Source organism: Hylobates moloch, unplaced genomic scaffold, assembly GCF_009828535.3.
Source record: "Hylobates moloch isolate HMO894 unplaced genomic scaffold, HMol_V3 SCAFFOLD_16, whole genome shotgun sequence".
In the NCBI taxonomy this organism is placed as follows: domain Eukaryota; kingdom Metazoa; phylum Chordata; class Mammalia; order Primates; family Hylobatidae; genus Hylobates; species Hylobates moloch.
Window position 1 is genome coordinate 1413647 of NW_026652291.1, and position 109370 is coordinate 1523016.

A 109370-nucleotide genomic window follows, 5' to 3' on the forward strand; every position below is an offset into this window, starting at 1 on the left:
AATATTAGCCAGACAAAATGAAATGTAAATGTGAGTAAGAGCCCGGCTATCTGGGAAGTGGGAGCAGGCGGCCTGGGGAAAGGGATTTATTGTGTGTTTGCTGAGGCAGGCCAGGCATGCATGCCCGCGAAAGGCTGGTAGCTCCAGCTTGGCCCGGGCTGGCCTCACACAGGCATCCACCTAAAGGCACATCAGCTTCCTCCCCAGGAAACAGTGTTGGGCACCGTTGGAGCTTGAGAAATGGGAAAGTAAACCAGGGTGCCCTGCAGCTGGTGAGAATAATTCACACCAAGAGATTTCTCCAAGTGTTAGTAGACCTAAAACATCAGTGAGAGTGTTGGAAGCAAGCCGTATATCCGGAAGCACCCTGGTGGACGTGCTACTTTGGTAAACTAACGGAATCCTAGAGTCAGAGGCAGAGGAGTAGCCCCACATGACCCACCAGTGACCAACAGTGACACATCTATGAGGTGTGTGGCATGTGGCTGTCATGTCTAACTTGACCACAGCCCAAGGCCACCGGGATTTAACCCAATTCCCAGGTAAGAAAACTGGCTCCAGAGAATGAAAACCACTTGCCCAAGGTCCATGTCAATGAGATCTGAAGCAAGTCACACCTGCCTTCACTCAGAGCAGCCCCTGGGAGCCACACCTGCCTTCACTCTGAGTAGCCTCTGCGAGTCACACCCACCTTCACTCAGAGCAGCCCCCAGGAGTCACACCCGCCAGGAGCCACACCTGCCTTCACTCCGAGCAGCCCCTTGGAGCCATACCCACCTTCACTCCGAGCAGCCCCCAGGTCCCAGGAGGAAATGCAGCCGGGGTGATGGTGGGCATCTACCCACCATGGGTCGGCAACTCCTCCCCGGGAGGCATCTTCCCTCCATCCCACCAAGGGCAGCACTGCTCTTAGCCCCACTCTGTTGAGAGTAGGGAGACGTGCCCAAGGTCACACAGCAAGGTCAGGCCCTCCCTGACCCAAGCCTCGTGGCCTCTCCTCCACCCAGGCCGAGCCCAGCCAGTGTTCAGCCGCCAGGGACAGGCTTGGGGCCTGGAGACCTCTGGACCAGGCAGGGGCCCACAGCTCCTTCTGCTCCAGGTGTCTGTACAGCCCTGTGGTCACTGCTGCTCTGTCCCCTGCCTGGAAAATGGGCTGAAGCCACATGGATGAGACCACCTGAAGCAGCAGATGGAGCCCAAGTTCCCTGTCCCTGGAGAGCCTGGGGCCCCCAAGCACCCAAGGTCCCTGTCCCTGGAGAGCCTGGGGCCTGGCCAGATCCAGCCCCTGAGCGGAGGCTGAGTGCTGTGGCATAGATGGGTGGGTCTGAGCCGGGAGCCCCCACTGTGAAGTGGGACTGGGAAGCCCAAACACCAGCAGGGAGGGCTCGGCTCAGATCACTGGCGCTGGCGGAGCCACCAAGTCTGTAGACTGGCTCCGAGGTGGTCGGTGGTCTAGGGGACCCCCATCCACACCCCTCTCTGGTCATCCCAGGGCCACCACAGACTGCACGCCACCAGCCTGGCTCCTCCACAGCAGACATCCAGCTTCTGGCCGCAGACCCCACCCAGATCTGCCTTCCAGCACATTCTGCCCCCTCCCCAGGGCCCTGGACCAGATTACATCGACCCCCTTGAGCTTCCTGCCAAGGACAAGTGAGGGGCCAGGAGAGGGAAGCCCCATAAATCTCTCTGGAGACATTTGCCAAGATACCAGACACCAAAATCTCATTAGCAGGCGAAACTATCAGGAAGGGAATGGAAAACAAGTACCCGCAGATACAGGCCTGGAAACCGCAGGCCCCGAGCAGGAGACGCGGGTTAGTGGAGATGATATGCAAGGGACAAGCTGTTGCCACAGGGGTTTTGCATGTTTTGTTTTGTTTGTTTGTTTTTGCTTTAACTACAGTTTAAGTATAGTGGGACCCTCCGCGCACCAGGTGGGTGGGGTTGAGGCCCTTTATTCACAAGAGAGGAGAGGAGGGAGGGCGAGGCCTGGCAGCAGAGGCACAGGGGGCGGGCAGGCAGCCGGGCCGTCCCAGGAGGGCGTTCGGGAGCGTGGCTACGCCGGGCCCCGTCCATGCTGCTCAGAGCCCCGGCGCGTAACAGCTCCTTCCACGCAGGGAAAATCCATCCAGGTTTAACGGAAACATTAACCTCAACTCACCCGATTTCCTCCTCGCACTGAGGTCTGAGAACGGGAAGAGACTCCGAGGCTGGAGGACTCCTCGAGGCCTGGCATAGACACAGGCCCACGGGTCCGGGGACACTCAGCGAGGGCCGGGACAGTGACAGTGGGTGCCTTCATCAGAGCAGAAGCAGCCCCGCGACGCCCCCACCCCTCTCGCCAGCTCAGCCGGCGTGCGCTGCACAGGCTGCACATGACAGACAGGAAGAGGAAGGCCCCTCCCCCAGCACTCAGCTGCTCATGCTCCCACCGGAGTCCCCGCAATTACCAAGGAAAGGGGGAGGCCCAGGCAGCTACGCCGTGTCCAGAGTCACCTGGCCCCCTGGCTGCAGTTCCAGGACACTCCAGGCAGGAGGTTGTCAGAGAAAGGTGGAGGCGGTGGGGGTGGGGGCGGGGGCGGCAGGCTGCCTGCAGAGGCGGGAAGGCAGGGTCGGGGAGGGGCTCTGGGGAGAGTAGGGGTCTGGGAGTGGACCACGCGCTCACACCCTGCCCCCTCAGCCATCAGCAGAGTGACCCAGAGCAGGAACTCAGCCAACGGTGAAGACCACCGCAGGGGCCCAGAGGGGCTTGTACCGGGCACGTGCCGTAGGGTGCACAGCCACCACCTGGCGTGGCAGACACCTTAGCAAGAAAGCTGAGGGAGTCTGTCGGGGGCCTCCAACAGCGGGGAATGGGGGAGAAGATGCTGGCCTCCAAGTCCCTGACGGCTCCATCTATACCTCGGCGGGGAGGGGCAGGGTTGGTCCGAGACCAGGGTCAGGGCCCTACCCATTTGGGAGGGTCCGAAAGTCAGCTGCCCCCAAGAGGCCCGGCTTGTGGCTTTGGTCTCCTCTGCACCCTCCAGGGCAGCCCTGTGCCATGACCCTGCACTGACCCTGACACAGGAGGCCGTACTCAAGGAGCTGGCACTTGGGGATGGGCCACAGGGCCGCAAGAGCCCCCCAAGCAAAGACGCAGAAGGCCGGGAGTGGAGTCCCCGTCTCTTGGGCTACAGGCCAGCACTCCCTGACCCATGCTGGGTTGAGGACCCCAGGCAGGCCTGAGGGACAGGCTGGCCGCATGCTCCCACCCTCAGGTGCCCCTGCGTGACGGCCTTGGTCACACCACCTACTGTCCCCCACCACATTGAATGACCTGCCCATGCGATCTGTGGTCTAGCAGTTTGAGACTAACTTCGATTTCTTCCTCTCCTTTTGTCCTGCCAGCCCCACGCAGAGGCCTGTGCACAGAGCCCAGGGGAGCCCGAAGCTCCCTGACACCATAGAGACCCCCTAACTCGCAAAAACGCTCCACGCAGGCAGAGCCAGGCCACAGCCACAGCACCATCAGAAGATGGGAGGCGGCTGTGCTGGGCCCAGGGAGCAACAGGTGTGCAGGAGAGCAGGTCTTTCACCTGTGCTCCGAGGTGAGCAGGAAGATCTTTCTCCAATTACCCTAAATGTGGGAGCCTGGTTTTCCATGTCAGAGAGCAAACCTTCCATCATTTTTATCTTTTCTGTCAGGTCCCAGAGCAGCTGCTTTGCCAACGTCTCAGTTGGCAGGTGGCTTCGTGTGAAGTCATCAGAGCTGGGCTCAGGACATCCACATGACACACAGAGACACCCCCCCCCCAGCAGGTCAGAGGGTGGTGGCCCAAGGTGGCTGCAGAGGACAAAGAGGGGAGGAGGGGCCTGGCCCCCCTCCGCAGGGTGCAGGCTCCCAGCACATTCGGGCGCTAAGGGTCCCGGTACCATGAGGGGCAGAGCAGCTCAAGGGCACCAGGCCGGCCACTGCCTGGAGGCTTCCCCAGCCCACACCCACCAGGGTTGCCCCTCAGCCTGGGGCCTTCCAGACCACCCTCCACCCGCAGGGCAGCATCCCCCCCTTCATGGCGTCTGAAACCTCTCATCTCTTCATAGCATCTGAGACCCTCCGGAACACCTCTCCAAGTCCACCTTCCCGGGCCCCAGCCCGCTATGCTGTTCTATGCTGCAGGTTTGTCCAGGGGGTGCCCCCACCGCACCCCCTCCCGGGGGCCAAAGGCTCAGGCTGCACACCAGGGGAGCATTGGCGGCCTTTGCCTGAGTCCCGGGTCCCCATGTTCCCCCACCCCAGCTCCTCGCCATGGGCTGACTCCCACTCTGACTCGTTTCCGCTATGTAGGAACAAAGACTTTCAGGAAGGACTCCATAGTCCTTGAGACCACCTCTCTCCTCAGCTGCCAATACCACCGGGGGTGCCTAAGAGCCCAGGGAGCCTGCATGCCACCTGCCATGTGGCCTGGTGGGCAGGCTCTGACCAGCGTTTCGTTTGCAGACCTCGTTCCTGGCTGTGCTCCCTTTCCCAGGGCAGCCCGGCCTGAGAGGCAGGAGTTCTGGGGACCTAGGGAGGGCACCGGTGCAGATGCAGGGTACACAGATGGCCTGCGGAAACGGTGGATCCCGAGCGTGGAGAGTCACCAGCAGGTCCGAGCCTGAGAGAGTTGGGCGGGGCCCATGCAGGGTCGGCTCCAGGAGCTCCGGTGGGAACAGTCGGGATGGGCCGAGAGTGAGCAGGGCAGAGGGGCACTCAAAGGGCCCCCAGTGTGCCCCATGTTCCTGACTTCCTAGGAGGTAGCTTCTGCGGTCCCCAGATACAGATGGGAACAGAGACACAGAGTGGCTGAGTTCCCAGCCTGGGCAGGTGGCTGGCAAAAGAGCCCTGGCAGAGCCCTGTGACCCCAGATTCCAATCCCTGCAGCCCAACGCCCTCTCCTTCCTCCTCTCCCTCTGGAGGACTCCCCACTACATAGCAGGGTCCTGGCCCCGAGATGCCACTTCACCCTGCTTTTCACAGGGAAGCACGTGCAGCAGCAGGAGGATAGAGGGGCCCCAGCTCCCCCGCCATGCCGCCCGCCACAGAGGGGACACAGCTTTGGGCCACACGCAGAGCTCCCACCAAGCTGATGAGTGTAAAATGGGCTTTTGTCGGCAGCCCGGGACAGCTCCCTGTCGGGGTCTTCCCATGTCCTCAAAGACAAAGGGAGCTTGTCCCAGAGGAGGACCCTGGGGAGGCCTCGGGGCTGTCCTGCTTCCGAGGGAACGAGCCTGGCCCCCAAAGGAGCAAGCCCATCCCCCAACAAGCCCTCTCACCCCAAAGCCAAACATTCCTTGAGGCTAAGCCCACAGGCCCATTGGGCTCCCTTCCGGAAGGGCAATAAATCCACAGTCGGAATAATCCCCAAGCCCGGAGCCTCCGTATATCAGAGGGACCAGCTGTCATCGGCTCAGCTGCCTCCTTCCTGGCCAGTGCTGGCCCCACACACACTCATGCTTGAGTCTCGGGGAAGCAGCCACCGCCGCAGGCTGGGCCTCCTGGGGGGCGGGGGCGAAATATTTATGGACGTGGAATCCAGACCCAGAGACTCACAGCAGCACTGAGTGAGCCCCCCACACACGGCTCGCCTTGCCACCCCTCCTGGTTATGGGGACAGGCGGGAAGCTGACGTTATGTATTCATCTGTGCCTCCGGAACTGTCACCGAGCCGCCTTATTTACTGACCCTGTTACCAGCCAATGTGGACTTCAGCCCAAAGCCACCGCCCAGTGGATGCGGATCAGGGTCAGCTTCTCTCAGAGAGGCTTGAACTCTGAAAGCAGGTGATCAGCTTCTGCGTTACTGGGGGAGGGGGCCAGGTGGACCCCGCTTCACATAGGATGCGCGGCCCTGGAGGGGTCAGGGCTTCTGGGCAGCTGCTGAGCCAAATTAAATACCACCTCCCTCTGAGTCTGTAAGAGAGGACACACGGCTGGGAGGAGCCCCCCACTGTCTGACTCCAGCCCACCCCACGTGCACCCTCCCAGCCAAGCTGGCAAAGAGGAGCTGCCCCCGCACCTCCCATCTGGAACCCACCCTGACATCCGCAGGCCGCTAATTGCACAGCAGCCGGTGCCAGAGTCTTCCCAGGTTGTTAAAATTCATCGCGTTCCCCCGACTCCAAGCCTGCCGCCCGCCCAGCCAATCGCGGCCACCCGGGCCTCATCCAGGAGGCGATCTGTGAGCCTGGGCACCTGCAAAGACCTCTGTTGCTATCCCATTAGGAGGGGCCCCAGAAGGATGCACACCAAAAGCATCCTGCAGCCTGTCATTAAATATTGATAAAAGGCAGGAGGGGAGAACGCTATGCAAATGATTTATTGATCTTCCATGTGCGGAACTGAGATAATGAGAGGCCAGAGGACAGTGAGGGGCTGGGGGCCTGGGGGTCTGGGAACGGACTCTTGGTGCCAGCTCAGCAGGGACTCAGGGAGGGACCGGAGCAGACAGAGAGGCAGTGTCCCGCACACCTGGGCCCGAATTCCGGCTGTGCTGCTTACAGGTTTTTGGTACTTTTTTTTTTTTTTGACAGAACCATTTGCTTTTTTTTTTTTTTTAACTTTAAAACAGTTTGCATAGTAAATGTTTAAGAATTGGTGGTCACATATATCTTATGAAAATCCCTCTGTAAAAAATCTCGAAGACCTGAATTTTACATCTGCTTTAAAGGACAGTAACAGCCAGCCCCTGCTTCCAGCTGTGAAAGACCAGGCTGGACCCAGAGGCAGGTCGGAGGCTTCTGGGAGGTGTCCTCCCTGCCTGGTGGGGGCAATGGTTCCAGAACATTCTGGTCTCCCAACAGCAATGCCTCACAGGTGGCACCGGGCACCCTACAGGTCTCATCTCATTGGATCCTAAATTAGCCTTGCAGCCTGTACCAGGCCCTGTTAGCCCCAGCTCACCAGCGGGACTGAGATTGGGCCAATCTGCAAACCCACGTCTGCAGCGGCTTCAGAAACCAGCGAGTCCACCCTTCACTCTAGAGAGATTCTGATGCAAAGCAGTCCCTTTCAAACGTAGAGTTTTTAAGAAGCAGCTGCTTGGTCATCCAGAAACCTCCATTTTCCAGACCTGACCTCGCCGGTGTCTCCTGGCCTCACGTGTCTACACGGAGGATACCTGCTCCTCAGTCCCCCAAGTCCTGGGAGAGGAGGGGCCCGGGTAGGCAGCTGCCACGTTCCCTCAGCCAGGACTTCACCACCCAGCCCTGCATCGAACAAGATGTGAAAACTGAGGTCCAGGGAGGAGCCAGGACCTGCCCCGGCTCCCCCAGCCAGCAGGACAACGCTGGGCCTCGGACCCTCAGCTGAAGGCGCGGTTCCCTGCACTCTCCTCCCCACAGGCGCAGGCCAGGCCTCTGCACTGCCCTCCAAGGCACGGGCTCCAGGGGACCTGCCGCTGGCCCAGACAGGCCTCCCCGGGGCTGAGCGGAAAGCAGGAAGGACAGGGAGGGGCCCTGAGCCCTGAGAAGGTGAGAACTGCTTGTTTACGAGGCTAATCCCCCAAGACAGCCCAAGGTGAGGGGGAACCGCTGAGCAAAATCATCACCGCTGCCACCATGTGGGCCCTGGTCTGTCCATCCACAGCCCCCAGGACCCAGGGGGGCCCCTTCATGACCACCCCCTGCTTGGGAAGAGCCCCCGGCATGGGAGAATTCCAGCCGTCACTTCACTTCAGGGGCCTGGGGCTGGGAGTTCAGGCTGTCCTTCTCAGTGGGCCCCTGAGAGCACTCTCCACTCCCTCACCCAGTCTGGAGGATGAGAGTTCAGGCCAGCACACACCTCTGCCAGCTGCTCACCCCACCCCACAGAGGGGACTGTCTCTGCCTCATCTGTACCTGGTCTGGCTTCTGCTCCTGCCTCCTGACTCCCTCCCCAGGGACCGCCCAGTACCACCCCCATCCTGGCAGATCACAGAGAACTTGGAGCTAAAGGCCTGGGTTCCAGACCCAACCTGCCATAAGGTGCAGGCACCAGACCAGAGCAGACTTGGCTTCCCCAGGAAACCATCGGAGATAATAATATGCAAATAATATGCGACCCCCATCTGGATGACGCCCCAGACCAGCGAGGTCACTGTATGCACAACCTGGGGGCACTGGGAGCCCTGGGCAGCTCCTGTCACATTCCCTCGTCCACCTTGGGGCGGGCAGCCTGCAACCACCTGGATGAGGGCCGCCTCACTGTGCGAGCGCAGTGCCACCCGGACCAGGGCCACCTCACCACACCGCTACTGTACAACTGGACCAGGGCCACCTCGCCACACTGCTGCAGTGCCACTCGGACCAGGGCCACCTCACCGCGCCGGTGCCGCGTGTGCCAGGCAGGGAGTGGCTCTGCAGCCTCAAGTCTTTGCTCAAATCCCAGCTTCCAGAAGCTTCAGATATTTAGTCAGGATACTGAGCTATTCAGTCTCCCGTGCCTGTTTCTCTAATATAAAATGGGGATAATATTAGTATCTATTTCTGCGGCTCAAAAGAGTTGATGTTTGTAAAAGGCTTAGGAAGAGGCCGGGATGCAGACACTGCCCGGCTGGGGCCGCTGTTGTGATGGGGGCAGCCCAGACTGGGAGAGGCCTTGGGGTGGAATCTGTCACCTTCCATGTACAGTTGTCCCCAGCAGGCATCCCGCACCTCCCGGGGTCCTCCAGAGCCAGAGAGTAGTTAAGCGGGGAGAGGGCAGCCGGGGGAATTGGCTCGTGGGCCACGACTGCCCCACACGAGGGAGGCTCTAAAGCCAGAAGCTGCCTCCAGCCAGGCTGAGGTGACCTGGGAAAGGCCCGCTCCCCGTGTCCTCTCCACCCCTGCCAGCTCCCCGGGGCTACTCGTGCTTTCCTCCACATCTGTCGAGGAGGGGGATTTTGTGGCTGAAAGGACTAAAGCTCCATCTTTCTTCCAAGACCTGGGGGAAGGAATGCCCAGCCCCTCCCTGATGGCCCCTGACAAAAGGGGCGGCTGCAGATGGGAGCTGAGTGCCCCGCCCGATGCCCGATGTCTTTTGCAATCAGAAATTCACTGGGCCATAGTGCGCATGCTCACGGCGGGGCCCCGAGCCCCGGGCGCCCCAAGGGGCAGCGGCTTGAGTCCACGGAAGCCCTTCGTGTCCGTCCTGAGGCTCTAGTGCCTGTGTGTCGGCCTGCAGCATCTGTGGAGGACCCATGCCCCGCTCTCACCCCTCGTGGCCTGTGGACCTGGGTCCCGCCAGCTGACGTCAGTGTCTCTCCCAAGTCATTACAGACCCAGCAGTTCCTCAGCCCAGCACGGCCCCTTCCTATTATACCTACAGTCCGAGGGGTTGGGGGACTTGCTGGGGAGGAGCTGGAGCCACATGAGGAGGTAGGAGAGCAGGGGCTACCAAGAGGACCGCCCACCATCTGCCATACCCGCCATCCACTGTGCACCGGAGCATGTGGCTGGTAGGGTCAGTGTCCTGCAGGCCTTGCCAGCCATTCCTTCCAGTTCATTCGAAGGTGTTAGGAGGCAGACAGGAGGCAGGCATGAGGTGTGAGGGGTATAAAACACAGCAATTCCCACTAACTTCTGCTCCACATTAACGTTCCCACACACTCACATCCCCACACACTGCCCTCCCTACACATTCATCTCCCCACACACTCACCCCCACACACTCACCACACACTCACCCCCACACACTCACCTACACACTGCCCTCCCTACACACTCACATCCCTACATATTGACCTCCCCTACACACTCACCTCCAGACACACTGACCTCCCCACACACTGACCTCCCTACACACTCACCTCCCTACACGCTGACTTCCCTACACGATGACCTCCCTATATGCTGACCTCTCTACACTCTAACCTCCCTACACACTCACTTCCCTACACACTCACCTCCTCTACACACTCATCTCCGCTACTCCCCCAGCTGACCCAGGCAGCATCTATGTCTCTGTGCCAGAACTAAGAACCACACACCCAGCCTTCATCCCAATCACAGTGACTCTTATGGTGGAAATAATTAACACAAAATAAAACTGACAGCAATGGAAACTTTCCTGGAAAAAGCTGCTCCTGAATACAACCTGACGGGTGTCCTCTTGAGTGGTTCAGTTTCACAGGCAAAAGCCCAGATCCTGCAGAATGGGCGGGCGTGTCCACCCATCACTCACCACAGAGCATGCTGGGAAAATCATACTTGAGGAAGGCTGTGGCAAGAAGCGAATGTTTAAAAAGAAAACTAGAAGAGAGTTAACTATTCTGCAAAGAAAATCATTGAAGGAATTCCATTTTTTCTTTTTTTCTTTTTTTTTTTTTTTTTTTTTGAGATGGAGTCTCACTCTGTCGCCAGGCAGGAGTGCAGTGGCACAATCTCGGCTCACTGCAACCTCTGCCTCTCAGGTCCAAGTGATTCTCCTGCCTCAGCCTCCCTAGTAGCTGGGACTACAGGTACCCGCCATCACGCCCAGCTAATGCTTGTGTTTTTAGTAGAGACAGGATTTCACCATGTTGGCCAGGCTGGTCTTGAACTTCTAACCTCAGGTGGTCCACCCGCATCGGCCTCCCAAAGTGATGGGATGACAGGCATAAGCCACTGCACCCAGCAGGAGTTCCATCATTTTTGAGGCTGAATGGTGATCCCAAAGGTACCAGATCTCATCCTTAGGCCCTGTGAGTGTGACCTTATTTGGTAAAGAGGGTTTGCAAATGTTAAGGATCCTGGGATGGGGCGGTCATCCTGGATTAGCCTGGGTGATCCTGGTGAACACTAAATGCAACTGCGTGTATCTTATGCAAAGGAGGCAGAGGGAGGTTTCATGCACATAGAGGAGGAGGCCGTGAGAAGACAGAGGCAGAGATGGAGGGATGAGGCCACACGCCAAGGACGCCTGGGGCCACCACGGGCCGAGAGAGGCAGGGAAGGATCCCAGCGGCAGCACCCGGAAGGGGCAAGGCCTGCAGGCACCTTGGCTATGGCCCAGGGACACAGATTTCAGACCTCTGGACCCTGGGGCGTTGAGAGGATGCCACCTCCTCATCGTTTGTGATCACAGGTTGCAGCGGCCACAGGATGCCAAATGCAAGGCATGTTTTCCAGAAAAACACCACATCAGGGGCACATATTCGTTTCCTGTGCTGTGTGACAACTGCCACACACTGAGCATCTTAAACCAGGGCACGGACGAGTTCCCCGCCTGCAGGCCAGACATCCCTCACAGCCAGGTTCTCTGCTTAGCCCAGAATCGGGTGTCAGCTGCGGTGAGTTCTCACTGGAGGCTCCGTGGGGCTGCACTTGATCCAGGATCCTCCAGGTGATTGGCAGAGTTCCGTTTCTTGCGCTGCGGGGGGACCAGGGAAGTCCTGCTTTCTCACTGGCTATTAGGGGCTCAGCAGCTGGGGACTGCTTGTCACACACAACTGCAGCCAGCAATGGCACCTGGAATCCTTCTGCTTCAAATCTCTGACTTCTGCTCTCCCACCAGCAGGAGAAAACACTGGCTTCAACAGGCTGGTGTGATGAGGTTGGGCCGCCCAGACCGTCTCCCTTTACCACATCTGCAAATGCCCTTGTCCCACAGAGCAGAGCATCCCCTCCGGAGTTCACGATGGAGACCGTGGGGCCATCTGAGGACTCCGCCTACCCTTGGCAGCGTGGTGCTGATGACAATATTCATAAAAACAGAGTCGAATCTCTCAGGCCAGAACACCGGGGCCTCCCATTCTGTGCCCAACACGAGCTGGCCCAGAGCAGAGCCAGGCAGGCGGGATGGGGTGGCCCTGGGAGCCCAGGTGCTGGCATGGGGTGCCATCTCCTCACCTGCCTGGGCCTCTGGAGGGGGTTCCCTTGGAGGGGTTCCAGCCTCATGCCTTTTGCCCACCTTGGAGCTTCATGAGAAGCATCCCCTTGGCCTCCTGCGGATGGGGCCGCGTCCCCGCAGCCACCTTCCTGCCCTGAACACGCAGCTGTGTCATCCCCACTCCTGGGTCCTCTCTCAGTCTCCAACCCTACCTCTCACAACACACGGCTGCATGCACACAGCTGCGCCATCCCCACCCCGGGTCCTCTCTGGGCCTCCAGCCCTACCTCTCACGATTCCCTTCTCAGCCCAGTCCCAGGGCCACCCTGAGCCTGAGCTAAACGTCTGGCCACAGGTGAGGGCTGGAAACCTGAGGGCCTAGATCTGTCCCAGCTGGGTCTGGCTGGTTGGGGGAGCGCCTGCTGTGCCAGGGGCTGTGTGTGCCAGGCCTGCCCTCAGGTACCCCAGGGTGCATGGACCTGCGCGCTCCAGCTGCCGTGGTGTGGAGCGGCTTCAATGGCCGACACAGGTGGCACCGATTCTAATCTCTCAGCCCTGCCTTTCCCATGTGCTATGATGATCTCGCCCTGCCTCAGGCACTCGCCCTCCAGGGGCAGCCCCCAGCCCGTGAGGGCAGGGCTAAAGGATGCATGTCAGTCACTCCCTCCCTCAGGTGGGACAACTCTGGCGTGTTTCTCGGTCTCTCCCAGAGGCCCCCAAGGGGGCTGCACTGTTGCCTGCCCAGGGACCTGCTGGCTAAGCCCCCATCATCGCTGGCCCCTTCCACATCCTGCACCCTTGTATCTGCCAGTGACCCCAAATCACCCTCCAAATTAACTACTTGCCCTTGAATCCTGGTCCCAGGGTGCACTTCCAGGACAACACTACCTAACGTTGAACTTGGACAGGGAGAGATGCAGCCCCTTTACAGATGAAGAAACTGGGGCAAAGAGAAGCAAGATATCCCGCCCACGATCACAGAACCAGTCACCTGCAAGAACAGCGCCGGCTGTGGCTCAGGCTCCAGGGCCACCCTGGCCGGCGGGCCCTTCCTCCCACTTCGGGTTCTTATGATTTTGTTGTGTTTGTTTTGTTTTGCTTGTTTGTTTGATTTTTGAGATGGAGGCTTGCTCTTGTGGCCCAGGCTGGAGTGCAGTGGCAGGATCTTGGCTCACCGCAACCTCTGCTCTGCTTCCAGGTTCAAGCAATTCTCCTGCCTCAGCCTCCAGAGTAGCTGGGATTACAGGCATCCACCACCACTCCTGGCTAATTTTTCTATTTTTAGTAGAGACATAGTAGAGACAGGATTTCTCCAGGTTGGCCAGGCTGCTCTTGAACTCCTGACCTCAGGTGATCCACCCACCTCGGCCTCCCACAGTGCTGGGATTACAGGCGTGAGCCACCGCATCCGGCCTCTTCCTCCTGCTTTGCATCCTTCCTCCTCCCTGGGCTCTGCCTCTTCCCTGGTGAGGCCTGGGCTGACCCCAGATGTCCATTTCCTTAGAAGCAGCAGAGTGCTGGATGGGCTCAGGTGCTGCTGGGCAGCGAGCGGAAGACCCAGCTGGCTTGAGACCATAGGTGGGGTTGTGGGCTCTCGGCCTGTCCTGAGCTGCCACCTAAAGCACAAATGCACACCAGCCACCACCCTCCATTTGTCACCTGTGAATTCTTCCAGACAGATGGGCCGGGCTTATCTGTGAGGCCAGAGCCGCGGGATTTATGTACTGAAAAGTCTATTTCTAAAGCCTACAATAGTTGCAGAGCAATTTCTCCACAATAAATTCTGCCTTCAACACCCCGGGATCTTCTTTCTGCTCATTTGTCACATTCCGAGCTTCTGGCGGGGATCAGAATCCCATGATGGGCGTCTGAGAGGCAGGTGTGACGGACGGATTGAGCCCAGCTCTCGGCCGCCAGCCCAGCCCGCGCTGAAGGGACCCTGGGTGCGAATTCGGGTGGCCAGTCATGCCCTGGCCTCAGGTCTCTTGTAAGGGAGGAAGGAAATCGCCTCAGGAGCCCCCTCAGCTCCTCCCTGCTGAAGGCCCACCCAGCAGTGTGGCCCAGGCCTTGCTCCCAAGACCCACGCCACAAGGACTCCCCATGCTACTTGGCACCTGGCCTGTCTGGGTGGGCCCCTCCCAGGGGCCCCCCTTCTGCAAGGACCAGCTGACTGTTCCCAGCCCCTCCTCATGCGCGGACACCCCCCTGGTGCCAGCAGCAATGCTGGGCACTCCCTCAATCCCTCCCCCAGCCCTGCCCCCCGGAATCCCAGGTTCCTCCCTCTGCATCCCAGGGTCCCCACCACTGCCCCTGGGCCCCAGTGCTGCTTCCCCGCTGGGCTGGGACGGGGACACTCCCTGGGGACTCTGAGGCTCTGACACCCCATCCTGCTTGGTCCTAACACAAAATCGCACAGAAGGCATACTGATGGCTGAAAAAGGAGAAGGCGCCAATTTGGTTCGCACACGCAGCAACTGAAACCTCAGTTTGACGTTCATTTCAGCAGAGCTGTAATTAAAATGCATTTGGGAAGCACTTACTTGTGTCTAATTAGACCTCGTTGGGTTTCTATGGAGATCCCTCGGTTGTAACAGAACATCACCATCCACAATAGCCAGCCGTGGGTGAGGGGGCTGCGAACAGACACAGCCGGGCCACGGCTCGGGGCCTCCATCATGTGACAAACTCCCAGGAGGCCCCCTCGGTGCCCAGTTGAGGCCAGGTTGGCCAAATGAGCTCCCGGGGCTGGTTGACTTCCCAAGAAAGGGTCCCAGAGTTACTGCCCCCAGGATCCCGACTCCATCCACTGCAAAGGGGGCCACCCAGGCTGGGGAGCACCGCACCAAGCCCCAGCACCCACAGCCCACTGGCCCCACCTCTCTCCAGGACCGTCCATTTCCCTGCAGCCTCCCCACCCTTCCCCACACAGAGCAACCTGGGGACACCCGGAGATGGCCGCCACTTAGACTCGTCCCCAGGACCCAAACAGACGGATGAACAGGAGGCGAAGACTGCAGGGCTCTCCAAAGGGAGTACAAGCGTGTCTTTGGGGCAGACGTCCTGCATCGATTTAGCACCTGTGTGTGTGACTCCCCCCACCCCTGCCGTACGCAGTGTGACCCCCCCCAGATGCTGTACGAGGGCCTTGAGGGCCGCCCAAAAAGAGTGGGGAGCAGAGAGGCTGGCAGCACCGAGAGGGGCCACCTCAAGATGTCACCCCATTTTGTTGGTGAGGAAACTGAGGCAGAACAGCTCAGCCCAGAGGAGAGGCAGAGTTCCTGTAGAATCTCACGGCAGTTTAGCCTCAAGAGACCCGGCTCTCCAGGCCTGATGGTTACGATGCAGGCAGGCGAGCCCGAAAGTGGAGCTTAGCCCTCTGGGTTCTTGGCTTCATCCAGGAAAGAATTCAAGGGCAAGCCCGTGGTAGAAGAAACAGCTTTACTGAAGCCGCAGTGTCGCGGCTCTGGTGGTGTTGCAGCTCCGGTGGTGTCACAGCTCTGGTGGTGTCGCGGCTCCGGTGGTGTCTCGGCTCCGGTGGTGTCACAGCTCCGTGACTGCTCCTGCAGGGCAGGGCTATCCCGTAGGCAGAGAGCAGCAGCTCAGGACGGTTCCACCGTCATGTTTATACCCATTTGTAATGGCACGCAGATTAAGGGGTGGTTCGTGCAGGAATTTCTAAGGATGGGGTTGTTGCCACGGAAAGGGGTGGTAACTCCAGGGTGTTGCCATGGCAACGGTAAACTGCCATGGCACACTGGCAGGCAGGTCTGATTGAAAGCTGCTTTCACCTTGGCCCTGTTTTAGCTAGTCCTCAATCTGGTCCAGTGTCCGAGCCCCGCCCCTGGAGTGGAGTCTAACCTCCTACCTGCGGAGGTAGGGGGAGGGGGGAGGGTGTCAGGGGTGCAGGGGAGCCTGGGATGTGAGGACCAAGGAGGAGCAGGGGCAACTGCTGGTAGGACGTCGCACGTGGGGGGGAGGCCTGGCCGGGTGAAGAGTGGGCGGGTGGGAAAGGAGTGGGGAGGTCCACCCTCACAGCAGCCCCCCGAATGGCTGGAGCCGCGTGCTGAGGGCTGGGCTGTCCTGCAGACTCCCCATGTGCCACAGTGGCCAGAGGGACTCCTGAGAACTTAGGAGCTTCTCTAACCGAACCCCACACCCACAGACACCCAAGCTGCTCGCCCTGGCTTCCGGGGTGCCGAGGCAGCAGGGAGGCAGACCAGCCGTACCACGCGGATGGCGCAGGACACTGTGGGCCCTTGTTACCTGCCCTCATTACCACTGTGATACGGCTGGTTGGGCAGACATGGAGGCCCGCAAGGGGTTGTCTCAGGGCTGGAAGAAGATGGATCTCAGGGGCAGGCTTGGGCAGGGCTGAGGCCAGCATCCAGAAAGGATGGGGTACAGGCTGGGAGCCTGGGATGTACCCGTGAAAGAGCCGCTGCCAGGCCCAGCCATCCCCATCCATGCCCAGAGCCATCTTCCCTCCCCGATCCAGGCTGACACTGCACCCAAGGCCAGCACCCAGGGGCCCCTCTTCTGAGGGTCCACCAGGAAGCCCCAAGAGCCTGAGCCAGCAGCTCAGCCACACGAGCTAGGGGGAGGGCGTTTCTCTGTTCCTGAGCTGCAGTCCCTCCTCTGCAAAGGGCCTGGTGCTCCATCCAGTTCAGCAGGCAGCAGCCCTGCGGGCTCACCGTCTCCCATGCATGTGGTCCCCTTCTGGTCTGACTGGGGCCTGGTCTCCTTTGGCCTCTCCTCCTAAATGAGCAGTCCCCTCACCCTGCTTCCCTTCACACACACACACACACACACACACACACACACACACTGCGTGTGTCCATCCATGGGCGTGTGCATGCACACTTGCGCACAGGCACAGGGGCACACACATGCGCACACAGCAGGCCCATCAGGAGCTGCTGGAGGCGGGTCTAATTGCTGAATTTCCATGAGGCCCACACCAGCCCTGGTTAGATTTGTAATTGGACTTGGCCCTGCCGGGCGCGTGGCCGAGGAAGGCGGCGTTTGATCCTGTGGCTGAGGCTGCCTGGGGAGCCCGGCACTGGGCGTAATTAGCGTCTCCTCCCTCCCTCTCAGGCTGCGGGCCTCGCTTTCATCTGGAGGACAGGCAGGGCTGCCCGCTCTCATGGCTCCTCTCAGGCCCCACGTGGTGCCCTGTGCTGAGCCCACGTCACCTCCGGCTCTCTGCTCACTGGCCAGCCCTGCCCCCGGATGGTCCACTCCCCAGGGCCAGGACGGATCTGCTCAGGGTCTGGCAGTGACTGAGTGGTCACCATTGGATGGATGGCAAAACTGAGGTCCAGAGAGGAGAGAGTGGCGCTTGAAGGCTGCAGCGAGCCAGGGCTGGTGCCAGCCTGTGCCGCAGGGCTTTCTCCAGGAGACCCTTCTGTGAAGAGGACAGAGATCATGTGGGGGTCACTCTGACCAGGACAGTGTCCGGTGACCGGTAGTGGCCCAGCCCTGCGAGGCCCGAGATGGTGTCCCAGGCTCAGGCTGTGCAGTCGCAGTCGGGGCCCGGAGGCGCCAGGCCTTGCAGGCCACTTGCAGCCCAGGGCACAGAGCTCAAGTTTCAACCCCCAGCTCCCAGTCCTGCACACGCACCATGCCGGGCGGGCGAGCTCATGGTCAGGAGGGGAGAATGAAGACACCCAGCTCAGGGACTCCACTCACTGGGGGCTTGAGCAGAGGAGGGGCCCGGCCAGCTGAGAGGCCAGGCCCAACCACGCACCGATCTCGCCTCTCTCGTCCCAGCAGCTCCCCGGAAAGCCCTCGACACTCACAAGTCAGGGTGGTAGATTCAGCTGGAGGAAGCAGCAATGCAGGGCCGTCAGCGTCATGTCTCTCTCCTAGTTGCCAGCCCTCAGCCCTCACCCAGCCCCAGCCCTCCCAGACAGTAGCGGAGAGCTCTCATCCACTCTCTGTAGACAAAAAATGAGTAAATGTCAGAACAGACAAAGAGAAAGACGGAGGGTCACGCCGGGGAAGGGAGCCGAGAGACCTGCCCCGATCATGCTGCTCTGCCCATGAAAGGGTCACAATCACCCACAAACACAGGGCACGTGCGACATGACACCTGGGGAGGGTGCTAGCAAGCACCAAGGTGAGTCCATGACCGGATGCACCCAGGACCCTCCAGGATCTAAGGTATGTGCTTGGACCAAGGTGCTGCGTCCGTAGCTTGGCCTTCCCCACAAGCAGAGGACATCTCAGCACGGGACAACGTCCCTCAGGTCACCTCTCCCTCGCCCCCTACACTGCCACTCTCCTCCCTCGACACCCTCACCCCAGGATGCCCTTCCCCTGCCTGGCTCACTGCCTGTCAACCCTCAAAACACCAGGCCCAGTCCTTCCTATGTCCTCCCAGGGCAGACACCCGGGCTCCAAGCTGCACTGGGGCCCCCTCCGGACCTTCCCAGCTCCTGTTCTCCCTATCTAAGGGCCCACATCACTCTGGACCATAATGGCCTACATGGGCTAGTGACCAGTGGGCTAGGACCTAAACTGGGCATGGTTCTGTTGAAAGAGGTAACAGGTGAAAAGAAGGATGACTAGGTGGATGGATACGAAAGGAAGGAAAGATGGATGGATAGATGGATGGATGGATGGATGGATGGATGGATGCATGGATGCATGAATGGATGGATGGATGAACAGATGGGTGGATGGATGCATGGATGGATGGATGCACAGATGGATGGGTGCATGGAAGGATGGATGAACAGATAGGTGGATGGATGCATGGATGGATGGATGCATGGATGGATGGGTGCATGGAAAGATGGATGAACAGATAGGTGGATGGATGGATGCATGGATGGACAGATGCATGGAAGGATGGATGAACAGATAGGTGGATGGATGCATGGATGACGGGTCATGGACAGTGGATGAAATAGGTGGATGGATGGATGCATGGATGGACAGATGCATGGAAGATGGATGAAGAGATAGGTGGATGGATGCATGGATGGATGGATGGATGGATGGATGGATGGATGGATGGATGGATGAACAGACAGGTGGGTGGATGCATGGATGGATGGATGGATGGATGGATAGGTGGAGGCATGGATGGATGGATGCATGGATAGGTGGGTGGATGGATGGATGCATGGATGAATGGATGGATGGGTAGATGAATAATGTAAGATAGGATAGCTCAGTGGAATAAAGGAAGGCAGCAAGGAAGGGAGGGAGAAAGGATGGGCATGAAAGGAGGAAAGAGACTAACCAGAGAACTCCCCACTACGACAGGGAGCTTCTCCCTCATGACCTCCCTGCGAGGCACCCCCAGCACTTTCCACCAGGAGCTCTCCTCTGATGGCAGCTTCAATGCATCAAACTGCATCGTCCTGGCTACTCTCCTGCCCACAGCCCTGTGGGATATAACAAAGGGGCCCATGGAAAGGCCCCGGCACCCACTGCCACCACCCTTGCCCATGGCCAGGAAGCACAACCCAAACAGGTGCTGGCAATGCTTGCTAATCCCTAAAAACATCTGCGCTTCCTGCAGCCCCAAACTCCTGCTGCTGGCTTTAGACATGGGAGCTCTGTGGTGGGCTGTGACCCAGGCACAGATGGGAAAGGGGCCCGCACCCCATGGATGAGCCTGCAGGAGTCGGGAGGGCTGGAGAGCCAGGACCGTGGAGGCTAGGGAGGGAGCCAAGGAGGCGGAGACAGGAACACACCCCTGTCCTCCTCTGTCCTCTGACCCTGTTAGCACCTCTGCCTCCTATGGCCTCCTGGGCACAAAGGGGCCAAGGGTGGGTTTGCAAAGCCATAGCACGTCTCTTCCAGGCTTTCTCTGGTTCTCCTAGCTGAAAGTAACCTCTGCTTTCTCTTTCTAGACCTTTCTCTGCCCTCTCTTATGCCATGTGTTACTCTTGCCTTTTTGCCAGCATCATCTGTGCAGCATCTTGTAACCCCAGCCCCACCCCATGTGCTCCCTGAAGCCCGGGCATCCCCGGTTTCCTGTCTCGCTAACCCTCACCCAGGGACGAGCCCACAGGCACCTTGCCCATCTCTGTCTCCAGGCGTGTCTTACAGAGAGGAGTATCCTAAGCTGCAAGGTGACCCATCTGCCCCATCTAACCATCAGCTGTTGGTCAGTCCCCATCCAGCTCAAATGCACGATCCCACGCATGCTCCTACACACACTCCCACGCACACCCGGCACACACGTGTCCCTGTAAGTAATTAACAGGACCTGATGCCAGTTGTAAAAGCCCCCGGAGCTGGGGAGCTGCCGAGCGTGACAATCTGCCTCCACACGGGTGACGCCAAGCACCCCCAGGACAGTCATCGGGAGGGCTGGACAAGCCGGCGCTGTGCCGCCTGATGCAAATGAGACCCTTAACAGTCAGGCTGGGTGCCAAGCTGCTTGGCATTCACTAGGCTGTCGCCAGCACGGCTCTATGCTGGCGGAGGAACTGCCCACCTTAGCCCAGAGACTCGTGAAGGGCCAGCAGCAGCTCCCCACGGCTCAAGCACAGCAGGAAGAGGACACGGAAGTGCTCCCCATAAAACCCACACCTGCCACGCTTCTGTCTGAAATCACACACGTGCTGCCCGCTGGGTGAGGGCCAGCTGTGCCACCAGCCTGGCAGAAGGCAGGCAGGCGTCTCTGCCTTGGGGACCCCAGGAGCCCGCTGAACTCACCCAGGAAGCCTCAAAGCCAGCTCAGAGGAAGCTACATCCGTGTCCCCTCTACTGGCTACACACGTCCCAGAGTCTGTCCAAACTAAATATGTAACAGCCAGGGAGAGGGCCTGGGCTCTGGGAGGAAGCAGTGACAGAATCGGTTCAGAGAAGAAATCTGAACAGCAGCTGGTTTCCACTCTTCACTGGGGAGAAAAATCACTCAGAGATCCCTAGTGCAAAGAGGTGGTGGGCCAGGTGGGGCTGGGGGCTGCAGGGCTGGTGTCAGCGAGGCCCCCAGAACTCTCTGTCCAGGGCAGGAGACGGACCAGCCACAGTCTCCACCGCCTCGGCACCCTTTCTCCACCTTCGCCTCCTGCGGCTCCCCTCCTGCTTCTCTGAGGACAGATGCACCCCAGAAGCTGAGTAACACCCAAGGCCAGACAGGAACCACAGAGCAGCTGGGGCCTCAGTCGAGGCCTGTCCTGCAGAGTCCTGTATCTGGGGCATGTGGACTGAGGCAGAAAAGGGGTGTGGCGGGGGTGCTCCACACCTTGTCTCTGGCAGCACCTGTGGGGGGTGGCAGGGCCCATGGCTGGAGAAGGCCCCCTCTCTGCACTTGCTGCGCCCCTTGGCCTCAGTTTCCCCTCCCTGGAGTGCTCATCTCTGCAGCCCAAGGTGAAGGCTGAGATGAACCCGCTCCTGGGTCTTCCAGGGAGGGCCCGGCCAGCGCACAGACAGGCCCCAGTTGCCTGCAGTGCCAACGGCCTTGGCTGCAGCAGTCCCCCAGGGTGTCACTCACGTCCCGGAACCCCATCAGGGACACCCTGCCTGGCATGTCCAGCTGGAGGTAACCATCCATGAAGCACCCAGCGCAGCTCCTCGGCAGCACCAGCCAGGAGGGGCCAGCTCTAGCCCAGGACTTGTGGCACCAAGGAAGCCACAGCCACCAAGGCCAGTCACACATGGGGCCGCACGGAGCCCCGGCCACGCCTCCCACCCGCTGGGTGCACTGCGGCTGCCGGAGTGGGACTCAGGCTCAGACTCAACTGGAACACAGCCGGGGTGCTGGGGCGCTTTTCTGAGGCAAAGGCCTGGGGCGCCCCACACTCCCTCTGCCTCTTTCCCGAAGGGGTCTGTACTTGGAGGGCCCAGGCACAGGCAGGCCCTGCTGCCAGGACACAGAACGCCCCCCGGCTGATGCCCCCACCAAGATCAGGCTGCACACAGGCCCTAATCCACGTCCCCATCCCCAGAGGGTGCCCAGGTGCCCGAACCTGGCCAGGCCTCTGCTAAGAGGCTCTAATTGGCACGTCCAGAACAGGGCAAGCCCAGGGGTCTCTCCCAAGGGTGCAGAGGGCCCAGAGCAGGTGGGGGAAGGGTGCATTATGGGTGGGGCCCATCGCCCCTGCTCTGGAGCCTGCACCTGTGGCCTTCAGACCCTCAGAGCCTTCCTGTTGTCCCAGAAGTGGTGGCACCAGCATCTGTGGAACCCCCCACATGGGGCCTAGACGCTGCCAGATGTCAGATGTGGGCTTTGCTCGCTCTCCCCGGAGGTGGCGGTGCAGGGTGTGGGGCCTCCTGGAGGCTCCAGGGGCATCCCGGGCACGGAGCCCCCACCATCTGTGGGGAGGCTGAGGCACTAGGGCCTCCCTCTCCTGGCCTCCTTCCTGCCCGGCGGCACACCGGGCTCTGACACCTGCCGAGGATGGCCGCCCAGACAGCACGAAAGCCTTCGTCCCAGACTCCACTTTAGGGGAACCAGGTGAGAACAGAGGTGGGGAGCACCCCAGAAGAGAGGCCTTTGCCCAGGCTTTGAGGAGCTCCTGCTCCTCACTACCCCTGTTCCAGGCTCCCAAAGGACACCCCAGGCCTCTGTTCCCAGTCGGAAACCCAGGACTCCCAGCCCCCTGTCACAGGCCCATCCATCCCTCTATAAGGGCCCCACCGGACCCTCCTCCCTGACCCACAGCCACTGCCTTGGGGCTCAGCCACACACCCTTCTATCCTCCGCACCCCACCCTGCCCCTCACCACCTCCCCCTGGAGGCCATCGTTAACTCTCTAAAAAGCACATGAGCAAGCCATGGAAGGCTGTCCCCAAAGCCTCCATTCTCCCGCTGGAGGGGTTGACATCTGCCATGGTCCCAGAGGACGAACCCAGGGGCCACACTGCAGGCCCCAGGACAGCCACCCCCACCAGATCAACCGGGAGCAGAGCCCTTCCTGGGCAAAACACCCTCTCCAGTTCACGCACACATGCATGTGGCCAGCAGGTAGAGCCAGATGCCCCGTTTGCCAGGACATAGGAACACAGGAGAGAAAGAGCCAGGCGAGGTGTTCATGTCCCACCCTGGCCCCCACCTGCATGACCTGCAGGAGTGCCCTCCCTGTGGGTCTCCACATAGGGGCCGATGGCTGGGCACCCCTGGAGCCCCCGCCGCCTTGCCCAGTGGTTTTGTAGGCAGCACCCCCAACACACCGCAAAGGAGGTGCCACACAGGCAACTGATGATCCTGTGGCGGCTGCAGTGCGTCCAGGCAGAGCGAGGGCACTGAACTGCCCATGGCACCGTGGCCAGCCCGGCACAGCCCCACACAGCCCTGCACGCACACAAAGGCCATCCGTTCCCCTTCACGAGCATAATTTCTCCTCCATGCATGCGCTCCACAACCTGACAAATTAATCTCTTTTAAATTTAATCTGTCTCTAATCGTTGGCAGAGGAAGAGGGGAAAGCCCCACGCTGGCTTTGAATGTTTAACCTCCATAGAAAGATGGTAAGCCCTGGGCACGCGGTACACTCAGGGGCCTCGTATTACCTTTAGGAAGAAGAGCTGCTCAGCGCCGTGTACTTCTCCCGATGCAAATGTCCCGTTTTTATCTGTGGCTCACAGGCGTGTCAGAAATGGAAATGAACAAGATTTAATGGAAAAAACAAAATATGATCCAAGACCCATTTTTCTTTCACGGTATCTCTGGCCAGGAGGTTCTCCTGAGTCACCTCCCAGGTTGTGCCCCCGGGACACCTGCCCCCTAAGGAGGACAAAAGCCAGACCACAGATCAAGGGGGCCCTGGCAAGGAGGCAGGGTCCAAGGTTTGAGGAGAGGGGACTGGCTGTCGTCGGGCCGAGCATGGCTCCACTTGTCCACCCGTGAAATTCACTTAAGGGCTGGATTCCCAGGAATGACTTAATCCTTTGCCCTGGAAGTCCACCCTGGGTCCCCCGGGACTGCCCCCAGAGCCCTGGGCCCACAAGTGAGCCAGCCGTGCCCACTGAACTGCTGGCCAGCCCCACACCCAGGAGGAGGGGCTGTGATGTGGGCCAGCCCCCTGGCCACGCCCGCTTCCACCAACCTGTTGCCCTGCAGGCTGATGTCCCTCCCGGCCGGATGACACCAGAACCAGTGACTCCTCCAGCCTTCCTCCTAACGCCAAGGGCCAGGCAGGGGAGACTTCCAGATCTATATCGCGGCTTCCAGGAACCCCGGATCTTTGCTCCACCCAATGGGGCAGGCTGCCCCTGCTACGACCTCCTTGCACACCCTCAGGCCCCTGTTCCCCGCTCATCCCTCCACACCCCCATGCAGGCCATCTGTTCCTGCCAGGCTGTCCCCAGCCACGCCCAGCCCCACACACTGTTCCAGAGCCCTGCCTCACCCTTCCGCCAGCGGCATCTCTCTGGGTCTCCCACCCTGGCCCCCAACCTGGCCCAGAACCAAGAGTGGCACTCTCCCATCCCCCCACCCCACCAGCTTCACTGGCCAGGTCAGTGAACCCTTCAAAGGTCCCCACTCAGCCCTTTCTCTCCTCTCTAATTGGTGCCCTGAGGTCCACAGCAGGCTCTCCTGCCTGTCCCTGACCCGGGCCATGGTGCCCTGTTCACTGTGAGGCCAGATCAGCCCCTGCTGAGGCAGCGCATATGCCCATGGTCCCCCAGTCGGCTCTACGGACCCCCAGCCCACGGCCAGGCCTTTCAGTCCCCAGCACACCAGCGTCCATCGCCTCGTGCCCCTGGCCTGCTGGTCTCTCCAGCTACAGAGCTGCCCCTTCTGTCCTGGCAAGGACTCCTGGCTAGACTCAGCCCAGGAGCCACCTCCTCTGAGCAGCCTGCAGGCATGACCCACAGTCTCCTCCAGCATCGCAAGGCCATCCAGTCAGGGCCCTGAAGATCGCAGGTGGGTCTCTCTAGTCCCAAACATCAGCGGGTATGAGGCGACCCAGACCTGTTCCAGGCCTGCCGCAGCATGCCCTGGTTTCCTTCCTCCAGCCTCCGTTTCCCCATACAAGCAACAAGAGCTTCAATCAGAACCATCTCCTGCCGCCCCAGCCTGGGCAACAGAGTGAGACTCTGTCTCAAAAAAGAATGGGAAATCAGGACACGGGCACAGAGGGAAGCCCACAGGAGGACACACGGAGAAGGTGGCCCTCTAGGAACCAGGGAGAGAGACCTGGGGAACCAAACCCGCCGAAGTGTTGATCTCAGACTTTCAGCTTCCAGGATTGTCAGGAAATGTATTTCTGTTGTTTAAACCACCCAGCCTATAGTAAACCTTGTCACAGCAGCTCGACAAGGGCAAACCAACACAGCAAGGTTTGGGAAGGAAGCAGAAAGACGGGAATTCAGGCTGGGAAGGCCCAAGGAGTAGGGAGCCACGGAAGGTGTATGAACAAGGGAGGGCTGCAGTCAGAGCTGGGCCTTTGAGAAGTCATTGTGACAGTGCAGATCCGACAGGCGGCTAGGGGAAGAGTCCCTGGGTAGCCACACCCAGTGTATCCACAGCACCGCTCTGGCAGCCCATGGCCCTCTGAGGACGATGATTCTGCTCAGATGGGCAGCCCAAGGCCATTCTCTCCTGGTGAGTGGCCACTCCCAGAGCACCCTCCACATACCTACTGCAGACAGGACAGGGCTGGTGACAGCTCCTGGAGGAGTCAGGAGGCCTCCCGCTCAGGTGGCCATTTTACACCCAAAAGGAGCACTTCGAAGTATTTGTCTCACCAACACATACCCAGAGGAAGGAAGGAGGGCACAGCGGTTAAAGCATTACAAGGGGAAGGCCCCTGGGATGTCAACCTGGATGCATCCCCCAGCCGTGCCCAGGGAACAGGTGCGCCGGCTCTCGTAAAGCCCTTAGAATAAGCCTGCCTCACCTGAACCTGGGGAGCGGCTGCTTGGGGAGTGCTTGAGGTAATGGCTACAGGAGCAGGCGTTTCAAAGCATGCTTGCCTCCCCCCACCTCCCGCATCCTCACCTAAGATACTCTCCAAATGCAAATTTTCCAGGAACATAACAGAGCTGAGCTTAAGGGATTCTTAAGCATTTTGGTTGGAAACAAGAACTTTTTGTAACAATATCCCGCCGTTCTGCTCATGCTGAGCCCAGTGGACACACCTTTTCTTGGTGGCGTCTTGGGGCTGGCCGTGAGTGTGGGGCGCTGGGACGGGAGGCGTCCAGGATCAGTCTGCACCATGTTCCTGAACAACATGCTGGCCTTCCCCGCTGTCTTCAAAACTGTCCCTTCCAGCCACAGCCACCACTGTGTACCCTCTGCACCTGCTGCTTCCGGTCAGAAATCAAAGAGTGGCATTTGCTGGAACTGGGTTTAAACTAAGGCTCGGCAGGTCTGAGTGCCTCACTCACGGGCAGAGCTGGGTCAGCTGCCAGCTGCATCACCAAACCCTGGAAAATCGAGAAGCCCAGGATTGTGAGGGCTGCCCTGCACCTTGTTCACCTGCTCCTAGCAGAGCACCAAGAGGGTGCAGGGACCCAGCCTGGGTCAGCAGGGTGGGAGGGGCAAGGGAGACAGGCCCCAAGGCAGAGGGGCACCACTGCAGTCTCCAGTGCTGAGGCGCTGCAGAGGCGGGAGCTACAAGACCAGCTGGACCTGGACACAGGGCCGGTCAGAGGCCAAGCCACAAGGAGGCTGCCCCTGAGATCCGTATGTTGAAGCCCTAATTCCCAGTACCTCCAACGGGGCTGTATTTGGAGACGGGTCCTTTAAAAGGGTGACTAGGCCGGGCGCGGTGGCTCACGCCTATAATCCCAGCACTTTGGGAGGCCGAGTCGGGCAGAACACAAGGTCAGGAGATCAAGACCATCCTAGCTAACATGGTGAAACCTCGTCTCTACTAAAAATACAAAAAAATAGCCGGGCGTGGTGGCAGGCACTTGTAGTCCCAGCTACTTGGGAGGCTGAGGCAGGAGAATGGTGTGAACCCGGGAGGCGGAGCTTGCAGTGAGCTGAGATCACACCACTGCACTCCAGCCTGGGAGACAGAGCGAGACTCCATCTCAAAAAAATAAATAAATAAAAGGTGACTAAATTAAAATGAGGCTGTTCATGGGCCCCAATCAAAGCTGGCTGGTGTCCTTCGAAGAAGACATTTGGACACCAGGGTCGCATGAATGCACAGAGGGAAGGCCCTGTGAGGACATGGCACAGAGGAGCCGTCTGCACACCCAGAAGACAGGCCTCAGCAGACACAAACCCACCAGCACTTGGAGCGCAGACTTCAGTTTCCAGAACCGTGAGCCGCAAAGGTCTGCTGTTTCAGCCGCCCCGTCTGCGCATTTGTTATGAAGGCCCAAGCAGATGAAGGCAGATTTTGGTATCAGGCATGAGGCCAAGGCCAAGGCTGGACAGTAGGCAGATGGGCAGGGGGACGACACTCAGCTCCCGACTGTGGCCGCCAGGACCCTAGACCCAGACACCCCCATGGCCTCCACCCCCACCCCTACCCCTACCCCTACCCCCACCGCAGCCCCTGCCCAGACCCACCAGCCCTGGGAACACGGGGAACCAAGCCCCCTCCTTTCCCCAGCCCACCCCAAACCAGCCTTTTGCCAAACATAGTCAATAAATTATTCAGTTTGCAGAATGCCATTATGTGTGAGTTTACTTAATTGAATAGAATAATTTATGGTAAAACCTGGAGAAAGAAAGATCGATGAGGAATGGCACGGAAGAATGATTGAGTTTCAGTGAAGGCAATTTGATTTTTATCCCTCATTATAATAATGTTAAGGGGAAAACATCAACTTGGGTCAGAATCAATATTTGCAGAGTGGCTGGACTATGAATTTTAACTGGAGGTGGCCGGGTGCGTCAATAATTAATGCCATGTCTGCCGCCACAAATAACGGCTGGGTTTGGGTACAAATGCCCCCCTACCCGTGGATTTGCTGGCGATCATAAAAGATAATTTAGGAACAAGGCTGTTGGTGGGCGTGTGCAACACCCCCAGTGTGATTCAGGACACAGCCACACATTGGCTTCCCCACAAATCACCCCGAGACAGCTGGTGCGCTGCTCCCCACCTCTTTCCTGAGGGCTCTGCATTGGTTGGTCACCAGCCCAGCAACCGGTGCCAGGCCAGCTCCCAGCGCGCTGACCTGCTCAGCCTGTGTCCCGGCCACGCCTGACTCACCACCCTGCATCTCAGGTACCCAGAAAACGATGATGGGCAGCTCAGGGACAGCATATCCCAACACGAGAAGCACAGGGGCCACCCACCAGCCACGGGACCCCGAGAAGCACAGGGGCCACCCACCAGCCGCGGGACCCCGAGCATGGTGCCTGTACCCTGAAACCTTGCTGGAAAGAGAAGGATACCTCTGCCGCTCTGTGTCTGGAGAGAATCAGGGACAGGCAGTTCTACATAATGGATGCTTGTTCTGCTGCTGCTGTTCTCTCACTGAAAAGCATTTCCTCATCGAATGTGTTCGGTCCGGAGGACTATGCCATCCTTGTATGTAGGTGCAGGTGTAGACACCACAGATCAGTCCTACAGGTCTAGGAGAGCAACAGAGTTGCCCAAGGCACCCCCAAGAGTGACTTGCTAAGCCCAAGTCCCCAAGCTTCCTGCACCCCAGCACCAGAGCCTCCCTGAGCCCCCCAGGCAGCCCTTCTCACGCACACACGCGCCGTGTGCTCCAGGCCGCCTGGGGCTGCTTAAACACAGACTCCAGCACAGCCATTCCCACTTTATGAATGCGAAAAATGAGGCTAAAGAAGGCTGAGAGCCTTGCCAGCAAGGGTGTCAGAGCCAGACTCGGGTCTGCCAGATGCCAATATCCCACCCTCTCAACAGACATGGCCCTCCAGATGCCACTTCTCAGATCCAGCTCTACACACGGCTCTGCAGCAGGCAGGGAGGCAGATGCACCCATAGCTCTGGTGACCTGGCAAAGGGCCCTTTGGGGACAGGGTCCATCTGCCCCAAATGGAAAGCAGCAGGCAGCTATCGGCCTCCCATGGGAGAGGATGGGACCAGTGGCTGGACTCCCTGGGAAACCTTGGGTACAGCTCTCTCCACACTCACCTGACCCATGGAGTCATTTCTCAGGGCCTCTCCAAGCCCTCAGGGTCACCTAAGCCTAACCTAGGCTGGGCTCCGGGGAGATGGGTCACATTCCAGGACACACCCTCTCAAACGCAGCCCCAACAGACAACACAGCAAACTAGAGAGTCACTGCCACTGAGGGGAGCCCTGTCCATCAGGGTATCCTCCTCTGTAGAGCAGCTTGGCCAAGCCCAGCGCAGCCCAGGCTCCATTGAGACCCAAGTGGCCTGAATGCCTCCAAACCTGTGCAGACATCACAAGCATATCTTCCATGCTGTAAGCAGTAAGGAAGTCCACAGATGCCTCTCCCACAGGCTAAAGGGTCTACAAGGGCGGGAACCAGGTCTGCCTCATTTCTATCACCCCCATTCCCAGCCCTGAGTCCAGCACGAAGCAAGTCTTGATTGTCATCGGATAAGTGGGTGGGTAGGTGAGTGAGTAAATGGATGGATGGAGAGAGAAAGGGAGGGAGAAATGGAAGGATGAATGGAAAGAGGGATGGATGGATGGATGGATGAATGGAAAGAGGGATGGATGGATGGATAGATGGATGGATGGATGAGCAGGTAGGTGAATAAATGGGTGGATAGATGGATGGGTAGAAGGAGAGAGAAAGAAAGGAAGGAATGGGTAACTGGGTGGGTGAATGGAGGGGGAGAGGAAGGGTAAGTGAGTGTATGAATGGGTGAGTGGATGAATGAATAGAGGATAGCTGGTTGGTGGATGGGTAGATGGATGCACAGATGATGGATAGATGGATGAATGAATAGGTGGATGGATGGATGGATGGTGGATAGATGGATGACGTATGGATAGAAGGATGGGTAGACGATGGGAGGAACTGATGAATAGAGGATGGATGATGGATAGAAAGATAACAGCTAGATGATGAATAGATGGATGGATAGATGAAGGATGGATGATGATGGATGGATGATGGAAGGATGGATGTCGAACGGATGGATGATGGAAGGATGGATGATGGGTGATTGATGGATGAATGATGGATGAATGGATAATGGATGGATGAATGAATGATGATGAATGAATGGATGACGAATGAATGGATGATGAATGAATGGATGATGGATGATGCCTGGATGGTGGATGATGGGTGGATGGATGGATGATGGATGGATGGATGATGAGTGGATATATGGATAGATGATGGACGGATGGATGGGCAGATGAGAGAAGGGCTGAGGCGATAGATGGGAGTATGAAAAATAGATTGGCGAATGACTGACAGACTGAGAGGAAGGATGAATAGAGAGATAGGTAGATAGATGGGCATATGGGAGAGGGGGTCGGCCCCAGAACAGCAAGGACTATACTTGTACTACTTCCTGTCATCAAGTGGGCACTGAATAGATATTTATCAAATGAATAATAAAACAGTGGACAGGGAATGGTGGGTTGGTGGAGTCGTGGGGACAGCAATTCCACCCCATCTCACCGCTGGGACCAACCTCAAGGCCAGCACCCCAGCCCCCACTTCATCCAGTGGGAATTGTGAGGCCCAAAGAGGGGAAGGGGCTCTCCCAAGGCCTAACAGCATGTCTGAGCAGGGCTGGGGCAGCCAGGCCCTGGTCCTTGACCCAGCCCTGCCTCTCAGGTCCCCATGCGTGCAACAAGTTCCTGCAGTGAGCTGGGGGCTGAGACCCTGCCTTGCCTTTCTCAGCCTCTGGCCCAGCTCCAGGCAGGCGAGGTCTGCGCAACCTTGGAAGGAGACCAGGGAGCCGCTGCCTGGCAGAGAACATCGCCAGCTTTGCTCTCAGAGCCACAAGTGCACTCATGTTTCGTCCTGGCTGCAAGCTAACTGCAGACACCTCACTTACACCGGGTTCTTGTCAGGGGCACCTGTGGGCACGGGACAAGCAAAGGCGGGCTTGAGGGTGGGCAGGCACTAACAGAGAGGCCAGGTGATGACAAAGGATGAGGGGCACAGGCAGAAATGGGGGGTGGGTGGACTGCCTGGAACACGCTTCAAGAGAGAAAAGGAAATGAAAGCCAGTAGACCAGAACCCCACGTCTGTCTCCCCCTAGCCCAGCACCACGGCCCCGCCTCCTGCGCCCTCCTTCCTACCCAGCCATGACCACGGCCACCTTCCCTCCTCCTTGCCTTGGCCCCTGCTTGGTAAGCTCCGCCCTAATTTAGACACCACCTGCCCTGCCCCTGCCTTCTCTTTCACTACCTGGGCTCATCCCAGACGCCCTCTCCCCACCCTAAGGTGTCCCACCCACCCCCCTCCAAAGCACCGTCTCCCCAGCCCCCACGGCTGTGCTGGTAAATGTTTTAACAACTGGCTCTGAGAGAAAAGAACAGATGCTTGTGTATGCGAATGCACGTTGATTATGCATGTTACCGCCATAAAAGACCTGTACACACAGTTTAGAAGTAACACGAACAGATACACAACTCTTCCTGGTGAAGTCTGAGCCCTGAAGGCTCCTTGGCTCTGCTCTCATTTCCACAGCCAGCCCCACAGCTGCCACTCCCGCCAGTCAACAAAGGAAGCCAGGTCTCTTTTCCCAAGAAGCTCATTGTCGTGAGGTCTGATGTGTGCTCTCTGTTCAACGACCGCCTATCTCGCCCTCACACCAATTTTATTCATTCAACGGGAACCGCCAGCGCTGCAGATTGCAGCCGGGCTGATTCTTGTTAGCTTTCTGTGCCGTGGCGAGAACGAGGACATGATCTGATTCTACACTATTTAATGACAAATCTGTGGAACAACTGGCTCTTGTCAGCCAAGAGGAGCCGGCCTCCGGCAGGGCCTCCCCCCACAGCTCCCAGCAAGAATGAAGGATGAATTAGCCAGCTGGTGAGTGCATAGGCAGCCTCTGTCTCAGCCCAGAGCTTCCACCTGGAGCTGCCTATGGGACACGTCCCCTGGACCACCCAAAGCATCTCAGACCTAACCAGGCCCCCAAACTGCGCTGGCCTCCTGTGGCCCCAGGCCCCGCACCTCACCCTTCCGCCAAACTCGAGCTGCCTCTGCCATGCCAGATGCCCAAGCCTCCTTCACCCCACACGCCTGCCCTGCTGCTGCCCACCACGCGGCCCCATCTCCAGCTTCCTCTCGTCGCCCAGCCTCACCTGCGTCTCCTAGGGCTGTTTGACTGCTTTTCATTCTTTTACTCTTCGACTGCCCCGTCTGCAGGAGAGGGTTGTGAGGTCAGCCGGCCAGGACACGGCTCCCTCCACAGCCTCTCACCCACCCCGGAGAGATCCAGGATTCTGCTGAGTTCCCCGGGCAAGAAGCAGCCCAGCCTGCCCTGGGCCCAGCAAGCTCAGGCCCGGGGATGCCCAATGGCTGTGGGTCCTTTCTGTGTTTCAGACTCAGATTGCCTGGGATGGGTGACGCATCAGAGTCCTGTCCAGCATGCAGGGCCTCATCCCACCCTCTCCCTCCCACTCAGCCCCCCGCACCACCCTTCCCTGCCCCACCCCATGCCCCAGAAGTCTCTGATGTCCCCAGAATTGGAAAGCGGGTGGTTTGGGAAGGAGAGACCCTGCTGGTGGTCTGGGCACAGGTGGGACTTCCAAACCGCAAGCAGCCCCTGCTGCTGTCCCTGGGACGTCTCTGGCTCCCGCCACTACTACAGGGCACATGTCTCAGGTGGGCTGCTGTCCTTGGCCACACAAGAACTCTGTACAGGGTCTTCACTCCTCGCTGTGGCCCCGTCCGCTAGCAGGAGGGTCTGAGTGTGCAGAGTGGTCTATGGAGAGGCCCCAGGGCAGGGACTGCGAGGGGCTCGTTGAAAGGCACCACTGTCCAGTCCCCAACAGTGAATACCGAGCAGGCAGAGCAGCATGCCGTGCCCCCCTTGGCCCCATCCTCAGCCTGGCATGCTGGGCCCTGCCTGGCCGCCCCCACAGCTCAGCCAGCAGTGGAGCTCAGCCCTGCCCTCGCCAGGCACAGACATCCCCTGAAACAGACACCTGCCAGAAGGACTCTCACCCCTGCATCTCTGGTTCTCTCTGCCCTTCCAGGTTCCCCTAAGCACCTCCTCTTCCGGGAAGTCTTCCCTAACTACCCCTGGCCCAGGTGGAAGCACTTCCCTTCCTCTGAGTCCCCCGCACTTTCTCTGCCTCTCTCCTGGCCTAATCGTCTGCTAGACCTTCGGTCACCTGCTGGACCGTAGGTGACACCCTGGACTGTAGAAGCTCTTAAGAGCACAGTCTACACCTGACTTCCCTCCCTTAACACAGCCCTGACACAGCACGAGCTGACAGCTTGGGTCTAGGGAACTAAAGAAGAACTAGAAAATTCTGGTTTCACTGAACCCATCATGTGCTGGGCACCAGGGACCATCACACACACCACCCACTTCCCCCTCCAGGACGAGGGACAGCTCTCCCTACTGTACAGAAGAGGAAGTCGCTGCCCAGCAAGGACAGAGCTGAAGGCCCAACCTAGCCTCGCTGCTCCAGAGCCCTGGGTGGGCAGGTGCCCCGCCGTCCGGAACCCACGGCACCCAGCCAGGACCACGGAGGGACAGGCACCTGCTTCAGGATGCCACGTCCACACTCCTGAGCTGAGGGGACTGCGGCACCGCGACTGTCCCTGCAGAAGCCGTTCCTCCACCCCCTCCCCTCTGCCCAGCCTGACCCCTCATGGCTCAGGGTGCACAGGCCACCTCGGCCAGAGGCCTTCCCAGCACTGAACTGGGCAAATATTAGTTTCTTTAAGAGAAAAGAAGACCCTCTGGTACCTCCAAGGGGAGCATAAATGAGGCCCCGGGAAACCCCACCAGGATATGGGGCTGGCGGATGCCCAGAAGCAGCTCAAAGCAAACCAGGTAATTACCAAAAAATCAGGCAAAAACCAAAAACAGACCAACCGGAGCAGGACCTGACTTCCTGGTGAACAAATGTTCTCTGTGTTTTTAAGTGAATGCTGCATTTTAAGCCAATCCCTTCCCACTGCCCCCGCCACTGCCATGCCCCCCCTGTGCCCAGCTCACCTGGACAGAGGCTCTTCCTGGACCAGCCCTGAGAGCTTGAGGGTCCCGGCCCTGCCACGGCACTGGGGCTGGGTGGAGGCACTGAGGGCGAGGAGGGAACCCAAGTTCATGCCCCGGTTCCGGAAGAGGATGAAACAGGGCCCCCGGGAGGGGTGCACAGGGGAGAACAAGTCTGAGAGATCTGGGGGGCGGAGGGACATGGGGCAGATACTAGAGAAACGATGGAACTGCAGATGTGGGGCACAGGGATGGGGTGAAGCCCCAGGGCAGGGGCAGGTGGCCCAGGGAGAGTGCGGGCAGGAGGACAGAGCTGAGGGCCACAAAGGGACAGACCAAGGACACATCCACAGGGCGGGGGAGTGGCCGGGGTAGGGGCCGAGAAGTGGGCACAGAGGCCAAGAGAAGGACACCGGGGCTCTGCCCTTGAAGGCTGGGAGATCTCGCCCGGCAGAGGCCTCGGCGGTTGGGGAGGAGAGGGCTGAGCAGCCTTGTGAGAGGAGACCACCCCGGCCTCGATTTCCCCAGGGGTGCACTGGGGTAGGTCCCTGGGAGTGGGCTGGGGTATCCCACAAGGCCTCCCTGGGGGCAGGGGGCTCATTTGCGAGTCTGCTCACATATCTCTATGTTCACACCCCACATACTGACACCCGAAGCCACGATGCCTGTGCCTGGTGCGCTGCCACTGGAAGCTCTGAAGTGTGGCAGAGCCCCCTCCTCACCCAACTTACAGCAAAGGGACCAGGAGAGAGAGCGGGCCAGCCAGCCACAGGCAGGGGGCGTCCCCGCCCCACCTCAGCTCTGGGTGAGGCTCTTGGGAGACAGAAGCAGGACAGCCCCCAAGAGCTGGGCAGAAAGATGAGGGCAGAGGGCCCCAGGTAGCTGAGCCTGAGATTGGGGAGCTGCCTGGAGCAGGGAGCCAGGTACACACAGGGGGAAGGGCTGTCCCCAGATCAAGACCTGCCCACAGGCCTCAGCGGGCACATCCCATGTGCCAGCCCGCCCAATGCCCAGCCCCTTCCTTTTTCCCCACCTCCAGCTCATTCCTTGCCCCCAGAAGCCAGAGCCTGTCCCACCGACCCCAACACCCCATCTCAGCCACCACCCAACTGCTCCAGCTGGCCGGGCTGTGAGTGCTGAGCTGCTCTGAAGAGTGAGGGCTCCAGGCTCCCGGATGAGCCCTCAAGGCCAGCCAGTCTCGACAGCAGGGGCAGAGTCCATGCCGAGTGGGAGGGGACCCCTCTGCCCCTTTGCGGTGCCCCTCTGGCTCCACCAGGCTCAACCCAGGGGCAGATGCAACCCAGTGTGGCCCCAGGGTGGGTCTGGCCTTCCTTGTGGCCACCCGTCCTCCTGCCCAGACCCAGGGCTCTGCTGCAAGGCGAGTCAGGGAGAGGCCTGGCTCTCCTTCCTTCCCTGTCGGCCTTGCACAGGCTGGCCTGCCCTGGACCTGGCCTTCCTGGTCTGTAACACGGGGTGACACGGATACCTGCCCACGCCTGGACATAGAGGGCCTCCGATAAATCCCCGTGGCAATGGCAGCAAATAGTCACTGCCCTAGAGAGGGCCAGGCATGGCTCCTGGTGCCCCCGCCCTGTGCCGCTGGCTCCGCGCACTTTCCAGGCCTTTTTCTATTTCCCAGTCTCCATGTTGAGTCCACACAGCTGGTGGGAGCAGAGCCTGGCCGTGGACCCGAGGGGAGGCTGCACTGTGCCCACATCATCCTACCCGCCCGTGCCATCCCCATCGGAGCCAAATCCATTGGCATTCCTTATGTGCCAGGCACCACTAAGCCGCATACCCCCGATCAAATCATCTAACTGAGCCCCAGTGAGGTAGGGGTGAATACGGATCTCCAGTTTCAGAGGAGCACAGAGAGGTTCAGTAGCACACCTGGGGTCACACAGCAGGTGGAATTTGCACTCAGATAACCCAGCTGGTCTGGGCACTGAGGCCAGTCACTGTCTGACACTCTTGTGTCTCTGTGACACTAGGTGAGCCCCACCCAGGAATGGGAGGCAGGAACTGGCAGGCCCTGGGCCGTGTGGTCCGTGCAGGTGGGTTCCCAGGCAGAGCCGCCTCTCCCTGCGCTGCTGCTCTGTGACGGACCCATCAGACCCAGGAGGTCAGCCCCGATGGCCGCCTCAATCCGCAATTGCCGTTCAGCTGACAGAGCATGGATTTATGAGCAGCTCTCCGCCTTCCCACGGTGGCCGAGCCACCATGCCCACCCCAACCTGGGAGCAGTCCTCAGACCTCCGAGGGTCTTGGTCCACATGTCCTCTGTTCCCCTGAATGCAGGTGCAAGGGGAGGCCCCTGCCTGCATTCCTCACCTCTGCCTCTCAGCCACCAAAACTTCTTGCCCCAAAGCCTCTGCTCTCCCCATTCAGGGACCCATCCACCTCCACTGTTCAGGGAGCCCCAGGCCTCCAAGTTCCCATTTCCATAATGGGGAAACTGAGGCCCACGGGGCTGAGGACACAGGTCGGAGCTGGCCCCTGCAAGGCCAGGCTGTGGCTCTCTCCAGACCTTTCCAACCTCCACCCTTTAAGGTGCAAAGATCAAAGGTCAGTGTCATTTCACCAGTGCGAGGCCGAGGGGCTTTCCTAGGTCACAGGGCGGTTTTTGATGCTGAGTCTGGGAGTACAGCCCCCCTCTGAAGCCCGGCTCACGGTGGGGAGCGGGGAGGAGGCACGGGATGGAGGCAACTGGGGTTCAGGACAGTGAGCCGCGGTCTGGCCAGCCCCACCCTCTGCCCCCAGGGCAGGAATCAGGAATGGAGACAGCCAGCCCAGACCCCTGGCCTCCCCAGCACTCCCACCTCAGCCTCTGCACCTGCCTTTCCCGCTCCCAGAGTCCCCTCTTCAGAACCAGCCACATAATTATGGGTGGGGCCCACAGCGTAACAGAAACCCTGGGCACCTTATCCAAGAGTCGTTGTGAACTTCAAGGTGGCGATGACTGGGCATAACACAGTGTGGGTCCTTCTGAGTGTGGCCCCATTACTGCCCAGGTCTCAGCCCTGCCCCTTCCTTCCATCCTGTCTCCTCCACCCACATCCCACCCTCAGCAGCCCCCTTGCCCGCCCGCACACCCCCTTCCCTGGGCTCCGCAGATGCAGCCTACACCGGGAAGCCCATCTGCCCTGGGGGGACCCTCTGGGGGTCTGGGCCAGTCTACCAAGGCTCTGGCCTGGAAGTCACCAAGCACAGCTGGCCACAGGCCACCAGAGGCCACCTTCCCATGCATGTCCTGGCCGGGTACCAGTCTGAGACAATAGTGGCCCAATAGAAGCTTCTGGAAGAAAATGCTGGTGCTCTACTCCAAAGCAGCCCTGGGCTCTGAGCTGAAGCTTCAATCCCCAAACTCACAGGTTCCCAGGTCCTCCCACCTCAGATCCTCAGACCCAGGACCCCCAGATCCCCAAACCCACAGCCCTGAACCCCCGACCCTGGAGCCCAGCCTCCCCCTCCCGGCAGCAGCTCGGAGGCCTCCTCTGCCCGCAAGAGCAGCCCCCGGTCTAGCCCAGGTGTCCAGCAGAGTGGGCTTGGGTCCCCAGGCCACCCAACCTTTGCTGGGCAGATTTGCTCTTCATGCCTGTCTGTGGGAACCAAGGCCAAGCTCCTCCCCTCCCCAAGGGCTTGCCAGGAAGAGCTGGAGGTGGGGACTGGTGGGGGAGCCCCCATGCCAGGGCTCCAGGAAGACAGACATAAGCGCAGGGCGTTGGGTCCCATGACTCCTGAGTGCACGTGTGTGCGTGCATGCGCCCATGTGCATGTGTGTGTGTACATGTGTGACCCCAGGTGCCTGTGTGCCCGTGTGCGCATGTGTGAATGTGTGTGTATATGTGTGTCCCTAGGTGCATGTGTGCCCGTGTGTGCATGTGTGTGTGCGGGTGTGCCCCTACGTGCATGTGTGCCCCCGTGTGCATGCGTGTATGTGTGTACATGTGTGTCCCTAGGTGCATGTGTGCCCGTGTGTGCATCTGTATGTGTGTGCCCCTAGGTGCATGTGCGCCCATGTGTGCATGTGTGGGTACATGTGTTTCCCTAGGTGCATGTGCGCCCATGTGTGTGCACGTGTGTCCCTGCGTGCGTGCCCATGTGTGCGTGTATGTGTGTGCTCATGTATGTGTGCACCTGCACATGTGTGCACACACCAAGTGATAAATCTGGCCACCTAGAGGAGGTGTTTTACTCTCCTCTGCGCCTTATTAACAAATTGCATGGCCTGACACACACAGCCGGGTACTGAATCTCCCAGGCAGATCAGCGTAACAGGAAGTAAACAGCGGCCTGCACCAGCCACCTGCTCAGCCTGACCCGTGTCCTGCACCAGCCTCCAGGTCCCGCCTCGGACTAACTGAGCCTGGGCGCCCTCCTGCACCAGCGGCTCGGAGCCCTGGCCATGCTGCCAGCCCCGTGGCACTGTGAGGCTGTAGGGGGTCTGCTACCTGCCTCCTCACCCCCTGTACTGTCCCAGGGACCCGGCTCCCCTCACACAGCAGCCAGCCCTGAGGAACTGCCCTCCCAGGCGCTCAGCCAGCCTGCTGGGTAAAGCTAATGGGAGCCTTCCGGGCTGCTGAGGAGGAAACAATGAACACAGGTGCGGGGGGGCCTCACTGGGGTCCCCCCTGAGACACAGTGCATGGCCCCCTTGCTCTCCAGGCCCCCGCCAGGCCAGCCGGGCCCCATCCCTGCCCATCCCAGGGAGCTTCTCCCGCAGCCCAGGTGGCAAGTGGCAGAGCTGGGATTGGAACCCGGGCAATTTCCAGCGCCGATGCTTTGCAGGCTGTCTCAGAGGCAGACGTCCTCCTGGCTCACCCACCCTCCAGGCCAGAACGGACTGATCCCTCCTGCCTTGGCAGAGAGGTGTCACCTGCCCATGCCTCAGGAAGCCTGGGTTCCCTACGGGCAGGACCTGGGTCTCCCTCATCAGTCCCCTCTCAGCTCAGCCCGGCCCAGAGCCCAGCCCACGATGCTCGGGAAGTGCCCCCTGGACAGCTGTGTGCTGTGAAACCTCCTTCCTGCAGGTGAATTCCAAGGCTCCCGAAGCAGGAGCAACAGGAGGCAGACACCTGGCTGCCCTCAGCCTGGGCCAGAGCACCCCGCCCAGTGGGTGTGCGCGGCTGCTGGCAGGTGGGGGCCGCCCAGGCTGTAGATCACACCCAGCCTGCCCTGGCTCTCGGCGAGGCTCATCCTGCCTCATAAAGATGCCAGCGAGCCCTGCGCCAGCACAGGCAGGCCCGCAAATCAGTCTGGGCGCAGGATTTAGAGTGTCACCCCTCTGCCAGGCGGATTAGCTTTGCGGGACAGCCGCTGAGGCTGCGAGAAATACGACCCGCCGCCCCTGGGGCTGGAGAAACGGCAGAGATTTATTCCAAATCAGCCAGCTCAGACGCAGCAGACGGCTGCTCCTGCTACAGGAGGGGAAATCAAGGCACAGAAAGGGGGCACCTGCCCAGGACCCGCAGTGCAGTGGCCGGCCAGGCCCCACCCCTGCACCCCTCAAGCCCCTGGTCCCTTCCTGCCCAGCTATGCAAGGTCCCTTCAGGGTTCCAGTGTCACCAACGGCCCTGTCTGGGAGTTTCCTCTGTGAGGCACATGGGCTTCCCCTTGAGGACAGCAGAGCTGTTTCCCGAACCTGGACCAAGTGTTTCCCCAAAGGGCTGAGATAACCAGGAGCCCACCGAGGAGACAGGCTGCCTTCCTCTGGGTCAGCAGTGGGAGCAAATGGTGACCCTGCGGCCCCCCAGGAATGGCAAGGAAGTGGCAGCAGTCTCAGCCCTCCCCACCCCCAGGCCATCCCTGCCAGGTCCATGGGATGCTTCAGAAAGCCGGCTGAAGCCCGGTATGGCAGGCAGAGCAGACTGGCCGGCACTGGCAGGGGGCCTGACACCCCGGGGCAGCACATCCATCTGACCTCACACTCCCATGACGGTGACGACAATGTGAAGGCAGCTGTGCAGTGATGTCACCCAATGGGTTCTCAGGAATGTCGTTACCCCAGGGCCAGGCCGTGCCACAGTGGCAACTAGCCCAGCATCGCCCGCCCTGGCAGCCAGCAGGAGCCTCCCGCATGCCATTCATCCACTCCGGCCACCGAGTTCACCAGGGAGGCCCCAGCCTGGCACGGAACTGCAACCCTGGACAGCACCCTCCTGGGGCGTCTCCAGGGGCCTCATCTCACCTCAGACCTCCGCAGGGGAGGGGCCTGGGCGGGGGTGGGACCCCTCTTCCCAGGTACAGTTCCTCCCAGCAGGAGCTCCCGTCTGCTCACAGGGCCAGATACACTTCCTTCCACCTGGGTGCTTGGAGACCTCGACCCCCCACCACGCCGGGGCCTCAGCCATTACATCCCCTCACTTCTGTGGCTTCAGAGGGGTGGAGACTCCCAGGCCCGTGGGCTCGGGGGCTGTCAAGCAGAGAGCTAAGGACTGTGCGAGGCAGCTGGTGTGAAGTGTTATCCAAGGGCCAGGGCAATGGCTCATGCCTGTGTTCTCAGCACTTTGGGAGGCCAAGGCAGGAGGATTGCTTGAGCCCAAGCGTTCCAGACCAGCCTGGGAAACAAAATGAGATCCCCTCTTCGCAAAAAAATACAAAACTAGCCAAGCACAGTGGCACAGCTGTGGTCCCAGCCACACGGGAGGCTGAGGCTGGAGGATCACTTGAACCTGGGAGCTTGAGACTGCAGTGAGCTGTGATCGCAGCACTGCATTCCAGCCTGGAAGACAGTGAGGCCCTTTCTAATAATTTCTAATTTCTATATATATATAATCACACATCCCGGCAGGGACGTATCAGCCACGCGTGTGGGGGGCGGGGGAAGGGGACGCACATGCCCGCAGGCCTAGGAACCAGGCAGCACCAGCTCACGTCTGGGGGCCACGGGGGCCTGGGGGCAATGGTTGAGGACTCAAAAACGATGCCAGCCAGCTGAAAGGCTCCCAGTGGCCAGAGCTGGAAAAGCTTTAGTCACGAAACTAATAGTATTGAATATAACCCAAAGTACAAAACAAACATCTCTAAGTCCATGCTGCTCTGAGTATTTGAATAAATTAATAAATGAGAGAGAAGAGACAAATCTCCCATGCAGAATTCCAGGTGCTTTTTGTCTCTGCCCCCAGAGGTGGAGCCCGGAAGGGGTAGCAGACAGGAACTCGGGCGACCTGAGTTGGGGCCGCCGCCACCGCCTCACTGCATGCTCGTGGCGGGGACACTGGAGCCTGCGGTTGGGTGTGGGAGCTCTGTGTGAGCCTCAGGATTTTTCTGCAAGCCCAAAAGAAGGCTTAGTTTTAAAAGATGATGCTGAAACAAACAGCACCCCTGAAGGCCAAGGTCTGGTGCAGCTGGGCACAGGCAGACGGGGGAGGGCAGGGGGGACCCACTTTGGGACATGACACCTCCTGACGAGGCGGCCAGCAGGGTATTTAGGGGGGACCCTCTGGCTGCCCCAAGCCCAGGCGTGGAGTGAGCACCTTTGGGGCCCCGCTCTGCTCCCAGCCCTCCTGGAAGCCTCTGCCCTGAAATCACAAACGTCCGGGCTCATGCGTCCCCTGTGCTGGCCACAGGGACTCTGCAGAGGGAGACACTGCGCCCCTCAGCCTTGGCCTATCTGAAGGGAGACAGACCTGGACCTGGGCCTCCAGGTCCCAGTGACAACATGGGGACACGGGGATGTTCAAGGCTGCCACCAAATCCAGAGCTCTGAAGTGGGTTCCACCACAGCCACCCGGAGCCCCAGGAGCCTCCCTGGGCTTCTAGCTGCCTACCACCTGTACCCCCCACACCCCCCCCCCCCCCCCCCCCACCCATCCCTTCACCTGTACCCCCAACACCCACACCCACCCCATCATCCACACCCACCCCACCCCACCCATCCCTTCACCTGTACCCCCAACACCCACACCCACCCCATCATCCACACCCACCCCACCCCACCCATCCCTTCACCTGTACCCCCAACACCCACACCCACCCCATCATCCACACCCACCCCACCCCACCCATCCCTTCACCTGTACCCCCAACACCCACACCCACCCCATCCCTCTACCCCACCCCCACCCCTACCCTCACTCCACCCCATTCCTGTACCCCCACCCCATCCCTCTACTCATACCTCCCACACCCACCCCAAACCTCTACCCCCACTCCCACCTCTACCCCATCCCTAAACCCCAAACCCACCCACCCCACACCTCTACCCCCACCTCACCCCACCCCCACCCCCACCTCACCCCACCCCCACCCCCACTGCCTGCCGGTCCCACAGGAAGCCGGAGCGTCTTGGCTGGGCCCAGGGAATTCCTTCCCAGCCTCTTCCAGCCTCCTGGGTTTCCTGTGTGGAAACGGGCCTGGATCCGCCTTGGTAAACACAATGTCAGGAGGGAGAAGTCACCCTGGGCTTCCTGTTTGCTGGGAGCACATCCCAGGCCCCCAGGCACCGTGGGGCGGGGCTCGTTCCCAGGAGAGGAGCAGACAGGGGGCCTCCACCCCAGGAATCACCCTCCCGCCAGGGCTGCAGACAGGCCCCGGGGCGTGGGGCGCAGTCACAGGGCAGGGGCCTCCTCGGATTCCCAGGGAACCAGGGCATGGGGGCCCGAGACTGGTTCCCTTCTGGAGAGCCCAGAGCACCGTCCATTCCACGGCAGCTGGGGGTGGCCCTGGGGAGGGGAAGCAGATGATGACAGGTGCTGAGCCATGTTCACACACATGACCACACACGTGAACAGGAACCTCGGCAGAGGGGGAGACTGAGGCTCGAGACACAGGGGGACTGGCAGAGCCTCCCCTCCCAGCCCGGGACCCCAGGAGAACGTGGGCATCATCGGGCAATGACCCCGCTGCTGGTTATTTAGGGCCCCCATCTCGGGCACTCCAGGCGGCCCCCATTCCCCCCATTCAGCTGCTGGGGCTCAGGGCCCAGTGAGAACCCTGTGGAGGCTGCTGATGTGACCTCACTCCCAGTTCCCAAGGAAAAGCGGGCCAGGAAAGGACCAGGCTCAGGCCACGTCCTGCTGGCCTCACGAGGAACACACAGGCCCAAGGGCAGCGAAGCCACCAGCAGGCCAGGAGGGGCGAATTGCTCCACTTCGGCTCCAGGCCGCTGCCCCATCAGCCAGGCTGCTTGGATCCCTGCCACCATCCCCAGTATTGCTGCTGCTCTGCCAATGGCCCCACCCCAGCCACCGCCACCAGCCTCCCTGCCACCAAGACTCCTCCACCAGCAGTCCCCTAACCCCAAACCCGCCTCAGCCCTGGCCATCCGCCGTCAGCAGCTGCGTGGCTCCCCGTAGGCCGCCACTTCTCCCCACCTTGGCTGACCCTGACCCTCCCGTGAGCCCCTCCCATCCTGCCCCTGCACGCTCCAAATCCGTCCCCCTACTCCTCAAGGAACACCTGCTGGAGGCTCAAGCAGCCCTTGCCCTCTCGGGGCCTCAGTTTCCCCAAATGTCCCAGAGGCAGGAGGCGGAGGCTCCCTTGCCCTCTCAGGGCCTCAGTTTCCCCCAAATATCCCGGAAGCGGGAGGTGGAGAGGCTCCCGCAGGATGCATTGGTGCCGCTGCCTTAGCTTCGGCTTCAGTCAAAGAGCTGGGTCCTGGGCGGCTGCCGCTTTCCCATCCATAAAATGGGTGACTCCTACTTGGGCCGCTCCCCAGGCAGCTTTCCAGCCCCTAATGACAGGGCTGAGGGCTTTGATGTCCCAGATGAAAGGCCGCCCCAGCTCCTGGGCTGGCCCCAGGACAGTAGATTCCACGTCCAGTAAAACAGGCACCGCCCTCTGAGAGCCAGGCCTGAACTGTGGGAAATGGGCCCGGCCTGGCCTGCCCAAAGGCCACCATCCCCGAGGCCCCAGCCATGCCAGCCCAGCAGGCAGCGAGGACCGGGGTCCAGACAGGGAGGACGGGGGTCCATGGCGGCTCCCCAGCAAGAAGCAGGCTCTGGACCCCTCCAATAACAGAGGGACAGGGAGGGGGCAGGGGTGTGCTCTATGAAAGAAAAGGACCCACCCAGACATGCCTCAGCACCCCGCAGTTGTCCGGGCTCTGGGGCAGCTCCCCAGCCTCCCTCCTGAGACCAGCATCACCCCGGTCCCTGAGGATGAGCTACCCTGACCCACCCAACCCCACTCAGACCCCAGCACTGTCCTGGATCCCACGGACAGAGTGCCCGGCCAGCGCCTCTGTGCAGGTTGGGGGTCACAGCCAGCTGCACTGGGTTTCCAGGACACGGGCCGGGTGGGCTTCTCAGGCTCTCCTGAGAGCAGGGTCCTAAGAGGATCACCCCTCCCCACGCCAAGCTCCATCACACCCTGCCCCAACCCGACCCCTTCGCCAAGTTCTCCAAACCCAGCAGAGCCGGCACGCGTGGCCCTTGGCTTGTCGGGAACAACCCCGCTCTCCACATTAGTCTGAGTTTCTGCTGAGACGCAGCGCTGGCCTCGAACAAAAGCAGGGCTGGGGCTGGAGGATCAGGGGCCCCAGCAGCCTCCCGGGCTGGCCTGCGACCCCAATCCCAGAGGCTGGAGTCCCAAGGGCCACCTGCGATGGACACCAGGGGCCTGGGTGCAGGTGACCCTGTGGCCTGACCTGGGGGACCCTGTGGCCACACGAAGGACTGGGTCTGTGTGGGACCACAGTGCAGGGCTGGCCGGAGACTCTCTGCAGAGACAGCTCAGAGCTGTCCTGGACCTGCTTCCACCACGGCCGGAGCCTCTTTAAAGGGATGCCGTCATTCACGTATTCACTCATTCCTTCAGCCAGCGCCTCCCCAGCCCCGCTGGGCCTAGCCTTGTGCCCAGGATCCGGGAAGGTGATGACTCAGACCCCGCCAGGCATCAAGGCAGGGAGACGGGCAGAGACCACACAAGGTGTGACGAGCCATAGCGGAGAGGCCCAGGGCGGCCACCAAGGAGGGGCCCCAGGATCCCCTGCCTGGAGCCAGGGAAGGGCACCTAGCCGGGGACAGGGGGAGTCCCCAGGGGAGGGAGGGGCTGCATAGCCAGCCGCTGGGCAGGGGATCACAGCACGGGGGATGGTGGGGCCTCATGGCCAGGACCTCGGGTTGAACTTGGAGTGGAGCAGCTGGAAGCCAGTGCAAAGCCGCAGAAAGGGGCAGGTGCCCAGACACAACCTTCGCAGGCCAGGCAGGCGGGGGGTACTGGCATGGGGACAGAGTAACAGGCTTAAGGAAGCTAACTGGTTCAGCTGGGGACCTACCACATGAGAAGCAGACAGGACTCTGAAGACGCCAGGAGGCAACCAGAGAGCAACAGCTAAGGTGGCCCCAGAAGGCACATGTACAGGTCAGGTGAGGCCGTGAGCTCAGAGCATTCAAAGGGCTGGGGATCCCCCAAAGGGTCTGTGGCCTCTGACCACAGGAAAGCCCAGCAAACTGGGGTCAAGACAGACCCAGGCCTGAGACCTCCAGGGAAGAGCCTCCATCCAGGCTGCCCCAGGAGAGGGCTCCTGCGGCTCGGGGGTCCTGAGCCCATGAGCAAAGGCAGGCAGAGGGCAGAGGATGGCAGGAAGACTCTGGGAGGGAAATGCTGCCACCACTCCTGCCTCGACTTCCCCATATAGCATAACCCAGAGAGAAGGGAGCCAGGGGCCGCTTACACAGGGCTGTTTCCCGCCAGCCCAGCCCCCAAGCCTGGCTCCCTGCCCCAGCCTCAGGACCCTAAGATCTCGGCAGTCAACAAGAAAGCAGGTCAGAGAGGAAGCGTGGGCTTGAATCCCAGTTCTGTCATGTTCCACCTTCTCTGAAGGGCCCTCATGGCACCGTGGGCCCCACAGGAGCTGCAAGGCAGGCCCTGGCACAGCACCCGAAGCCCTGGGTCCCCGTGGATGTGTCCTTCCCACGCTTACTGCCCCTCACCCCGGGGACCCTCAGAGGGCGGCACACCAGGGCGTGAGGAGTCTGCCGACACCCAGTGAACTCGGCAGCCATGGGAACCATCGATGCATCTTTAATTCACAAATAAAAGCTGTAGCAAGATGTCATCTACACATTTGTACAAAGGTTCAGACGTCCTATACTACGCACGATCCTCAAAGTATGAGCCTGTCGTGCGGGGACGTCGCAAACGCTGGCAGGCTCACCCCTCGTCTGCATTTGGCAAGAAGTGCCTCTCAAGGCCCCCCCACCCTGCCCAGGGTGCCCCCCAGAGGGAGCAGGCCTCCCACAGCTGGAGAGAGCCTGGCCCCCAGGACACCTTCCCTAGAAAACCATAAAAACATAGATCATTTGTCTTCAAATTCCCACGGCAAATTCCGCATTTATGGGCAAAATGATATAAAAATATGAACCTAACAGAACCTTTACAAAACCCTACCCCCCATCTTTGTTGTTGGTCGTGGTGGTCTGTTTTTTTTTTTTTGCTTGTGGTTTTGGTAAAAATTCCTGCCGTGGAAGAGGCAACCTGTACGTGGGGCTCAGCCCTTGTTAGCTGCCCTCGGGACAGAGCAGGTGGTCGGGAAGGGAGGGGACTCGAGGTCAGCCATCCCCACCCAGGAGATCCCAGGATGGATCTGCGTTGAGAACCCCACACAGATCCCCCACAGCCCGGGCTCTGCCGAGAGGAAACCATTGTAAAAGAAAAGTCATCCTGAATCCTGAAAGACCCCTGGGGCGCGCAGGTAAGACCCGCTCCACAAAAACTGCTTGGCTGCAAAGAAGGCAAGATGGACACACACACAACCGGTGCCAGCCCTGGCCCGGACAGGCGCAGCGGGGCCAGGCTGAACACAACTTCTGCTGGTGTCTCAAGTCTGTAGCACCAAATGCAAAAGGGAGACAAGTCCAAATCAAGGTCAAAGGCACTTGCGTTGCTGTTGGGTGGCGACGGTCTTCTGGTCACTCTGGCACCCTCGCTGTCCACCGCGTGGCCGGCCCTCCCTCCCCCACACTCCGTCTCCTCTCTGAGACTCCCGTCCTGCACAGAAACCCCTCCGCATCCTCCCCCCGCAGCCCCCACCACATCCTCGCTCCGTCCCACGTCCCGTCCTCCAGCCCCCTGCACGCCCCCTCCTCTTGTCCGGCGCCCAGCCTCAGACGTCCACCTCCTGCGGCCCCGGGACGGCAGCACTGGCTGCAACGCTGATGTCGAAGCAGGTGACCATCATGACGTGCGCCTTGCACAGGTTCACGCACTGCTCCAGTGCCGCCGTGGCTCGCTCCAGGGCCGCCAGGTACTCGGCCGACTCGGGCTCCAGCTCCGGGTCCACCTCAACTGGGGAGGGGAGGAGAGGGGAGGGGCACCTGGGTCAGGCCCGAGGCTTGGGGGCAGCCACCTGGCCCCCCAGAGGCCCCAGGAAAGGCATCTTGGCCCGGCCGACCCTGCCTTCCAGCCTTCCCATCACAAGGTACAGGAGAGCAACGGGGCTCAGGGAGAGGAGGGGAGGGCAGGCGTCAGGGCACACGGAGGGCCGGGCTGGGTCCGTGGGCGGGCGGGACTCACACTGCTCCAGCCAGCGACCAGGCTCCAGCATCAGCCGGCCCTGGGTCTCGGCCAGCTCCTCACACAGGTGCTCATGCTTGGCCTGCACCTCCCGCAGCCGCTGCTGCCTGCGCTCCGCCAGCCGCAGCCTTGTACTGACGCACGCCAGACCCTGGGAGGCAGGGCGGGCGGGGGGCTCAGGCCTGGGACTCTCTCCCCAGGGACCCCCAGCAGCCTTGTACTGACGAACACTGGACCCTGGGAGGCAGGGTGTGCGGGGGGCACAGGCCTGGGACCCTCTCCCCAGAGACCCCCAGCAGCCTTGTACTGATGAACACTGGACCCTGAGAGGCAGGGTGCACGGGGGGCTCAGGCCTGGGACCCTCTCCCCAAGGACCCCCAGCAGCCTTGTACTGACAAACACTGGACCCTGGGAGGCAGGGTGCGCGGGGGGCTCAGGCCTGGGACCCTCTCCCCAAGGACCCCCAGCAGCCTTGTACTGACGAACACTGGACCCTGGGAGGCAGGGTGCGGGGGGGGCTCAGGCCTGGGACCCTTTCCCCAGGGACACCCAGCAGCCCTGCCGTGGCCCCGCCTCCCTTCACCTGCCAGGCCTTGGCAGGCACACAGTGGGGCTCCAAGGGCGGGCAGGGAGCAGACCTGAGGCAGCCCACTCATGCCCATCTGGGTCCTGGCACGGCTCTAAGACCACCTCCCCACGACAGGGGAGAATGCCAGCGGACAGCAGCAGTGGCCTCAGGACCCCCCAGCCACCCGCCCACTGCCCAAGCGAAGTGTCGGGGCTGCAACAGGCTTGGGCTGGGCAGGGCTGCCCCTACCTTTGCGTCCTGGGAGGAATGTGGACAGAAAGTGAGGTCAGGGGCTGCCCGGCCACACCCCCAGAGGCCTGACGAGCCCATCAAATGGCTCACTCTGCCATCCGCGGCAGGCTCCCCACCAGGGCTCATAGACCCCAGCCCACCAAAGGCCCTACCTGGGTGGGGGCCTCCCTCGGGGTGGGGCGGGGCCGCTGAAGGCGCTCCACGTCGTCGATCTCGTACACCTTGATCTCGAACGGCTCCTTCAGGGAGCCAGCCAGGGGCGGGGGCAGGTCCACCCACTGCCCGGGGAGGCTGGGCTTACGGCCCAGGGCAGCGGTGTCGGGCAGTGGGGCGGGAATAAGGCGCCGCCGCTGCATACCTGGAACGGAGAGCCGGGCACAGGGGTGAACAGAGGCGGGGCCCAGCCCAGGCACTGCCCCTGCGGGGACGCTGAGGAGCCAGCCCGCGTCCTGACAGGGGTCCGGTCCAGGAGTCCTCAGGCTGGCGCTCTGCCCAGGGCAGGGAGGAAGCCGACCCCAAGCGAGGCCCACAGCTCTCAAGGGCGCCCCCACCCCCACTAGGGCCTCCCACTTTCCCTGCCATGACCTGAGCAGTTGTCCCTTGGGGCAGCCCTGGCGGGGGCCTTCCAGACAGCCGGACACTCGCCAGGGAGGCACCAGGCCCGGGACCCAAACCCAAGTCCAGCGCCCCAGCCTGGCAACCTGTGCAGGGCTGCCCTTGTGCTCACCCTGACACAGACCAGGATCAGCCCCCCAGGGCAGGGTGCGGCCAGAGAAGGGCAAGTACAGGGTGTTTATAAACTGCAGAGGGCTGTGCACATCCACACACAAAAAGCCCCAGGCGGGTCTGTAAACAGTCCAGGGCTGTGTGCGTCTGGGACCTTGAAGGCTGTGCCCATCTGTCCAGCATCTCATGGCCCTGTAAACTGGAGAGGGCCGTGCACCTCTGCACCCACCTGTGGCCCTCTTCTTGGGGGACTTGAGGCTGCGAGTGCGGGCGCCTGGGGAGGCAGCCCCACTCTCGCTCATGGAGTCAGGGGCGGAGGAGGCGCTGCCGGTGGCCTCGCTGTCGCGCCGCAGGCTCTCATAGCCGCTGCTGCCACCGCTGTGGTGGAAAAGGGCGGTGCGGCCCATGGCGGGCGGCAGCTCTCCACTCAGCACGCTGCTGTTGTCGCTGCCATGGCCGCTGCTGTAGCGCTGGGGCCGCCGCGGGGCGGTCACCTTGCTGTAGGGGGAGGGCAGAGCTGGGCCTGTGGGTGGCCGCTCCTCCCCCACATTCACGCCACTGTCATGGCCGCTGTCTGAGTCCGCCGAGCCCCACGAGGAGCCACCTCGGCCTGGGGCTCCACTGGCTGACAGCTCATGGACGCGGCTGTGAGCAGCCCGGAGCGCCTGCTTTGTGCCCATGATGGTACCCCGGCCAGCCTTGGCCCCGACACTGGGCCCGGCCCGTGGGGCTGCTCTGGGACCGGCCACAGGGCCGCCAGGGCTCCTGCCCGCCACAGAGGCCACAGACAGCTTCACCGAAGGCCCCAGAGCCCGCGACCCACCAGCCACTAGGCTACGGCCCTTGCCTCCACCAGCAGGGGGCTTGGGGGCCCCCACAGCCTTGGTTGCGCCGCTCCTACAGGCGGGAGCTGGACCGTGTGTGGGGCTGGAGGGTGGCACACCCAGCTTGGGTACAGCCCGGGGAGGCCGCCCAGGGGCTTCCCGGCCCTTGCTGCTGCTGTGCGCCAGGCCTTCGTACCGCTCCAGAGACGCGTGGCCGGCAAGACGGTGTGCCGCTTCTACCTTGCTGGCCCGGGCCTTCAAGCTGGACGTGGCCCTGGGGACAGAGTGGTCAGCCCGGCTGCTGGGCCTGGGCTCCTCCTCCCCTCGAAGGACGGCAGCGGCCCCGGCACGTGCCAGGTTCACAGCATGGGGAGTGGCCGAGGCCGGGCTGCTCCTCTGCTCCAGGCTGGACTTTCGTGTGGGTGGGGCCGGGGGGGCCGCCCCGCTGGGCCTTGGGAGGAAGCCCCCCCTGGGAGCCAGACTCTTCTTGCTGGTGGGGGAGGCCTTCAGGCTGCCCGAGCAGGCCACCACCTCCGAGGGAGCATCCCCCCAGGACACAGCTGGCGTTGTCACACCCAGCGTGGTGGCACCCCTCCGCAACGGTGGGATCCGAGCCACAGCCTCTGGCCTGCGGGCCGCCCTGGCTGCCACCTCACACCCGTCCACCACTCTCTGGGCACAGGCTAGCATCACCTGGGCCTCAGGCAGCTGGGGGGAGCCAAGTGTGGGGCTGGGGACCCTGCCAGCAAAAGCTACCTGGGCATCACACTCCCCTACCCGGAGCAGCCATGGGTCCTCGAACAGGCCTCCATGGCCAGGTGGGCTCTGGCCCGGGCGAGCACAGCCCACGCGGGTGGTGGCAGAGGCAGTCCTCGGTTTCCGGGGGAGGCTGGAGTGGATGGTCTGGGCTGCGGATGCCCCCCGCGAGGGCCCGGCCTGGGGCTCCCTGCCAGGTCGGGATGGGACCACTGCAGCCACTTCCCCAGAGCACGGACCCCAGGTTGGCCTGGGACTGTCAGGTCTGTCTGGCTCCAGGAACCCAGAGCTTCCGTCCCCCAAGGAACCATCCAGGGCAGGGGGGCCCCCAGGGTCAAGCCCTGCCAGCGAGTCGGGGCTGAAGCGGGGCTGCAGCGTGGGGCCACGGCTGTCGGCGGTACAGACACTGACCTCACTGAGCCAGGAGCTGATGGAGGAGCTGTGACTGCTGCCGGCCCAGGCCGTCCCCTCCAGGGGCCCCCCCTCAGGTGCCTGAGAGGTGTAGGCGTCAAACTCATCATTGATGCTGCTGATAATGCTGACCGGCCGGGACCCCGAGGCCAGGGCCTGCAGGGAACAGTCACTGTCGAAGCTAGCCAGGCTGGTGGGCCGCCCAGCTCCAGCAAGCTCCCCCAGCGACAGCTCCTCCACCACCGTGAACACCAGCTCGTCCTCGCCGTTGAGCTCCACTGGCCGCTGCAGGGTCACTGTGGTGGTGAGCAGGCCCCGCTCTGGACAGCGACTGCCAGCAGCCAGGCGGGGGCAGGTGGCCCCAGGAAGCATCGGGGACCCAGCCACCTGCCCACTCATGCCCACGGGAGGGGTCCGTGCCACTCCATCAGTGCCCCCTCCCCCCGGCTCTTCTGGGGCTCTGCAGGCTTCCAGCAACTGAGGGGGTGGGGGAGCCGGGCTGGGCAGTGGCCTCCTGCCTCCACCCACTGCAGCCTTTTCCGGGACCAGCAGCTCGGGCCAAGTGCTGCTGTCCTCTCTCTGGTCACCCCAGACAGGGGCCTTGCAGGGCTCAGGGGCACCCTGGTGGGTGTCTGGGCCACAACTGCCTCGAGGGGTGCTGGCAGCCATCGGGGTGCCCACGGCCTTCCTGGGGGATGCAGCCTCTGGTGGCGAGGGCTTCCGGCCCCCTCGGGCGGGGCTGGCCTGAGCTCCGTCGGTGCCGCCTGGACCTCCTGAGGGACCCTCGCTGCCGTCCATGCATTCTAGCCGCTCTTGCAGCTCTGCGAAGGTGCTGCAGCGGAAGTGGTCTGCGTCTCGGGGGCCCTTGGAGGGCCGGTGGCGGCTCAGGGCAGGGATGATGGGCACGAAGTCGGGCGGACCTTCGTTGTCGGTGAGCTCCCGGTCTGACAGCGCCGCCCCACCGGGCCCCACGTAGATGACCGTGTCACAGGACTGCTCGCTGCTAGAGGAGTAATCGGGGTCACCGGGCAGGCAGGGGGGCATGCGGTCGGGGTCCAGGGCCACAGTGCGTGGGTGGAAGGGCCGCAGGTGCGGGGGCCGACGGGCCCGGCCTTCCTCACAGGAGCTCTCCCCACCAGAGGAGCTGGAGGCGCACTGCGGGAAGAAAAGTGGAGCTGCTGAGCCCAGTCTCCCCTATGCCCTCCGCTTCCCCGACCCTCCCCAGAGCACATGGCCAACGCTGTGGTCACTGTGATGAAAACCACAGCAGCCACCACCAACCACGTCCTGCCAAAAGCTGGGAGCGATACTGAGTCTCAGGGGAACCTAAGTGACCATTCTTAGCAACTTTACAAGGAAAACGGTGTCACTGGCACTGGGAGGGAACGGGAAGCTCAAAAGACAAGCATGCGTGCCCAGGCAGGACTCGGACCGAGGGCCATGTAACCCCAGAGTGCCCCAAACTCCACCCTCCAGCCGCAGAGAGGGGTCCCTAGGAAGTCCCTGCGGGGCTGGTGCAGCACCTCGGGGCCTGTGCGGGGGCAGCAGGCTGGAGTGAGGCCACCATGAGCCGCATACAGCAAGCCCCGATTCTGCCCACTGTATCCAAGGACCTGAGACTGGGCTCCCCGCCCCCCAGGGAGGGCCACATGGGCACAGCCTCATGACACCAGAACACACAGGACATCTACCCAGGCTCCAGGCCACCTGCTGACCCCCACCCCAAGCAGGCCAGCGGAGGCCTGCAGTGGACACAGGAGCCGGGAGGGCCCCGAGATGGGGCGGGTAGGAGGTGGGGGGCACCTTGGCCTTCTTCCTGCGCAGGCGGTGGATGCGGGCGGCGAGCTGCACGGTGCTGAGCGTCTCCGCGTGCTGGGCTGGCGCATCCGACACGTGGGCGATCATGGTGGTGCGGCAGCCGGTGGTGGCCAGGGACTCACGCAGCAGCATGGTGAGCCTGTGGTCCCTGGGGGTCGAGGCGGTTCAGACGCCAAGGGTTAGGGTTCGGGACAGGCTGGCCAAGGGCAACCCTGGGATCAGTCTGGTTCCCACCCAGCTCCGGCACCAGCCCAGCGTGGGGCCCCAGGCAGCCCACGGGCAGCGAGGCCTGTCAGGTGGTGGAGGAGCAAAGCCCTGAGGAGCTGGGGGCCACAGCAGCGCCGGGCACACCAGACACGGATTTACCAGGTCACCAAGGGGCCACCACGGTCGGCACCTGCCCAGGCCCTACACTCACCGGTACGGCACATGCTTGGCTCCGTTGACCAGGGCCAAGATGACGCTGCCCAGGGCCGACAGGGACAGACACAGGGGACCCCCAGCAGCCTCCCCGGCCCTGCCAGGCGCCGCCTCACAGCTGCCCAGGTCGATGAGGTGCAGGCGGCTGCGGCCTCCGGACACTGGAACCGCAAGGCAAGCAAATGACAGTGTAGCCAGGGGCCCCCAGACCCTGCTCCACATCCCCACCCCAGGCCCAAGCAGGGGACACCCCCAGGAGCCACTGGATGACGGGCCCCTGTGCCTGGGTCTCGCTGACACGTATCCCACAGGGCCCGGGAGTGCAGGCATGGCACCTACTTCCTCCCCGGCCGCACTTCTCCATGCGGTACTGGTAGACGTGCAGCGTGAACAACATGTGGGAGCTGCGTCGGGCGTCCTCGCCGCAGCCCGCTCGGCTGGTGCTGCGAGCCGCCAGGGCCGCATCCAGGTAGAAGGCCGCCTTCTCGGCCGTGGGTGCCCGCAGCTCGCTCTGGTTCTGGAGCTGCAGGAAAGGCAGAGGCTGCGGTGTCTTCAGCGGCTCAGGGCCAAGTGCAGCCCCCCTCCCCCAAGGTGGGACAGTAGGCAGGCGCACCTGCGCCCCACACACGGGGTCCTCCCGCAGGTACACTCCCGGAGACTGGGTGTCCTGGAGGCTGCCAGGGGCCACCTCGGCCAGCAGGTCCCGCAGGCTCTGGTCGCGCCCGCACACCTCCACGGCTGAGACCCGGACGGAAAAGCGGGTGCCCGTCCTCTCCCTGCGCTCCTCGATGAGCCTGAAGAGCCAGGAGATGGCGCAGGGCACGATGCCCAGGCTCTGGGGTGAGCTGTCCTTCCCGATCATGGTGTACGACTTGCCTGGGGGCCACGCAGGCGTCAGGCCCCACCACACACCACGCAAGGAGCCTTTATGGCTCCTGGGGTCCCCGAGGCCAACCAGGGGCACTGAGATCTTAGGGGCCTCTTTGGATCCATCCTAAGCCCTCTGCCTTTTAGTTCTGCAGGGGTTCAGCTTCCTCTCCACAAGACCCTCATCCCATATGCCCACCACGACCCATGTGTAGGACCAGCCTCCTTTCCCACCAGAAGCTGCCAGCAACCACCATGATGAGGATGGGAGGGGGTGGCCAGCAGGAGCCATCTAGGGTGGGGCAAGGGTGCTTACCCAGGCTCATGTGGCCAAAGGAAAAAATGCAGCCATCAGCCCCACTGACCACTGACTGGAGCACGTCGGCCACGGTCCCCGAGCAGACTTCGGCCTGGGCGGGGGGGGGTGGGGAGCACAGAGAATCAGGCAGATGCCAGGGCCCAGGGGCTGTGGCCCCTTCCTTCTGCCATGTCTGCGGGCCTGAGGCCGGTCTGTCCTGGCACATGCAGGCAGTCGACCCACAAGGAGATTGGGCTGCACGCCCGGGACCAAGGACAGATCCCATGTGCACACGGAAAGCACAGAACACACAAGAACAGGACCCAGGACACACACAGGATGGACTGGCCAGACACGTGCAGACACACACGCGCAAAGCACAGAAGTCCAGCGCCAGGGGCAGGGGCAGACCACCACGCACAGAGAGACGCACACGCAGCCACAGGGTGCACAGCTCAGCACGAGCAGGGAGGACCGGACGCCCCCAGAGCCCAACAGCTGCTCAGAAAGCTTCCCGGGAGGGCGGGCTCCGGAAAACCAGGCCTTTCCCTGTGGACTTGGCTCAGAGCCTTGGCAGGGGCGGGTGGAGACACCCAAGGACGCCGGCCAGGCCGATGAGGGAGGTAAGCAGGCAGCGGGCCCCCTCGCTCACTCTTCCTCTGCGCCCTGCACGGAGAAGCAGGAGCAGATCTGACCCACGTGCTAAGCCAGCAGCCCGGCCCGGGTCTCCGGGAGGACGCCCAGTCCGCCTGCCCGTACCTGCTCGGAGTCCTGGGGGAAGACGGCATCGAAGGCAAACATCTTGGGAACTGCAGCAGTGGCGGCTCGCCGGGGGCCTGCGCTGCCTGGGGGACCGGCGGCAGGATCGTAGAGGATCACCTGCTTCTTCCGAGGGTCCACCTTCAGGAAGGACATGGCCTCGGCCGAGCGCTGGGCCCCCTGTGCGGGCCAGATCCGCAGCATAACCTTCACCTGGGGCAGAGGTGGGCGGCACCTGAGAAGCTGCCTCCGCCCAGCTGGCCACTAATTACAGGGGAAGAGGGGCCCAGCTCAGGTGGGGACAGCAGGCCAGGCCTCACACTGGCACCCCCACCGCAGGAATGTGGACGCCGCGCCCCTGCTCCAGGCGAGAGCAGATCCCATATGAGGTCAGCAGAGCAGGCAGAAGGTGAGGGCCAGGGAGAGGCAAGGCCGGTGCACAGCCTGTCAGCACCGAATATGCGGCACAGAGAATGAGGGGGCGGCGGGTTCCGGGCGCCGCGGTGAGAAGACAGAGGGACGCTCAGGTCCTGCAGAGCAGCTTCGTCCAGGAGAGGGCAGGATGGAGGAGCACAGCCCCCCGGCCCAGCCCCCGCAGGCTGCTCCCCAGGCTGAGGGGGAACACTTGCAAGATAAGGGAATGAACTGCCCCACAGAGGTGTGAGAGCCGCAGAGGGTGGCGCTGCCAGGGGAGCCATCCAGGGGCATGGCTGCAACTGACCCCGGCCAGCTGAGGGAACCGGACCCTGGCACCCTGTGGCCTGCTGGACTAGAGTCAGCAGAAAGCAGGGGGAAGCCCGTTCGAATGCAAACGGGGACAGGCAAGATAAGAAGGATCCCATCCAGGGGAAGAACAAATTCTGACGCCTCGGCCTCACCCGCCCCACTGCAGGCTTGGGGAGACTGAGGCTGGGGGGCAGGCTGAGGGTGGGGCTGGGCTTCCAGCCTGACCTCCCGAGCCAGCAGGGAACCAGGCAGCCCTGGTGCTGGGCAGAAGCAATGGTGTCTCCAAAGCACACACACAGATCCCAAACTGGGCCACACACAGGCACCGGCCTCGGGAAGACCCTGACACCAGCCCCAGCACCCTGAGAGGGGGCAGACGCTGGGGAGGGGCAGGACCCAGGATGCCGGAGCACAGAGCAATCACTGCAAACGCTCCGAAACGCACACAGAGCAGGGACACCCCACACACGTGGGTCTGGTGCGTCGATGCCAGGAGGCGGCGGCTCTGACCCAGCAGAGGCCGCGCACACGAGGGCCACCCTGAACCAGGGCTCCAACGCAGAGCCAGAGACAGGCCCCATTTCCTGCTGGAGGACACCACAGTCCACTCTGCGCTGAAATCTCTGATTTCTCCACTACAGTGTAAATCAAATTACCAGAGACTCATTTCAGAGCCAATATTTTTCACGGATTTAATTGTAAGTGACAGATACATAACGCCGGCAAAATTGGTTTACCGTGGGTAGTTCGCACCAGGTGGCACCTACTCCCCCTGGGCACGGGGCACATTGATATGCAAGCCGCTGGAGTCGGGATTGCCCGCTCTCCGGGGAGCAGCGTGAAGAAACACTTTTCTATTGTACTACTCAGAACCTGGGCTCCATTAGGCGAGAATCAATTCTTTTATTCCCCCGACGACGTGAACAAAACTATTTCATTTCCAGACGCCGCCGCAAAGCAGACGAAAACGTGCACTTCCCGGTAATTTTTGGCAATTTTTTTTCCAGCGTGAACTCCTCACCACTTCAGGAGCCAAATGGGCTCTGCAGATTTGAGAGAATTCCTAGCAGGAAGGAGTGTCGTGGAGAGGCCCACGGTTTGGCTCTACATCTGCCGGCCGCCCTTTCCACCAGCGGCATTAATCCCAGAGCAGGCTCACAACCAGGAGGAAGGGGGGTGCGGGCCTCCCCAGGGAGGGGATGGAGCAGCCCACAGTGGGGGCACCGGCCATCTAGCCTGCCCCACACTGCCCTGGTCCCAGCGCAGGCCATTGTCTGCCAAGAGAGAACCCTGTCATTACTGCAGGGAAATGACAGGGTCTTTGCAGGAGAAGGCACAGCAAGCCTCTCCCCTAAATGTTCAGATATTACAAAGCCCCACAGAATAGCTGCCTGGGAGGGAAAAAACACATTTTGCATTAAAAAAGGGCTTCCAGCTCTGAAGAGGTGGCCCAGGCAGGGAGGGGGGGGGGGCGCTGCTCAGCACCACCCAGACAGGGATGTCTCTTTTAATACCACAATGTGATGAATTATCTTAAGTGGCACATTAATGTCAGAAATTGAACGTAATCTAACTTCTTTTCTGTGACAATATTAAACGCCTTTCAGGCGGCATTTCTGACTATGTGACATTAGTGCTAATAACACCGGGGAGCTGGGGGGTGTGGAGGGTGGAGGGGCTGGAAGGCTGGTGACCCAGGGCTCCTTGTTGCTGGGGAAGCACTGAGCGCCCCGGAGCAGGGTGGGGTGTCACTGCCATGGAGAGAAGGGAGAAGCCCGGCAAAAGGCTGCCCCCAGGAGGAAGTGGGGCAGAAGCTGTTCCCTAAGAAACGCGGGGCCCTGGGAAAAGTGCTGCGGGCTCCTGAAGGAGCTGCTGACTCCTCTGCCCCCGCCCCAACCAGATGGCACAAACAGGCTGAGTGCCAGGCCCAGGCGAGAGCCAGGGCCCCGATCCCAGGCTGGGCGGGGAACCTGGATGCTGCCTGCCCACCACCACCCACACCTGACCTCGGCGTCCTCCTGAGCTCTCGGCCCAGCTCTGCAGCCCACGTGGCCAGGGCAGTGGCAGCCTGGCCCACAGCACCCACCTGCCCTATCTCGAGGGGACTGTTGAGGGTAGGGAGGACCCAGGGTGCCCCAGCCAGCCAGGCCTGGGCCCAAAACACAGGCTGACACCACCGGCCTTGCATCCCAGGGGACTGTGGAGAAACAGCCCGTGCCGGGCACACGCACAGAGATCAGGAGCCCCCTTGTTCCCCGCAGACCCCCGGCAGTGCTAGGCATAGAGATTTCCAGGGAGGCAGTGACCCCCGGCCTAGCCCCCCAACTCTGCTTCACCCACCGCCCCCGCCTCACCCCAGGCCCCGCCTTGCCCCAACCCGGCGGAGCAATGACAAGTCCCCGCTCCAGGCCACACAGCTTCCCCTGCCGCCGCTTCCCCTGCCGCCAGGCCTCGGATGCAGAATGTCGCCTCTGGAGGACAGAGATGCCAGATGCCCGCCAAGCCCTCCTTACCACAAATGGAAACCAGTGCCCAGAGGGACAAGCGATCTATTCAAACCCCGGCAGCTGGTGGGGTGCTCGGGGTGGAGACCCAGAGTCAGGGAGATCGGGAGGCTCCTGGTGGTCTCACCACACACTCCCCTCTGGACACACATGCAGCTCCAAGGTGCCAACCGCCTGATACCCCCACCCGGACCCGCCATGGCCTTGAGATGGTAGGAGCTGTCAGGCCTGCCCCACAGGCCGCCCCAGAGCCCCTATGCCCCACAGTGGCCCTCCCTAGGGACCCACTGCTGCCCCAGACCAGTAGCCACCGTCAATTCAGGCCAGGGCTGGCCTGGAGAGGTTGGGGGGCTCCAGTCACTGAAATTAGCGTTCCAGGGGCTGCAAGTACAATGCTCACTACACCACTGGGCAGGCAGGGGGCACAGCCCCCAGCAACTGCACCACTGAGGGTGGGGCCGGACACAGTCACTTAAAGCCCTTCCCCGTAGCCAGCATGTTCGGAACCCTCCCACTAGCCTGACACCTCCCGAGCTCTAACAAAATCCCAAGGTGTGGGTGCCCAGGAGGCCCCTCCAGGACTACAGAGCTGTGAAGGTCAAGGAGGCTCTCACCAGGACTGCGGGGGGTGCTCCTGGCACCCTAGACCCAGTACAGCTAGGGCAGTGGGAGGGGCCTGTGGCACCCCCAGGCCCAGGGACAGGGGCCTTCTGCCAGGGGAGTCTCCAACGTGGGCACAGCGTCCCCTGCAGACCCTGTCCCTGGAGAGCTGAACCCCTGGGAATCGTGGTCCGAGTCCAGAGGGACACGGAGCCTCCAAGGCCTCCTCCGGGACTAGAGGCACCAGGCAGTGCTTTCAGGGTGCTGGGCGGGAGGGGGCTGGCTGCAGAGCAGGCCGAGGGGCAGGAAAAAGCCACCGGGGGCACACACAGAGCCGTATGACTGGCTTCCCACCCTCCACGGGCACGAAGAGCCCACCTGACTCAATGGGCCCACGAACCAGGCACTGCCAGCTCCCAGCACAAGGCAGGGCCACCATCCGGCCACGGCAGGTATTTCTCCAAGACTCGGATGGCACAACCAGCAAGCCACAGGCCCCAGGCTCAGAGCTCCAGGGGCAGCCAGGAGCCAGCCTGTCCCATCACTGATGGAGGCCCTGTGCCCTCCACAGGCCGCGGTCTTCCCATGTGGAGCACAGCGCCAGAATCAACCCATCACACGTCCCGCTTTCCCACAGCAGGGGCCTGCCTGTACACGGTGACACTGGAGAGCAGAGTCCCCTCCTGACCCCAGCCCTCTCAGGGCTGCGTCTCAGTGGAGCCTACACAAGGGGCTTCCCTGGATCAAACCCGACCCTTAGTCCCTGGGAGCCCCGTGACCTGGCTGTCCCGCCCCACGCTGAACCTCGTACATGCCCCTGGGACCCCTAGGACACGCCACTCCCCTCCCATCCCCGCAGTCCCAGCCCAGCACAGGCTCCCAGGCTCCCTGCTGCCACCTGGGCCTCAGTCTCCCCATGGCACCCCACTGACCACCCTTATTCAACCCAGAGAAGGAAGTGGCAGCCCCTCCACTCCCGCACCCCTCCTGCGTCTTCTCACACGCCTCTGGCCTCCCCACCCAGGGCCCCGAACTCGGGGTTGCGTCTACCTTCCCGATGCTGCCAGGGTTGTCCTTGGTCTTGGAGGCGGCCCTGAGCAGACAGGGGGGCGCCGGGGGCGGCCACAGCTGCAGGACCCCGCTGAAGTCGGTGGGGTAGGTGGAGGCGCCGCGGGTGGCTGGAGGCGGCGGCGGGTGGGGCTTCTTCCGCTTGGAGGCCAGGCTGAGCTTCTGCACAGCCCTGGGGAGGAGAGGCAGAGGCAGGATCAGTGGTGGGTGACAGTAGCTGTTCCTGTCACCCGCCTGCGAGTCACCAGGCGGTCCCACCCTGGACTTCATCAGCCACCATCCCAGGAAACACAGCCCAAAATGTGGCTGGGAGGCCTGCACTTCATTTCTGCAAGTGGACGGTTCAGGCTGGGGCCTCCGTGACGTCCCCACCTGGGGGGGCTCTGCCCAGCATTCGGACCAAGCTTGTGACAGGGTCCAGACCCACACAGGCTGAGTGCCCCTCCCTGCGCTCTGCACTGAATGCCCTCCCCCCACCAAGGGGTGTGCCCTCATCCCCGACCTGCAGCTGCTGTGGGGGGGGGGGTGGGACAGTGAAAGCTGCTCCCACCCGACGCCCAGGCTGTGGGCAGCCGTGCACAGCTGTGACCTGGGCACGTCCACCTGGCCTGCCTGTGCCTTGCCGATCACCGAGGCCCTAGAGCCATCCTGGAGCCACTGCCCCGCTCCTGGGCCCCTGTGGCCCCTGCCACCCTCGCCACTCAGGGCTGCTGGGAAGTGCCCCCACTGCCACCCTGCCCCTCAGCCAGGGCGAGGGCCTCCCCACCCCAAAGCCCACCCTGAGGCTCAGCCTTGCCCCAGCACCGCCAGGGGTGGGGGATTCCTGCACCCACAGTGCCCCCAGGGAACTCCCAGAAGGTGCAGTCTTCCAAAGCCCCCAGACCACAGGACCTCCCGGAGAAGAGGCTGACACTTGGGTTTAACACACCCTCCAGGGGAGGCCAATGCACGCTTGGGAGCCACTGGGGTGGACTCCTAGGGGACCTCGACATGCACACCCTACAGAGACACACACAGACACACAGAGACACACACATGCATACAGAAACACACAGACACACATATGCATACAGAGACAGAGACACAGTCACACACATGCACACAGAAACACACACACACATATGCATAGAGACACAGTCACACACATGCATACAGAAACACACAGACACACACACACATGCATACAGAAACACCAGACACACACATGCATACAGAGACACAAAGAGACACACACATGCATAGAGACACACAGTGACACATGCATAAACACAGAGACACACAGACACACACATGCATACAGAGAAACACAGATACACACACATGCATACAGAGACACACACAGACACACAGACATACAGAGACACACACACGCATACAGAAACACAGAGACACAGACACATATGCATAGAGACACAGACACACATGCAGAGACACACAGACACACAGACACATGCATACAGAGACACACAGACACACACGTGCATGGAGACACACAGACACGCAGAGACACACACACACATGCATGCAGAGACACATGCATAGAGACACACACATGCATACAGACACAGACACACATGCACACAGAGACACACGCATAGAGACAACAGACACACACATGCATAGAGACACAAACACATGCAGAGACACACACATGCATAGACAGACACACAGAAAGACACATAGAGACACACAGACACATAGAAACACACGCATGCATAAAGAAACACAGAGACACAGACACATACGCATACAGAGACACACACAGAGACAGAGGCACACACAAAAACACATGCACACATACAGAAACACACAGAGACACACAGAGACACATGCATGCATACAGAAACACAGAGAGACATAGAAACACACACACAGACAGACACGTAAAGACATAGAGACACACATACAGAGAGACACAGGCACACAGACACTCAGAGACACATGCACATACTCAGACACTCACACAGACAAGGATACACAGAGAAAGACAGAGAAATGCAGACACACACGCAGAGATGCACAGACATACACACACAGACAGGCACACGCACACAGACACGCACACACACAGAAACGCACACTCACAGAGACACACACAGACACGCACACACACCCATACACACACAGATGCACACACACACAGACATACATACGCAAACACGCACACACACACAGAGTACAGGCCCGCCGTGCCTCTGAGCCCTGGCTGTGCTAACCCCGCTGCTGGGGATGTGTCCCCAGGTCAGATCACTGGGCCACACCTACTCATTCCCTGGGGTGGCTTCTCTGTGGCCCACCCACCCCACCCCTGCAGGGCTCCACACCCTCCCAGCACATTTTCTGCTGCAGGCACCCAGAGCCCCTACCCCGGCTTGTGGACCCACCAGCACAGGGACACCAGGATGCCACAGGGGTGAACCAACACACACACTGGGTGTCACCACCTCCCAACAGGAGGCGCTCCCACGCAGGCCAGAGGCCAGGATGCCACCCGGCAAAGGGTGGTGAACACTGCCCACCGGCGATCTCCCGACCCACCCTGGGCTCCTGTGTCCCCTAACGTGCCCCACGCCCCCCACAGCCCTCGCCTCTCGAGTCTATCTTGACTCCCTAAAACTGACCCCAATGTGGAAGGACCCGCACCCCAGAGCCCCCAGCCTCTTGCTGCCCCACTGCGGCGGCTGCATCGCTGGCGTTTTGCTTCACGTCTTTCATCTCGAATAGGAGCTGTCTTTTAAGAGACCCCAGGGACGGCTTTCCTCCTAGTGAGGTGTCATCGTGGAAAATAAAAGTAATCTACGACGCAGGGTGAAGTCCTTAATAGGGCAGTGGCGGGCGGTGCCTGCGGCCACCCAGGCAAGACGTGCAGCGGGGGGTGCCAGGAGGAAGAATCCCAGGAACCAAGCCCAGGGCTACCCAGGAGAAGCCCCGGGATTTCCAGGTGTAGGAAGCCCACCCGTCGCCTCGGGGACTTGGGTTCCTTGCCCACAGCTGGCACAGTATTGGGTAAAATGCTGGCGATGCCGGGTGAGGTCCAGGGGTCTCAGGCACACGGGCCTGGGCCCCAGGATGCAGGTGTGAGTCAGAGCAGGGGTTGAGGCCCATGGTCGCCCCGTGCCGCGCATGCTCGGGGTTCCAGCATCACTGGGGTCCTGGGTTCACGACCCTCTGGCGGCCGAGCCACACAGGGTGGGGCCCAACGCGGCAGGGAGGCCTGCAAGGGGAGGCAATGGCACCTGCATCCTGGGGCCCAGGCCTGTGTGCCTGAGACCCCTGGACCTCACCCCGCATCGCCAGCATTTACCCAATACCGTGCCTAAGCCTCGTCTCTGTAAACCTCGCAACTGCCCTGCAACGAAGAGGCCCTTGTGCCCTCCTCGCCCAAAGATCACTCACACAGCAGATCAGGGACAGGATGGAGGCCGACACAGTCACCCACGCTGTCTGTGTGTCTGTGCGTCTGTCCACAGGGCAAGAAGCCCGGGCAGAGGGGAACACTGGGAAGTGCAGAGGGCAGAGTCACAACCCAAACCTCAAAGTGAGCCCCCACAGGGGGCAGGGAGCCTGGGTAGGGGCCTGGGCGAGGCCAGAGGCAGGCAGGCAGGGCTGCATCTGCCCATTTCGGGGCACAGGTGGGACGAGGCTTGGATTTCACCAGTGTCTGCTCTTGGGGTTCTTCCTGCCGACCCACCACCCCAACCTCAGCCTCCTATTCCAGACCCCGCACCCCACGACCTTGGGTTACACCTCAGCTTCCCACCAGCTGCCCACAAGGGAAGAAGCTGCGGCCCTGCTTTGGAAAACATCCTCATCTAGCAGGCAGGACTGGGACAGGCTGCCCCACCCGCTGCCTGATGCTGCTCCAAGGCTGGGACCCCAGGTTTCTCGGGGCGGGAGGGGGGAAGGGCAGGGCCCTGCAGGTGCAGGTGGGAAGCCCCCCAGCCTACCTGGACAGGCGGGGCTGAGGACAGTCCCCACGGTGGCCCCTATAAGGGACAGGGAGCCTCCCTGGACCCCTTTCCTCTTCTGGAAATGGATGTAGGGGGACGCCCAGCACAGACCCTCACTGGAGGGTGTTGGCTCGGCCTCAAGTGGATGGGGTGAGGTCACGCCCACCCAGAGCCAGCTCCTGGACCATCCCCTGCAACCCCTCCCTAGGCTGGGCGGGGTCAGGGTACCAGCTCCGACCTGAGGCTGTGGGCAGTAGGGCCATCAGCGCCCACACCCCCAAGCTTCCAGGGGACACGGAGGCTGGGGGAGCACCGGAGACTGGAGCGGCACTTGGAGACGCCAGAGGGAGACTGAGGCTGGAGCCTTAGGTCTGCAGAGGCCAAAACCAGGCTGGCGCTTTGCCCAGTCGGCCACACAAAACGACACAAGGGCTCTGCCCTCCAGTGACCCTCCCAGGAGCCAGCGTCTGCAGCACAGACCTCAGGTGTGCCTGGGCCACAGCGGACACACCCAGGGCCCAGGCCGCCTAGACAAAGGCTGGGACCCGGCGTCCTCTGTGGTTCCACTAGCCCTGGAAGTCTGGAAGGTTGTTTGCCCCACATCTCCACCCCACCATCTGACCTAACTTGAGGCGCCTCCTCCTCCTGGGGCCCATCGCCAACAGGCTGCACCCCAGCCCGCTGGGCCCTCCCAGTGCCTGCTTTTACGGGCTTACCTCACTGGCATGACTCAAAGGCCTGTCACTGCGTTAACGAGGCCCCAGAACGGGCACTTTCTCCTTTGATGAAATTCAGGCCCCCATGGAAATGCCCGTCAGACACAGCAGCCCCCACCTGGCTACCACGCTTGGGTTCAACAGCCCTTGATGGCCCTCGGCCCTGTGGAGGCACGAACTTACTTTCTGAGCAGTGGGGGTTGTCTCCCCCAGGCTACAGCAGACACTGCCCACACCCAACACTGCCAGGGAGCGGCGGCCCTCAGTGGGCAAGTCTGAGGGGTTTGACTTTGAAGGGAAGACTCAGAAAAGCAGGAACTTCACCTGCATAAACAGCCCCCATCCTCACAGGACACCTCCTCCAGGAAGCCTGCCCTGATGCCCTGAGATGGGTGTCCCCAGCCCCTTCGCCTCCTGCGCCTCCTGCTTCTATAGCAACTACCCCCTGCCCCCATGCCAGCAGGGGGTCTGGGGGCAGATGCTCACAGAAGAAGCTCAGAACATGCGTGAGCGAGGATGAACGAGAGAGCGGGCACCTGAACGGCCCCCAGAGCCACCAGGTGTCTTGCTGCAATCCCACAGCCTTCCCTGGGCTCATTGCCCCGGCCGTCCATTCATGTCAACAGAAAGGGAAATATTTTCCTTTTTACAGAGAAAAATCACCTCCTCCAAACAAGAGGGTAATTTCACAGGCAGTTGGCCTTGATGACGAGGGCCTTAATTACCCCAGGGAGACACGCGAGCCTGCTCTGTCTCGCGCAGGAATCGGTTATGGCCAACCCAGAGCTTCCACACTGGGCCGTGTGAGGCTGGTGGACGGAGCCCCACCCTCCCTACCCCCACCTCACCCCAGGGGCACCTGCCACCTGCCGGACCTCCCCCACCAAGGAACAGGGCAGGCATCGGGGGACCCCAGCTGGGTCCTGCAGACCTGCGAAGGGGACCCTGGACCCCAGCTGGAGGCAGCTGGGGCCTGAGGCCAGGGACTGAGGCATCAGCCCCTCCGACTCCCAGCCCTGCTGTGGCCTGCACTTCCTGTGTCCTGGACTTTCACCCACGGGCCAGAAGACAGGTGGGGACACCTCTCCAGACAGTGCCTTCCATGCGGGTCCCCAGCTAAGACTCGGGGCAGCGCACCCCCCCCCCCCGCCAGGTGCTGCACTTCTGCTGGGTACCAGCTTGACCATCCATGAGCCTGGGCACCCAGGCAGACACAGGGGGGCTCTGCTGAGGCCACAGTGGGGTGAGGAGTGGGGGGCCTGGGTACCTGTGAGTGACATGAGATGCCCCCCACCCAAGGGAAGCAACTGCTGTTTTTTTGAAGACATTCGATTTGGGGTCTTGGAGGGGACCCCCATACTAGCATGGCAGCGAGCAGGTGAGAGTGCGACGGTGAAGTACCTCAGAGGAGGCACTGCAGAGGCTCCCGGCGTCGGCACAAACCAGCGGGGTCTCAGATACTGTCACCAGAGTTGCCAGAGCCTTTGGGGAACTCCTAACCCCGGGAGCCACCCGGCCCACGCGCCCCACCTTTCCGAGCACTTGCTGGGCCAGCATGCCAAGCTCTGTCACAGCTGCGCTGCCTCAGTCCCTGCAGCTCCCCCAGGCCCCACCCAGGGGGCGAGGGCACAGGGCTCAGCCCCTGCCCTATCTATGCCCCCGTTAGCATTAACGAAACCCCGGCACCCGGGCACCCATGGGATCACTCCACATCCCAGCTTCCCCGTGTGGAGATGAGGAGCCCAGAGGCCACTGGAAGGATCGGGGGGCGGCCTGAGGCTGGTGCCCTAGCCAGGGTCGGGGGTGCTTATGGGCAGCAGCAGAGCTGAGACTACCCAGGCCCACAAGATTCAAAAACCCAAACTCCTGACCTCCACCCCATTCTGTCTCCACTTGGCAATGCCGCCTGCCAGACTCCTACTCAACCCTCAAAGCCTGCTCCCTGAGAGGCCACTCTGCCCTGGCTGCTGCACGGGTCCCGTGCTGCCATCTAAGGCTGCCCCCACAGAGGTGCCCCTCGGTCCCTCCAGACTGGAAACTTCCCAAGGGCAGACCAGGGGCTGGGGTCAGTGCCACCCCCTCCCGGGTCCTCTGCAAGGGTAGAGATGGGAGCACAGAAGGTACCCTCAGCACGTGCCCCAGACCCCGGGGCGGGGGCTAAAGCTCCACTGTCTCCTGGTAGACTCGTCCCCACTCACAGCCACAGCCCCACACCCACAAAACCCAGGTGTGGACAGCCCCTCTGATCTCACCCCGAGGGTGCAGGGTACTGCAGCCCCACAGAGGAGGTCACCCACCACTGACCCTAGCCCACGTCAGGCACCCACCGACAGGGCCCACCTGCCAGGATGTTCCCCGCCACAACCCGACCCACGACCTGCCACCTGCAGTGGCCTCGCAGAAGCCGCTAAGACCCAGGGTGCCTAACAGGCTGGAAGTAATGGCAGCGGGCAGCACCCCCGCCTCGGGAGATCCGCCTCTGGGTCCCCAGCCCGATGCGCTGGTTTCTATGGTAACTTCCCAAGGTCAGCAGGCAGCGCGGCTGGGGAGCGGCACCGGCCTCGGCTCCCAAACAAAAGGCAGGCAGAGCCACTCTGCTGGGCTCCAGGTCACCAACGCGCCAGCCTGGGGGCCGACACCCTACCCTTACTTCCCAGTGTCAGGAACCCTCCTTGGCACCAGGGGGCTTAGCATCAGGGACGCGGGGAGCTCTGAGCACTGGAGCTGTTCTTTCTTTTCTGGAAGTCTCCACGTTTCAAATCCTCCTGCCAAACAGGACCCAAAGGAGCATGACCACAGGGCTGTGCCCAGACCAGCCGCACAGGCCCGGCAATTCAGGACTAGGCAGGTTGTGACGGGGTGGGCTGTCACACACACGGGGGACCCCAGGGCAGGCTGGGCAAGACCCCCATCTGCTCCCACCAGGGTCCCAGCCAGCCGTGCTCTCGGCACCTAATTGGGGTGGCGCTGAGGCCACACTGGTCACGTGCGCGGCCTGGCTGTGTTCCAACGCGGTGGTACGCTCATCAGCCCTCAGCCCGGCACACGGCGTGCGACAATGCCCTAATCATATGCCCCGTCACTCTGCAATCAGACCACACAGTCCCCAGGGCCGGCGCTGATAAGACGCCCTCGTCTCTGGCCGCCGGGTGTGATGCATGTTCAAGCTTATCAGCACCCGTGCGGGGCTGCTAATGGGACACTGACCCGCGGCTGGGCCTGCCATTACCAGGCATTATGGCAATTACATCCTGTAATCCGCATCCTTACACCAGCAGGATGAGAGGAGGCTCCGCCACGGGTCCCAGGACCAAAGGCCCTGCCGGGAAGGGCCCAGTGGAGGCTCCCACGCCACGCCCCTCCATGCCGACTCCCCCTCCCCACCTCTGGTCTCCTGTTCCCTCTGCCTGGCCCACCACATCCACACCACCAGTCGGTGGAGGACCTGGTGCCTGCAGGGCCTCAGGCTTGGCATTCCGGCAGTGGCAGGGGTCAGCGGGGGGCAGCGCAGAGAAATCAGGCACCCCGAGCTCGGGGCCTGGGAAAGGAACGAAGTGATGTCAGACGTGGTCCCCCAATGTGGGATGCTCCTGGTGGAGCTGGACCTGCCAACCACAAGCCCGGCTGGCACCGTGGGCACCCGCTCAAGCCCTGCTGCCCCTCCCCTTGTGCTGCCTGAAGGCCAGCCTTGCCCTCTCCGTGGCCCCAGCCTGCGCCTGCCCCGGGCAGCCCCCGATGGCCACAGCTGAGCTGCCCCACTCCGGGCCACATTCTCCGGGCCTCACAGGCATTTTCTTGCTGCAATCACAGTGACTCTATGAGGAAGAGCCCCGCTGACGGGAGGAAACCGAGGCACAGAGAGGTTAGTTGATTTGCCCAAGATTGCACAGCTCAGAAGAGGCAGGGACCAGGCTCCAACTCAGGCAGGGTCCTGGCCGCAGAGCCCCTCCTTGGCAGTGCTCCCCCGAGAGTGAGATGCCCCCCAACATCGGGCATGGGGCCCGAGAGGCCGGCAGGCTGCGAGCAGCTCAGCAGCTGTGGTCTGAGCAGCTCCCCATCCACTCATCTCGGCAGCAAGCATGCCCGAGGTCCCCCAGGAACGGCCCGCAGGTCCCCAGGGGCCCAGAGCCCAGGCCATGGGGCCCCGCCCACGAGGCTGCCCAAGAAGCCCCAGGACATACCTTATGAAGAAGGAGGCTGCAGCTGAGGGGCCTGTGGAGCCCCCCACCGAGCCCGGGGTGGGGGTGACCAGGGCTGATGTGCAGGCTCCACCACGGCCCCAGGCCTTCGACAAGCCATCAGGGCCAGCCACGGGGGGGCCTTCTCGGACTGTGTCTGCCACCGCCACGGCCGCCACCGCTGCCTCGGCCTGGAGGGAAGGAGAGAGCACGTATGAGGAACCCAAGGGCAGAGACACCACTGCCCCCCGGCACCCAGAGTGGGAGAGACACGCCTGGGCACCCCAGAGCCCAGCACATTCCTGGGTGCTCTGCACCCCCAGGGCCCAGCCTGTGAAGCCAGGAAGGCCCCAGAAATCAGGGCTGGGAGAGAGGCCAGTGGGGAAGGCCTGCCTGGGCCCTGAGGTCACATCCCCAGCTCGGGGTGTGTGGGTGGTCTGCCCCAGCAGGACTCCTTGGAGGCAGAGAGGGAGGCAGATGGTGGCCCAGGAGCTAGACTTTCCACCTCTCCCCATCAAACTCCAGAATCGCAGTGACCACATTGGTCAAGACTGATGGACACAGACCCCCACCCACTCACCCCTGAGCCGCCTGGGAGCACCCAGCAGCATAATTAGAGAAGAAACCACAGTAACTATTTGGCAGAAACACTAACTGCCCCACGTATGGTGATGTATGGCGCTCCCTCATCTGAAATACTACCCTGGCATTTCCAGCTCATTAGCTCAAATAAATCCCAGAACGGGAGGCCGCCTCATAATGAAGCACAAACGTAATTAAACGCCCGGGACAGCCCAGCAAACGTGAGCTCCACCTCCGCACGTTCCATTCCCAGACACGTGGGACCCTGAACCCTCAGGCCAAACCTGGCCCTGGGCGGCATGGGAGGATGCAACCCCAGGCAGGGCAGGGAAGGTAGCCTGCTTCAGCCTGGCCACCCCTCGCCCCGGCCCCCTTCCCCAAAGGCCCACTGCCCCAAGCTCTCCAAGGACCCCCTTGGGCGCCGTGGCCTGGTCAGGTCACGGTCACCCAGGTGCCAAGCGTCATTCGGCCCCAGGTGTCCAATCAATAACCACTGCCCGAGGAGTCCTTTGTGCCGAGGCTAGCAGAGGACCGGGGTCCCCATGCTGAGGGGATGTGGGCTGGTCTGGAGGGCCCAGCATCCTCAGGGTGTCCCAAGTGGCACAGGCCAGAGGCCAGGCACGGCACATCAGCAGAACAAGCCGCCCCGGGACCCAGGAGGGACACTCCAGACGGAGGCCCTGCCGTCCCAGACAGTCTCCCTCCTCACCACCATGGAGGGGCTCACCCTGCCCAACCCAAGGCCGGCACCAGCTTCCAGGCCCCTCCCGGGACCTGGAACAGAACCATGTCTGCAAAAGGAAGTTCACAGGGAGCCCCAAGACTTAGGCTGGATGGAAGCTGGGTGCCCCCTGGGCCCTAGGCACCAGCCACTCCTCCGGGGCTTCCAGAAGGACTGCCCAGTAGCAGAAAAGGGCGAACCTGGGACCTGGGACAGCTCACTGGACATTGCACCAGCACACCACACCCTACCACCAGCCTGCAGGCCAGGAACTCCCATACATCCCTCTGAACCGAGCCCGGCCAGCCCTCTCCTTCTCCAAGCCACTCCCTCCCCTCAAATGTGAATTCTATTTTATCGCTTAATGTATGTGCTCCCTATCAAAGGCCTAAACTCCTTTGCTGAGCAGACAGGAAACAGTTATCTTTAAAGTTACAATGTTAACAGCAGCTCCTGAGCCCCCAGAGCAGAGCCGGGTCTGGTTGAGCACCCCTGGGCGTGGCAGTCAGCACCCAGGGCCAGTTCTCCTGGGGGCCTGGGCCGTACCACCCACAGCCAGCGCGGCACCCACAGGTGCCTCGTCGCGATGGCACCACCGTGGGGCCACATTTGGCGTCCTGGGCCAGGCCCAATCACAGTGTCCAGTGAGGCACCAGGACACCCTGCCTCCCCCACTGGACAGGGGCACCGAGGCTGGAGGGGCCACAACAGGGACAGAGCTGCTACACCACAGCCCACCCGGCCCCTCCACCCTCTTCCCACAGGGCCCGAGCCCTCCCCCATCTCAGGCCAGCCTCTCCACCTCCGGCCAGAAGGTTCCGGCCCCGCCCAGCAACGGTGAAGGCCTGCGGCCAGCTGGGCCTCCCCACACTGACCTGTCTCAGGAGTCCGGCACGCGCCTCGGCTCCACCGTCCCACGCGCTGCCAGGACACCGCCCCATCCGCCGGGACGGCCACTGCCAATTCCTGCCGGAAGCAGAGCCCGGGCATGCCAAAAGAAGCCGTCTGGCAAAGCGAGAGCCGGGGGCGGGGGAGGACGGCGAGAGGGAAGACCACAACACGGGGGCAGAAGAGAGGGGGGGCGGGCGGCCAAACAGAACATGTGATGGAGGCGCCACAGCAGCAACGGAAGGAAAGGCAGGAGAGAGGGCAGCGTGAGGCCGAGGGGCGCAGAGCCAGGGGCCCCAAGCATAGCTGCGCGGGACCCACCCCACGGGGAGCTTCCTAACCACAGCAGGCACCGGGCGGCCAGCAGAGAGCACCTGCGACCTCGGGGAACACCAGGGTTCCGTGGAGCACAGTTTAGGAAACGCCAAGCTAACCCTCTTCTTAGGAGCCCTCCAGGCCCAAAAGCATCTGTAAGGTTCTGGCCCGTGAAAGACACCAGCCCCCCAGATAAACGCCTCACTGGGTGCTATTTTGTGCTGAGAAGTCGGGGAGAAAGGGAGGAGGAGGGGCTGAGGAGCGGTCAGGGAGGCTCAGAGCCGAACTCTCAGCCGCCAGTGTGGATGTGCGCCACCCTACAGAGCCCCATGGGGCGGACTCACCCACCCACGCGAAGCTCCAGCCTCGTCACTCAAAGGGCCCTAAGGCCTGGACAGCCCTGAGTTCAAAGATCTGCCCCTGCCTAGCCCGTCTCAGCCGTGAGGACCACGGGACACCCTCCACAGCCCCTGCAGCCCAGCACAGAGGTGGCAGGAGCCTCCAAGCTGGTGCCACCCAACCTCCACGTACGGAGGCACCCCAGCTCCTCAGGGCCACCGCCAACACCTCCAGCACCCCGCAGTGCCCACCGGGCCGCCCCTCTGTGGAGGTCCACGGTGCCACTTGCAACCCACTGTGGGCTCTGAAGGCCAGAGCCTGGGTCTCGCAGCTCAGTTCATAGCGTGAAATGGGTCACGGTTCGCAGCATGTCCCAGACCATGGCAGCCTCTGGTGGTGCAGGCAGGGCACTGGGGTGGCCCCCATGACCACTGTCCAGAGCTCTCAGGGCAGGAGGGGTGGGGCACAGGCACAGGGCGAGGCTCCGTGGGCAGCTTCTGCCCTCTGCAATGGCAGTGCTGCCCCGACCCAACAGTCCGGAAAGAACCACTGGCCAGCCCTGCCAGGCGGCTCCGTAGCCCAGGAGTCTCTGGATGCTCAAGATGTGGGATGTTCCAGGCCCCACGTGTGGCTGCAGGGGGCCCTGGGAGCCCTGGGCCACCCACCACCCCTCCAAGGACCAGCCTTCTGGCCAGACCGAGCCACGTTCAGCATCCCCTGCCAAGCCTCGGCCAAGGCCAAAGTGCCACAGCTGGGCCCTGCCCCTCCTCTCCACATCGTGTAACAGAGGGGGCTGCAGCACCCCCGTCCCACCGGCTGGCCCCAGATCAGTGTTCGCCTTGGAACAATCTCACTCGACCCAGGAGTGGTTGACTGTGGTGGAGATTTGCAGCGCGTCTCTCCACGAGTATTTAACTCTAGATTCTAACAGGCACCATTAACATTCCAGGGCCACGCTAATGATCGATGCCCTGGTTCAGGGGAAATTACCTCATCTGAATCCTAAAGTTCTATTTATGGTTCTAATAATCTCCCTATTGATCGCCTGAACTGTTGTCTAATTATAAATCCATTCCCACCCACCCTGGCCACGATCAATGCGCACATAACGCTGGGAGAGGGTGCCTAAATGCCTGCCGTTCATGGTGTGCCATCCACCAGCAGGGCTGCCCAGCAGGGGGCCTGCGATCTTCTCCACCCCCACCCGCTGGGACCCTCAGCCACAGGCAGGGTGCAGTGAGGCCGAGTGGCCCAGGGAGACAAGAGCAGGAGACGGAGGCGCCTGTGCCCACCATCCTGGGTTTCAGGCCCAGCCCCTGACGCTTCCACACAGGCTCAGCTCAATGAGACCCCCAGGATGCTGCCCAGCTCACCTGCTGCAGCCCCCAGCACCATCCCCGCCCACCCCTCCCAGGATGCCCAGCTCTGGGGCCAGGAGGCACCTCATGGCAAGGGTGGGGCTCCCTCTTCTTGGCCTCACCACAGAGTTCATAGGTGGAAGGGTGTGGGTGCCGAGGCCACAGGGGAATCATCACACCAGCTGGGACCCAGGGGGTGTCCAGAAGTTCCTCCCGTGAGCCTCTACGCACCTCGACCCCTAGGGCAGCCCAGCAGCCTCAGAAGGACCAGCCCAGCAGCCACTGCTAGGGCAGCTAGTGCCAAGGCCAGCCCCCAGCTGGGGCAGGATCTTGATGTCCAGACAGGTTACCTCACCAGTCACAGGGAGGCCGAAAGCCCGGAAGGCAAGGGCAGGGTCTGCCTGGCCTCAGGATCAGTGGCCAATGCTGCCCCAGAGACTATGGGGTCTCTGCACCTCTGTCTGCCCCTGGAAACACCACCAGGCCTGGAGACCAAGGGAGAAGGGTGAGCTTGTGCTGGTCGCTGTGTGGTGACTAGACAGTGTACCAGGCAGAAACAGCTCTTCACAGCCACCCACACATCCCTCTGCCCCCGGGGTGCCACAGGGGTGGGCGATGCAAGGAGGCCCACACATCCCTCTGCCCCCGGGGTGCCACAGGGGCAGGCAAAGCAGGGGGGCCCACACATCCCTCTGTCTCCCGGGGTGCCACAGGGGCGGGCGATGCAGGGGGGCCCACACATCCCTCTGCCCCCGGGGTGCCACAGGGGCGGGCGATGCAGGGAGGCGTCTCCAGCAATTGCAACTGCCGGTCCCCCACCCGACGTCCATGGATGCCTCGCACCCCCAGGCCTCCACACGGGCCCTCGCTCTGCCGCAAGGGTCCTCCTACTCCATCTGCCTGGTGAGCCCCGATCTACATATGGTGCACTGTGCATCGCAAAGTCCTGTGCTGGGCACTGGTGGGCCCTCAGCCCCAGTCTCAAAAGACAGACAGGGAGGAGCACATGCTCCCAAAGAAAGTATTCCCTGAGTCAGGCAGGGACCTGAGAACAGCTGCTGTGCACCATCAAGGGTGCATCTGATGTGGGGCCCCAGGAGTGTCTGGGGAACCCCCATGCCCGCAGTCCCCTCCCTTCAGGGAAGCCTTACTGCAGGGAACTCAGCGTGGACAGAGACCCCCGAAGGAAGCCCAGTTCTGACGAGGAGGCCAGCAGCCCCATCCGCTGAGCAAGACACTCACCAGGCACGCCGGCGGGAGGAAGCTGTTGACCCGCGAGACACTCCACATGCCCTCCAGGCACTGCTGGGCCTGGATGGTGACCGTGCTCAGCGCCCCTCCAAGACCTGCAGGTGCTACAGACACCTGGACACTGGGCCCGGGGGGCCAGGCCAGCCCCTTGGTCCTGTCTGGCCCGGCTCGGCCTGGCTGCCTCCCTGCAGGACCCGCTGGTCCTGGCATGTCCCTTGAGCTGGTCCTGGTGCTGGGGGGTGCGAGGCTGGGGCCTCCATGGGGGGCGTCGAGGTCCTCGTGGCTGGCAGGGGCCTGCAGCAGGTGCATGGCCTCCCGTGTGAGCTGCTGCAGGTGTGTGGCGCAGACGTCACAGCGGCGCTCGGCCTCTGGGCGACAGGCTGGCAGGGCCCCAGGTGCTGGGAGCTTGTCGAGAAGCAGGGCAGAGAGGCAAGGATCCTGAGGACAGCAAGGGACAAAGGCAGGGTCAGTGCCCGGGGAGGGAGAGCCGTCACCCAGAGCCCACCAGCACTCTCACCCTCCATGATGCCGCGAGCTCCCGCCTGGCCACCGCACCATCCGTAACAGATTAATAAGCCCAAACAGTTTCATCCACACAAGCCCAGCAGCAAAATAATTATCGGGCTTCATCGTGAGGCTCGCAAGGTCCTTGTTAACTGCTCACCTTCCCCAGCCATCATTAACCGCCCCGGCCTGCGGATAACAAGGCAGGTTTGCGGCTCCCGGACAACCAGACCACTGTCAGCTAAGGCTGCCTGGCAGGGGACACACAGGAGACTGGAGAGAAGCAGGGCCCCTTAAAAGCAATGTCTCTTCAGAGTCACGAGGGCCTCCCTCACCCACACTCACTCAACGCGGAGCCGGGGGCAGGAGACCCTCTCCCTTCCTCTTCAGGTCTCCAGCCCCGGTGGGGCAGGTGGAAAATCAAATCAGTGCTGCTGTAAAGGTGTCAACAGAAGCCCAGGCCGCCGCAAGACACTCCTAGAGGGCACATGAGCTCACCGCAGGGGCGCAAGGGCGGCAGGATGGGGTACAGCCCAGGGCCCTGCCCCCCGTCGCACACTCCACCAACTCCCCCCCAGGGTCTGAGCTGTACGCTGTGCTGCACGCTGTTTGGTGACTGCCCCCTTCCCTGAACTGGGGGGACACACAGGTTTCTCTGGCCATGAGACTGAGTTCTAGAAACGGCTAAAAACAAGAGCCATGAGAACCCAGAGGAGGATGCTCCTCACCCAGCCTCAGAGTCAGGGAAGGCTTCCTGGAGGCAGTGACATCTTCCAAAAGGAGGAGGAGGAGCAAGAAGGAGACAAGCCACAGAGCAAAGCTCACTGGGAGAGAACGGACCAAGAGACTCACTCCTCCCTAGGGCCCACCCATGTCCCTCGCCACCCCATCAGGCTCTGGCCTTGCCCCTCCCTGGGACCGCTCTGCAACAGTCAGGGCCAGAGCCACGACCAGTGTCTGTCTTGCTCTCTGGGGAGGGGGCCAGGCCCTCTGCGTCTGCACCCCCTCCCGAAGGGGTGTCTCAGCTATAGGGCACCCAGCCTGGGCAGCCCTCAGGACAGCACCAGCCCAGCCCTGCTGTGGCTGTGACCACCCAGGGCTTTCCGAACACCACTCGACAGGGGTCCTCCACCAGCCCCCAACTTCCCCACCACCCAAAACCTGGGCCTCCCCACCCACCTAGCCCCAGGCAGTCCCTGGCTCGATGGCTGGCCACATTGCCCCAAGGGATTCCAGGCAAGACCAGACTCCAATATAGCCACCCTGTTGGCCACGAAAGGCACCGCGGCCTTCTCAAACGTGCCCATTTCTCAGATGAGGAAGCTGAGGCCCATCATCCCAGGGAGCGGGTGTCTCATTCACCCCACCCACATTCCTTGAGCCGGCCTTGTCCACAGACGCCCTGGAGGCTCACAGTGCTAACAGTTGTGGTCCAGGGTGGCCGGTGCCAGCCAAGCATGCGCGGCAATCATGTTCCCCCAGGACCACCTCGAACTCCCCACAGTCCCAGGCAGACCAGGTCACATGAAAGGGCGACCCCCACCAGGCCCAGCTGCCTGATTTATGGGCCACTCCGGGGGCCTGGATTTCCTCCAGCCCGGGGCCTGCAGAGCCTCTGAAGTGCCTGGCGCGTCTGGTCCCCATTAGCCAAAGCCCCTCCCTCCTGCTGCTTCGGGGATTCGCTGAGGTCAGCCACAAGGAGCCCTGCAGAGAGGAGAAGGAGGAGGGGGATGAGGAGGGGGATGAGGAGGGACGGGGGAGGGGAGGGGGATGAGGAGGGGGAGGGGGATGAGGACGGGGAGGGGGAAGAGGAGGGGAGGGCCCTACCAGAGCAGACGCTGCAGGAGCCCGGCTTAGCTCTGCTGATGCGGCCAGTGGGCACACAGGTCTACACGTGGAACCCAGAACCGTCTCCTGGCCTCAGTCTCCAGCCACAGGCTGAGGGCAGACAGGGCCTGTTTTCCAGTCAGGCTCAGATTATACTGATTTTCCACTCAGCGGGAGGCTGCCCTGGTGGCCCGTGTGAAGGGGAAGGAAGTCCCCGCCTGCTGGAGCCATTAACCCAACCTGACAGGCAGCCCAGCCCCCAGCCCAGCCCCCAGCTCCCTGTTCTGGATCCGGACAGACCAGGCGGCCTCTGCCCGTCCAGCGACCTCAGGCCTTGGGAAGCCCACCCTGCCCTTCCCTCCAGGGCTGCACAGCAGGAGGCAGGAAGGAGAGCGGAGGGCAGGGGAGGGAGGAAGCCCTGATCGACCTGAGAATGCACCGCCCACCCTGGGCTGGCCAGGCAGAGGGGCAACAGGGAAGAGGGGACAGGAAGCCAGAGCGGCCCCCGCCCAAGCCCCCACCCAGCTTTGCCATCAGGAATTCAGATAGCAGCTGCCAGGGAGGCCCCAGCCCTATCCAGGCCTCGGAGCTCCGGGCATCCAAGTCCCAGGTGTTTGGGGGCCAGCACTGGAGGGGGGGGCCCATCAAGCTGAAGCCCCCACTGGGGACAAGCCAAGGCTGCTGGTCACCTGCTCAGCAACAGAGGCGGCCCAGGAATCTGGGCCAGGGTACCTTCCCCCAGCAGCCCAGGTGCCAGCCAACATCCTGGAGGCCGGGCCCCACGGCGAAAGCCCACGAGTGGGCCACGCACCCCTCCCCAGGACGGGCCACCAGGCCCTCCTCTCAGGGACTCTCACCACCCAACCCTGACCCAGCAGGCTCCATGGGGGGCACTGAGAGGCCCACCCAAGGCCCCAGGAATTCAAGGCACAGGGCAGGGGCCATCTCTCCAACCCTAGTCACACGGGAGACCAGCCTAGGGCAACACAGCAAGACGCTGAATGGGACCAGGCGCCATCACCCCCACCACTGAGCCCTCACACCAGCCAGGCCGCATCAGGCTGGCACAGCATAGGGGCCAGGGCACAGACTGCTCGGGTAGAAACAGAACCACAGTGCTGCTTGCCGGGGCCACTCAGAGCCACCCAGCTCAGCCCAGGGGGACCCGAGACCTCCTATTTGCGGGACCACCCCGGGGCCCAGCACACTGTCCAGCTAAGACAGGAGGAGAACTCGGCGCCCCACTCAGCACACGGGGCCAGCACTCAGGGCTCCAGGGAGGGGCTCGGGGAGGCCGCTGCTGACACGGGTGGCTCCCAGGGATGGGCAACTTGGGCCCCAGAAGGCGAAGGCAAGGGTCTCCCACACCACTGACTGCTCCCGCACAGCAGACCCCAGACACAGCCCTCAGAGAGACAAAGGCCGCCCAGCCCTGCAGCCCTGCCCCTCCCCCTCCCCGCCGCGCACAGCCCCCACCGCCAACAACAACAAATCCTGCTCTGTGGCCACTTCCTGCACCTTCCAACCTCTGCACTAGGCTGGGCGGTGGGACCAGGCCTCCTCTCCCAGCCATCCCGGCAGCTCACGGGATCCTCTGGCCCAAGCCCCCAACGGGTTACTGCCCCAATTTCTGGAATCTGAACTCCTCAAAGCCGCAGCCAGCAGGCCCACCTGTCACCCAGGCCTCCACAGCCTGGTGCCTTGAGGAAGACAGTAATTACTCCACTGCGAAATATGACTTTCAATTTTCTCTTTATGGTCTAATTACACAGATACTTTACTTGCATTTGGAAAATGTTTTTCTTCATTTGATTCAATTTAGCATCAAGCACAGCCCACCCATCGTGCGCCTGGGTTTTAGGGAGTCTCCCCCCTACTTATAAATCATGACTTTGTTCTTTATTTTGTTTCTGGGGTCTCCGACTTGCTTTAAGTAATCCTTCCATTTTCTCCTGCGTGTGAGGCCTGGGGAACTTTACCGGGGACTCCCCGCTCCCCGTCACTGCAGGAGAGAAGTCTCCCCACTCCAGCCAGCCAAGCCACTGCCCATGGGAAAGAACAGCTGATCAAACCTCCCCGCCAGGCAAAGCCACCGTGGGACAGCGACGGGGGTCCTGCTCCCAGTTCAGAGACGCCACGCCATCAGACCCCCGGACCTCGGCCATACGGGGCCCTCCCTGAGTCCCCATCACCCGTCTCCACAAAGGAGCTCTGGCACCCACTGGCAGGGCCGCTGGGAGGGCAACTAGGCCCCGAAGCCCCTCCCCGACCCACGCAGTGAGGCATGCATGTGTGGGCAGCCCTTGTAAGGACCCCACGGGCCGTGACCTCCAGATCTTGCCCTCCTTTTCCTTCCCAAACAAAGCGTGCTGGGCTGCAACCCCGAGCAGCCGCTGTTTCCAGAGCTGACAACAGGTCCAGGAAGGGACCCCCGGCCAGGCGGCAGCCCGCGCAGGTCCTGCTGTCCAGGACATTTCCACGTCTGGTGCAGCCCATCAGGACGGGGGGTAAGGAGCAGGCTCGGTGCTCCAGTCTGGAAACTGGCTGGCCACACCTGGCTGCCCTGGTGCCCCTCCTGCCCAGCTGGGCACCTCTCTAAAGGCCCAGACCCTCCCTGGTCTGCCAGCCAGGGCTCCAGGGACCATTCCCATCCTATGGGTCTGCAGCTCTGAAGGCCTCCTACCCCCTTCCTCCTCTGCTGGGAGGGGAGGGAGCAGGGACACGGCCCAGTCCACCCGGCACTGGCCGGCACGCCATCCCCAAGGGCCTGTGCCAGGCGCCAGCCCAGCTGGGCAGCTCGGGGCACAGACAAGCTCATTGAGACCCTCATCCCCTCAATGGCCTCCCCTGTCTTCCACCGCATGCCATGACTGGGATGTGGGGCTATGGGTGGTTAAAGGCCAGACAGGCAAGGATGGCCCCGGCGAGGTGGGGTGGCAGAGGGGCAGGCTCATCAGGACCCCCAACGCTCAGAGGCGTGCTCTGCACTGCAGGGGCCTGAGAGTCACCTGCGCACTCAATCCAACTCCGTGCAGGCTGCAGTCACCGGGTGAAGCAAGGGGCCCCGTGGACTCGGTTTCAAATCAGGCCCCTGCCTCCCAGTGACCCCAGGCATCCCTGGGCAGAAACCCAGAAAGCTCTGCATGTGAGGGGCCACAGGACTGTCCACACCACCAGCCCCTCCTATGAGGCTGCCAAGAGTGCCCAGGATCCCAGGGCTGGAGCACAGCTCCACTCCAAACACAGCCCCCGGAGCGCCCGCCTCCTGTCACCCGGCCTGCCCCATGACGCTCTCCACGTGAGCTCCAGCCAGGCCCATCTCAGGGCTTTTCACATGCCCACCCCTTGGAGACCCTCACCCCGTCTGCTGGGTTTAACTCTGAGATCAAACACTGCCACCCCAGGAGCCGTCCGGATGCCGGGACTGCACCTTCCCAGGGCCCTCCCCACGGTCACAGCACTTTGCTTATGGAAACATAGCGGTGAAGGAGAAGCCAGGAAGAGCCTGGCTCTGTGGCTGCCCCCACTTCTTCCCCACAACGTGGGGCAGCAGCGGGCACAGAGGGTCTGTGGTGGTTGCTACCCCCACATCCCCGCTGCCCGGCTCCTCAGGCCCGAGCCCTCCGTGCTCTTCACACCACACGGTAGGCACAGGGATGAGTTCAGACCTCCCGGCCTCCGCCTCAGGCCCCTCTCCTCACAGGCCTCTGGGGCATCTACAGAGGGCAGGGACCCCATGCCCCACAAGCTACAGCCCCTCCCACAACACCAAACGCAGCCAGGAAGCTGGGCAGGACCAGGGCGAGCCTTCTCCCAATCACCCAGCAGACAGGCTGGGCCCCTGGCACCATCCCAACACCCAGACACACCCCTGTCAGGCACCCCAGGCCTCCCTGCACAGCCCTAGGAGCCACCTACCCCCAAAAACAACCACCCTGTTCACTGGTTACCATGAGTCTGTGACCCCTTTATAGACTGAGGCTCGGAGAGACTGAGACACCTGCCTCGGGCCACACCACCAAGGTTGCAGAACTGGGTTCCAGCTCAGACCTGGGTGACTCCAGGGCCCAGAGACGCACCCTTGCCACTGCCCTGCTGGCCCCTCTTGGGAAGCCTCTGGGCTGATGGGGGGGCCCCAGCCCCACCCTCAGGAGAGAAAGATGGAAAGCCAGGCGTGGAAGATAAAGCTTGCAGCCAGGTCGCCTGACACTTCTTCCTGGTGAAGGCCAATTTGTGGGGGTGGGGTAGGGGGGCCCTAGGGACGAAAGCAGGAGGGGCCTGTCAGCCTTGCTCAGAGCAGCCCCCACAGGCTAGGTCAAGCGGCTGGAGGACGAGGGCTTTGTGGAGGCCGTGTTGGCGGCAGGGGTGAGGGTTTTGGAGGCAGAGCTGGGCTACAGCCGTGAACCGAAGCTATGAGCTGGGGAGGGAAAACAAGGACAGGACATTTAGGAGGAGCTCCCTGAGGGCACCAGGCACGGGCCAGCACGCGGCACGCTCCACCAGAAACAGAGGCCAAAGCTCAGGCGACACCCATCACATGGGGTCAGAGGCCAGCGCAGGAGGGACGCAAGCACGTCCATCCCAGGCCCAATGCAGCACGCTGAGCTGAGCTACCTGGCGCTGGGCCAGGCGGGACTATACATTGCCATCAGCCCCGGGCACCAGGCTGGGCCACCCACCCCTCCCCAGCCCTACAGCCGAGGCCTGGGATGCTGCTGGGGTCGGGGACAGGTGGACTGGGGAGTCTCCACGGAGCACAGTGCAGCCCTGCGGAGGGCCTCAGGCCACCCCAGCCCACGGGGCCCGCCTAGAAGACTCCAGCCTGGAGAGGCAGCTGTGGCCCGGGCACGCCGGTGAACAAAACAGAGACTGTGACACTGGAAGTATAAGTGACCCTGAGCGCCAAAAGAAGCAACAGTGACGACGCAGCCCAAGGCCTCTGTTCACAGGCGGGAAACTGAGGCCCTGCAGGACAAGGACACACCATGGTGGGGGTGGCAGCCTCCAGAGCCTGCCCTGAGAAAGTCTCATCAAGCAGAGTGTTCACCCCAACTGGAAGGGAGCGGCGGGGCTGCAGAGCTCAGAGGCTGACGAGGGCTGCCCGTTCCTGGGCCAGGACTTCCAGAGGCCAGAACACCCAGCCTGGCTGCCACCAGGAACAGGGGAAAGCCCAGCTGACAGCCACTCCCCCCAACAGCACAAGCTCCGCGTCCGTGGACCAGATGAACAGGCTGAGGCAGACACGACCAAGGCCCAGTCAGGGCACTTTTACTCTTATTTATTTACACATAGCCCACACTGTCTTGCACAAAGATTGTGCGGTGGCTCCCAGGAACTACAAAATACAAGCCAAAAACAAAACCATGCAACTACAGTCAGTCAAGTTGGAACAAAAAGAATGATCCGTTCCCATTAGAGACAGAAGAAAAGTCCCACGCGGCCCAGAGCTGAGTAGCAGATTTGCTGTGAGCTTCCTAGCAGGCAAAGGAAGAGAAGAACTAGACTTTCTTTGTTACTTAAGGCAAAAACCAGCTCTTCTGATTCCCAAATAAGAGATCCTTCCAGAGTACTTAAGTGAGCTTTGGGAAGGCCCCAGTCCCATTCCCTTAGCCCACTCCAAACCCTCACAAGCCCCTCCAGCAGGACTCTGAGCAGCTGAAGGTTTGGGGGTGGCCCGCAGTCCCCCTCCTTCCCTGTCCTCTACCTGGCAGCAGAGAGGCGGTGAGGCCAGCCGCCACAATCCCATCCCCACCCAGCCCACGTGTGACCACGGCCAGACTCCCCGACAGCACGCCCCTGCCCCAACATAAAGCTTGTACCCCGGAAGCCACTAGGGCTCCATCTCTGCTTCTGGCTGGTGTTCAGAGGACAATGGTTCACATCCCTCAAGCTCAAGTCCTCCCCCAAATGCCCATCCTCAATCCCTGGGACCCCAGAGCAGCAAAAGAGACAAGACAAGCACAGGGACGTGCCCTCCACCCATCACATGCTGAACCACAGGGAATCCGGGAGGCAGCACCATCCGTCCAGGGAAGAGAAAGCCCGGGTCCCACAGAGGCTGCACAGCAAGGCTGGGCCTGACTAGCCTTCCTCCCGGCCCTTCCCGGGCTCCATCTCCGAGCTCCGTGGCCTCCCGAGCAGAGCCCTTCCTGGTAGAGTTAGCCAGTGCCCTGCCTGCCAGCCAGGGAACCTTGCCCCTCTCACACCTCCCCAGGCTGCCACCGAAGCCTGTGACACCAGGGCTCAGCTGGGAATGCTGCTGATGCCAGGCACCCCACCCTGCGGATCCCCGAGGCGGGTGCCACTGCCAGGCACAAAGGTGGCCCTGGCAGCAGTGGAAGCTGGGCCAGGCTCCAAGCAGCGAGGGAAGGCGGCAGCCCCAAGTCTGGGGGCCCAGGGGCTCTGACTACAAGTGGCAAGCAGCTCCCACCCTCCCAGGACCATTGCCTATTTGGGGGCAACAGACCCGGGACCCCCAAATCATAGGCCTGGGGGCTGTGGAGACAGAGATGCCCCCATCCATCCAGGGGGCTAAGAGGGCTTCCTCGGACAAGTGACAGAGGAGGAACGAAAAGCTGGCAGGAGTCACCTCCAGTCAAACCAGAGAGGCAACAGGAGAAGCAAACAGAGGCCCACGAGCAGCGTCCAGGGAGAAACAGGACTCGCCAAGCCACGCAGAGCGGTAGGAGGGCTCCCGGCCTCAGACCATGACAGCTGATTCCCTGTACACAGGGGCCACCCCGGAGCTTCGCTGGGAGGAGAACCCAGAGCCACAGCCTCGATGGGCAGCTTCCCTCACTGTTCAGCTTCGTGGCACCAGCAGGCAGCACCAACAGTGGTTCTGGAGCTCTTGGGGGCATAAGGACGAGGCCCCTGCCTGGATAAGCAAGAGACGCTCAGGAGCTAAATGAGAATTGATCATTTTCCCCATCGGGGCAATAATCAATTCAGCACCGGTATTGACACTTCAAATGTCACGGGGTCTCAGGAGGAGTCCACACCTCACATGACGTGTCTGTCAGCAGCTGGAATGGATCCCCAAGCAGGGACCCTCTCCTTGAAGCAGGGAACCATCCTTTGTGGGGGAGGGGGATCGTCATCCTCCATGGGAACTGTCATTTTGAGGGGCGGAGAGCCAGAATCCAGCCCCAGCAGTCCCGGGGGTGACCACCAGCAAGTGGGGTGTGGGAGGAAAAGCCTGGTCACTCAGTCATTCAACAAACACCTCCAGGTGACCCGGACCCCATGCCTGACCTGGCAGAGCTCCTGCTTGTGGTAGAAACCAGGACTGGGGTCGGGGGAGGGAAGAGGTCTGCCAGAACCAGCTCATGGTGGTAGGTGAGCATGGGGAAGGGAGGGGGGCCTCGGATGTGGAGAAAGAGGGAGGCCCCAGCTTTGCCTGCTGAATGGGAGGCACCGGGCTGTGACCTCCCACAGGGACATCTCGGAGTTGGGGGCACCTGAGAAGGGGCCCTGGAGGCCAGAGCAGGGATACTGAAGGGCCACCAGCCCAGGGAGGCCAGGGGGTCTGGGGATGAGGACAGCATCTGTGGCAGGGCAGACAGAGCAGCCCATTAGAGAAAGGGCCCTGGAGGCCACAGAGGGCCACTCCAGGCCATGGGGGTCCTGAAGTAGTCAGCCCGGAGACAAGGCCTGAGGACCCCGGTGAGAGCAGAGGGCACCGTGTGGGGGTGCAGTGAGAAGCAGGAGCCAGGGCCAGAGGCCCATCATGGGGACTCCCCTCCACACCCAGGGCCAAGCACCCTTCTCAGATCAGGAAAGACAACCCCCTGGGGCTCCAACCTGGGCAGGAAGACAATGTCCCCCTCCCCTCCAGCCCCAGACGGGGCACCAGGGCTCAGAAAGGTGGGGAGGGCACAGTCTTATCCATGCCACGGGGATGAGGTCCCCGGATAGGGGACCATGGTCACCCTCACTGCCCACACAAGGGAACTGAGACAGGCTCAGGCAGATGAGAGCACACAGCAGCAAGGGAGAGGTAGGCCTGGAACCCGGGCTCCAACAGCCCCAGGCACAATGACTCGGAGTCCCTAACTCAGCAAACAGCAGCAGCAGCCGCCGCCAAGGTGAGAGTGCGTCCCTTCCGGGCACTGCTCTACATACCTGTGCAACGGGCACAAAGACCGTCCCATGTCGCAGAGGAGGAAACAGTGGCCAAGAACTCTCGGGAACCTGCTCAAGGGAACTGCCTCCTGGCAGGAGGGTGGGCAAGGGCCCAGCAGGGGATGAGCACGGGCAGGACCATGGGGGCATCGCGGGCTGGCTAAAGAGCAACACATTCAAGGAGACCCTGGCAGGCTGGCCCTCGACCCTCTAAGCCTCCCTCTACAGCGGAGACAGGCAGGGAGCCCGGAGGCGAAGGCCTCTAACAGCCAGGCCGGGTCCCAGCAAGTCTTTCCACTTCTCTGGGATTCTGAAGATCCAAGCATGAGACAGATGGATGATCGTGAAGTTCTCTGTAAACAGCTATCCTCGAGGAAGCTCATCTCTCCCCTAAAACATACGAAATGGGCGCCTGGGGAAATCCTAGAACACCAACCCTAAATACCCCTTGCCACGTTGGCCTTAGAGAGCAGAGGCCAGGGCCCACTGGACAGTGCATCGGACTCTAGGGAGCATACTGGGGTCCCCCTGGCCACCCCAGAGATTTCCCTCCCAACCCAAACACAGAAGCAGCCATGTCCACACATCTGGGCCCAGCAGGCCAGGCCAGGGCTGCAGGCTACAATTTTCCTGGGACTCTGGGGACAGCCCAGGCCCGCACAGGGGACAGGACAATGACACCCGTAAGGCCCCAGGATGGCAGGCGCAGCCCCCCATGCCCTGTGGAGAGACAGTGGAGGATAGGACCTTCTCTCCCGGGGGCACAGCACCCTGCAGGCGGGACAGCACTTCACAACAGGCCCCAGGTGACAGAGAAGACCACAAAGCAGAAGAAGGGGGCCCAGAGCAGAACAAAGCCCTGGGTGAGACCAGCCCGGGACCCCGGTGTGCTGAGTGCCAGCACCAGCCAGGGAAGGGGGAGCCCCCAGCTGGCACTCAAGAGGAGTTTCCAGTGTCAAAGGCCAAGCTCAGGGGAGGCTGGAGGTGGGTGGTCTGGCGCTCCCCTAACGACCTGTCTGCCAGAAGAGACCAAGACACCCCCCTAGATGAGGAACCTCGAATCCACCAGGGACTAGTATGACCTGCAGCCCTCTCCACTAGGACCCCTGGCCTGCCCGCGACCAGGAGCCCCCTCCCCTCCACAAGTCCATGCCAGGACCATGGCCCCAGGGCCAGGCAGCATCAGCAGTCCAAGCCCACTCCAAGAATGGGGAGACCAGTTCAGTCCTAATGCCCCTCCCGTCTCTGGCCTGTTTCCCCTAATGGGGCAGCAAGATGGGCCTTTAGCTCTGGCTGGCCCTCTCCAGGGGGCCCTCAAGGGTCTCCTGCTGCCTTTTAAACTAGATCCAGGCCACTGGGGCACAGAGTATGGCCAAGGCTGCAGCCTGTCCAGAGCAGAGGACAGGGCGGGTCCAGCCCCACCCCAGGACAGGCCCACAGGCACCTGGCCTGAGCCAGAGAGAGGCTGCGGCAACCCTATCCCTCGCCAAGACTCCAGAGCGCCCGGAGAGGGTGCCCAGGGCAGAAACCAGACTGGTACCCTGCCCCACCCTGCCCTGCCCCAGACAGGGCAGTCAGGGTCTCAGCTCACTCCAACCCCCACAGCCCTCCTTAGAGAACTATATTTAGATTCAATGGAGATTATGTGGACTTCCCAGGAACTCTTTCATAAAGACTGAAGGTCGGGCAGCGGGCTTCCTCTGGAGACCCCCACCCGCCCCCAGCCTTTGCAAACTTTCAGCATGCATTGTTCCTGGAACAATGGTCCCTGCTCCCTCCAGAGCCGGCAGGCCCACTGGCTGGAAATCCAGGAGAACCCCTCCCCCGCAAGCACCTGCCCCTGGGGCTGGAGCCTGAGGAACCCAGAGGGCCCAGACTCAATTCCCCAAGGGCGGCCACTGCCTCAGTCTGTCCCAGGAGGTGTGGGACAACAGTTCTTATCCTTGAGGCTGGGAGAGGAGTAGGCAGGGACCCCCCCAGCGGCTGTGGCCCACCCTTCCACCTGCCAGGGCCCCCGGCCCCAGGTATGTAATTTCCAGACACCTGGCTGGGGGCCCAGGTGCCCCAAGGGCCACAATGCACCAAATAACCTCTCCCTGCTGGCAGGGCAGGAGCTGTACCGCCCTGGGTGGAGTCCCTGCCATCCGCTCTCTCCCCTCCTCCTCCCACAAACACGTGCGGTCCAGCTGTGGGACATCTGGGCTGGGGGAGGAACGCCAGCCCAGGTCCCTCCCATCCGAGGCAGCAGGGCCCCTGGGGCTGAGCTCCCTAGCTCACACATGGTGTTACAGACCGGGAAATTGAGGCCCGCAGAAGGGAAGTCCTGGCTGATAACTCTCTGTGGAAACAGCAGCAGGGAAGGAGTGGAACCCTGCTTCCCTCCAAGCCCCAAGTTCTACCCAAGCTCGGCGTGGCCCTGCCCGGAGGGGTCGGCCTCAGGAAGTGTCACTTACCCGGAGGGTGGTCCCGGGCCCGCTGACCAGCTTCCACGCCTGTCGCTTGAGCTCCACGAGCTTCGTGTGGCAGTGGCGGCACCAGCCGCCTCCGCCGGCCGAGTGGCCCTGCTCTGGGCCGGCCCCGGCGCCCTCGGGCGCAGGGCGGCTGCCGCATGGGTCCTGGTCGGGCCCGGCGGGTAGCCTCTTTCGGGGGGACACCTCCAGCAGCGGCGGCGGCTCGCGGGCCGGGCCGCCCTCGGCCACCTGCAGGGTGTGGGGGCGGAAGCGGACAGTGAGCCTGGGACGTCCGTCGGCTCCAGACCCCTGAGCGCCCTGCCCCAGAGTGACGCTCTCGCCAAAGTTAGGAGCCCTGGGCACGACCCTGGCGCTCACCCACTCCCTCCATCCCCGGGGGTCCCGCCTGCGGGTCCGCTACCCTCAGCAGGAGGCCCGGCCCCCAGGGATCCAGCGCACACCGCGATTATCTTCGCCGTCCCGGGCCCCCGCCGCCCGCCTCCCGCCTCCCTCTCCAAGCCGGGCCGCGCGTACCGCGGGCTGCGCAGCGCACAGAGGGACGCCGCGGCCGACCATGGCCCGGGCGCGGGAAGAGCCCGGCGGGCGCTCCCGGCCACGCTGGCTCTCCAGGGGCGCCGCGGCTACGTGATCCGGCCCCGAGGCGCCCCCATGGCCCGGCCCAGCCGCTTGGAAGTTCGCAGAGCCGGCGAGTGTTCTGGGGCGCGCGGTGGCTTCGGTGGGCGCGCTCGGGAGGCGAGGGCGGGGCCGGGGAGGGGCGGGGCGCGGGTTCCCGGGGCGGGCGGCGGGGGGCGGGAGCCCAGAGAGTGCCCCGCCCTTGCCCAGTGTTGGGCGGCGCGTGGGGGGTAGGGTCCTCGCTTCCCCGGGCGGCCCCGCGCACTCCAAGGACCCCAACCTGTTAGGTGAGTCCCTGCCCCGGGGAGGGGCGCTGGGGGCGGCGGCGAGGATCTAGCTGCGCGCGCGCATGCGCCTCCCGCCCCTCTCCCGGGACACCAGGGCTGCGCGTCTCCCAGGAGGCACCGACGCCCCTCCCTCTACAGGCGGGAAAACTGAGGCTGCGGAGGGGACGCTCTTGCCCAAGTTCCACGGCGAGGTGGGCCGAGAAAGGGGCGGGACCCCGGCCCCGAGACTCCCAGGCGCCTTTCCAGAAAGCCCAGCGTACTCTGCGTGTCGCGGGCCACTTTGGGTCTAATTGTCGCGCGTGGGTGAGTGTCGCCGCGGTGTGCGCCTCGAGCCGGGCAGCGACCGCGCCGGCGTATCTGTGCCTCGGCGCGTCTGCGAACGGCACGTGTCTTCACAGCCGCGCGTGTGCTCGCAAGTGGATGTGCGCGCCGTGCCGCCCGGGAAGCGGGAGGTCCTGCGGGCGTGCGCGGGACCTGTTGTCAGCAGGCCTGGCAGATGGGAACTCAGCTCCGGAATTAATTGCTTGTTTGTCTCCGGCTGGGAGTCCGCCCCCCCCCCGCCCCCCGCCCTTCCCCGGCGACCAGTTGCTCTGTGCCTAGCCGGGCCCCAAATGTCGCCGGCATCCGCGGCCGCAGGCAGCTCCGGGGCCAGGCTCCGGGTCAGCCCCAAAGCCCAGGTCAAGCCAGGCGGGCGCGGCGGGCGGGCTCCCCGTGACGCGAGCGCCCCCTGCCGGCCGCTGCGCACACGGCTCCGAGACTGGGGAGACCCAGCGCCCCGCGTCCCAGGCCTGAGGCGCACTCGGAAACTCCGAATGTCGTGATCCCGGCGGAGACCAGGACACGCGGCTGCCGGCGCATACAGTGAGGCCTTCGCAGATACGCAATACGTCAAAGTGACCCTTTCCGTCTTGCCCACCCCCTTTTACTTGGATAAGCCTCCCCGCCCACGCACGCACTCCCCAGAAAGTGGGGTGGGTGATCCCCTCCCGGCTTTCCGGGTCGTTGATGACCTTAGGGGTTCGAAAACGCAAGGGGGTATGCAATAAAGTGGCAGGGGCTCTCCACTGTCTTTCTGAGATCCGTAAGCCTGCAGTCCCTTTCCACCCAGCCTGGGGGCCCGGAAGCGCTTCCCCTACCCATCTCATCGCAGCCTGGAGAAAGAAAACGGGCGTCAGCCCACATCCGGATCTGGGTACCCAGGACAACACCCAAACCCCACCCGCACTGCCGGCAGACAGCACCGCCTCCCGCCGCTCCACGGCTCCGGGACACACACTCTCTATATCCCGTCCCCCCACCCACACACGCAACCCAGAAGCACGCAGCGGTCGGGAGCCCAGCTCCTGCGCCCCTGGTCAGCCACACCCGCAACTTCAGCGCTTCTACCGCCGCGGCGCTTCGGGAAGCACAAGCTCACATCCCATATCCGCAGAACACGGGGTGCACGAGGGGGCTGGAGTCACCCCGGGGGCTCACCATCAGTCAGGGTCCACGACCCCCTACTTCGCCCATCCTAGCAAGGCGCAAGGTGAGCCAGAGAGTCCCTGCGCTGCGCTCTCCGCCCTAGCCACAGCCTCCGGGTGCGTCCGGTTGGGACACAGCCTTGAAGGGACAGGGAGACGCGGACAACGCTAATGGGGGAAAGTGCGGCAGCGAGTCCCAGCCCGGGCTGCGGGACGCGGCTCCGGACCTGCCGTCTCCTTCCCGGCGCAGCACCCCCAGTCGCGCGAGCCGCGCGGCAAAGTCGCGGGACGGCGCCTACACCGCTCGCTCCTCCCGACAGCCCTCACCTTGCCTCGTCGCCGCAGGAGGTGGCTGGTGAAGCCTAGGATGATCTCCGAGTCCAGGCAGAGCGCCCCCATCTCCAGCAGGCTGGGAGCCTTGCGGGGCGCGCCGCGGGGCGGCTCGGGCGGCTGGGGCAGCGCCATGGAAGAGCGAAGCGCGGGGAGCGGCCCCTAGCGCCTCCCGCCACCGCCGCCCCGCCCGCGCGTTCACTGGCCGCGCGCCCGCCGCCGCCGCGCCCCGAACCGCGCAGGGCCGCCCGCCAAGCCCCCGGTCCTCCGCGCCGCGCGCCCCCGCGCTCCGGCCCCGCCCGCCCGCGCCGACAGCGCCCCCTCCGCCCCGGCGGCGAGCCAGACACCAGCCACGCGGACTGGAGGTGTGGGGCGACGGCCCCGCGCGCCACGGGGCGGGGGATGGAGGCCAGAATCGGGTCGCGGTCCGCACCCACCTGCCTCGCTCGCCCCCAGACGTCGGTGTCTACTGCCGGGTATCCGGCAGGGAGAGGGCAGCGCGGCTGCTGTAAAACCCTTCCGACTGGGGCCTAATCGCAGCCCCTTCCCCCTCCAATCTGTCCTGAGGACGCCGCGCGTTGGGGTCCTGGCTCGTGGAAACGCTCAGAGCCCGGTGACCTGTGCACTCCAGCCCGCCCACGCTCCAGAGCCCCCATTCAACCTTGGCCTATGGACCTCCAAGGCCCACCCCAACCGGACCACGGAGCGTGCGCAGCGGGACACGCGGTCTGCGCCTCCACTCCAGGATCCCGATTTTGCCGGCACCCGTGGCCTTCCCTGCCCCGACCGCGACTCCCTGAGGGCTGGAAGATTCGGGCTGGCTGCCGGGCACGACGACTTTACTTTCAGGGTCCGGAGCTAGGGGCGGGGGTGGGCGCTCTGCCTGGGGTGCAAACTCAAGCCCGGGTCCCGCGCTCCTCCTGTGGCCTGCCCCAGCCTCGCGCACAAGTGGATGGGATGCCTGGCTTGAGGGAGGAAGCGGGAGGATCAAGCAGGCAGAGAGGTTCGCCTAAATGCGCTAGGCCCACGCGGAAGGTCTTTGGGAGTTAAGGAAGTGTCAGGGACCCTGCCCAGGGGACATTATGCGCCTTGAGCAGAACCTGGAAGGTGGACAGGCGAGGGAAGGAGAACGTTTTCAGCGGCGCCAGCGCGCACCTGTGGCCTGGCTGGGGTGCTAAGGCTGGGCTAGACTTTCTGTGCCCTCTGCCCCCTGCACTCCTCTAGTCTCCCCTGGGAAGGACCATGGCCACGCCCCACAACCCCACTGCCCCAGCGCCTGAAGACCGTCCTGCTCCCCCGGTCCTTCCCCTGACTCCCCCCAGTGGAGGCTGAAGGACGTTGTCTCAACCTGACTCTAACCCAGAGCCCAGCACTTCCATTTGTCTCCAGCAGAATCACAATAAACGCTGGATTTGCTGACCACATGGCCGATCGTGACCACCTGCTCTGTACTCACCCAGGCTTCTGGTCAGGAGAGAGGCGGGGAAGAGCTGCCCCCTCCCTGCGTCCACCATCACTCCTGGCCTGGGATCAGGGCAAGTTATAAAGGGGGCCAGAGTCCCCCCTTTCTCTCTGTCCCTCTCCAGGAGGACACTCTGGGGACCACCCAACCCTCCTCCCTCCCCCACAGGAAGAGGACTGGGGAAGACTGTCCTCTTCCCCCATCCTGTCTCATCCAAGACCCTGCGCCTGGGGTGGGGGCGGGGGCTCCTCCCTTCAGCGGACCAAGGGCTTCTGGGAGGCCACCCGCCATGTCAGTGGATTGATTAAAGTCATTGTGGGGATTTTTGTTAACATTTAATTTACCAGGCACGCGGCGGCTGGTCAGAGCTGTCCCTAGGGAAATCTAGACCAAGGGAGGAAAACAGAAAAATCCCCCTGCCTTTCAGCAGGGCCCCTCTGATGGGATTAATTGCAGGAACTCAGCTTCCAATCAGACCACACGCTGCAATGTTTCAGGGAGGGAGGAGGACATGGGGCTTGAGTGCTCAGATTCCTAACCTGGGTGCTTGGAGCCCAGGGCCCTCCATACCGCCATCTCTCCCCAGCCTGCTGGTGCCGGTCAAGAGCCCAGCCCCCCACCTCTCCGCACCTTCCTGTCTCCATGTGTGATGAGGTGGACGGTACCTGGAGGCAGACCGGTCCCTCCAGAGCCCACCCCACTCCCATCCATGTCCCTTCAGCCTGCAGGGTGAGAGCTGGGAGGCGCCCCAGACACGCTCCCACGGAAACTGAACACTTGCCAGAGGTGTCTGTAGTAGTGGAAACCGGCTGGGTAGGAATGGCCAATCTTCACTTCATCCTTGGCGACAGTGGATGGACGGCAGGTGGACCCGGGACAGGCACGGGCACGCAGTGTGCGGCACAGCCCCGTTGGCCTTTGCAGAGAAGGTTTATGCTTGTGAAGGCGGGGACCTTTCCTGGGACAGACACAAGCAACAGGTAACGATTGTTGCCTCTGGAGAGAGAGTAGGGGTGGGGTTCGGGAGAGGTTTCACTTCCATTTTACACCCCTCTGCATGGTTTTGACTTTTGTGGGGTTTTTAACCATCCTGTTTAGCATTTAATAAAGAGATAAGGAAGGGTTACAGAGCCTAAACTGTCCACCATAAAATGATCCAAGGCCCATGGCCCTAGGATCACACCTGGCATCAGACAGACCCTCATCCTCTCCAACAGTTGAGGGGGTGGAAAACTTCTCCTCAAGGAGGCCTCGGGACACTCCCCACACTTTCCCAAGATCGACCAGCTCCCTGGGCTCCCTGCTCACCTATCCCTCCTGGAGGCCAGGACCATGTCTGGGGTGCAGGAGAGAGGGTGCCTCAGGAAGGCAGCCACAAGGGAGGCCGACCCTGGCTCAGGGCAGGGCCTTCTAGTCAAGCGAGGCCCCTCCTCCTCAGCACCAAGGGCAGGCTTCAGGCGGTCACTGCACCAGTTCTTCAGAGCGTGTCTGAGTGCTTGGGGGAGGGTGGCCGGCCGTGGAGTTTAGCCAACGCCCACCTGCTCCCCGGACCAGGCTCTGTCTTACACACTTGTTAATATCCACTCATTTAATCTGCCCAACAGTGCTAGGCACGGGTATTGTATGACTGCCGTTTTACAGATGAGGAAATGAGGCCCAGCGTGGGGAGGTCTGTCTCCAGGTTTCACCCCAGGAGTCTGTGCTCCTAAGCCCTGTGTTTACAGCCTCCTTCCCCCTTCCCCCAGGGCCCAGCCTCAGGAGTGCGGCTGCAGAGCAAGGGACCCCAGCCCTGGCCTCGGAGCCAGGACGGAGCAGGAGCAAGGGTGGTCAGCTCTGAACTGAGCTCTGGGAGCCCAGCCAGGATCCCACGGAGAAACCTGTGCTAAGGGTTTGCTGAGGAGGGAGAGGCTGGGGATGCTCGCTGGTCACCAGCTGACGGCTCCGCAGACCTAACCCTGCGCCAGAGGAGCCCCAGGTCCAGCACAGAGGGACAGCCAGGACGCAGCTTCAGCACCTTGGCCAGCGCCAGGAGGGGGCTTCTGCAGGCGAGGGGAAGGGGAATGGAGGAGTGTCTCCTGGGGTGTCAAGCTCTCCATCACTCATTCTTTCTTTCTTTCTTTTTTTTGAGTCTTGCTCTGTCTCCCAGGTGGAGTGCAGTGGCGCAATCTCAGCTCACTGCAACCTCCGCCTCCCGGGTTCTCGCCATTCTCCTGCCTCAGCCTCCTGAGTAGCTGGGACTACAGGCGCCCGCCACCACGCCCGGCTAATTTTTTGTATTTTTAGTAGAAACAGGGTTTCACCGTGTCAGCCAGGATGGTCTTGATCTCCTGACCTCGTGATCCGCCCGCCTCAGCCTCCCAAAGTGCTGGGATTACAGGCATGAGCCACCGCGCCCAGCCTCACTCATTCACTCTTTCAATTCAGTCATCCTGGAGTCGTCCTTGACTCCTGCTTGCTCACTGCCCCCACGGCCCATCCATCAAGATCTCCTGTGCCCACCACCCTAATGGAATGTCAGCCCCTGGAGGGGGTTCTGCAATGCCATGCCTGCTTCAGCACAGCCACCAGGTGAGCCTTTAAGAAGGCGGTGGGCTCCTTCCACTTCTCGGCCCTGGCTGACCCCTCTCCTCAGGCTCTGCACCCCCTTCACATTCAGCTCCAGCCCCAAGGGCCTCCTCACTGTTCCCAAACGTGCAGTCACCCCCATTTGAGCGTTTGCTCCACTGTTCCCACTGCCAGGGGGGGCTCTTCCCCCAGACACCCACATGCCTGCTTTCTCCGTGTCTTTTCTTTTTTGAAATAGGGTCTTGCTCTTCCGCCCAGGCTGGAGTGCAGTGGCGCAATCACAGCTCACTGCAGCCTCGACCTCCCAGGCTCAACCGAGCCTCCCACCTCAGCCTCCTGAGTAGCTGGGACCACAGGTATGCACCTTCACACTGAGATAACTTTTTGATTTTTTTGTAGAGGCCAGGTTTCACTATGTTGCCCAGGCTGGTCTCAAACTCCTGGGCTCAAGCAATCCTCCTGCCTCAGCCTCCCAAAGTGCTGGGGTTATAGGCATGAGCCACCAGGCCTTTTCTAAGCAAAGCGTTCCCTGCCCACCTTACCTAAAACGTCAGGCCCTTCCTGCATCCTGCAGCTTCACCCGTGTTTCCTCTCCCTCCTTAGCACTTACCAGGAGCTGACTTAGATGTTTCTTACTTGTCCAGTTTATTGTCCTTCATCCCCTTTAGAATATCAGCTCCATGAGGGCAGGAAATGTTTGGTTGAGCACCTGGCACAGCATTGAAGCTCATTCACATTTGTTGAAGAAATAAAGGAATGCATGAACCCCAGGCTTGTTCTCTGTGCCGCCAGGTCCTGCTGCATTCTCCTTGCAGAGGGGCTCCTGTCCTTCCTATCCCAGCCTTGTCCCGGCCCTGCCATGCCCCCACCCTATATTCTGCTCTGGCCACCTCACTGGCCCCACCCCGGTTCCTCCCACCCCCCACCACACCGCACCTCGAGGCTGCAGTGCCAGACCCCACCCTCAGGATGCCCTGCCCAGGCTCCCACAGCCCAGCCCTAAGTCAGCCAGGTTGACCTCATGGGACCTGCAAGCCCGTGCGTGGCTCCCAGCTGCCCCAGCCTGAGGACTCTTCCTGGGCCCAGGTGGAAGCATTCCTGATGTACCTGCACCTTCTCTGTTTCTTGGGAGGAAATGTGTGTAGCACCAAGTGGCCTCCAAACCTTCCAGCCAGTGCCCTCCCTACCAGGGTGGAGTGCCCTGGCCTCCAGCCCAGCCTGCAAGGCCCGCAGCCTGGATCTCTTCCCGCCGTGCTTGGCTCCCCTCTCCCCTCCTACACAGGATCTGGCTGCCTGAACCTCCCTCCATGCCCACAATACCCAAGCCCTGGCAGGACTCCGGAGTCTCTACCTCCCTCAGCCACATCTGGAACGGGGACACTGTCACTTGTGGCCAGCAGATGGCACACTTTGGCCACAGTTTGTGGCCAGACAACGATTAAAGCACTCTCTTGGTCCAGTTCCCCTTTTATGCAGATAGGAAAACTGAGGCCCTGAGACAGTGAAGGGTGCACCAGGGCATGGAGTCTGGGGCTCACCTTCAAGGCCCACGAGGCCAGCCCTGTGGCCTCACCAGTGCCCCCACTCCACCTAACAGGCCTTGGTGCATCTAACCCCATACCCCTGACTTCCTTCTCCCCTCCTGTTCCTGCCTCTTCTCCCTCTACTCCTTGTAGGCTGGGCTCAGCCTCCAGCTTGAGGATAGGCAGTGACCAGGGAAGAAAGACACCTGGGCCAGGAGCCTTACCGAGTCCCCAGGCACTTTGGCTGAAGGTGCAATCTGCAAAACTTTGAGAAACCCCTTAGCACAGGTGCATTGCCTAGACAGCCCCGCCACCATGCCAGAAGTGGCCCCGCTGCTTCCTGAAGAGCCTGGGGGTGAACCTCATACAAAACCCCCAGCTTCCCTCAGCTCTGGATCCCCAGGGACCAGGGCTGGGCATGAAGGCAGCCTCATGAGTAGAGGCTCTGTGTGTGTGTGTGTGTGTGTGTGTGTGTGTGTGTGAATATGGCTTTACATGAGAGTGTAGAGCATTGATGCACCACACAGAGAGTGAGGTGCTGAATCAGTGAAGATGGGAATGCTGAGGGTGCCACTCCCTCAGACCCTGGGGTCCAGGCAACACCATTAACCACGTCAAAGACACCACACACTTCAGGAGCTGCCACCCGGGGCCAAACAGGATATGGCATCCCCACGACTAGTCCTGAGAATGGCCGTGGAATTTCCTCAGAGAAAGAAAATATTGACTTCCATGAACTTAAGTGCAGATGCAATTCAGAGGACAATTTAAAAAGCACTTGGAAAATAAAAATATAACAAAATTCAAGAAAGAGGGTGAAAGATAAAATTAAGGAAACCTCCAAGAAAGTAAAGAAAAAAGAGTTGGAAAATAAGATGGGAGCATTTTTTGAATTACAGAATTAGAGAGGAAATTCAGTGTCTGAATCACAGGAGTTCCTGAGAAGGACAGAAAAAAATATGAGTGAAGGAATAATGCCAAAACATTTGCCCAGAACTAAGAGCTAGAAATCTTCAATGCCCAGCACAAGAAAGGGGGGAAGAAAAGGCCAACATCTTGAAATTTCAAAATAACACCAGGAAAAAACAGAAGATACTAAAAGCTTCTGGGGGTGAGAGGAGGAGGATGGATCAGGAGACCAATTGACATCTGACTTCTCAATGGAAACAATGAAAACTAGAAGACGATGGATTTCAGTGTCCAAAACTGAGGGAAAATGATTCCCTGTCTAGAATTCTATACCCAGCTAAACTATTAATATCAGCTTAGCATAAAAGTAAAGACAAAAAGGTTTGCCTTTGATTTTTCTCTTTCTTTAAGTTCTTGGATAATGGGCTCCCCCACAGCAAGGAACTAAACCAAGGAAAAAGAGGACGTGGAATCAAGGAGATGGGAGCTAACCCAAGAAAGTGGTGAATGGAGATCAAGGATGTCCACTGAACCGCAGTCCCAACAGGTCCATATTGGAGCAAGCATTAAGCACTCTCTACAGGTAGGGAGAAGGAAAAGACAGAAGGAATTAGATTACTTCATGTATTTTAACACATTTAGAAGAAATTTAAACTTCTATCAAAGAGCATGGGGCTGGGCATGGTGGCTTATGCCTGTAATCTCAGTACTTTGGAAGAATGAAGCAGGAGGGTCATTTGTGGCCAGGAGTTCAAGACCACCCTGGGCAACATAGTAACACCCTGACTCTACAGAAAGAAAGAGAAGGAAGGGGAGGGGAGGGGAGGGGAAGGGAGGGGAGGGAAGGGACTAAAATTAGTGAGGCATGGTGATGTGGGCCTGTAGTCTCAGCTACTCAGGAGGCTGAGGCCAGAGGATTGCTTGAGCCCAGGAGTTTGAGCTTGCAGTGAGCTAAAAATCACACAACTATACTCTAGCCTGGGTGACAGAGCAAGATCCCATCTCAAAAAAAAAATCAAAGAGCATGGGAATTATTCATAATACAAAAAATAATTATGCCAGTTTTAAAATAAAACAATTTTTAAGTTTAAAGCTATATCGGAAAAGAACTGTGATCATAGTATGCTAAAAGTCTCAGTTGTGAATGATCTTTACATAGCTCACAATGCTAATGTAAACTCTGAATGCTGATTTAATCAAAAATTGTGACCAAGCTATAAGAAGGATAGGAGTAGGGTGGACAGAGAAAATGGTCAGAGTGATATAAAATCTTCAGCTTCCATAGTAGATCCCTAGAAAGGACATAAAACTGAAAAGTAAAAATTGCAGGAAAAGTGGGTTATTTGGAATACAGAAGTAAATAGGAGAAGCAGCTAAAAGCGCTCACTGCCAAGAAGTGGAACTTGGGGTAGGAATAGGTGGGGCAGGAGGCTTCTGTTTTCCTTCCAACACTGACGATCATTTGACTTCTTAAATTATATACTGTTTAAATTTCATTTTAAAGTAATTATTTGTTTAATTTAAATATGTAGATATATACTTCTGAGTAACTCCTAGGAGAGATTCCAATGGGAATTGTAAAGAAAGCGAGTGAGTGAATACGACATATCACCATGTGTGGTCTGAGACCAAAGCGGTTCTCAAAGGAAAATTAAATCCTTACATGTGACTATTAGGAGGCAAGAAGGAGTATTAATAAAGGCTAAATAACACTTTGGGAGGCCGAGGTGGGTGGATCACCTGAGGTCAGGAGTTCAAGACCAGCCTGGCCAACATAGTGAAACCCTGTCTCTACTAAAAATACAAAAATTAGCTGGGAGTGGTGGCACACGCCTGTAATCCCAGCTACTCGAGAGGCTGAGCCAGGAGACTTGCTTGAACCTGGGAGGCAGAAGTTGGAGAGAGGTGAGAGCGCGCCCCCGCCCTCCATGCGAGGCGGGACGTCACAAAAAGAAAAAAAAAAAAAAAAAAAGTTAATAAATAAAAAGACTAAATAAGCCAGACTGCAAAATGTGCTACTCTGTGCTGCCTTAGCTATGGAGCATTGCTTAGCCTGTGTATTGGCGTGTCCTTCCAATAAACTATTCAGTCGGGAGGATGATTTGGGCAAAATTTTAACGAACTGAAGGAAGGCTGGCAGGGAGTGAGGTGGGGGAGGGGAATACCTGGAGAGTTCCCTCAGAAGGGACTGAGTTGGGCCGGGCGCAGTGGCTCACGCCTGTAATTCCAGCACTTTGGGAGGCCGAGGCAGGCGGATCACAAGGTCAGGAGATCGAGACCATCCTGGCTAACATGGTGAACCCCTGTCTCTACTAAAAATACAAAAAAAATTAGCCTGGCATGGTGGCGAACACCTGTAGTCCCAGCTACTCTAGAGGCTGAGGCAGGAGAATGGCGTGAACCCGGGAGGCAGAGCTTGCAGTGAGCCGAGATTGTGCCACTGCACTCCAGCCTGGGCCACAGAGTGAGACGCCGTCTCAACAACAACAACAAAAAAAAAAGGGACTGAGTTGCCTGTATTACTTACACATCATCAAGTGGACACTTCTAAAGATAGCCTCTCCTGCGTGGTACTTCTGCTGACCCCAAGCCTTCAGGGAAGCTGTGTGAGTATATGAAATGGTACATAGATATACAACTTGCTTATGATGGGTGAGCACATGTCCTATCTCTGAGCCAGTCGGTACATCTGAGCCCCCCAGGAGAATGCAGCAGGTGGTGTGAGGAATCTGGCAGAGCTCTGGCTCCAAATGAAGGCCTAACAGAGGGCGTGGCAGAGGGCACCAGGGCGTACCTGCAACAACATTGACAGGCCCTGGAGACAGCCACAAATGTCTCAGGAAAAGGAATGTGGTTAAAAAAAAATGTCAACAGTCCACAGGTAGGAGTATGAGCCAGTGTTCTTGGGGTAATAAGGAGATGGGTAAGGACTTTCACTCTGAGCCAAGATAAAGTAACAGAGACCAGATTTATACTCCCACCAGAAATAAACATTGCACAAAGCATATGAAACACCAGTTTACAGACATTGTCTATCAGGCAGGACGGGAGAGTGATCCCTGGGAGCAGGAAAACAAAGGTGAGCCCTGACCGCCCCAGCCTGGAGAGAGGACAGGCCTCAGCATGAGAAGGGAGGACCCAGGAGGGGCCCACAGGCGCCCCTAAACAGAGGAGACACAGTTGAGAGTCTGGAAAGACCAAGGTGGCTAGAGAATGCAGAATAGGGTCTGCACAAAAACTTAGCTCTGGAGATCTGCAGAGAGTGCCCCTTGAATCCTCAGCTGAGTATGGATCAACTCATGTGGGTCCATAAATCACCCATGGCTTTGGATAAAACCACCTAAAAGGAGGTGAGGGAGAGCTGCCCACATTCCAAACCGTGCTGGGAGCTAAAGCAGATGTTTGTGTACCTATGTTCATAGCAGCACTATTCACAGCAGCCAACAGATGGAAGCAACCCAAGTGTCTGCCAGTAGATGAATGGATAAACAAAATGTGGTATAGCCATACAATGGAATATTACTCAGCCTTAAAAAGGAAGAAAATTGGCCGGGCGCGGTGGCTCACGCTTGTAATCCCAGCACTTTGGGAGGCCGAGGCGGGCGGATCACGAGGTCAGGAGATCGAGACCACGGTGAAACCCCGTCTCTACTGAAAAATACAAAAAATTAGCCGGGCGTGGTGGCGGGCGCCTGTAGTCCCAGCTACTCGGAGAGGCTGAGGCAGGAGAATGGCGTGAACCCGGGAGGCGGAGCTTGCAGTGAGCCGAGATCGCGCCACTGCACTCCAGCCTGGGTGACAGAGTGAGACTCCGTCTCAAAAAAAAAAAAAAAAAAAGGAAGAAAATTCTGACACATAGCACAACACGGATGAACCTTGAAGTTGCTATGCTAAGTGAAATAAGCCAGTCACAAAAGGACACGTACCACAGGATTCCATTTAGGTGAGGTCCCCAGAGTCATCAAATCCATAGAGACAGAAAGGAGAATGATGGTTGCCAGGGGCTGGGGAAGGGGAAATGAGGAGTTATTGTTTGTGAGGTAGAGAGTTTCAGTTTGGGAAGAGGAGAAGTTACAGAGCTAGCTGGTAGCAGGTGGTTGCACAACCATGTGAGTGTACTTAATGCCATGAACTGTACACTTAAAAATGGATAAAATGGTCAATTTTACATTATGTATTTCCTCAAAATTTTTTAAATTAAAAAAAAAATGTAACCCATGGTGGGAATAGTTTCTGTTCCCACCAACCAGAAGGAAAAAGTCTTATCATTTAGAAGACATGGGGTAGATGACTCAGAAAGGTCGCCTCATTGTTGGGGAAAACTTAGTCCCATAATAAAGGCTGAACTGGTCCCACTTAACAGAGCTAAAGGCAAGCCTCAAAAGGATCAAGCTATTTGCAAGTAATTTAACCATGTCCCCAAACAAAGCTCACAAATATTTATAGGAAATGAAATTATCCAGCACCCAACAATGTAAAATTCACAATGTTTAACAACCAGCAAAAATTACCAGGCATGCAAAGAAACAGAAAAATACATGATGAGAAGAAAAAAACCTATCTGTAGAACCCAAAAATGAAGCAGATGATGTAATTAATAGACAAGAACATTAAATCTGTTTTTATATTTCAATATGTTCAAGAGGATATGGAAACATTGAGAAGATATAAAACAGACCTAATTAAACTTCCACAGATGGAGAATATAATGTCCAAGATGAAAATTACACTGGATAGAATTAATAGCAAATTAGACACTGCAGAAGTAGTAGTTATTTGGATAGCAACAGGAACTATGCAAAATGAAACAAGAAAACCCAAAAAAAACTATTTTTAAAAATGAACAGAGCTACAGTGATCTTTGGGACAACTTTAAGTGGCCTGATATCTACGTAATGAAAATGCCAGAAAAGCGACAGGGGTTTGTACACAATATTTAAAGAAATAATGGCTGAAAACTTTCAGAATTTGGTGAAAACCATAAACTCACACATCCAAGAATCTCAATGAACCTCAAGCACAAGAAACATGAAGAAAGCATCAAGGCACATAATCAGATTTCTGAAAACAAGTGATAAAGAGAAAATCTTAACTACATGGTAGAGGGGAGGCATATTAAATGCAAATGAACAAAGATAAAAATGACAGCATTGTTCTCATCAGAAATAATGCAAGCCAGAAGACACTGGAACAACTTAAATGCAGTGAAAGAAAAAAACACTTTCAATCTAGAATTCCATAGCCAATGAAAATATGTTTCAAAACCACATGCAAAATTAAGACTTTTTCAGATGTTGAAAAGGTGAATAATTTATCAATAGCAGATCCGCACTACCAGAAATGTTAAAGAAGTCTTACAGGCATAAAGCAAATTATACCAAATGGAAATCTGGATCAACACAAAGGAGCACCAGAAATGGTAAATATGCTGGCAAAAATAAAATATTTTGGCCAGGCATGGTGGTGCACACCTGTAATCCCAGCACTTTGGGAGGCCGAGGCGGGTGGATCGCCTGAGGTCAGGAGTTCAAGACCAGCCTGGCCAACACAGCAAAACCCCATCACTACTAAAAATACAAGAATTAGCTGGGCGTGGTGGTGCGCACCTGTAGTCTCAGCTACTTAGGAAGCTGAGGCAGGAGAATCGCTTGAACCTGGGAGTTGGAGGTTTCAGTGAGCCAAGATCACGACACTGTACTCCTGCCTGCATGAAAGTGTGAGACTTCATCTCAAAAAATAAAAAAATAAAATAAAATCTTTTTTCTCTCATTTTTACATCTCTTTAAGAGATAACTGACTAAAGAAAAAACTCACTATATTGTAGGGCTTAGAACATATATAGAAATAAAATGAATAATAACAATAGCACAAAGCCTGGGAGGGAGAAATGGAAGTGTACTGTTATGTATTTATCAGGCTGCAAGATTCTAATACTATACATAATTTTTTACACTGTACATAAATTAATATTATTTTAAAATGGAATGTGATAAGTTAAAGATGTATATGTAAGTCCTAAAGAAAACAATGAAAAAACATATCAAAGAGTTGTAGCTAATAAGACAACAAAGAGTATAAATTTGAATCATAAAATAGTCCATCAATCCAAAAGAAGGCAAAAAAATAAATAAATGGAGAACAAAAAAATGAATAGGACAGAAAGAAAACAAAGAGCAAGATGATAGATCAAAATTCAAATGTGTCAATAATCACAGTAAATGTAAATGGTCTAAATATCTCAATTAAAAGGCAGAGATTTGTCTGACCAAATAAAAAAATAAGAACCAACTATGTGCTACCTACAAAAAAAAAAAAAAACTTAAATGTAAAAAGAGAAATAGGTTAAATGTAAAAGGATACAAAAAGAAACACATTAACACTAATCAAAAGAAAGCTGGAATGCCTATGTTAATAACAAAAAGACATATTAAATGCAAATGAACAAAGATAAGAATGACAGCATTGTTCTCATCAGAAATAATGCAAGCCAGAAGACACTGGAACAACTTTAATGTAGTGAAAGAAAAGAAATTTCAGAGCAAAGAATATAATCAGGGATAAAGAAAGCAATTTCAGGCCAGGCGTGGTGGCTCACACCTGTAATCCCAGTACTTTGGGAGGCCAAGGTGGGTGGATCACGAGGTGAGGAGATCGAGACCATCCTGGCTAACATGGTGAAACCCCATCTCTACTAAAAATACAAAAAAATTAGCCAGGCGTGGTGGTGGGCGCCTATAGTCCCAGCTACTCGGGAGGCTGAGGCAGGAAAATGGCATGAACCCGGGAGGCGGAGCTTGCAGTGAGCTGAGATCGCACCACTGCACTCCAGCCTGGGTGACAGAGCGAGACTCCGCCTCAGAAAAAAAAAAAAAAAAAGCAATTTCATAATGGTAAAAGGCTTATTTCAAGAAGAGGACATAGGAATTATAAATGTTTATTCACCAAATAACAGAGGTCCAGAAATACATGAAGCAAAAATGAATAGAACTGAAAGGAGAAATGGGCAAATCCATAGTTATAGTTGGAGACTTTAACACTCCTCTCTCAGTAATTGATAAAACAGCTAGACAGAAAATCATAAGGATACAGTGGGCTTGAACAACACTATCAACCAACTTAACCTAGTTGACATTTATAGAACAATGCCCCCAATGACAGCAAAATACACATTATTTTTCAGTACATACAGAACATTTACCAAAATAAAACATATTATAGGCCATAAAACAAGTCCAATAAACTTAATAGGACTCAATTAATACAGAGTATGGTTTCTCACTATGATGGAATTAAATTAGAAATCAATATCAGAAACAGACTGTGAAAATTCCCAAATATTTTGAAACTAAAAATTATACACTCCCAGGCCGGGTGTGGCGGCTCATGCCTATAATCCCAGCACTTTGGGAGGCCAAGGCTGGTGTATCACCTGAGCCCAGGAGTTTGAGACCAGCCTGGGCAACATGACAAAACCCCATGTCTACAAAAACTACAAAAATTAGCCGGGCATGGTGGCACACACCTGTAGTCCCAGCTACTTCAGGGGCTGAGGTGGAAGGATTGCTTGAGCCTGGCAGGTAGAAGTTGTGGTGAGTGGAGATCGTGCCACTGCACTCCAATCTGGGAAACAGACTCAGACTCATTAAAAAAAAAAAGAAAAGAAAAGAAAAGAAATGAAATGAAAGAAAGAGAGAGACAGAGATAGAAGGAAAACGGAGGGGAGGGGAGGGCAGGGCAGGGAAGGAAAGGGAAGGGGAGGGAATTCTAAATAATCCAAATGTCAAAGAAAAATTCAAAACGGGAATTAGCAAGTATTTTAAAGTGAATGAACCTGAAAGCACAATATATCTAAATTTGTGTAATGGAGCTAAAGCAGTGCTTAGAGGGAAATTATAGCAATAAAATGACTATATTAGAAAAGATGAAAGGTCATATATCAGTGACCTCAGCTTCTACCTTAAGAAAAAGAAGTTGAAGAGATGGTCAAATGATTCAAAATTTCAGTTAGGAGGAATAGGTTCTAGAGATCTATTGTATAACATGGTAACTAAATAACAATGTATTGTACTTTTGAAAATTGCTAAGAAAGTGTTCTCTCCACAAAAAGAGATAAGTATGTAAAGTAATGCATATATTGATTAGCTTGATTTAGGCATTCCCTAATGTATATGTATACCAAAACAACATGTTGTACATGATAAATATATACAATTTTTATGTGTCAAATAAATAAAACATTTAAAAAAGAAATTAGAGAAAGAGAGCAAATAAAAGTCAAAGTCAGGAGAAGAAAGGAAATAATAAAGATCAGAGTGGAAATCATTGAGATAGAAAACAGGAAAACAATAGAGAAAATCAACAAAACCAAAAGCTGGTTCTTTCCCAAAATTGATAAAAATTATAAACCTCTATCCAGATGGATCAAGAAAAAAAGAGAAAACACGTAATTAATATTAAGAATGAGAAATGGTTCATCACCACAGAGTCTACAGATATTAAAAGATAATAATGGAATAGTATGCATAAATTTATACCAATAAATTCAACAATTTAGATTAAATAAATCCTGTAAAAGACACAAACTACTAAAACTCACTCAAGAAGAAATAGATATGCTGAATGGTCCTATATCTAGGAAATATGTTGAATTTGGAGTTCTTTCCAACAAAGAAAACTCCGGGGGTGGGAGGAGTTGGGGAAGTAAAGAGGGATCACCAAGGGCTGGATGAACCCTGCAGGTAGCTGTGTTTGGTCAACTGTTGATCATTTTGACTGTGGTCATGGTTTCACAGATGTGCACATGTATGTCAAGAGTCATCAAATTGTACACTGTAAACCTGTGCACTTTACTGTATGTCAGTGGCATTTCAATAAACCAAGAAAAGTAGTGACACCCCCGACAAAGACTGGAAGGCTCAAGGCAACTCTGCTTCTATGTGTGCCCTCCCAGCACAACTTTGCTCCCCAGGCAGCCTCAGAACCACAGAAAGATACTCAGAAAGCCAGTCACAGTGACCCCACAGCCCTGTGACAGATGTGCTGTCCCGTGGGGCTTATCTAGTCACCTAGGAAGGAGCCATCACCTGTCCTCTCTCCGATGATTCTCAACTGCAAATACATTGCCATGGCTTGAGTGCTTGTGACCCCTCCAAAATTCATGTTGAAACTTAATCCCCAGTGCAACAGGATTAAGAGCTGATGCCTTCAGCAGCTGACGAGGCCACGAGTGCTCCACCCTCATGGGTAGGATTTGTGCCTTATAAAAGGGCATGAGGGGGCGAGTTTGCCCTTCCCGTCCTTTCTACTGTTCATCCCTTCTGTCGTGTGAGAACATGGTGTCCCTCCCTTCCAGGGCACCCACACAAGGCACCAACTTGGAAGCAGAGACTGAGACCTCACAAGATATTGAACATGCCAGCACCTTGATCTTGGACTTCCAGCCTCCAGATCTGTAAGAAATAAATTTCTCATGATTCTTTATAAATTATCCATCTCAGAGGTTTTGTTACAGCAGCACAAACGGCCTGAGACCCGCATATACAATCAGATTCCATGAGCCTCGAGTGGGCACCCCCAGACCCTGGTGTGGCAGGTTACCTGTGCAGCGGGGGCTATGGACTCCTCTGGGGAAGGACAGAGAGGCTAAGATGCAAATTCTACTCTAGGCCCCTACTCCCAGGGGAGTAGAGGCCAGGCACTACCCATAGCTGCAGTTTCAGGGCCTGTCACCCCTTCCCCCAGCCTGTCTCTCTTCCTGAGGTCTCTCGCCTAAGACAGCTGCTCTCAGCCTTGGGCATTTATCAGGCTCGCCTGGGAACTTGGTGAAGACCCAGATCCCTGTCCTACTCGCTGAGCCTGGGCCTCTGCGGTGAGTCAGAACCCCTGCCTTCACATACTGGTTTAGCTACTTTAACAGAGACCAAAATAACACTGGCTTTAAAAGGCAGAAAGTTCCTTTCTCTTGTGGAAAAGACAAGCTGTTTGGCTGTCCAAGTGGGTAGGGCAGCGTGTGCATGAGCTGGTCCCACGTAGGGTGCTCAGCAGTCCCAGTCTGCCCCAGACTCAGAAGATTCCAAGAACGTTTCAGTGCCAAATCTGGAAACACACAGGCACACCTGGACAGGTGGGTCGGCCTCGTGCAGGGATGCTTTGCCCTGCCCCGGCGTGGCCCTCCAGCAGCACAGCCGGCATGTCTCAGCACCACAGTGCCCCAGTTCCACCCAGAAGTTGCATCTGCCTCTGTTCACACTCCCCTGTGCAGAATGGTGGCATGTGTCTCCACCAGCAGCCCAGGAGCCCCACGTGCCCAGCTTCCCTTCAGGAATTCCATGGCTGAAGGAATGGAGCCATCCTCCACCTGCGTCAGGGGCAGAGGCTGGAGAGGCCGGAGCGGAGGGGCTGGGGTGCCAGGAAGCACAGGTCTAGTCTCAGCAAAGTGGGGGCCGGTCCTCCTGGTGTCCCCAGGGACCAAGCAGGGGCCTGTTGTAAGACCACACCTCATTGCCACCCGAGGCCTTCCACTGGTCCTGCAAGGCCCTGGCTGAAATTCGGCCTCTCCAAGGGTCTCCCACTGGCCCTCCCACCACATCAGCTCCAGTGACAGCTTTAGCTCTGCCCAGCTGAGCACTCAGGAAGTTTGCTGCATCATCTCAGAGGAACCTCCAGCGAGCTCCACGTCATCCTACAGAAGGAAGAAACAGGTCCTCCGAGGGGATAAGGGACTTGCCAAGGCCACTTGCTTGTAGGCATAGAGCTGGGGTTTGAATGCACAACAGACTCTCGGTCCCCTGTGCCAGGGGCAAGGAGGGTGGAGGAAGGTGCCTGTCTCTTCAATCCCTCAGCCCTCCCACCTTGCCCATTCTCCTGGCCAGGTCCCCAGGGCCAGCCTACAGGCTCCAGCAGGAATGAGTGGGAGCCAGCCAAGGGACCAGTGTTGTGGTGAGTGGAGGGAGTGGGAGCAGACTGGAGCCCCTGAAAGTGGGGCCCCTGGGAGCCAAGCCCTTTCCCCAGCCTGGCTCCTTGAGGCAGTGCAGCTCAAACCAGAGGGAGGGGGTCTGGCCCAGTGGCCCAGGGGAGGTCACTGCAATGAGAAAGCTGGTGGCAGAGTCTGGGGGCTTCCCTGGAGACCAAAGTGCCAGACGCAGAGTTGGGGGAGGGTCTTGGGTAAGGACCAGGCCACTGCCCCTCCACAACCATCCTCATCTCTGCTTCTCTGAGGTTAGAAGGAAAAGGGTGTTTGCTTTCGAGGGAGAAACCACGCTGAGGCCTGGGGGGAAAGGACAAGCACCCCAGGGACACAGCGATGCATTGGAACATGTTTATTGTTATCAGTCTAAATTGTACAGATGCACACCGGACAGAATGCCTCCAGGCCACAGAACAGGGACACAGCCGCCATCCCCCACCTGAGCCTCAGCCCCTCTCACAGGGCTGCTGAGGGTTGAGGGCCCGTGCAGAGGGCACGGGGGAACGTGCCTGTAACATGAAATGGCTACAAGGGGCTGCGGTGGTCAGCAGGCAGCAGCTGGGGAAGACACTCCAGCCCCTCTGATGCCACAGACCCACTGGGCGCTCCCACGGCCCCCAGCTCTGAAGCCAGAGCCTGAGAGATGGCCACAGTGGCATTTGCTGAGCAACAGATGAGGTGCTGGCCAGTGGTGGATGCTCTCCCGGGAACTCCACTCCCCCCACCTGGGTGGCCAGGGGACCCTGCTGTCCTGCAGCTGGCCCTCTTCTGAACAGCCCTCCACAGTCACCTCCTGTCTCCTCACATCAACCCCCTACGTGTGCAGGTCGGGCTCAGAGAGAGCAGCTGACTGGCCCAAGGCCACCCTAGCAGGCCTCAAACCCAGGCCTGTCTGACCCATCTCTCAGGACTCCCCGCAGCTCTCTAAACACTGGGTGAGGAGGTGGGGACTGGAGGGGGACCCTCCATCCCAGAGGGCACAGCAGGCCAGGCAGCACCAGGCAGAAGACGCCGGCCCCTGGCTGGAGGTGGGGACAGATTCGACCCTTTGCTGAGTCCCTCCCAGGGCTGCCTGGGGCTTCACACGCAGATTGACGCCCACACCTCTCCTGTGGGCGCTACCACGAGGTTCCAAGGAGGCTCTGGCGAAGGCACCTGTCATCATGGGCACCGCTTCTCCTCTACCTGGGTGTGGTCTCCAAACTTCCTCCCCACCCCCAGTTTCTGTGCCTCGAGATCCTTCATGAGTTTAGCGCGCACTTGTGGGAGCCGCGCAGCGCTCCCTAAGGCCTCAGTGAGTGGAGAAGCTCCAGGGAGCCGGCAGCGGGAACCATCGATCCGCCGGCCGGCAGGGTGCGGCTGCCGGCAGCCTGGTCGGCAGTTCCCAGGAAGTCCAGGGCAAGGAGCGCTCCTCAACCCTACGGGCCCACCGCCAGTTCCTCGCTGGTTATTCCACGGAGTTTCGAGGTGCGGGCCCTCGGGGCGCAGGAGGGCGGCGGCGGCGTCTCCAGGCAGGCGGCGCGCCAGGAGCGTGGGCGACCCAGCGCGCCCCCACCCGGCAGTTCCCAGAGCACAGCCCGGCCACGCCCGGCCACCTCCCGGCAGCACTCGGCTCTCCGGCCGAGGGTCTTCCCTGGCAGCAGGTGGAGCAAGCCAGGCCCTGGGGACTGCGGGGCGCGGCGCCTGGGGCGGCCGACCTGGAGCGCGGAGCCGGTCCGTGGGCTCCTCTGGATTGGTCGCCGGCGCGCCCCCGACTGTGACTCTGACTCCAGGCCGCGCGTGGGACGCTCCGTCGCTGTTGCCGTGCCCGCCGGGTCTAGTGGTCCTAAACATTTCACAATTGCGCTACAGAACTGTTGAACTGTTAAGAACCACTGGACCCAGCGCGCGAGTCCCCAACACCGTCGGTTCGCCGAGCTGTGGAGAGAGGAGCCCCCGACGCCCTTGGGAGCGCCCGCGTCACCTGCGGATCCCGGGGACCGGCCCCTCCGCCCAGATCCCCGCTGGTCGTGCACCCCCTGCCCTGCTGCAGCCACCCGGCCCCGACGCCGTACCACCGGACGCCTTAGACGCCCTCGCCTGGCGCTGGGGGATCCCAGCCGCCAAGACCAGCCCCGCCGCGTCCTCGCCGGCCCCGGCTTCCCCTCGTCCCGCGGGCCCCGCGTGGCAGGGCGGCTGAGCTCCGAGCGGCAGCGGCCAGCGCGGCGGCGCCTTTTATGCG

The 109370-nt window shown here is 60.2% G+C and overlaps 2 protein-coding genes and 1 long non-coding RNA gene across 4 annotated transcripts in view; 1 reads left to right on the top strand and 2 right to left on the bottom strand.

Annotated features, from left to right (window-relative positions):
• LOC116485173 (uncharacterized) overlaps positions 1–2398 on the bottom strand; it is a 66811-nt gene extending 64413 nt beyond the window's left edge. Inside the window, exon 1 of the mRNA XM_032180512.2 lies at positions 2165–2398. Coding sequence (XP_032036403.1) covers positions 2165–2380 — 216 coding nt within the window. The 5' untranslated portion in view covers positions 2381–2398. The remainder of the gene's footprint in view (positions 1–2164) is intronic.
• A 43305-nt stretch (positions 2399–45703) lies between these two features.
• Positions 45704–87738, bottom strand: KIF26A (kinesin family member 26A). Of its 2 annotated transcripts, XM_032180314.2 has the most exons (15): positions 87546–87738; positions 87015–87260; positions 74098–74544; positions 68656–68843; positions 59791–59980; positions 54911–55123; positions 54170–54263; positions 53600–53862; positions 53326–53509; positions 52985–53147; positions 52552–52714; positions 48987–51903; positions 48184–48389; positions 47211–47361; positions 45704–46982 (listed from the first exon to the last, which is right to left on the bottom strand). In XM_032180314.2, exons 1-15 carry the CDS (start codon positions 87585–87587, stop codon positions 46801–46803), a joined length of 5649 nt encoding a protein of 1882 aa, XP_032036205.1. In that variant the 5' UTR covers positions 87588–87738; the 3' UTR covers positions 45704–46800. The 2 variants fall into 2 exon arrangements, with proteins under 2 accessions (XP_032036205.1, XP_032036206.1); XM_032180315.2 differs by lacking the exons at positions 74098–74544; positions 87015–87260; positions 87546–87738 and adding an exon at positions 70831–70902.
• Positions 87681–91508, top strand: LOC116485071 (uncharacterized). The gene is made up of 3 exons (XR_004252739.2): positions 87681–88792; positions 89082–89459; positions 91117–91508. It is a non-coding gene; the product is annotated as an uncharacterized LOC116485071 (long non-coding RNA).
• Positions 91509–109370: the final 17862 nt, after the last annotated feature.

Coding starts and splice junctions, on each gene's coding strand:
- KIF26A (XM_032180314.2), bottom strand. CDS start 87,587: ATGGTCGGCCGCGGCGTCCCTCTGTGCGCTGCGCAGCCCGCG. Junction 68,844..74,097: donor TCCTCCCGCCGGCGTGCCTG/GTGAGTGTCTTG, acceptor CCTTCCCTCCAG/GCCGAGGCAGCGGTGGCGGC. Junction 48,390..48,986: donor CCCCAAGAAGAGGGCCACAG/GTGGGTGCAGAG, acceptor TCTCCGTTCCAG/GTATGCAGCGGCGGCGCCTT.